The sequence below is a fragment of the Triticum urartu genome, chromosome 7A, assembly GCF_056163025.1.
Source record: "Triticum urartu cultivar PI428250 chromosome 7A, HENAU_Tu73, whole genome shotgun sequence".
NCBI classification, from domain to species: domain Eukaryota; kingdom Viridiplantae; phylum Streptophyta; class Magnoliopsida; order Poales; family Poaceae; genus Triticum; species Triticum urartu.
The window spans coordinates 717754839-717899017 of NC_141879.1; the positions used below are offsets into that span (position 1 = coordinate 717754839).

At 45.2% G+C, this 144179-nt stretch overlaps 2 protein-coding genes, 1 long non-coding RNA gene and 2 pseudogenes across 3 annotated transcripts; 4 read left to right on the plus strand and 1 right to left on the minus strand.

The window, feature by feature from the left end:
* The first annotated feature begins 24700 nt into the window (after window positions 1-24700).
* Window positions 24701-44888, plus strand: LOC147962134 (uncharacterized; annotated as a pseudogene).
* Window positions 44889-55647: 10759 nt separating this feature from the next.
* Window positions 55648-57827, minus strand: LOC147962135 (uncharacterized). Its single transcript, XR_015611478.1, has 3 exons — window positions 57497-57827; window positions 56127-56256; window positions 55648-56040 (listed from the first exon to the last, which is right to left on the minus strand). It is a non-coding gene; the product is annotated as an uncharacterized LOC147962135 (long non-coding RNA).
* Window positions 57828-63984: 6157 nt separating this feature from the next.
* LOC125521076 (glutathione S-transferase 1-like) lies at window positions 63985-66310 on the plus strand (annotated as a pseudogene).
* Window positions 66311-68249: 1939 nt separating this feature from the next.
* Window positions 68250-69517, plus strand: LOC147962136 (putative glutathione S-transferase GSTF1). The gene is made up of 4 exons (XM_087534490.1): window positions 68250-68405; window positions 68607-68655; window positions 68825-68972; window positions 69220-69517. The coding sequence occupies exons 1-4, from the start codon at window positions 68253-68255 to the stop codon at window positions 69515-69517; spliced, it is 648 nt and encodes a 215-aa protein (XP_087390616.1). The 5' UTR covers window positions 68250-68252.
* A 5175-nt stretch (window positions 69518-74692) lies between these two features.
* LOC125522140 (uncharacterized) lies at window positions 74693-77964 on the plus strand. Its single transcript, XM_048687218.2, has 7 exons — window positions 74693-75066; window positions 75186-75246; window positions 75896-75990; window positions 76077-76110; window positions 76371-76425; window positions 76515-76557; window positions 77584-77964. Exons 1-7 carry the CDS (start codon window positions 74824-74826, stop codon window positions 77653-77655), a joined length of 603 nt encoding a protein of 200 aa, XP_048543175.2. The 5' UTR covers window positions 74693-74823; the 3' UTR covers window positions 77656-77964.
* The last annotated feature ends 66215 nt before the right edge of the window (window positions 77965-144179 follow it).

The window sequence follows — 144179 nt, forward strand, 5'->3', positions numbered from 1 at the left end:
GCGTAGTGAGAGGCTGCCATGAACTTGGCGAGTGCTGGACGGCCAAGTATCCCATTGTAAGGCAATGGAATATCGGCAACGTCAAAAGTGACCCTCTCATTTCTGAAGTTCAACTCACTGCCAAATGTTACTGGCAACGTGACCTTCCCCTTCGGCTTGCTCCTTCCCGGGTTGATTCCTTGGAATGTGTCGGTCTCTTCAAGATCGCTGTTAGGGATCTGGAGTTTCTGGAGTACAGCAGAGGAGATCAGGTTCAAGCCGGCCCCGCCGTCAACTAGCATCTTAGTGACCTTGAGGTTGCGGATAGTTGGTGAAACCAACATCGGCAAGCACCCGACCGCAGTTGTGCGATCAGGGTGGTCCTCAATATCAAAGATGATAGGCGTGCTGGACCATTTCAGAAGCTTGCGTGACTCAACAGGTGGTTCTGCCGCATTGACTTCCCGCATCCACTGTTTGAGTTGGCGGTGCGAAGTATGCAGAGAAGCACCACCGTCAACGCACAAGACTTATGTGGCTTTCTGGAACTCCTGCTCACTGGTCTCGACATCATCCATGTCTTCGTCATTGTCGTCATCTTCATCCTTGTCGCGGCCGTGGGGAGGTCTGTCTCCTTGTCGCTGCTTGGCCTTGCCACGGCGTCCTCCCCGGGCGGCGCGCTTCTTGCCGGATTCTCCAGCGCCTCCTTGGGCCCTCTCCTTGTCACGTCGTTCGTACTCAGCCTTTTGTTGCTGGACAAGCTGCTCGACCTTCTTGCAGCTCTGGAGGTCATGGCCCTTGGTGCGGTGGATCTTGCAGTACTGCTTGTCGGTGCCGTCCTGCTTGTCGGTGGCCGCCACAGCCTGGCAGTTGGCGCATGCGGCAATCTCCTTGCCGGAGCTACCAACTTTGGCTTTCTTGGCGCCACCTTCGTTGCCGGACTGCTCAACGACTAGCACATCTTTGCCTTTCTTCTTCCTGTTGTTCCGCCGCCGGCTTTTCCTTGCCGGGGCAGCATCCTCGCTGTCAGATCCTCCTGCTGCAGTATTTTCTCTGGGGAGTTTCCTCCCTTCCTCAGCACGTGCACACTTGTCGGCCAGGGCATACAGCACACTGACGTCTCTGATCTTGCACGTCGCCATCTCCTCCCGCATCCTGCGGTTACGCACGTTCTGATGGAACGCGCTGATGACCGCGGCAGGGTGGACATCTGGGATGGTGCGCTGTACACGGCTGAATCTCTGAATGTACTTGCGCAGGGGCTCTCCTTCCTTCTGGGCGAGCAGGTGAAGATCACTCTCTTGGCCATGAGGTTTGTGGCCGCCTGTAAAGGCGCCGACAAACTGATGGCATAGGTCTGCCCAGGAGGATATGGAGTTGTCCGGCAAATGCATCAGCCAGGACCTGACGTTGGGCTTGAGCACCAGCGGGAAGTAGTTGGCAAGGACCTTGTCGTCTCGCCCCCCGGCAGCTTGCACCGCGATGGTGTAGATGCTGAGGAACTCCGACGGGTGCGACTTGCCGTCGTACTTCTCTGGTACGTCTGGTTTGAAATTCTTCTTGCTGGGCCACTGGACTTGCCGCAGCTCACGAGTAAACGCAGGGCAACCTACCGCGTACGGCACGTCGCCTGGTTCCCCTGGGGCATGCATGTCGACAGAGGGCCCAGTGCGCAGGTCTGATTGACGCCGCGCTTCTCTTCGGTGCTCGATGCGAGTACGAGCGTCTTCTTGCTGTCGTTCGTGAAGAACTTGGCGCTGATCGCGACGAGCTCGTGGGTCCGATGACGCGGTGGAGTCGCTGTCGAGGTGGGTCCGGCGAGTCGGCGATATTGGCCTTCGGGGCGGAGAGTGCACAGTGGTTGCACCTCCATCGGTCTTGTCGCCACCGGCTCGTGCCTGGCTGACTTGCCGTGGCTGCGACGTACTCGGCTGCCGTGGAGTGTCGCCGTTGGCGAAGCCGATGGGACTCTGGATGGTGGCCCTCCAATCGTCGATCTTGTCTGCCGCTGGAGGGTAGTTCAGGAGCAGTTGAGCTCGCGCCAAATCTTCTGCTGAAGTGACGGGTGGCGGCGGCGAACGGTGCGAGGAGCGGGATATGCTCGGACTCCTAACTATGTTAGAAGGAGCAGTACCCCGTCCAGGCGACCGTGCCTCGCTCGTGCCAGCATGTTGGCGTGCATGCTGGTCTTGAGCACTCCGAGATCCACCAGCTCGATCTTGGTCCAGCAAACGTATGGCACTGAGAGTACCATGACGCTGCCGGTCCCGCGCCTCCTGGGATGGACGCGGTGCATGTACGGACGCCGAGGTCTTGGAGTGTGCCCGGTCGTTGTGGGAGCCAACTGCGCCGCCGATGAGCAGTGCAGCCTTGTCCTTGGACCTGGCAGCACCGCGAGCTCCCTCGTCGACGCCCGTTCTTCCGCCGGCGTCTACCCCACCAGCCGTTCGCTCCGACGGTGGTGGGTTCGGCGCGGACGGAGCAGCCGCCTCCGAAGCCTTCTTCTTCGGCGGCATGTCGATGAAGACGATGAAGATGATGAAGATTTAGCCGGCGTGAACGCCGGATCAGGTTCACACAACCTCGACGCACACCCCCTACCTGGCGCGCCAAAGATGTCGGGGAAACTGACCCACGAACACCTATGGGGCCGGCGGACCGAGCCCCTTTCTGGGAGGCGGAGATCGCATGAAGAGCGGATCGAGGCGAAGCACACGAGCGATTTACCCAGGTTCGGGCCGCACGGATGCGTAAAACCCTACTCCTGCCTTGGTTTGTATTGAGTTCTTTCTCGGGAGCGCGGAGTGCTACAGTAATCTCCAGCAGCTAACGAGACCGAGCGTGAATGTTCCCCTCCCCCCCTTCCTACGTTGCGCATGGGCCTCCTTTTATATGCTCAAGGGGTCACCGACAGGTGGCAACATAGACAAGGGTAAAACTGGAAAAGTAGTTGCGGTTGGTACAGCTACCCGCTACAGTGTATCGTACCTAACCCTGGCGGCAGGAGACAAGGGCATTAAATGCCCGTCTGTGTCACCCAAAAAGTGCAAAAGGGACCGCCAGGGACGCCACCGTTCGCCACGATGGCAATCTGCGCCGCTTGCCACCGCGCACCGCTGGCTGCACAGCCTCCCGCCACGTACGCCTGGAAGTGTCCCAGAGCGACACGTTGGTGGGTGTGCTGGAGCGCGGGTATGGAGTGGGGGCTTGCCGCGGCAAGCGCCTTGCCGCGGTCGTGGTCTTGTCGCGTCCGGGAGCTTGTCGCTCACCGGGCCTTGGTCGGCCTTCCTGGCAAGCTCCTCTTGCCGGGGTCTTGAGGTGCCTTGGTTGGCCTTCCCGGCAAGCTCCTCTTGCCGGGGTCTTGAGATGCCTTAGTTGGCCTTCCCGGCAAGCTCCTCTTGCCGGGGTCTTGAGATGCCTTAGTTGGCCTTCCCGGCAAGCTCCTCTTGCCGGGGTCTTGTCTTCTTGTCTTGGATACTTTGTTCTTGAATGGCTCCAAAGGATCCACGGAGGTCCTTGGCGGTCACCCGGCAAGCCTTGCCGCGGGAGGCTGCAACTGCCCATGCACAAGTTCGGGATACTAGGGTACCCCTACTCTAGTACACCGACAGCTCAGAAAGAAATGCTTGATGAAATGAATAGTAAGAAAAATGATTATGCTGTTAGAGTGGCTCCTAGAACTGGTAGAATGACTCAGGAACCTTTGTATCCTGAAGGCCACCCTAAGAGAATCGAGCAAGATTCTCAAAGAAATAATATTGATGCACCTAGTTCTTCTAAAAGGAAGAAAAAGAAAAATGATAGAACTGTGCAAACTTCTAGTGAACCTATTGCTGAACCACCTGATAATCCAAATGATATCTCTATGTCTGATGCTGAAACACAATCTGGTAATGAACATGAACCTAGTGAAAATGTTAATGATGATGTTCATGATGATGCTCAACCTAGTAATGATAATGATGTAGAAGTTGAACCTGCTATTGATCTTGATAACCCACAATCAAAGAATCAACGTTATGATAAAAGAGACTTCATTGCTAGGAAACATGGTAAAGAAAGAGAACCATGGGTTCAGAAACCCATGCCTTTTCCTCCGAAACCATCCAAGAAAAAGGATGATGAGGATTTTGAGCGCTTTGCTGAAATGATTAGACCTATCTTTTTGCGTATGCAATTGACTGATGTGCTCAAAACAAATCCTTATGCTAAGTATATGAAGGATATCATTACTAATAAAAGAAAGATACCGGAGGCTGAAATTTCCACCATGCTTGCTAATTACACTTTTAAGGGTGGAATACCAAAGAAACTTGGAGATCCAGGAGTACTTACTATACCATGCTCCATTGAAAGAAATTATGTTAAAACTGCTTTATGTGATCTTGGAGCCGGTGTTAGTATTATGCCTCTCTCTTTATATCGTAGACTTGACTTGAATAAGTTGACACCTACTGAAATATCTTTGCAAATGGCTGATAAATCAACTGCTATACCTGTCGGTATTTGTGAGGATGTACCTGTTGTGGTTGCAAACGTTACTATTTTAACGGACTTTGTTATTCTTGATATTCCCGAGGATGATAGTATGTCTATTATTCTTGGAAGACCTTTCCTTAATACTGCAGGGGCTGTTATTGATTGCAACAAAGGCAATGTCACTTTTCATGTTAATGGTAATGAGCATACGGTGCACTTTCCGAGGAAACAACCTCAAGTTTATAGTGTCAACTCTATTGGAAAAATTCCATCGATTATATTTGGAGGTTTTGAATTTCCTCTTCCTGCTATCAAACAGAAATATGATATACTTATTGTTGGGGATGTCCATATCCCCATTGAGGTAACATAGTGTTATTCGAAATTTCTCCGGTTCCATGATTATCGGAATGAGTTTGTTAACAAGACTTGATCAACCTTGTTAGTGGATTATTTTTGATGAGCATGAGATGGATGAAACTAGAAGCACAACCTTCTGTACCCTCTTTATATTTTCTGTTCTTTAGTAGAAATAAAGTAAAATAGTATTTTTCTGTCTGTTTCCTGACTTATCCGTGCAATATAAAAATATCCCGAAAATAAAAGTCCTCAGAATGCCATGCCAATTTAATATGATTTTTTTGGGAATATTTAAGGATTTTTAGTGCAAAAATTACCGCGGGGGGAGCTGCCACCTAGTCACGAGGGTGGAGGGCGCGCCCTACCCCCCTGGGCGCGCCCCCTGCCTCGTGGGCCCACGGTGGCCCTCCTCCACTTATTCCTGCACCCATCTTCTTCCTCTGTCTCGCACAAACCCGAAAAACCAACTCAAGCTCGTGTTCCAGCAACTTTTGCTGCGATTTTCGATCTCCTTGCTCAAAGCACCTCTCGCAAAACTGCTTGGGGAGATTGTTCCTTGGTATGTGAATCCTCCATTGGTCCAATTAGTTTTTGTGCTAGTGCTTTATTCATTACAAATTTGTGCTGCATAGGTGACCATGTTCTTGAGCTTGCATGTCAAATATATATGGTTCCAAGTAGTTCTAATGCTTGATATATGCTCTAGGCACTTGTATGAGTAATTGCTATCAATCTTATTGAAGTTGGTTCACTTTGTTTGAAGTTACTAAAAATTTCAGATTGTTTCAGAAATAATAAAGAGACTTTTGAGGGGCTCGTCGAGCCGAAGTTCTAAGGAGAAACAAAAGGAAGAAGAACAGAAGCCCAAATTTAATCTGCCTCGTATTGCGGAGGTCCGGCCGTGTGAATGGCCTTCCGATGACTTCTTGAGGAGTGCCGGGATTTATGAAGATTTCTATCTATTGATTGAGAACGCCGACCTCACCAACTTCCTCCGCGACCAACGTCATCACTATCTCTTACTCACAAACACTTTTGTGCAGAACTTCTACTTTTTCCCTAAGAAATCACCTCCAACAGTAGAGTTTCATTTATATGATGTTGCTAGGGAGATGACATTAGCTGCATTTTGTGAGGTTTGCAAAATACCTTTTGAGGGTTCTTTAGATGAACCACACCGTAATGAAGTGGAAGCTTATATTGACACTATCACTGTGGGAGAAACCAGGAAGGTTTCTGATGCAAGAATTACTAGCATACATTTCCCTGTTTTACGCTACTTTGCCTTATTTGCTAGTCGTTGCTTGATTGGTCGCGGGAACTATGGGAACCTTAGTATTCCTGATATTATTATTTTGCTCCATGGTTTATACCGCAATAACTCTATTAGAATGGGTGGAATTGTTGCTAGACGGTTGAGTATGAACCGTACTAAGGGCCCCATCTTTGGAGGCATTTATGCTTCACGCCTAGCTGAACATTTTGAAATACCTATTAGGCATGAGGAGAAAGAATAAACAGCGCTGCCCCGTGCTTATTTAGATTATAAGAGTATGGTAGCGCATGATTTTCTTGTTAAGAATCGCGAAAGGGCGCTTAAATATAAATTGTACTTTGACAAACATCACCCTGAGACTATTACTTTGCCTGCTCCCTCTTTGTTTAACTTGTCTGCAGGTACTTACGTTGTTCCGTGGCGGCTGTTCAAGCCTATCGGAATCCTGCACCAGCCTCGGAACCGGAGCCTCCACGAATGTCTGTTTATTCTTGGGATCTTGAGGCGGTTGCCAGCCAGTGGCAGTCAGAGTCCTCTTCATCACATTATGATCCCAACTATTCTTCATCGCAGTACGACCCCAGCTTCACCTACGGATATCAGCCAGGTTATCCCTGGCAATAGACCAACTTAGGCCAAAAGCCTAAGCTTGGGGGAGTACGTATTTCCCACCGACATTACATTCATGTTCACACTCATTGCCAGATGTCGGTGCTCATACTCTTTCACTGTAATATCCATGCTAGTTTATTTTCCTTTTGCTTGCTTTCTTCCTGTGTGTTTAATAAACCTTAAGAAAAACAAAAAAAAATAGTGTTAGTCTACTTTCCATGCTTGTAGTAGAATTAAAAAGAAAACCCAAAAATATTTCCCGTCCTTCTTTTGCTTGTTGGGAGCTTTCCCGTGTAAATAGTTTTTATTTTTCTTTTCCTTTCTTTGGGGGTCGAGAAGACTATATTGAAAATGCTTAGTGGCTCTTATATGCATGATTGTTTATTTAACTTAGAGCCCATATTACTTGTCTTCTCTCTTGAGTTGAATGCTTGCAGATTCCAGCTTAGTCCAATGCATGTGCACTCTTATTATTATACACACCGTTCGGTCGTGCAAGTGAAAGGCAATAATGATGATATATGATGGACTCATTGGGATGAGAAAAGCTGGTATGAGCTCGACCTCTCTTGTTTTTGTAAATATGATGATTCATCGTTCCTGATTCAGCTATTATGAAGTAAACATATTTGCAATGACATTTAGAGATTATAGTTGCTTGTGCCATCCTTGATTAGCTATGAGTTATAATGGTTAACCTTGCGTGCCAACATGCTAGATGATTATGATGTGGTATGATAGGATGGTATCCTCCTTTAAATGAATTGAGTGACTCGACTTGGCACATGTTCACGCATGTAGTTGAATCAAATCAACATAGCCTTCATGATATTTATGTTCATGGTGGATTATATCCTACTCATGCTTATATTCGGTGTGAATTAATTTTAATGCATGTTTACGACTGTTGTCGCTCTCTCAGTTGGTCGCTTCCCAGTCTTTTGCTAGCCTTCACCTGTACTAAGCGGGAATACTACTTGTGCATCCAAACTCCTTAAACCCCAAAGTTGTTCCATATGAGTCCACTATACCTTCCTATATGCGGTATCTACCTGCCGTTCCAAGTAAATTTGTATGTGCCAAACTCCAAACCTTCCCATGAAATTCTGTTTTGTATGCTCGAGCAGCTCATGTGCAACTATGGCTGCCTATATCTGAAGGAAATATGCCCTAGAGGCAATAATAAAGTTATTATTTATTTCCTTATATCATGATAAATGTTTATTATTCATGCTAGAATTGTATTAACCGGAAACATAATACATGTGTGAATACATAGACAAACTTAGCGTCACTAGTATGCCTCTACTTGACTAGCTCATTAATCAAAGATGGTTATGTTTCCTAACCATGAACAAAGTGTTGTTATTTGATTAACGAGGTCACATCATTAGTTGAATGATCTGATTGACATGACCCATTCCATTAGCTTAGCACCCGATCGTTTAGTATGTTGCTATTGCTTTCTTCATGACTTATACATGTTCCTATGACTATGAGATTATGCAACTCCCGTTTACCGGAGGAACACTTTGTGTGCTACCAAACGTCACAACGTAACTGGGTGATTATAAAGGAGCTCTACAGGTGTCTCCAAAGGTAGATGTTGGGTTGGCGTATTTCGAGATTAGGATTTGTCACTCCGATTGTCGGAGAGGTATCTCTGGGCCCTCTCGGTAATGCACATCACATAAGCCTTGCAAGCATTGCAACTAATGAGTTAGTTGCGGGATGATGTATTACAGAACGAGTAAAGAGACTTGCCGGTAACGAGACTGAACTAGGTATTGGATACCGACGATCGAATCTCGGGCAAGTAACATACCGATGACAAAGGGAACAACGTATGTTGTTATGCGGTCTAACCGATAAAGATCTTCGTAGAATATGTAGGAGCCAATATGGGCATCCAGGTCCCGCTATTGGTTATTGACCGGAGACGTGTCTCGGTCATGTCTACATTGTTCTCAAACCGTAGGGTCCGCACGCGTAACGTTACGATGACAGTTATTATGAGTTTATGCATTTTGATGTACCAAAGATTGTTTGGAGTCCCGGATGTGATCATGGACATGACGAGGAGTCTCAAAATGGTCGAGACATAAAGATTGATATATTGGAAGCCTATTTTTGGATATTGGAAGTGTTCCGGGTGAAATCGGGATTTTACCGGAGTACCGGGAGGTTACCGGAACCCCCCGGGAGCTATATGGGCCTTAGTGGGCTTTAGTGGAAAGGAGAACGGGGCAGCCCAAGGTGGGCCGCGTGCCTCCCCCCTCCCCTAGTCCTATTAGGACAAGGAGAGGTGGTCGGCCCCCTCTCTCTCTTTCCCCCCTCAAGGAATCCTATTCCAACTAGGATTGGGGGGGAATCCTACTCCCAGAGGGAGTAGGACTCCCTTGGCGCGCCCTCCTTGGCCGGCCGCGCCCCTCCCCCTTGGCTCCTTTATATACGGAGGCAGGGGTGCACCCTAGAAGACACAAGTTGATCCACGTGATCGTTCCTTAGCCATGTGCGGTGCCCCCTGCCACCATATTCCACCTCGGTCATATCGTTGCGGTGCTTAGGCGAAGCCCTGCGTCGGTAGAACATCATCATCGTCACCACGCTGTTGTGCTGACGAAACTCTTCCCCGAAGCTTTGCTGGATCGGAGCCCGGGGAACGTCATCGAGCTGTACGTGTGCTAAGAACTCGGAGGTGCCGGAGTAACGGTGCTTGGATCAGTCAGATCGGGAAGACGTACGACTACTTCCTCTACGTTGCGTCAACGCTTCCGCAGTCGGTCTGCGTGGGTACGTAGACAACACTCTCCCCTCTCGTTGCTATACATCACCATGATCTTGCGTGTGCGTAGGCAAATTTTTGAAATTACTACGTTCCCCAATAGTGGTATCAGAGCCTAGGTTTTATATGTTGATGTTATATGCACGAGTAGAACACAAGTGAGTTGTGGGCGATATAAGTCATACTGCCTACCAGCATGTCATACTTTGGTTCGGCGGTATTGTTGGACGAGACGACCCGGACCGACATTACGCGTACGCTTACGCGAGACCGGTTCTCCCGACGTGCTTTGCACATAGGTGGCTTGCGGGCGACTGTCTCTCCAACTTTAGTTGAACCGAGTGTGGCTACGCCCGGTCCTTGCGAAGGTTAAAATGGAGTCAAATTGACAAACTATCGTTGTGGTTTTGATGCGTAGGTGAGATTGGTTCTTGCTTAAGCCCGTAGCAGCCACGTAAAACTTGCAACAACAAAGTAGAGGACGTCTAACTTGTTTTTGCAGGGCATGTTGTGATGTGATATGGTCAAGGCATGATGATGAATTTTATTGTATGAGATGATCATGTTTTGTAACCGAGTTATCGGCAACTGGCAGGAGCCATATGGTTGTCGCTTTATTGTATGCAATGCAATCGCGATGTAATGCTTTACTTTATCACTAAGCGGTAGCGATAGTCGTGGAAGCATAAGATTGGCGAGACGACAACGATGCTACGATGGAGATCAAGGTGTCGCGCCGGTGACGATGGTGATCATGACGGTGCTTCAGAGATGGAGATCACAAGCACAAAATGATGATGGCCATATCATATCACTTATATTGATTGCATGTGATGTTTATCCTTTTATGCATCTTATCTTGCTTTGATTGACGGTAGCATTATAAGATGATCTCTCACTAAATTATCAAGAAGTGTTCTCCCTGAGTATGCACCGTTGCCAAAGTTCGTCGTGCCCAGACAACACGTGATGATCGGGTGTGATAAGCTCTACGTCCATCTACAACGGGTGCAAGCCAGTTTTTGCACACGCAGAATACTCAGGTTAAACTTGACGAGCCTAGCATATGCAGATATGGCCTCGGAACACGGAGACCGAAAGGTCGAGCGTGAATCATATAGTAAATATGATCAACATAACGATGTTCACCATTGAAAACTACTCCATCTCACGTTATGATCGGTTATGGTTTAGTTGATTTGGATCACGTGATCACTTAGAGGATTAGAGGGGTGTTTATCTAAGTGGGAGTTCTTAAGTAATTTGATTAATTGAACTTAAACTTATCATGAACTTAGTACCTGATAGTATCTTGCTTGTTTATGTTGATTGTAGATAGATGGCTCGTGCTGTTGTTCCGTTGAATTTTAATGCGTTCCTTGAGACAGCAAAGTTGAAAGATGATGGTAGCAATTACACGGACTGGGTCTGTAACTTGAGGATTATCCTCATTGCTGCTCAGAAGAATTACGTCCTGGAAGCACCGCTGGGTGCCAGGCCTGCTGCTGGAGCAACACCAGATGTTATGAACGTTTGGCAGAGCAAAGCTGATGACTACTCGATAGTTCAGTGTGCCATGCTTTACGGCTTAGAATCGGGACTTCAACGACGTTTTGAACGTCATGGAGCATATGAGATGTTCCAGGAGTTGAAGTTAATATTTCAAGCAAATGCTCGGATTGAGAGATATGAAGTCTCCAATAAGTTCTATAGCTGCAAGATGGAGGAGAACAGTTCTGTCAGTGAGCATATACTCAAAATGTCTGGGTATAATAATCACTTGATTCAATTGGGACTTAATCTTCCAGATGATTGCGTCATTGACAGAATTCTCCAATCACTGCCACCAAGCTACAAGAGCTTCGTGATGAACTATAATATGCAAGGGATGAACAAGACTATTCCCGAGCTCTTCGCAATGCTGAAAGCTGCGGAGGTAGAAATCAAAAAGGAGCATCAAGTGTTGATGGTCAACAAGACCACTAGTTTCAAGAAAAAGGGCAAAGGGAAGAAGAAGGGGAACTTCAAGCAGAACGGCAAGCAAGTTGCTTCTCAAGAGAAGAAACCCAAATCTGGACCTAAGCTTGAAACTGAGTGCTTCTACTGCAAGCAGACTGGTCACTGGAAGCGGAACTGCCCCAAGTATTTGGCGGATAAGAAGGATGGCAAGGTGAACAAAGGTATATGTGATATACATGTTATTGATGTGTACCTTACTAGAGCTCGCAGTAGCACCTGGGTATTTGATATTGGTTCTGTTGCTAATATTTGCAACTCAAAACAGGGACTACGGATTAAGCGAAGATTGGCTAAGGACGAGGTGACGATGCGCGTGGGAAACGGTTCCAAAGTCGATGTGATCGCGGTCGGCACGCTACCTCTACATCTACCTTCGGGGGGGTATTAGACCTAAATAATTGTTATTTGGTGCCAGCGTTGAGCATGAACATTATATCTGGATCTTGTTTGATGCGAGACGGTTATTCATTTAAATCAGAGAATAATGGTTGTTCTATTTATATGAGTAATATCTTTTATGGTCATGCACCTTTGAAGAGTGGTCTAATTTTGATGAATCTCGATAGTAGTAACACACATATTCATAATGTTGAAGCCAAAAGATGCAGAGTTGATAATTATAGTGCAACTTATTTGTGGCACTGCCATTTAGGTCATATCGGTATAAAGCGCATGAAGAAACTCCATACTGATGGACTTTTGGAACCACTTGATTATGAATCACTTGGTACTTGTGAACCGTGCCTCATAGGCAAGATGACTAAAACACCGTTCTCCGGTACTATGGAGAGAGCAACAGATTTGTTGGAAATCATACATACCGGTATATGTGGTCCGATGAATATTGAGGCTCGTGGCGGATATCGTTATTTTCTCACCTTCACAGATGACTTAAGCAGATATGGGTATATCTACTTAATGAAACATATGTCTGAAACATTTGAAAAGTTCAAAGAATTTCAGAGTGAAGTTGAAAATCATCGTAACAAGAAAATAAAGTTCCTACGATCTGATCGTGGAGGAGAATATTTGAGTTACGAGTTTGGTGTACATTTGAAAAATTGTGGAATAGTTTCGCAACTCATGCCACCCGGAACACCACAGCGTAATGGTGCGTCCGAACGTCGTAATCGTACTTTACTAGATATGGTGCGATCTATGATGTCTCTTACTGATTTACCGCTATCGTTTTGGGGTTATGCTTTAGAGACGGCCACATTCACGTTAAATAGGGCACCATCAAAATCCGTTGAGACGACGCCTTATGAACTATGGTTTGGCAAGAAACCGAAGTTGTCGTTTCTTAAAGTTTGGGGCTACGATGCTTATGTGAAAAAGCTTCAACCTGATAAGCTCGAACCCAAATCAGAGAAATGTGTCTTCATAGGATACCCAAAGGAGATTGTTGGGTACACCTTCTATCACAGATCCGAAGGCAAGACATTCATTGCTAAGAATGGATCCTTTCTAGAGAAGGAGTTTCTCTCGAAAGAAGTGAGTGGGAGGAAAGTAGAACTTGATGAGGTAACTGTACCTGCTCCCTTATTGGAAAGTAGTACATCACAGAAAACTATTTCTGCGACACCTATACCAATTAGTGAGGAAGCTAATGATGATGATCATGAAACTTCAGGACAAGATACTACTGAACCTCGTACATCAACTAGAGCGAGATCCGCACCAGAGTGGTACGGTAATCCTGTTCTGGAAATCATGCTGCTAGATCATGATGAACTTACGAACTATGAAGAAGCGATGGTGAGCCCAGATTCCGCAAAATGGCTTGAAGCCATGAAATCTGAGATGGGATCCATGTATGAGAACAAAGTATGGACTTTGGTTGACTTGCCCGATGATCGGCAAGCAATTGAGAATAAATGGATCTTCAAGAAGAAGACTGACGCTGACGGTAATGTTACTATCTACAAAGCTCGACTTGTCGCAAAAGGTTTTTGACAAGTTCAAGGGGTTGACTACGATGAGACCTTCTCACCCGTAGCGATGCTTAAGTTTGTCCAAATCATGTTAGCAATTGCCGCATTTTATGATTATGAAATTTGGCAAATGGATGTCAAAACTGCATTCCTGAATGGATTTCTGGAAGAAGAGTTGTATATGATGCAACCGGAAGGTTTTGTCGATCCAAAGGGAGCTAACAAAGTGTGCAAACTCCAGCGATCCATTTATGGACTGGTGCAAGCCTCTCGGAGTTGGAATAAACGCTTTGATAGTGTGATCAAAGCATTTGGTTTTATACAGATTTTCGGAGAAGCCTATATTTACAAGAAAGTGAGTGGGAGCTCTGTAGCATTTCTGATATTATATGTGGATGACATATTACTGATTGGAAATAATATAGAATTTCTGGATAGCATTAAGTGATACTTGAATAAGAGTTTTTCAATGAAAGACCTCGGTGAAGCTGCTTACATATTAGGCATTAAGATCTATAGAGATAGATCAAGACGCTTAATTGGACTTTCACAAAGCACATACCTTGACAAGATTTTGAAGAAGTTCAAAATGGATCAAGCAATGAAAGGGTTGTTGCCTGTGTTACAAGGTGTGAAGTTGAGTCAGACTCAATGCCCGACCACTGCAGAAGATAGAGAGAAAATCAAAGATGTTCCCTATGCTTCAGCCATAGGCTCTATCATATATGCAATGCTGTGTACCAGACCTGATGTGTGCCTTGCTATAAGTCTAGCAGGGAGGTACCAAAGTAATCCAGGAGTGGATCACTGGACAGCGGTCAAGAACATCCTGAAATACCTGAAAAGGACTAAGGATATGTTTCTCGTATATGGAGGTGACAAAGAGATCATTGTAAACGGTTACGTTGATGCAAGCTTTGACACTGATCCGGACGATTCTAAATCGCAAACCGGATACGTGTTTACATTAAACGGTGGAGCTGTCGGTTGGTGCAGTTCTAAACAAAGCATCGTAGCAGGATCTACATGTGAAACGGAGTACATAGCTGCTTTGGAAGCAGCAAACGAAGGAGTCTGGATGAAGGAGTTCATATCCGATCTAGGTGTCATACCTAGTGCATCGGGTCCAATGAAAATCTTTTGTGACAATACTGGTGCAATTGACTTGGCAAAGGAATCCAGATTTCACAAGAGAACCAAACACATCAAGAGACGCTTCAATTCCATCCGGGACCTAGTCCAGGTGGGAGACATAGAGATTTGCAAGATACATACGGATCTGAATGTTGCAGACCCGTTGACTAAGCCTCTTCCACGAGCAAAACATGATCAGCACCAAGGCTCCATGGGTGTTAGAATCATTACTGTGTAATCTAGATTATTGACTCTAGTGCAAGTGGGAGACTGAAGGAAATATGCCCTAGAGGCAATAATAAAGTTATTATTTATTTCCTTATATCATGATAAATGTTTATTATTCATGCTAGAATTGTATTAACCGGAAACATAATACATGTGTGAATACATAGACAAACTTAGCGTCACTAGTATGCCTCTACTTGACTAGCTCGTTAATCAAAGATGGTTATGTTTCCTAACCATGAACAAAGTGTTGTTATTTGATTAAGAAGGTCACATCATTAGTTGAATGATCTGATTGACATGACCCATTCCATTAGCTTAGCACCCGATCGTTTAGTATGTTGCTATTGCTTTCTTCATGACTTATACATGTTCCTATGACTATGAGATTATGCAACCCCCGTTTACCGGAGGAACACTTTGTGTGCTACCAAACGTCACAATGTAACTGGGTGATTATAAAGGAGCTCTACAGGTGTCTCCAAAGGTAGATGTTGGGTTGGCGTATTTCGAGATTAGGATTTGTCACTCCGATTGTCGGAGAGGTATCTCTGGGCCCTCTCGGTAATGCACATCACATAAGCCTTGCAAGCACTGCAAATAATGAGTTAGTTGCGGGATGATGTATTACAGAACGAGTAAAGAGACTTGCCAGTAACGAGATTGAACTAGGTATTGGATACCGACGATCGAATCTCGGGCAAGTAACATGCCGATGACAAAGGGAACAACGTATGTTGTTATGCGGTATGACCGATAAAGATCTTCGTAGAATATGTAGGAGCCAATATGGGCATCCAGGTCCCGCTATTGGTTATTGACCGGAGACGTGTCTCGGTCATGTCTACATTGTTCTCGAACCATAGGGTCCGCACGCTTAACGTTACGATGACAGTTATTATGAGTTTATTCATTTTGATGTACCGAAGATTGTTCGGAGTCCCGGATGTGATCATTGACATGACGAGGAGTCTCGAAATGGTCGAGACATAAAGATTGATATATTGGAAGCCTATGTTTGGATATCGGAAGTGTTCCGGTGAAATCGGGATTTTACCGGAGTACCGGGAGGTTACCGGAACCCCCCGGGAGCTATATGGGCCTTAGTGGGCTTTAGTGGAAAGGAGAAAGGGGCAGCCCAAGGTGGGCCGTGCGCCTCCCCCCTCCCCTAGTCCTATTAGGACAAGGAGTGGTGGCCGGCCCCCTCTCTCTCTTTCCCCCCTCAAGGAATCCTATTCCAACTAGGATTGGGGGGGGGGGGAATCCTACTCCCAGAGGGAGTAGGACTCCCTTGGCGCGCCCTCCTTGGCCGGCCGCGCCCCTCCCCCTTGGCTCCTTTATATACGGAGGCGGGGGTGCACCCTAGAAGACACAAGTTGATCCACGTGATCGTTCCTTAGCCATGTGCGGTGCCCCCTGCCACCATATTCCACCTCAGTCATATCGTTGCGGTGCTTAGGCGAAGCCCTGCGTCGGTAGAACATCATCATCGTCACCACGCCGTTGTGCTGACGGAACTCTTCCCTGAAGCTTTGCTGGATTGGAGCCCGGGGAACGTCATCGAGCTGTACGTGTGCTAAGAACTCGGAGGTGCCGGAGTAACGGTGCTTGGATCGGTCAGATCAGGAAGACGTACGACTACTTCCTCTACGTTGCGTCAACGCTTCCGCAGTCGGTCTGGGTGGGTACGTAGACAACACTCTCCCCTCTCGTTGCTATACATCACCATGATCTTGTGTGTGCGTAGGCAAATTTTTGAAATTACTACGTTCCCCAACAATATCTTCCATGCTAGGTGTGTTATTCTCAAGAGGAGTGGACTCAGCTCCTCATTCACGAGAAAGGGCCGGTAACCGGGATGCCCAGTCCCATGATCCAAATAGATCAAAGCAAATCAAAATAATTAAAAAAAACTCCCCCTAGGACCCGTTGAATGTTGGATGCACTCGTTGTTTCGAGCAAGCCATGGATTGATGCTTGTGGGGGAGGGGGAGTATAAACCTTTACCATTCTGTTTGGGAACTGCCTATAACGCATGTAGTATGGAAGATATAGCCATCTCATAGTTGTTACGTTGACAGTGAAAGTATGCCGCTCGAAATATTATTTATCTTTATTTCAAAAATCGAGCTCTGGCACCTCTACAAATCCCTGCTTCCCTCTGCGAAGGGCCTATCTATTTACTTTTATGTTGAGTCATCACCCTTCTTATTAAAAAGCACCCGCTGGAGAGCACAGTGTCGTTTGCATTCATTATGATTGGTTTATATTGGGTATGACTTGACTAGATCTCTTTTACCATGAATTACAATGTTTAGTTAGTCCTTGATCTTTAAAGGTGCTCTGCATTTATGATTTGCGGTCTCAGAAAGGGCTAGCGAGATACCATTTTGTTATATCATGTTATGATTATTTTGAGAAAGTGTTGTCATCCGAGTTTTATTATTATGGCTCGCTAGCTGATTATGCTATTGATATGAGTAATTGTGAGACCTACGTGTTATTGTGAGTATGGTTAGTTCATAATAATTGCTGAAACTTGAATGCTGGCTTTTCATGTTTACAACAATAAGAGCAAACAGAGTTTGTAAAAGTTTTTCTTTTTCTCTTTCAGTTTGTCAACTGAATTGCTTGAGGACAAGCAAGGGTTTAAGCTTGGGGGAGTTGATACGTCTCCGTCGTATCTACTTTTCCAAACACTTTTCCCCTTGTTTTGGACTCTAACTTGTATGATTTGAATGGAACTAACCCGGACTGACGATGTTTTCAGCAGAATTGCCATGGTGTTGTTTTATGTGCAGAAAACAAAAGTTCTCGGAATGACCTGAAACTCCACGGAATATCTTAGAATAAATAATAAAAAATCCTCGCCAAAGATGAAGACCAGGGGGCCCACACCCTGTCCACGAGGGTGGGGGGCGCGCCCAGGGGGGCGCGCCCCTCCCCCCTGGGCGCGCCCCCCTACCTCGTGGGCCCCCTGGTGGCCCTCTGACGCCAACTCCAACTCCATATATTGGCTTTCGAGGAGAAAAAAATCAGAGAGAAAGTTTCATCGCGTTTTACGATACGGAGCCGCCGCCAAGCCCTAATCTCTCTTGGGAGGGCTGATCTGGAGTCCGTTCGGGGCTCCGGAGAGGGGGATTCGTCGCCGTCGTCATCATCAACCATCCTCCATCACCAATTTCATGATGCTCACCGCCGTGCGTGAGTAATTGCATCGTAGGCTTGCTGGACGGTGATGGGTTGGATGAGATTTATCATGTAATCGAGTTAGTTTTGTTAGGGTTTGATCCCTAGTATCCACTATGTTCTGAGATTGATGTTGCTATGACTTTGCTATGCTTAATGCTTGTCATTAGGGCCCGAGTGCCATGATTTCAGATCTGAACCTATTATGTTTTCATGAATATATGTGAGCTCTAGATCCTATCTTGCAAGTCTATAGTCACCTACTATGTGTTATGATCCGGCAACCCCGAAGTGACAATAATCGGGACCACTCCCGGTGATGACCATAGTTTGAGGAGTTCATGTATTCACTATGTGTTAATGCTTTGTTCCGGTTCTCTATTAAAAGGAGGAATTAATATCCCTTAGTTTCCAATAGGACCCCGCTGCCACGGGAGAGTAGGACAAAAGATGTCATGCAAGTTCTTTTCCATAAGCACGTATGACTATTTACGGAATACATGCCTACATTATATTGATGAACTGGAGCTAGTTCTGTGTCACCCTATGTTATGACTGTTACATGATGAACCACACATCCGGCATAATTATCCATCATTGATCCGGTGCCTACGAGTTTTCCATATACTGGTTTACGCTTATTTACTTTTCCGTTGCTACTGTTACAATCACTACAAAAATACCAAAAACATTACTTTTGCTGTCTTTACTTTGTTACCGTTATAACCACTATCATATTACTTTGCTACTAAACACTTTGCTGCAGATACTAAGTTTCCAGGTGTGGTTGAATTGACAACTCAGCTGCTAATACTTGAGAATATTCTTTGGCTCCCCTTGTGTCGAATCAACAAATTTGGGTTGAATACTCTACCCTCGAAAAATGTTGCGATCCCCTATACTTGTGGGTTATCACCCATGCGCCTAGGGTTTGGGGGAACCCTAAAGGGGGCGCCCCCCTTGCCTTGGGGGGCAAGGCAACCCCCCTGGCCGTCGCCCCCTCCTCAGATTAGATCTGAGGGGGCCGGCCCCCCTCTCCCTTGCCCCTATATATATGTGGGGGGTGGGAGGGCAGCCGAACCCAAGTTCTGGCACAGCCCTCCCCCTCTCCCAAGTCCTCCTCTTCTCCCGCGGTGCTTGGCGAAGCCCTGCAGGATTGCCACGCTCCTCCTTCACCACCACGCCGTCCTGCTGCTGCTGGATGGAGTCTTCCCCAACCTCTCCTTCTCCCCTTGCTGGATCAAGGCGTGGGAGACGTCACCGGGCTGCACGTGTGTTGAACGCGGAGGCGCCGTGTTTCGGCGCTTAGATCGGAATCAACCGCGATCTGAATCGCTGCGAGTACGACTCCTTCATCCGCGTTCTTGCAACGCTTCCGCTTAGCGATCTACAAGGGTATGTAGATGCACTCCCCTTCCCCTCGTTGCTAGATTACTCCATAGATTGATCTTGGTGATGCGTAGAAAATTTTAAATTTCTGCTACGATCCCCAACACTTTTCGGGCAAACAACTCTTCCAATTTCCGCCATAAGGTGCGTGCATGTGTCTCATCAATGATATGGTTCAAAACATTGTCATCGTCCCATTGCCGAATGAACCCACAAGCTTGGCGATGAAGTACCTTCCACTGACCTTCCTCAATGCCCTCCGGCATCTCAGTGGAGAACACTGGCTTCCAGTATTCTTTCACATACAACAAGTCCTCCATCTTACCCTTCCATGCTTGATAATTTGTACCATTCAAAGATATCATCCTGCTGGTATTCACTTCCATCTTTCACCACAAGAAACTCAGCAATTTGCACAAGCAAACCAAGGCTCTGATACCACTTTGTTGGGGCTGGAAAGCAGCAATGCGCTGCACAAATTCACCGACACGGAAAACATGCACACTACACATCCCCCTCCACTTGTGATGAACTTTGAGGGCAGCTTCAACCAACAAGTAAGCAGCGGAATAACACAAACAACATGCACATGTGACACTGGATTTAACGTGGAAAAACCTCCTCAACTTGAGTAAAAAACCACGGATGTGGACCGACTGGTCCACGCAACTTCACTATGAGAATGATGAGTACAAAGTCTGCTCTAGAACCTCTAGAGAGATTTACAACACACTCTCCATGTTGCCAACCGGCAACAGCAACAATAGCCACAAGAGGCAAGATTTCAGCAAAGAAGAGTTTACACAGCTTCTGTACCCTTCAGTGTTTTGCAAACTGCTCTTAAACCGCTGAACCAAACAGCACCAAATTTGGAAGACAAGTAGACACATGAGTTATAGACATCCCCTCCAAATTTCAGCTCAATCGGACATCATTTGCCTACCCAAACTGTTCGTCTCCCAAAACTACTCCATTCTGAAATTGCAGCAGTCAGAACTGGCAAAACCACTCTCAAGTCTGATGCTCCACTGACCCAATCCTCAAACCAGCTAACCAGATCGAAGTACTCAAAGTAAGGAACGAGCTCACCAAGTTTGGAGTCGATCCAAGCACGTTTGAGCCTCCAATCATCAGCTTGAACACTGTCTAGTCAGATGCAGCAAATCTGGACAGAGCCTCTGCTTCTTCTTCTTCCTCTCTCTCGGGTTGTGTTTTCTCTTGTCTGCTCTCACTCTCACTCTTACGAATGGAAGCCACCACCAGCAAGGGGTGGAGTGGCTAGGGTTTTCTTCTTGCTTCACTTCCCTTGGAAGCGCTCTCAACCGTTGGATGCAGCGCAGATCAACGGCTGACATGTGTTGGACTTATGGGCTGATGTTGGGCTGCCAACACACCTCCATGTGGAGGGACTTAGCCCAACATATGCAACCTCATCTTCATTCCTCTCATTAACCAATCCAATTTTCAGTGTCAGTCAATAGTTCATGCACAGGTCCATGTAGACGGCAAAGACTGAGGATCTCTTCATGATTTTTTTGTTTCGTGTCATCTATTGTCTTGGACATCAAGAAAAGAGATTTCTTGCATGGTTCCAGGGATCTTGAGAATATGTAGATACGGAGCTATATGAGTGATGGCCTTTGTGGCAAATAGCTTGATGTTTAGAGCATCTCCAGCCGTTCGCCCCCCAAGACGCATAAAAATCGCCCCCAGGGGACGAGCTGGCGATACAATCGGTGCTGGGGCGGTTTCGCGTCCAGCCGTCGCCCCCAGCTCGCCCCCAGGCGCCGATATTGGCCCACTTTTCAGCCCCATTTCGGCGAATAAAGGGCTCATATGGGCGACAATAGGCCCATATTCGGCATGGTTCGCCGTTGTTCGGCGTTCAGTTATGCACATAAAAAAAATTATCACATATTTCATCACAGAAATACCAAATACTTCAACAAAATAGTACAACAATAAATAGTTCAATACAAATTATATAGTTCAACAAATAAAAAAATCATATTTCATCACACGTCGCGCCCGGCGTTGCCCTTGAGCCTCCATAGATGCTCTATCAGATCTTGCTGCAGTTGATGATGCACCTGTGGGTCTCGGATCTCCTGACGCATACTGAGATAGGCAGTCCAGGTTGCCGGTAGCTGGTGATCAACTTCGGCTAGAGGACCCTACCTGTAGTATGGTTCAGTGTCAAACACTGGGTCTTCTTACTCGCTCTCGATGATCATGTTGTGCAAGATGACACAGCAATTCATAATCTCCCACATTTGATCTTTCGACCAGGTCTGAGTGGGGTACCGGACAACAGCAAATCGAGGTTGGAGCACACCAAATGCCCGCTCGACATCCTTCCTGCAAGCCTCCTAAACCTTCGCAAACCAGGCGTTCTTGCCTCCTGGCATAGGGTTTGAGATCGTCTTCACAAATGTCGACCATCTCGGATAGATGCCATCAGCTAGATAGTACCCCTTGTTGTAGTACCGCCCATTGATCTCGAAGTTCACCGGAGGAGAATGACCTTCAACAAGCTTGGCAAAGACAGGAGAGCACTGCAGCACGTTGATGTCATTGTGAGTTCCTGGCATACCAAAGAAGGAGTGCCAAATCCAGAGGTCCCGTGTGGCAACCGCCTCAAGTATCACACTGCAACCGCCTTTGGCGCCTTTGTACATCCCCTGCCAAGCAAATGGGCAATTCTTCCATTTCCAATGCATGCAGTCGATGCTTCCAAGCATCCCAGGAAACCCTCTTGCCGCATTCTATGCTAGGATTCAAGCAGTGTCTTCCGCATTGGGTGTTCTCAAGTATTGTGGTCCAAACACTGCCACCACTACCCGACAGAACTTGTAGAAACACTCTATGCTGGTGGACTCGGCCATGCACCCATAGTCGTCGAGTGAATCACCGGGAGCTCCGTATGCAAGCATCTGATGTCTACTACACAACCTTCTTCTTGTAGACGTTGTTGGGCCTCCAAGTGCAGAGGTTTGTAGGACAGTAGCAAATTTCCCTCAAGTGGATGACCTAAGGTTTATCAATCCGTAGGAGGCGTAGGATGAAGATGGTCTCTCTCAAGCAACCCTGCAACCAAATAACAAAGAGTCTCTTGTGTCCCCAACACACCCAATACAATGGTAAATTGTATAGGTGCACTAGTTCGGTGAAGAGATGGTGATACAAGTGGTATATGGATAGTAGATAAAGGTATTTGTAATCTGAAATTATAAAACAGCAAGGTAACAAGTGATTAAAGTGAGCGAAACGGTATTGCAATGATAGGAAATAGGGCCTAGGGTTCATAGTTTCGCTAGTGTAAGTTCCCTCAACAATACTAACATAATTGGATCATAAAACTATCCCTCAACATGCAACAAAGAGTCACTCCAAAGTCACTAATAGCGGAGAACGAACGAAGAGATTATGGTAGGGTACGAAACCACCGCAAAGTTATTCTTTCCAATCAATCCGTTGGGCTATTCCTATAAGTGTCACAAACAGCCCTAGAGTTCGTACTAGAATAACACCTTAAGACACAAATCAACCAAAACCCTAATGTCACCTAGATACTCCAATGTCACCTCAAGTATCCGTGGGTATGATTATACGATATGCATCACACAATCTCAGACTCATATATTCAACCAACACATAGAACCTCAAAGAGTGCCCCAAAGTTTCTACCGGAGAATCACGACGAAAACGTGTGCCAACCCCTAAGCATAGGTTCATGGGCGGAACCCGCAAGTTGATCACCAAAACATACATCAAGTGGATCAATAGAATACCCCATTGACACCACGGGTATCCCACGCAAGACATACATCAAGTGTTCTCAAATCTTTAAAGACTCAATCTGATAAGATTACTTCAAAGGGGAAACTCAATTCATTACAAGAGAGAAGAGGGGGAGAAAAAACATAAGATCCAACTATAATAGCAAAGCTCGCGATACATCGAGATCGTGCCAAATCAAGAACACGAGAGAGAGAGAGAGAGAGAGAGATCAAACACATAGCTACTGGTACATACCCTCAGCCCAGAGGGTCAACTACTCCCTCCTCATCATGGAGAGCACCGGGATGATGAAGATGGCCACCCGAGAAGGATTGCCCCCTCTGGCAGGGTGCCGGAACGGGTCTAGATTGGTTTTCGGTGGCTACAGAGGCTTGCGGCGGCGGAACTCCTGATCTAATCTCCGTTATGGAAGTTTTAGGTTACGGAGGTATATATGGGTGCAGGAGGTACATCGGTGGACCGAAGGGGGGGCCACTAGGCAGGGGGGCGCGCCCCAGGGGGTGGGCGCGCCCCTACCCTCGTGAGCTCCTCCTTCATCTTCTGACGTAGGGTCCAAGTCTATCTTGTAGGTTTCCTTCCAAAAATAACTTCTCCAGTTGATTTCGTTCCGTTTCGACTCCAATTGATATTCCTTTTCTTCGAAACACTGAAATAGGCAAAAAAAACAAATCTGGGCTGGGCCTCCGGTTAATAGGTTAGTCCCGAAAGTAATATAAAAGTGGATAATAAAGCCCAATATTGCCTAAAACAGTAGATAATATAGCATAGAGCAATCAAAAATTATAGATACGTTGGAGACGTATCAAGCATCCCCAACTTAATTCCTGCTCGTCCTCGAGTAGGTGAATGATAAAAAAGATAATTTTTGATGTGGAATGCTAGTTGTCATAATTTCAATGTAATTCTTCTTAATTGTGCACTACGGGAAATAGGAGATTTGCCGTCAGTACTGTTCTTTGCCGTCAGCATTTCGTCGGGCCAGACGGCAAAGACAAATTTTGCCGATAGCAACTGAAAGCAAAGAACAACTGACGGGAAATCCATACTTTGCCGTCTCTAAAAAAACACAGATGGCAAAGACTCTTTGCCGTCTGGGATTTGTTTTACAGAGAGCAAAGAGCTCTCTTTGCCGTCTGTAAACAAAATTGCATACGGCAAAGAGAAAACACAGCACGCGGATTGATCCCACGGATCGGTGACATGGCGTGATCTGGGCCGCCCGCACCCGCCTATGTCTCTCACCAGTCACCACGCGCACCCCAACCACCCATCCCATCTCTCTCTCTTATCCCCAAGGCCCCACCACGACCGACCGCATCTCTCCCTCGATCCCTCCTTCTTCCGCACAACCCCCACCCCTCACGACCGACCGCATCTCTCCCTCCCTTATCCCCTGCTCATCCAATTGCCGCCGGTCGATCCCGCACGTCGCCTGAGCCGTGGCCGGCGCGGGATCCTCCTCCACCTCCCCTGCTCGTCAACCCCCGCTGCTCGATCCCGCACATCGCCTGAGCCATGGCCGGCGCGGGATCCTCCTCCACCCCCCCTGCTCGTCAACCCCCGCTGCTCGACCTGGCCTCGCCGTCGCCTGAGCCAGAGGCCGCTGCGGGATCCTCTTCCTCCTCCCCGCTCGTGACCCGGCGCCTCCTCCTCCTTGCTTGCTCGTCAACTGTAGCTGGCCGGCCCTACCTCGCCGGTGTGAGATCCTCCTCCCCGCCTGCGACTCAGCGCCTCCTCCCCTGCTCGTCAATGGCCGCCGCCCTTCGATACGGCGGCGCGGTTGCCAAGAGCTCACCGGAGCTCCTCTGCAGCACAACCTCCCGCCTGGTCGACCCCGCCTCGCCGCTGCCTGAGCTGGAGGCCGCAAAGGGATCCTCCTCCTCCCCGTCCGTGACCCCACACCTCCTCCCGATCCAGGGGATCCATGGTGCCATGGTCAACTCCGCCCGAAGACCACCCTTCGCCTCCTTGAGCTCGACGCCTGCTCTCGGATCTCGACGCTGGCAAGGGCCAGTACGTCCGTTTTGTAGTAATTTTTTTGGTGCTGTTTCGTTCATTCGTTCATCCGTCACACCACGGCCAGTTCGTCCGTTTTGTAAATGAAGAACATCATATTGTGTAACTATACTGTGATCATGGATATATTGAAGGAAATATGCCCTAGAGGCAATAATAAAGTTATTATTTATTTCCTTATATCATGATAAATGTTTATTATTCATGCTAGAATTGTATTAACCGGAAACATAATACATGTGTGAATACATAGACAAACAGAGTGTCACTAGTATGCCTCTACTTGACTAGCTCGTTAATCGAAGATGGTTATGTTTCCTAACCATGAACAAAAGAGTTGCTATTTGATTAACGGGATCACATCATTAGAAGAATGATGTGATTTACATGACCCATTCCATTAGCTTAGCACCCGATCGTTTAGTATGTTGCTATTGCTTTCTTCATGACTTATACATGTTCCTATGACTATGAGGTTATGCAACTCCCGTTTGCCGGAGGAACACTTTGTGTGCTACCAAACATCACAACGTAACTGGGTGATTATAAAGGAGATCTATAGGTGTCTCCAAAGGTAAATGTTGGGTTGGCGTATTTCGAGATTAGGATTTGTCATTCCGATTGTCGGAGAGGTATCTCTGGGCCCTCTCGGTAATGCACATCACATAAGCCTTGCAAGCATTGCAACTAATGAGTTAGTTGCAAGATGATGTATTACGGAACGAGTAAAGAGACTTGCCGGTAACGAGATTGAACTAGGTATTGGATACCGACGATCGAATCTCGGGCAAGTAACATACCGATGACAAAGGGAACAACGTATGTTGTTATGCGGTCTAACCGATAAAGATCTTCGTAGAATATGTAGGAGCCAATATGGGCATCCAGGTCCCGCTATTGGTTATTGACCGGAGACATGTCTCGGTCATGTCTACATTGTTCTCGAACCCGTAGGGTCCGCACGCTTAAGGTTTCGATGACAGTTATATTATGAGTTTATACGTTTTGATGTACCAAAGGTTGTTCGGAGTCCCGAATGTGATCACGGACATGACGAGGAGTCTCAAAATGGTCGAGACATAAAGATTGATATATTGGAAGCCTATGTTTGGATATCGGAAGTGTTCCGGGTGAAATCGGGATTTTACCAGAGTACTGGGAGGTTACCGGAACCCCCCGGGAGCTATATGGGCCTTAGTGGGCCTTAGTGGAAAAGAGAAGAGGCAGCCTGAGATGGGCCGCGCGCCCCTCCCCTCCCTTGGTCCGAATAGGACAAGGAGAGGGGGCCGGCCCCCTTTCTCTTTTTCCCCCTCCGCGAATCCTATTCCAACTAGGATTGGGGGGGGAATCCTACTCCCGGAGGGAGTAGGACTCCTCGTGGTGCGCCTCTCCTAGGCCGGCCGCACCCCCCCTTGAGCCTTTATATACGGAGGCAGGGGCACCCCAGAGGAACACAAGTTGATCCACGTGATCATATTCTTAGACGTGTGCGGCGCCCCCTGCCACCATAGTCCTCGATAATATTGTAGCGGTGCTTAGGCGAAGCCCTGCGACAGTAGTACATCAAGATCGTCACCACGCCGTCGTGCTGACGGAACTCTTCCCCGACACTTTGCTGGATCGGAGTCCGAGGATCGTCATCGAGCTGAACGTGTGCTAAAACTCGGAGGTGCCATAGTTTTGGTGCTTGATCGGTCGGGCCGTGGAGACGTACTACTACATCAACCAAACACTTCCGGTGTCGATCTACAAGGGTACGTAGATCACACTCTCCCCTCTCGTTGCTATGCATCACCATGATCTTGCGTGTGCGTAGGAAATTTTTTGAAATTACTACGTTCCCCAATAGTGGCATCCAAGCCTAGGTTTTATGTGTTGATGTTATATGCACGAGTAGAACACAAGTGAGTTGTGGGCGATATAAGTCATACTGCTTACCAGCATGTCATACTTTGGTTCGGCGGTATTGTTGGATGAAGCGGCCCGGACCGACATTACGCGTACGCTTACACGAGACCAGTTCTCCCGACGTGCTTTGCACATAGGTGGCTTGCGGGTGTCAGTTTCTCCAACTTTAGTTGAACCGAGTGTGACTACGCCCGGTCCTTGCGAAGGTTAAAACAGCACCAACTTGACAAACTATCGTTGTGGTTTTGATGCGTAGGTAAGATTGGTTCTTGCTTAAGCCCGTAGCAGCCACGTAAAACTTGCAACAACAAAGTAGAGGACATCTAACTTGTTTTTGCAGGGCATGTTGTGATGTGATATGGTCAAAACGTGATGAGATATAAGTTGTTGTACGAGATGATCATGTTTTGTTGAAGTTATCAGCAACTGGCAAAATCCTTATGGTTGTCTCTCTATTGCATAAGATGAAAGCGTCCAATAATTGCTTTACTTTATCGCTATGCGATAGCAATAGTTGCAAGAGCAATTGTTGGCGAGACGACCACGTTACGACACATTGATATAGATCAAGATGATGGAGATCATGGTGTTATGCCGGTGATGATATAGATCATGACAGTACTTTGGAGATGGAGATCAAAGAAGCAAGATGATGATGGCCATATCATGTCACATATTTTGATTGCATATGATGTTTATCTTTTATACATCTTATTCTTGCTTAGTTTGACGGTAGCATTTTACGATGATCTCTCACTAATTATCAAGAAGTGTTCTCCCTGAGTATGCACCGTTGTGAAAGTTCTTCGGGCTGAGACACCACGTGATGATCGGGTGTGATAGGCTCTACGTTCAAATACAACGGGTGAAAAAACAGTTGCACACGTGGAATACTCAGGTTATACTTGACGAGCCAAGCATATACAGATATGGCCTCGGAACACGGAGACCGAAAGGTCGAGCGTGAATCATATAGTAGATATGATCAACATAGTGATGTTCACCAATGAAACTGCTCCATCTCACGTGATGATCGGACATGGTTTAGTTGATTTGGATCACGTGATCACTTAGAGGATTAGAGGGATGTCTATCTAAGTGGGAGTTCTTAAGTAATATGATTAATTGAACTTAAATTTATCATGAACTAAGTCCTGGTAGTATTTTGCAAATTATGTTGTAGATCAATAGCTCGCGTTGTTGCTTCCCTGTGTTTATTTTGATATGTTCCTAGAGAAAATTGTGTTGAAAGATGTTAGTAGCAATGATGCGGATTGGATCCGTGATCTGAGGTTTATCCTCATTGCTGCACAGAGGAATTATGTCCTTGATGCACCGCTAGGTGATAGACCTATTGCAGGAGCAGATGCTGACGTTATGAACGTTTGGTTAGCTAAATATGATGACTACTTGATAGTTTAGTGCACCATGCTTAATGGCTTAGAATCGGGACTTCAAAGACGTTTTGAACGTCATGGACCATATGAGATGTTCCAGGAGTTGAAGTTAATATTTCAAGCAAATACCCGAGTTGAGAGATATGAAGTCTCCAACAAGTTCTATAGCTAAAAGATGGAGGAGAATCGCTCAACTAGTGAGCATGTTCTCAGATTGACTGGGTACTACAATCGCTTGAATCAAGTGGGAGTTAATCTTCCAGATAATATAGTGATTGACAGAATTCTCTAGTCACCATCACCAAGTTAGTAGAACTTCGTGATGAACTATAGTATTCAAGGGATGACGAAAATGAATCCCAAGCTTTTCATGATGATGAAATCGATGAAGGTAGAAATCAAGAAAGAGCATCAAGTGTTGATGGTTGACAAGATCACTAGTTTCAAGAAAAAGGGCAAAGGAAAAAAAGGGGAACTTCAAGAAAAACAGCAAGCAAGTTGCTGCTCATGTGAAGAAGCCCAAGTCTGGTCCTAAGCCTGAGACTAAGTGCTTCTACTCCAAAGGGACTGGTCACTGGAAGCAGAACTACCCCAAGTGATTGGCGGATAAGAAGGATGGCAAAGTGAACAAAAGTATATTTGATATACATGTTATTGATGTGTACTTTACTAGTGTTTATAGCAACCCCTCAGTATTTGATACTGGATCAGTTGCTAAGAGTAGTAACTCGAAACAGGAGTTGCAGAATAAACAGAGACTAGTTAAGGGTGAAGTGACGATGTGTGTTGGAAGTAGTTCCAAGATTGATATGATCATCATCGCACACTCCCCTATACTTTCGGGATTAGTGTTGAACCTAAATAAGTGTTATTTGGTTTTTGCGTTGAGCATGAATATGATTTGTTCATGTTTATTGCAATACGGTTATTCATTAAAGTCAGAGAATAATTGTTGTTTTGTTTACATGAATAAAACCTTCGATGGTCATACACCCAATGAAACAAGTTCGTTGGATCTCGATCGTAGTGATACACATATTCATAATATTGAAACCAAAAGATGCAAAGTTAATAATGATAGTGCAACTTATTTGTGGCACTGCCGTTTAAGTCATATTGGTGTAAAGCGCATGAAGAAACTCCATGCTAATGGGCTTTTGGAATCACTTGATTATGAATCACTTGATGCTTGCGAACCATGCCTTATGGGCAAGATGACTAAAACGCCGTTCTTCGGAACAATGAAGCAAGCAACAGATTTGTTGGAAATCATACATACTGATGTATGTGGTCCGATGAATATTAAGGCTTGCAACAGGTATCATTATTTTCTGTTCTTCACAGATAATTTGAGCAGATATGAGTATATCTACTTGATGAAACATAAGTCTGAAACATTTGAAAAGTTCAAAGAATTTCAGAGTGAAGTGGAAAATCATCATAACAAGAAAATAAAGTTTCTGCGATCTGATCGTGGAGAAGAGTATTTGAGTTACGAGTTTGGTCTTCAGTTAAAACAATGTGAAATAGTTTCACTACTCACGCCACCTAGAACACCACAGTTTAATGGTGTGTCCGAACGTCATAACCGTACTTTATTAGATATAGTGCGATCTATGATGTCTCTTACCGATCTACCACTATCGTTTTGGGGTTATGCATTAGAGACAGTTGCATTCACGTTAAATAGGGCACCATCAAAATCCGTTGAGACGACGCCTTATGAACTATGGTTTGGCAAGAAACCAAAGTTGTCGTTTCTGAAAGTTTGGGGCTGCGATGCTTATGTGAAAAAGCTTCAACCTGATAAGCTCGAACCCAAATCGGAGAAATGTGTCTTCATAGGATATCCAAAGGAAACTATTGGATACACCTTCTATCACAGATCCGAAGGCAAGACTTTTGTTGCTAAATTCGGAAACTTTCTGGAGAAGGAGTTTCTCTCGAAAGATGTGAGTGGGAGGAAAGTAGAACTTGATGAGGTAACTGTACCTGCTCCCTTATTGGAAAGTAGTACATCACAGAAAACTGTTTCTGCGACACCTACACCAATTAGTGAGGAAGCTAATGATAATGATCATGAAACTTCAGGACAAGATACTACTGAACCTCGTAGATCAACCAGAGTGAGATCCGCGCCAGAGTGGTACGGTAATCCTGTTCTGGAAATCATGCTACTAGATCATGATGAACCTACGAACTATGAAGAAGCGATGGTGAGCCCAGATTCCACAAAATGGCTTGAAGCCATGAAATCTGAGGTGGGATCCATGTATGAGAACAAAGTGTGGACTTTGGTGGACTTGCCCGAGGATCGGCAAGCCATTGATAATAAATGGATCTTCAAGAGGAAGACGGACACGGATAGTAGTGTTACTATCTACAAAGCTAGAATTGTCGCAAATGGTTTTCGACAAGCTCAAGGTGTTGTCTACGATGAGAGTTTCTCACTCGTATCTATGCTTAAGTCTGTCCGAATCATGTTAGCAATTGCCGCATTTTATGAAATCTGGCAAATCGAAAAACAAAAACTGCATTCCTTAATGGATTTAGTAAAGAAGAGTTGTATGTGATGCAACAAGATGGTTTTGTCAATCCTAAAGGTGCTAACAAAATGTGCAAGCTCCAGCGATCCATCTATGGACTGGTGCAAGCCTCTCGGAGTTGGAATAAACGCTTTGATAGTGTGATCAAAGCATTTGGTTTTATACAGACTTTCGGAGAAGCCTGTATTTACAAGAAAGTGAGTGGGAGATCTGTAGCATTTCTGATATTATATGTGGATGACATATTACTGATTGGAAATGATATAGAATTTCTGGATAGCATAAAGGGATACTTGAATAAGAGTTTTTCAATGAAATACCTCGGTGAAGCTGCTTACATATTAAGCACTAAGATCTATAGAGATAGATCAAGACGCTTGATAAGTTTTTTTTCAATGAGTACATACCTTGACAAGATTTTGAAGTAGTTCAAAATGGAACAGTCAAAGGAAGAGTTCTTGCCTGTGTAACAAGGTGTGAAATTGAGTAAGACTCAAAGCCCGACCACGGCAGAAGATAGAAAGAGAATGAAAGTCATTCCCTATGCCTCAGCCATAGGTTCTATAAAGTATGCCATGCTATGTACCAGATCTATTGTATACCCTACACTAATTTTGGCAAGGGAGTACAATAATGATCTAGGAGTAGATTACTGGACAGCGGTCAAAATTATCCTTAGTGGAATAAGGATATATTTCTCGATTATGGAGGTGACAAAAAGGTTCGTCATAAAAAGTTACGTCGATGCAAGTTTTGACACAGATCTGGATGACTCTAAGTCTCGATCTAGATACATATTTAAAGTGGGAGAAATTAGCTAGAGTAGCTCCGTGCAGAGCATTGTAGACATAGAATTCGCAAAATACTTACGAATCTGTATGTGACAGACCCGTTGACTAAAATTATCTCACAAGCAAAACATGATCACACCTTAGTACTGTTTGGGTGTTAATCACATAAACGATGTGAACTAGATTACTGAATGTAGTAAACCCTTTGAGTATAGGTCACATGACAATGTGAACTATGGGTGTTAAACACATGGTGATCTGAACTATTAGTGTTGGATCACATGGTGATGTGAACTAGATTATTGACTCTAGTGCAAGTGGGAGACTGAAGGAAATATGCCCTAGAGGCAATAATAAAGTTATTATTTATTTCCTTATATCATGATAAATGTTTATTATTCATGCTAGAATTGTATTAACCGGAAACATAATACATGTGTGAATACATAGACAAACAGAGTGTCACTAGTATGCCTCTACTTGACTAGCTCGTTAATCGAAGATGGTTATGTTTCCTAACCATGAACAAAAGAGTTGCTATTTGATTAACCATCTGAGCGCTAAAGTTTCTATTTTTTACAGCATGATCAACAAGACTTTCCCCAAGTCTCCCCAAAGGTTCTACTTGGCACAAACACTAATTAAAAGCATAAAACCGCATCTAAACAGAGGCTAGATGAATTATTTATTACTAAACAGGAACAAAAAGCAAGGAACTAAAATAAAATTGGATTGCCTCCCAACAAGCGTTATCGTTTAACGCCCCTACCTAGGCATGATGATTTCAATGATGCTCACATAAAGGATAAGAATTGTAACATAAAGATAGCATCATGAAGAATATGACTAGCACATTTAAGCCTAACCCACTTCCTATGCATAGGGATTTTGTAAGCAAACAACTTGAGGGAACAAGAATCAAGTTGCATAGGAAGGTAAAACAAGCATAACTTCAAAACTTTAAGCACATAGAGAGGAAACTTGATATTATTGCAATTCCTACAAGCATATATTCCTCCCTCATAATAATTTTCAGTAGCATCATGAATGAATTCAACAATATAACCAGCACCTAAAGCATTCTTTTCATGATCTACAAGCATAGAAATTTTATTACTCTCCACATAAGCAAAATTCTTTTCATGAATAATAGTGAGAGCAAACTCAACAAAATAACTATCATGGGATTGAAAATTGAAATCTAGATGACAAGTTTCATTGTTATAATTATTCTTTAAAGCATACGTGTCATCACAATAATCATCATAGATAGGAGGCATGCTTTCATCATAATAAACATGCTCATCAAAATTTGGGGGACAAAAAATATCATCTTCATCAAACATAGCTTCCTCAAGCTTGTGGCTTTGCATATCATTAGCATCATGGATATTCAAGGAATTCATACTAACAACATTGCAATCATGTTCATCATTCAAATATTTAGTGCCAAACATTTTATAGATTTCTTCTTCTAGCACTTGAACACAATTATCCTTTCCATCATACTCAGGAAAGATATTAAAAAGGTGAAGCGTATGAGACAAGCTCAATTCCATTTTTTATAGTTTTCTTTTATAAACTAAACTAGTGATAAAACAAGAAACTAAAAGACTCGATTGCAAGATCTAAAGATATACCTTCAAGCACTCACCTCCCCGGCAACGGTGCCAGAAAAGAGCTTGATGTCTACTACACAACCTTCTTCTTGTAGACGTTGTTGGGCCTCCAAGTGCAGAGGTTTGTAGGACAGTAGCAAATTTCCCTTAAGTGGATGACCTAAGGTTTATCAATCCGTAGGAGGCGTAGGATGAAGATGGTCTCTCTCAAGCAACCCTGCAACCAAATAACAAAGAGTCTCTTGTGTCCCCAACACACCCAATACAATGGTAAATTGTATAGGTGCACTAGTTCGGCGAAGAGATGGTGATACAAGTGGTATATGGATAGTAGATAAATGTATTTGTAATCTGAAATTATAAAAACAGCAAGGTAACAAGTGATAAAAGTGAGCGTAAACGGTATTGCAATGATAGGAAATAGGGCCTAGAGTTCATACTTTCACTAGTGTAAGTTCCCTCAACAATACTAACATAATTGGATCATAAAACTATCCCTCAACATGCAACAAAGAGTCACTCCAAAGTCACTAATAGCGGAGAACGAACGAAGAGATTATGGTAGGGTAAGAAACCACCTCAAAGTTATTCTTTCCAATCAATCCATTGGGCTATTCTTGTAAGTGTCACAAACAGCCCTAGAGTTCATACTAGAATAACACCTTAAGACACAAATCAACCAAAACCCTAATGTCACCTAGATACTCCGTGGGTATGATTATATGACATGCATCACACAATCTCAGACTCATCTATTCAACCTACACATAGAACCTCAAAGAGTGCCCCAAAGTTTCTACCGGAGAATCACGACGAAAACGTGTGCCAACCCCTAAGCATAGGTTCATGGGCGGAACCCGCAAGTTGATCACCAAAACATACATCAAGTGGATCAATAGAATACCCCATTGTCACCACGGGTATCCAACGCAAGACATACATCAAGTGTTCTCAAATCTTTAAAGACTCAGTCCGATAAGATTACTTCAAAGGGGAAACTCAATTCATTACAAGAGAGAAGCGGGGGAGGAGAAACATAAGATCCAACTATAATAGCAAAGCTCGCGATACATCGAGATCGTGCCAAATCAAGAACACGAGAGAGAGAGAGAGAGATCAAACACATAGCTACTGGTACATACCCTCAGCCCCGAGGGTGAACTACTCCCTCCTCGTCATGGAGAGCACCAGGATGATGAAGATGGCCACCGGAGAAGGATTGCCCCCTCCGGCAGGGTGCCGGAACGGGTCTAGATGAAGGAAATATGCCCTAGAGGCAATAATAAAGTTATTATTTATTTCCTTATAATCATGATAAATGTTTATTATTCATGCTAGAATTGTATTAACCGGAAACATAATACATGTGTGAATACATAGACAAACAAAGTGTCACTAGTATGCCTCTACTAGACTAGCTCGTTAATCAAAGATGGTTATGTTTCCTGACCATGAACAATGAGTTGTTATTTGATTAACGAGGTCACATCATTAGTTGAATGATCTGATTGACATGACCCATTCCATTAGCTTAGCACCCGATCGTTTAGTATGTTGCTACTGCTTTCTTCATGACTTATACATGTTCCTATGACTATGAGATTATGCAACTCCCGTTTGCCGGAGGAACACTTTGGGTGCTACCAAACGTCACAACGTAACTGGGTGATTATAAAGGAGCATTACATGTGTCTCCAAAGGTAGATGTTGGGTTGGCGTATTTCGAGATTAGGATTTGTCACTCCGATTGTCGGAGAGGTATCTCTAGGCCCTCTCGGTAATACACATCACATAAGCCTGGCAAGCATTACAACTAATATGGTAGTTGTGAGATGATGTATTACGGAACGAGTAAAGAGACTTGCCGATAACGAGATTGAACTAGGTATTGGATACCGACGATCGAATCTCGGGCAAGTAACATACCGATGACAAAGGGAACAACGTATGTTGTTATGCGGTCTGACCGATAAAGTTCTTCGTAGAATATGTAGGAGCCAATATGGGCATCCAGGTCCCGGTATTGGTTATTGACCGGAGACATGTCTCGGTCATGTCTACATTGTTCTCGAACCCGTAGGGTCCGCACGCTTAAGGTTACGATGACAGTTATATTATGAGTTTATGCATTTTGATGTACCGAAGGTTGTTCGGAGTCCCGGATGTGATCATGGACATGACGAGGAGTCTCGAAATGGTCGAGACGTAAATATTGATATATTGGAAGCCTATGTTTGGATATCGGATGTGTTCCGGGTGAAATCGGGATTTTACCGGAATATCGGGAGGGTTACCGGAACCCCCCGGGAGCTATATGGGCCATAGTGGACCTTGGTGGAAAAGAGAAGAGGCTGCCCTAGATGGGCTGTGCGCCTCCCCCTTCCCCTAGTCCTATTAGGACTAGGAGAGGTGGCCGGCCCCCTCCTCCTCTTTTCCCCCTCCGCGAATCCTATTCCGACTAGGATTGGGGGGGGGGGGGAATCCTACTCCTAGAGGGAGTAGGACTCTCCTGCGCCCTCCTCCTTGGCCGGCCAGCCTCCTCCCCTCTACTCCTTTATATACGGAGGCAGGGGGCACCTCTAGACACACAAGTTGATCCACGTGATCTATTCCTTAGCCATGTGCGGTGCCCCCTGCCACCATATTCCTCGATAATACTGTAGCGGAGTTTAGGCGAAGCCCTGCTGCCGTAGTACATCAAGATCGTCACCACACTGTCATGCTGACGGAACTCTTCCCCGACACTTTGCTGGATCGGAGTCCGGGGATCGTCATCGAGCTGAACGTGTGCTCGAACTCGGAGGTGCCGTAGTTTCGGTGCTTGATCGGTTGGATCGTGAAGACGTACGACTACTTCCTCTACGTCGTGTCATCGCTTCCGCAGTCGGTCTGCGTTGGCTACGTAGACAACACTCTCCCCTCTTGTTGCTATGCATCACATGATCTTGCGTGTGCGTAGGAAATTTTTTGAAATTACTACGAAACCCAACAGTGGCATCCGAGCCTAGGTTATTTATGTTGATGTTATATGCACGAGTAGAACACAAGTGAGTTGTGGGCGATATAAGTCATACTGCCTACCAGCATGTCATACTTTGGTTCGGCGGTATTGTTGGACGAGACGACCCGGACCAACCTTACGCGTACGCTTACGCGAGACCGGTTCCCTCGACGTGCTTTGCACATAGATGGCTTGCGGGCGACTGTCTCTCCAACTTTAGTTGAACCAAGTATGGCTACGCCCGGTCCTTGCGAAGGTTAAAACGGAGTCTATTTGACAAACTATCGTTGTGGTTTTGATGCGTAGGTGAGATTGGTTCTTACTTAAGCCCGTAGCAGCCACGTAAAACTTGCAACAACAAAGTAGAGGACGTCTAACTTGTTTTTGCAGGGCATGTTGTGATGTGATATGGTCAAGACATGATGCTGAATTTTATTGTATGAGATGATCATGTTTTGTAACTGAGTTATCGGCAACTGGCAGGAGCCATATGGTTGTCGCTTTATTGTATGCAATGCAATCGCGATGTAATGCTTTACTTTATTACTAAGCGGTAGTGATAGTCGTGGAAGCATAAGATTAGCGAGACGACAACGATGCTACGATGGAGATCAAGGTGTCGCGCCGGTGACGATGGTGATCATGACGGTGCTTCGGAGATGGCCATATCATATCACTTAAATTGATTGCATGTGATGTTTATCTTTTTATGCATCTTATCTTGCTTTGATTGACGGTAGCATTATAAGATGATCTCTCACTAAATTATCGAGAAGTGTTCTCCCTGAGTATGCACCGTTGCCAAAGTTCGTCGTGCCCAGACACCGCGTGATGATCGGGTGTGATAAGCTCTACATCCATCTACAACGGGTGCAAGCCAGTTTTGCACACGCAGAATACTCAGGTTAAACTTGACGAGCCTAGCATATGCAGATATGGCCTCGGAACACGGAGACCGAAAGGTCGAGCGTGAATCATATAGTAGATATGATCAACATAACGATGTTCACCATTGAAAATTACTCCATCTCACATGATGATCCGTTATGGTTTAGTTGATTTGGATCACGTAATCACTTAGAAGATTAGAGGATGTCTATCTAAGTGGGAGTTCTTAAGTAATTTGATTAATTGAACTTAAACTTATCATGAACTTAGTACCTGATAGTATCTTGCTTGTTTATGTTGATTGTAGATAGATGGCTCGTGTTGTTGTTCCGTTGAATTTTAATGCGTTCCTTGAGAAAGCAAAGTTGAAAGATGATGGTAGCAATTACACGGACTGGGTCCGTAACTTGAGGATTATCCTCATTGCTGCTCAGAAGAATTACGTCCTAGAAGCACCGCTGGGTGCCAGGCCTGCTGCTGGAGCAACACCAGATGTTATGAACGTCTGGCAGAGCAAAGCTGATGACTACTCGATAGTTCAGTGTGCCATGCTTTACGGCCTAGAATCGGGACTTCAACGACGTTTTTAACGTCATGGAGCATATGAGATGTTCCAGGAGTTGAAGTTAATATTTCAAGCAAATGCCCGGATTGAGAGATATGAAGTCTCCAATAAGTTCTATAGCTGCAAGATGGAGGAGAACAGTTCTGTCAATGAGCATATACTCAAAATGTCTGGGTATAATAATCACTTGATTCAATTGGGAGTTAATCTTCCGGATGATTGCGTCATTGACAGAATTCTCCAATCACTGCCACCAAGCTACAAGAGCTTCGTGATGAACTATAATATGCAAGGGATGAACAAGACTATTCCCGAGCTCTTCGCAATGCTGAAAGCTGCGGAGGTAGAAATCAATAAGGAGCATCAAGTGTTGATGGTCAACAAGACCACTAGTTTCAAGAAAAAAAGGCAAAGGGAAGAAGAAGGGGAACTTCAAGAAGAACGGCAAGCAAGTTGCTGCTCAAGAGAAGAAACCCAAGTCTGGACCTAAGCCTGAAACTGAGTGCTTCTACTGCAAGCAGACTGGTCACTGGAAGCGGAACTGCCCCAAGTATTTGGCGGATAAGAAGGATGGCAAGGTGAACAAAGGTATATGTGATATACATGTTATTGATGTGTACCTTACTAGAGCTCGCAGTAGCACCTGGGTATTTGATACTGGTTCTGTTGCTAATATTTGCAACTCAAAACAGGGACTACGGAATAAGCGGGCACTGGCAAAGGACGAGGTGACGATGCGCGTGGGAAACGGTTCCAAAGTCGATGTGATCGCGGTCGGCACGCTACCTCTACATCTACCTTCGGGATTAATATTAGACCTAAATAATTGTTATTTGGTGCCAGCGTTGAGCATGAACATTATATCTGGATCTTGTTTAATGCGAGACGGTTATTCATTTAAATCAGAGAATAATGGTTGTTCTATTTATATGAATAATATCTTTTATGGTCATGCACCCTTGAAGAGTGGTCTATTTTTATTGAATCTCGATAGTAGTAATACACATATTCATAATGTTGAAGCCAAAAGATGCAGAGTTGATAATGAAAGTGCAACTTATTTGTGGCACTGTCGTTTAGGTCATATCGGTGTAAAGCGCATGAAGAAACTCCATACTGATGGACTTTTGGAACCACTTGATTATGAATCACTTGGTACTTGCGAACCGTGCCTCATGGGCAAGATGACTAAAACACCGTTCTCCGGTACTATGGAGAGAGCAACAGATTTGTTGGAAATCATACATACCGATGTATGTGGCCCGATGAATATGAGGCTCGTGGCGGATATCGTTATTTTCTCACATTCACAGATGATTTAAGCAGATATGGATATATCTACTTAATGAAACACAAGTCTGAAACATTTGAAAAGTTCAAAGAATTTCAGAGTGAAGTTGAAAATCATCGTAACAAGAAAATAAAGTTTCTACGATCTGATCGTGGAGGAGAATATTTGAGTTACGAGTTTGGTGTAGATTTGAAAATTTGTGGAATAGTTTCGCAACTCACGCCACCTGGAACACCACAGCGTAATGGTGTGTCCGAACGTCGTAATCGTACTTTACTGGATATGGTGCGATCTATGATGTCTCTTACTGATTTACCGCTATCGTTTTGGGGTTATGCTCTAGAGACGGTCGCATTCACGTTAAATAGGGCACCATCAAAATCCGTTGAGACGACGCCTTATGAACTGTGGTTTGGCAAGAAACCAAAGTTGTCGTTTCTTAATGTTTGGGGTTGTGAGGCTTATGTGAAAAAGCTTCAACCTGATAAGCTCGAACCCAAATCGGAGAAATGTGTCTTCATAGGATACCCAAAGGAGACTGTTGGGTACACCTTCTATCACAGATCCGAAGGCAAGACATTCGTTGCTAAGAATGGATCCTTTCTAGAGAAGGAGTTTCTCTCGAAAGAAGTGAGTGGGAGGAAAGTAGAACTTGATGAGGTAACTGTACCTGATCCCTTACTGGAAAGTAGTTCATAACAGAAAACTGTTTCAGTGACACCTATAGCAGTTAGTGAGGAAGCCAATGATAATGATCATGAAACTTCAGATCAAGATACTACTGAACCTCATAGATCAACCAGAGTAAGATCCGCACCAGAGTGGTACGGTAATCCTGTTCTGGAAGTCATGCTACTAGATCATGATGAACCTACGAACTATGAAGAAGCGATGGTGAGCCCAGATTCCGCAAAGTGGCTTGAAGCCATGAAATCTGAGATGGGATCCATGTATGAGAACAAAGTATGGACTTTGGTTGACTTGCCCGATGATCGGCAAGCAATTGAGAATAAATGGATCTTTAAGAAGAAGACTGACGCTGATGGTAATGTTACTGTCTACAAAGCTCGACTTGTCGCAAAAGGTTTTCGGCAAGTTCAAGGGATTGACTACGATGAGACCTTCTCACCCTTAGCGATGCTTAAGTCCATCCGAATCATGTTAGCAATTGCTGCATTTTATGATTATGAAATTTGGCAGATGGATGTCAAAACTGCATTCCTGAATGGATTTCTGGAAGAAGAGTTGTATATGATGCAACCGGAAGGTTTTGTCGATCCAAAGGGAGCTAACAAAGTATGCAAGCTCCAGTGATCCATTTATGGACTGGTGCAAGCCTCTCGGAGTTGGAATAAACGTTTTGATAGTGTGATCAAAGCATTTGGTTTTATACAGACTTTCGGAGAAGCCTGTATTTACAAGAAAGTGAGTGGGAGCTCTGTAGCATTTCTGATATTATATGTGGATGACATATTGCTGATTGGAAATGATATAGAATTTCTGGATAGCATAAAGGGATACTTGAATAAAAGTTTTTCAATGAAAGACCTCGGTGAAGCTGCTTACATATTAGGCATTAAGATCTATAGAGATAGATCAAGACGCTTAATTGGACTTTCACAAAGCACATACCTTGACAAAATTTTGAAGAAGTTCAAAATGGATCAAGCAAAGAAAGGGTTCTTGCCTGTGTTACAAGGTGTGAAGTTAAGTAAGACTCAATGCCCGACCACTGCAGAAGATAGAGAGAATATGAAAGATGTTCCCTGTGCATCAGCCATAGGATCTATCATGTATGCAATGCTGTGTACCAGACCTGATGTGTGCCTTGCTATAAGTTTAGCAGGGAGGTACCAAAGTAATCCAGGAGTGGATCACTGGACAGCGGTCAAGAACATCCTGAAATACCTGAAAAGGACTAAGGATATGTTTCTCGTATATGGAGGTGACAAAGAGCTCACCATAAAAGGTTACGTTGATGCAAGCTTTGACACTGATCCGGACGATTCTAAATCACAAACTGGATACGTGTTTACATTAAACGGTGGAGCTGTCAGTTGGTGCAGTTCTAAACAAAGCGTCGTAGCGGGATCTACATGTGAAGCGGAGTACATAGCTGCTTCGGAAGCAGCGAACGAAGGAGTCTGGATGAAGGAGTTCATATCCGATCTAGGTGTCATACCTAATGCATCGGGTCCAATGAAAATCTTTTGTGACAATACTGGTGCAATTGCCTTGGCAAAGGAATCCAGATTTCACAAAAGGACCAAATACATCAAGAGACGCTTCAACTCCATCCGGGATCTAGTCCAGGTGGGAGACATAGAGATTTGCAAGATACATACGGATCTGAATGTTGCAGACCCGTTGACTAAGCCTCTTCCATGAGAAAAACATGATCAGCACCAAGCCTCCATGGGTGTTAGAATCATTACAGTGTAATCTAGATTATTGACTCTAGTGCAAGTGGGAGACTGAAGGAAATATGCCCTAGAGGCAATAATAAAGTTATTATTTATTTCCTTATAATCATGATAAATGTTTATTATTCATGCTAGAATTGTATTAACCGGAAACATAATACATGTGTGAATACATAGACAAACAAAGTGTCACTAGTATGCCTCTACTAGACTAGCTCGTTAATCAAAGATGGTTATGTTTCCTGACCATGAACAATGAGTTGTTATTTGATTAACGAGGTCACATCATTAGTTGAATGATCTGATTGACATGAGCCATTCCATTAGCTTAGCACCCGATCGTTTAGTATGTTGCTACTGCTTTCTTCATGACTTATACATGTTCCTATGACTATGAGATTATGCAACTCCCGTTTGCCGGAGGAACACTTTGGGTGCTACCAAACGTCACAACGTAACTGGGTGATTATAAAGGAGCATTACATGTGTCTCCAAAGGTAGATGTTGGGTTGGCGTATTTCGAGATTAGGATTTGTCACTCCGATTGTCGGAGAGGTATCTCTGGGCCCTCTCGGTAATACACATCACATAAGCCTTGCAAGCATTACAACTAATATGGTAGTTGTGAGATGATGTATTACGGAACGAGTAAAGAGACTTGCCGATAACGAGATTGAACTAGGTATTGGATACCGACGATCGAATCTCGGGCAAGTAACATACCGATGACAAAGGGAACAACGTATGTTGTTATGCGGTCTGACCGATAAAGATCTTCGTAGAATATGTAGGAGCCAATATGGGCATCCAGGTCCCGCTATTGGTTATTGACCGGAGACATGTCTCGGTCATGTCTACATTGTTCTCGAACCCGTAGGGTCCGCACGCTTAAGGTTACGATGACAGTTATATTATGAGTTTATGCATTTTGATGTACCGAAAGTTGTTCGGAGTCCCGGATGTGATCATGGACATGACGAGGAGTCTCGAAATGGTCGAGACGTAAAGATTGATATATTGGAAGCCTATGTTTGGATATCGGATGTGTTCCGGGTGAAATCGGGATTTTACCGGAATACCGGGAGGGTTACCGGAACCCCCCGGGAGCTATATGGGCCATAGTGGGCCTTGGTGGAAAAGAGAAGAGGCTGCCCTAGATGGGCTGTGCGCCTCCCCCATCCCGTAGTCCTACTAGGACTAGGAGAGGTGGCCGGCCCCCTCCTCCTCTTTTCCCCCTCCGCGAATCCTATTCCGACTAGGATTGGGGGGGGGGGGGAATCCTACTCCTAGAGGGAGTAGGACTCTCCTGCGCCCTCCTCCTTGGCCGGCCAGCCTCCCCCCCTCTACTCCTTTATATACGGAGGCAGGGGGCACCTCTAGACACACAAGTTGATCCACGTGATCTATTCCTTAGCCGTGTGCGGTGCCCCCTGCCACCATATTCCTCGATAATACTGTAGCGGAGTTTAGGCGAAGCCCTGCTGCCGTAGTACATCAAGATCGTCACCACGCCGTCGTGCTGACGGAACTCTTCCCCGACACTTTGTTGGATCGGAGTCCGGGGATCGTCATCGAGCTGAACGTGTGCTCGAACTCGGAGGTGCCGTAGTTTCGGTGCTTGATCGGTTGGATCGTGAAGACGTACGACTACTTCCTCTACGTCGTGTCATCGCTTCCGCAGTCGGTCTACGTTGGGTACGTAGACAACACTCTCCCCTCTCGTTGCTATGCATCACATAATCTTGCATGTGCGTAGGAATATTTTTGAAATTACTACGAAACCCAACACTAGATTGGTTTTCGGTGGCTACGGAGGCTTGCGGCGGCGGAACTCCCGATCTAATCTCCGTTCTGGAAGTTTTAGGTTACGTAGGTATATATGGGTGCAGGAGGTATGTCGGTGGACCGAAGGGGGGGCCACAAGGCAGGGGGCGCGCCCCAGGGGGATGGGCGCGCCCGTACCCTCGTGAGCTCCTCCTTCATCTTCTGACGTAGGGTCCAAGTCTATCCGGTAGGTTTCCTTCCAAAATAACTTCTCCAGTTGATTTCATTCCGTTTCGACTCCGTTTGATATTCCTTTTCTTCGAAACACTGAAATAGGCAAAAAAACAGCAAATCTGAGCTGGGCCTCCGGTTAATAGGTTAGTCCCAAAAGTAATATAAAAGTGGATAATAAAGCCCAATATTGCCCAAAATAGTAGATAATATAGTATGGAGCAATCAAAAATTATAGATACATTGGAGACATATCAGCATCCTCATCGTTGTCGTGCACTTCTGGATGGAGGTGAACCCAAGGGCGCCGGTACAATCCATCTTGCACTTGAAGTAGTTGTCGAACTCCCGGATGGAATTCACAATCCTGAGGTAGAGCTTTCGGCTCATCCGATAACGGCGCTGAAATGTTTTCTCGCCGTGAAGTGGAGCATCGGCGAAGTAGTCGGAGTAGAGCATGCAGTAGCCTTCGAGACGATGCCGGTTCTTTGCTTTCACCCGCCCCGGCACCGAGCCACCTCGCCGTGGCTTTTCATTGCTCGCCAGCAGCTGGGCGAGGGCGGTGAGCACCATGAGATGCTCTTCTTCCTGGACGTCGGCCTCGGCTTCCTCCTCCAGCAGCGCAGTGAGCGCTTCCTCGTTATCCGAGTCCATCGTCGAGTCAGGCAAATCGCCGAACTCCTTGTGCCCGGTGGGCGTGTACCCGCCGCTAAACTGCCCCTCCACGGCCGGAAACGGCGGCCGGAAACGCCCAACTGTTGTTGGAGGGGCTGCCGTGGCGAAGCTCTACTATTTTTCCAGCGTGGAATGGCTATCTAGTGGTGAAAGGCGACGGGCGGCGCCGGGATATAGCTACTGGCGGCCGAGGGCGCGGGGGGTGGGAGGCGAGTCGGGGAAGAAAACCTTGACTTTTCCCCTGACGGCGTGGGTCAGCCGCGCTTTTCCCTTACGCCGGAGCCCCCAACTGCCCCCTAGTGCGCCGGGTTCGGCCTGTGACCGCCGGGCGGAAAAAGGGCCGAACCGGCGTTTTTCGGCGTCCTGGGGACACGACTGGGGCGTTTTTTTACGCCGGCGCCGAAAAAGTGACCTGGAGGGCCTATTGGGGGCGTGGCTGGAGATGCTCTTACATCTTCCTTGACTCTCCAGCCTAGCATTCTAATCAATGTGGTTACTTCCTTGGTGGAGGTGGTTGTTAGAGATATATTTGGGATACATGTATTTGGTAGTTTAGAATTTGTAATCTGTCTCCTACCTTATCTTTAAGAGAGGTGTCTTGCCCTCCAAGTCTTGTACTCAATATATATTCGCCCTCGAGGCTCAATAATACATCCGTCATATTCCGCAACAATTTCACCAATCCTCCTCTCTTCCTTATAACATGGTATCTATCACAAGTCAATTCTAAACCCTAGCCGCCGCCGCTTTCGCACCCGCGCGCCGCCCCTGGGGCGGTCGGCCTCCATAACCGTCGCCGGGGGCCACGCCGCCCGTACCTAGGGTTCGTTCGCTGGTCGTGTTGACCGGCTGCCCTAAAGAGTCTTTTCACCGAGCCTTGCTTCGGGGTTTTCTCTCTCCCGCCGGTCATCTTGATCGCACGGTTTTTTTTTTATTTTCCGATCTATTCTTGATCGGTTTGCGTCGCCCACCGTCGCCGTCGACCCCGAGCGCCTCTACTCCGACCCTGGCGCGACCAGCCGGCCTCTCCTCTGACCCCACAGCCACGCGCGCCGAGGCAGCCTGTCAGGGCCAGCCGCCGTCCCCGCGTCGGTCCGCCCGTCGCCCTGCGTCGGCCGTCACCGCCCTGCTCCGACCGGGACTCCTGCATCACCCCGATCCAGCGGCCTCGCGCCATGCTGTGGCCAATCATAGCCGCTATGCCGCCCGCCGCCGGCGGCTTCATCTCGGACTCCGCCGCCACTGCGCCTCCACCGAGCGGCGTCCCCGACCTCGCGCGCTATCGGATTGATCACCGGCCAGCCGCGATCCGCCTCATCTACGTCATGCGACCGACCTGGTCTGTCGGTTGCGCGCACCTCCGCAGGCCTCGTGAAGACCATCCCGAGTTTAGCGTGCGCCTCTACCGATCGAGCAATGGGTTGCCGCTGCGTCGCCCCGTCGAGCCGTAGCGCCGCCGCCCCGTGGTTCTTCTCCCAGCTGCACCCTGCGTCACCGTTGCGTCGCCCCTTCGGGTTGTAGTACCACGGCCCGCGGTCCACCGCCGCCCAGAGGCCGTCCGCTCCAGGTCGTCCCGGTGGCAGTACCGACCCTCGCGCCGCTACTGCGTCGCCCCGTCGGGCCGTAGCGAGCGTGGCACGCGGTCCACGCCGCCGTCCAGAGGCTGTCCCCGTGGTTGCACCAACCCGCGCTCCTCCGCCGCGCCACCCCTTCGGGCTGTCGCGCCATGACCCGGGTGCCGGTGCTGATAAGCTCATCTGCGACGTCCCACGGCGTCCATCGTCGCCGGCTTTATCTCGGACTCCGTCGCCACCACGCCTCCACACCGAGCGGTGTCCCCGACCTCACGCGCGATCGGCTTGATAACCCGCTCGCCGCCGCGATCCGCCTCATCTACGCCGCGCGACCGACCTGGCCCGTCGGCTATGCGCGCCTCCGCAGGTCCCGTGAAGATCGTCCCCGAGTTCAGCGTGCCTCTCCACCGATCGAGCATCGGGCTGCATCGCCGCCGCCCCGTGGTTCTCTTCACGGTTGCATCGACTCGTGCGTCCCCGCTGCGTCGCCCCTTCGGGCCGTAGTGCCGCGATACGCGGTCCCCGCCGCCGCCCCGAGGACGTCCCCGCGGCTGCACCGACTCGCGCACCGCCGTTGCGTCGCCCCTTCAGGCCGCAGTGTCGCGGCGCGGGGTCCCCGCCGTCGCCCTGACCCGCATGCCGCCGCTGCGTCGCCCCTTCGGGCCGTAGCGCCGCGGCCCATGGTCAGCTCCGCCGTCATCGCGCGTCGACCTCCCGTCGTATGCGCCGCGCCGTCTTCCTTGGCGCGGGAACGCCACCGTCCGCGTCGGTCTTCGTCACACTGTCAGGGTTCTTCGCCTACTTCGAGCACCGCCGCCGCAATTCTAACCTAGCCGCCGCCACGGCTACCTCCGTAGCTGCCGCCGCCGCCCGTCCACCCCGTTCGTCTTTGTCCAGCACCAGCCCGTCGCCAGCGTCGCCGTCATCTACCCCGCCACTTCGTCTACTCCGACCACCGTTGGTGACATCGGCACCGCGCCGATGGACGCCGCAATCGTCGTCGAGTTCTTCTCTGCTGGCCCCTCTGACTTCTCCGACATGGCGTACAGCTCGTGCAGGTCCCTCATCTACGCATGCCCGGTGCTGGCAACACCGATGCGTGCCTTCATCCACGACGTGTCCCCGGGCCTGGCAAGCTTGGTCGGCGCTTTGTCAACTTCGTCTTCGTCCGTCTACGCATGCCTGGTGCTGGCAACACCGGTGCGTGCCTTCGTCCGCGATGTGTCCCCGGGCTTGGCAAACCCGCCGCGGCGCATCGTCAACAACATTTTCTTCCCGGCGCACTCCTACTTCGACACCACTGCGCCCATGCTAACTCGGCGCCCTCTTGCGCCCGCGGCTCCACGACGACTTCCTCGACACCGGCTACCCCGACTCGACATCGACCACGACATTCTTCGCACGGCTACCTCGACCATGGCTCCACCACCCACGCTCTCGGCTACATCGACAAACGGCACAAAGGGCTACCGCCTTGCTTGAGCAACCTCGTCGGTTGCCACTCCAGTCATGACTCCGCGATGCGTCGACCGTTACGACTGTGAGGGGGTGTCCGTCGGCTTGCCTTCGGATTCTTCTCCAGTCTCACCGTCTGCGTCGCTACCGTTGTGACTGCGGGGGGATGTTGAGTATAATGTTTATTAGGAAAGACGAGATAGACTAGGATTTGTTCTAGCTTGTCTTGTACTTCGAGTAGATGATTGTACTCCTATATATGTGCCCACGAGGCTCAAGCAATACAATGAACTATCAGTTTGTCTAATTCACATCTAGATGTTTTCTAAGGATGTCACATCTAAGCTCCCACAAATAACGCAGCAACAAGGAACAGAAAATAAAGCTGGGACAAAAAAAATAGACCACAAACATAGTGGACATCAGGTTAGATGTGACATAACTATGTCACATCTAGATGTGTCCTAGACAGACCCATGAACTATTCCACCAATCCCTCTCTCCCTTCTAACAGTGGTGATTAGAGAGATGTACTTTGTGCCACTATAACCGGAGGTTTTATGCTTGCGCACAAAGGAGTCGAAAATCCGGACGGCAGCATGCTTCTTGCCTCATGTGGCTTTGGGGTTCAATGGGTCCACAACAAAGGTGACAAGCCCCTTCTTTTGTGTAGTGTCCAAAAGGCTGTCTTTCAAGAATGTATCATAGGCTTGTTCATTGTAGAGCGATGGATTCCAGCCCTGACTTATCGATGTCTCACCAACCAAGTGTCAGTGATTTCTAAGGCAAGAAGGATAATGACTCCAGTATGCCACTTGATAAAAATCAAAGTCAAATTTAAATTTAAAATAGCAAGTCAAAATAATATTCCTTCAAACAGTAAAACTATGTTGGCATTATTCTACAAATGCCCCTGATCATTTGTCATGTTGACACCAATTAATCCCTAGGAACTTATAAAGTGGTCCAACAACAACTAAAATAATCATTTTAAAATAAACAAATGTTTACGTATTTCCAAACCACTTGAAATCTTCTGTGCTAACTTGAGATATTGCCAACTATTTATGTGCTAAATCATGTCTGTACGGTAGTCAATGTATCAACAATGGCCGAAAGAATTCTTTTTGTGTGTGTGTATCCGCACACAATAGATACAGTGGAGCCCACACCCCGTACTTAATTCATCATGTCATACTATACCAATATGATTTGCAAATTTCAAATGGTTGTATATTTGACCCATACTATGATGGACCAAGGCCCATGTTGAACACATACTATAATTCATTTTAAGGAGATTTTAAACGTTTGGGCACCATGTGTTGAGAAATTGTGCATTGAGATAAAACATTATATAGTTGGTTTGTTTCAGAAAGAATGTTGATTCCCGTAGAATGACATTATAAATTATTTGTATGATTCATGAATTAGCTGTTGTACACTTTGTGAAATGCAATTTTTTTGAGAAATCTATCCTACTCCCTCCTTCCATCTATATAGGGCCTAATACGTTTTTTGAGGCTAAGTTTAACCAAATGTTAGAGCAATAATATATGACATGCAAGTTATACAAAGCACATCGTCAAATTCGTATGTGAAAGGAGCTTTCAATGATATAATTTTCACATTATGCATGTCATGTACTATTAATCTTGTCAATAGTCAAACGCGGTCTTGAAAAACGCATTAGGCCCTATATAGATGGAAGGAGGGAGTATATCTGGTGATGTTTTATATAATGTGTGTTGGGTGAACCTAGATTAGTTGGTTAGTTGGTTTTGTGTAGCCTACAACTACAACCAGGGTTCGAGTCCCCATTACACTTAGTTTATTTTTCTCGCTCGCAGCAAGAAATCGATAGATAAACCATGGGGGGGAAAGGAGGAAAGACAAGGAAAAATTCACCGGGAAAAACCGGAAGTAAAATAAAGGGAAAAAATGGTACAGGGGCGTACGGAGAGGAGATCGTTCGATCCCTCGTATATAGCTAATAAAACAGAGGAAAAGAAATCAAAACGGGACGTTGGCGTTTGGACCGAGAGAGTCGCCGTTCGATTCGGATCGAAGGAAGCTGAAGTAGTTCGGTACTATTACAAAAAAACTTTGGCGTGCCAGTTAATATCTCGTTGTCGTGAATATTTTGTGTTAGAAAATGATTCTTTTCACAATCTTTTATCTAGGAAACTTGGTGCATCATTTTTTTGTGTGGTAATACGTGTCTCATTTATATATCATAAAGATTAAAATACAACTCACATAGATCAACATGACAAAACTAAAAAGACAACAGAACATCTCTGAACTTGAAACCAACGCCGGTCACCTGTCTCCGGCACCACCACAGTAGACACTGTAGGAAAAAATGACGGATCTCCTCCTTACCCGAACTCGACACGGCTCCATCGCTGGTATGCAGATTTGCGGACCTTCAAGGTAACTCACCAAAAGTGAAACCATTGTTGTCGAATGAATTAGACCGGGGCAACACACGGGACACGTCATTAAACTCCAAATCTGACACCCCATCATGACTAAGATGTCGAAGGAAAAAAAACCATACCTTCATCCATCAACCACGAACCCAGCACAAGTTTCTTCTTTTAGATATCGTTGATGCAGACCACGATTTGCATCCGTCCTGGACTGCCTCCCAAGCTCTGTGCCGAGTCGGAGCAGCTGCCGTCGCAACGGTGGAGCCCGAGGACGCACGTTCACCACAAGGATGTCGTCGCCGCCACGACACCGCCGCTTGAATAGACAGCTTCCCACATCCATCACTGACAATAGAGACGATCGCCTCGCCAGAGAAGAATCCGGATTTTGTTTACTCAACATCGTTGTCGCTACCGCTGAAGCCAAGACGTCGAATTAATGATCCAAAAACCTAAATTACTAGGGGTCTAGAACCTAAACCTAAAACGATCCGCACGCGTAGGATCCGACGACCTCCCTCACCACCAATGACCAAGAGGTCGCTGGCAAAGGGGAGCCGCTAGAAGGGTTGGCTCTCTTGGCGGTGGCGGCGGCTAGGGTTTCTGGTCTCTAGGCTGTGACCTGCGAGGCTGATATTTAGGTGTAGAGATTAGAACTTGTTGCACCATTTGGCAATTGAAACATCATTCTCGGGTTGGATGGCTGTCCGCTAGCCACGATTAGCTCATAACGCTTACAGTAGGCGTCTGACTTGTCGTAGGATGGGAACGTTTGATTCCTAGGTGTATATACACCCTATATGAAAAAATAAAGTAGCAATTCAATAAAAAGTCAAAACATTCTGAAAGCATTTTTGAAATAAACAATTATTTAAATCAATGATTGTTTTATATGGTGAACAAAATTTAAATCAACAAACAATTATTTGAATGGATGAACAATTTTGCATGCTTTTAACAGTTCTTGAATCTCCGAGAATTTTTAAATCCGAAAATAAATTTTAAACTAAATTTGTAATTATGAACAAAATTTAAGTCAAGAATAATTTTCAGCGGCTTGAACATTTTTTTGAATCTACGGAATCTTTTATAATCAATGAACAAAAGTGTTTTTGAGTGATGCAAATTCCTGTTTGTTTTTATTTTTCTGTTCCATGCAGTACAGAGTTGGAAAAGAATTTCCTTTATGTAGACCCTTAATTATTTTTGGCATTTGTTCCAGAACTCCTATTTCCTTTTGCGTCAAAGCACTGGAAGAAAAGTGCGAAGTAGATCCGGAAACAGGAACAAAAGAAAACTAGAAACAGGAACGAGAGAAAACCAGAAACAAGGACTAGCTTAGTCGAACCAGACACACAGGAGCGAAGAAGCGGGCCCACAAAGCTCGCCAATAGGATGTTTTCAAATGCACAGACTTTTTTTTAAATCTGTGAAGTTTTCTCAAATCCATGGATGTTTTCTAAATGCATGAACTTTTATTCAAGTTCATCAACCTTCTTTGAATTGTGAGCATTGTTGAAATGAGGGGACTTTTTCCAAATCCATGAATGTTTTTCAAATGCGCGAACTTTTTATGCAAGTCCTTGTTTTGAATTTGTGAACTTTTGAAGTTCATGGACTTTTTTTTCCAATTATGTGAACTTTTTTCAAATGCGCGAACTTTTTTGAATTCATGAACTTGTTTTCTAACACGCGAACTTTTTTGAATTTAAGGTGATTGGGGAGTTACGATTTGTAATTTCATGTAACTCTACCTCGGGTTATTTCTAGCCATTAGATTTGGGAAAATCATTTTAAATTTTTCTTTCTTTCTAAAAGGGTATAATAGTACTTGAGTCTCTCGTCCGTTTCCGTTCCTCACGACACGGCACGTTCAGAGGCCGTCCCAGTTTTCCCTCGCATAGCCGCCGCCGTCACCGCCGCATATCCCGCTCGTAGACAGGTAGCTCGGTTCGCTGTTTGGATCATCCCCACGCGGTGACCCCGATCCAGGCGAGAAGCGGCAGTCCGCGACCTTGTTGTCGCTCCTACCGCAGGTTCCGGTCGGTCGGCAGTACTGCAGGCGCTACGTCGCGGCGCATCCAATCCGCGTGCCGGCCGACCCTGTACGCCGTCATCGGGAACTTCGTCGGCAAGGCATGGAACGGCTCCGGCCTCTTCCCTAACCCCTTCCGCCAGACTGCCATCCAGGTTCATCTCCCCCACAACCCCTTTTCTCTTCGGTTCTTGATTGATCTATGTTGACTTCAACTCTGAGTAATGGAAGATTGGAAAACACCAAAATTTGTTCTTTTTTCAGGAATTAATCAATCCCCAGTTCAGTTCCTGCTCTGCATTTTCTTGTTTTGGGATTCAGTATAAATCGTTACTCACAAGGATTGCTTGCACGTCTAATTAATGGAACTGCTGCTCTACACCGTACGTCAGATACCCTACTGCCTTAGTCAGCGCCGCCGGCGACCTTCCCGCCCACTAAAGGTAGGTGCATAGATGTTGTGTAGGAGATGATGGCAGCAAACTTTTAGCTACAAGGGGTTTCGTGGTAGGGAACTATTGCGCTTGTGGTCCTATTATCAAGTAATCACAGGTGAATAGTATTTTATTCTCTGTAATAACTAAGCATGTTTTGTGGTAGGATGATGGAAACAGTCCTGATTGTGTGGGCATATGCATATGATACGTGTACATAACAGTCTGAGCTGGCCTTGCCATCGATCTAATCTACAACTTTTATATCATGCGCTGTTAGGTACTCCTATTTTGTGGTAGTACTATTTTCTGCAAGTATTCCATTCTCTGTAACTAAGCATGCTCAAGTCTTTAGTAATACTACTTCTAATTGGTTGACACTTTGTTGCTGGTGACAAGTACACAATCATGAACTTATGAAGGTGCTGTTCTGGAGTTAGATACAAAATACTCGACTTCTGCCTTGCATGGTGAGTGATTAATCTGAAATGTTAGATACAATTGTTTTGCATGCTTCCAGTCATTTGCTACTTTGTGATACAATTGTGTATTTGCTGATGTAAGGTCAAAAGGAGAAAATTCTGTTAAATTAACAATGACTCAAACATGCCCTTTTCAAAGTGTGGCTATTTATTTTGTTAGGTACTCAGGTTAATATGTTCAATTTCCCAGATTACAACGAATTCTGCTAGTGATTACAGTTTACTTACCATGAAGCCTGACCAATGCATCTATATCCTTCATATCATAAATTATTTAATCATGCTTTCTACAAATTTTAGTGCTCAAAGATAATAAGACTGGACCGTGAAAGTGAGTAGAGAGCAAATGAAATCTTGTCATCACAATGTGATACTTCAGTACGAACTTCCTTTAATGTTGTTTGCTTTTCTTAGGGAACCGGGATCTATCTTTCGTTTAAAATATCTACTCCTATTGTTTTTTATTGAATGGAACTTAATAGAGTTGGACTTCAGGGTTTTACAAGGTTGCAAGTGTCTTTTTATTCTAGCAAAGTTGCTGCCTCATTTATTTAGGAAAAGTTACTAATACTTTTGACCAAAAGAAGTAGGACTAATGTTTGCTCACATGGTCTGTGACTGTGGGCGTCCATGATGGACGTTGCGGTGCAGGGACTTGTTTCAACGGCGGCATTTTGAGGTCATGTACATATGAAGATTGGAAATACTGTTGGTGAGGTGGAACTGATCTGAATGGGATGTGTTTGGGATCATACCAGGTTTCCCTGCTGCTATCTGCCTATAGCAAATGCCTAATCTTACGGTTATATGAGCAACATTGTTTTGATGAACTAGGCCGTGTGGTTTTCCATCCCTGTAGCTTGATTGCATTCTTCAAATGTGGCGAAGTAATGAGTTACATTTTTTTTATTTGTGGGTTTGTGTGTGTGTGTGTATTGGGGGTTGTATTGCTCGCCTTGCGGTTTAAAGAAATTTAGACGGGCGCATGATCTTGTTGGGCGTTGTATTGCCGGGGCTCCTCAAGATTGATAAAGTTGGGGCTGCTAGATTGCACGCCTATTCTTGTCATTACCTCCTTATATATTTTACAGGTGCATAATACAATGAGATCACAATTGCGCTATGCAAAGAATAATGTTTGGTGGGTAAGTACAGTTCTATCATAGATTGGATCCCTATTCTCCGAAAGAAAAACATTCCAAAAATTGGTCAACTTGTCTCGAACCGAGGACCACAAGGTAGAAGTACAGATTGTTGCCAGTGCGATATAAGGTGGTTTCTGGTAGTGAGCTATCTACACGTCTACTTTGGCAACCATCTTGCATTCATGGACAAAATATGGTGTAAAGGACAAGTTTGTCCAGGCAACACCATTTTCACATGGAAGTTCAAAGACAAAAACACCAACAAAGTATTTCACTTCAAAAGAATGATGAAACTCGACAGATAATGTAAATTAATCCGACGATACGAAAGATAGATAAAAATTCCAACCTCTTGAAGAACAAAATCGTAAAGTAGATGTCATTAAGGATACCCTTTGTCCCGACATGAGTGAAAACATACAGAAGACAAAAACTCACAGCCTAACATTTTAGCTGTTTGGGCCCACAAGTATCACTCTTAGTTGTCTAGGCCGACAAATACCGATCTTACTAGTTTGGGCTAACTAGTACCGATCATAGTAGTCCTGGTCCACACATACCGATCTTAGTCGTTCGGGCCCACAAATATCATCTTAGTCGTCCAGACCAAGAAGTACTGATCTTACTAGTTCATTCTTAGTACTATTGATCTTAGTCGTTCGGCCCCACAAGTATCGATCTTAGTTGTCCAGACCCACAAGTATCGATATTACTCATTTGTTCTTACTACTATTGATCTTAGTCGTTTGGGCACACAAGTATCAATATTTGTTGTCCGGACCCACAAGTACCGGCCTTACCCGTTCGGTCTCGCTACTATCTTAATCGTTCGGGCCCACCCACAAGTACCGATCTTAGTCATTCAGGCTCACAAAATATCGATCTTAGTCGGCTGGACCCACAAGCCTACAAGAACCGACATTAGTCCTTCTAGACCCACAAGCACCGATCTTATATTAGTCGCCCGGACGAGCCGTAGTGGTAGTATTGTGTCAAGACACACTGAAGTGCTAGTCGAGGGTTCAAACGCCCCATATCTAGTAGTGGAGTTGAACTACCCATGGTGCTAGTTGTGTACCCACAAGTACCACTATGGGTCGGGCCACCAATACCACCTGGTGCCCCTTTACGTCGTCCGAACCATCAATGCCACTACTAGTCACTCTGGATCGTCCGGGCTAACAAATACCACCACGAATCACTCTGGGTCATAGGGCCCACACATACCACTACGAATCACTGGGAGTCGTCCGAGGTCAAAAGTACCATCCTTAATTCTCCAGGCACATAAGTACCGTTCTGAGTCGTCTAGGCTCGCAAGTACAACTATGAGGCGTTCAGGCACACAAGTACGGATCTTACTTGTTCAAGCTCGTAAGTACGGATCTTACTCGTTTCGAGCTTACAAGTATCCATCTTAGTCGTTCGGGCCCATCTTAGGGTGCAAGGGGTGTAGCAGGGGGTAGCATCTCCCCCCTTGTCTATCTTAGGGGTGGGGGTGGTGCAGGTTCGCCGGAGAATTTCAAGGGGTTAGTAGATTTAGAGGGATGGCCGCGGGTGGTTGTTGCACGGTGGTGGGGAGAGGTTGAGGGGAGGGCGGGGCGGCGGAAAGAACACCCCGCAATCGCGCACTTGTCTTCAGGCGTTCAACGTTCACTAGTTCAGGCTCAGGGGATGTACCTCGGAGCATGCCTTGCTCACTTCAAGTACGAAACTCTGTTCTCATGTATCTTGATAGCATTAGTCTGAACAAACACCGCTTCAATTCAAGCATCAGCGCAGAGATTTGATCCCTGTAAACATGCCATAATGCAATTTCTTTCACTTGATAAACATCATTGGTTCCTAGATTTCTGTCTGGACTCTGAAATTTATTGTACATGACATATGTTCGCAAGAAATGAAAGTAAACTGCATGAAATGGATTGACCATAATCTGACAGCGTCCATGACATACAATAAGAACTGTGAAACTCCCTTCAGTGACATTATAACGTACATTATTTATGCCTGCAAGTTGCCACTGGATCAAAAGCGTCTCCAAGTATTTGAAACAAGAAGTTCAGCCTCTATGCAAACTAGGAACCGATGGATAGTTCTGAGCAAAAATATGGAGCAAAGATTGAAGAATTGATGGAAGAAGCAGCTGCTGGTTCCTGCTTGCCTGTAATTTACTCATCCTTGAAAAACAGAGCATGGTCAGTAAAGCAATTTGAAAGAAGAAGAAGAGTGTTTTGTTTCAAGGAGATTAACAATATGCACTCACCTTTTTTTGCTGCTAGCACATTTGGAAGATTGCAACAACGTGGCCTTCAAAGTTGCTAACGACGTGCTCCCCCTACGTTGTGACTATGCTGAGATAATGCCATGCTTTGAAATGCTCCTTTTTTGCCAACCTATTTTAATGTAAAGACAAATCAAATAAGCCTTGTAAATTCAAGCGAATGGAGTACATTTATTAGGATACATGAGTTATCCTTGAGGAAAGATGCCTACAAAAGTATGGATACTTACAAAAAGACATTCATCAAAATTGGTATCTGGCACTATAAGTGAAAGACATTTAATAGTTCGGTGGAACTCGACATGTGGCTATGATACAAATTATTTTTGTGGAGGTTGTGGCTATGAAGATTATTGGAAATAACGTATGGGGTTATGACATAAAAAAAGAGTTCACTTTCACTAGTTTTCTGACTCGAACCTGTAGGAATTTCTTCCCCAGAGCATTTTTGTAGATTTTTTAGAAGTATATAGTTATGTACAAGAAAAGAAAAAGCTAGGCCTACAAAGTACAAATACAATAAGAAAGTACAAAAATCAGTGCTTGCTATCTGAAAGATTTAGCCCAATCTGAGAGTGTAGCATATGATTTTATTTTGGCTCTGTGGACCAACCATTGAAGCCCATCTTTGAATCTGCTTCTGCAAGCATATAGACTGGGAGTGATATCTCTGAAAATGAACTCACTGCGAGTGTTCCATATGGCCCAAAAAATCAAAATGATTCTGTCCATGGCAAATGAAATATGAAGCATGGTGTTCAAGTTACTAAACTGACCCTGAATCCCTTCTGACAGAGGAGACGAATTGGGGCAAACATATTTCCAGCAAATTTGTGCAAAATTGCAGTGAAGAAATAGACGATCTCTGGTTTCTAGGACATACTGATCACACATGACACACCTGTGTCCTGAATGAAGAAATTCTTCGTTCGAAGGAGCTCTGTGGTGTTAAGCATGTTGTTAATCAACAACCGGAAAAAGATTTTATGTTTCAGTTGAGTGCAGGCTTTCCAAAGCCAGGCAATGGCAGGAATGGTTGTAGTCTCCCGAATGAAAATTTTATAGGCCTTGACAACTGTGAAAGTCATGGCAGCAGAGGGGTATTGCCACCTGTCAGCTTGATCAAATACGAATCATGTTCTACTAGTACTTGGTTTTACAAATAACACCAAACACAAGATTCAGAGTTTCAGGGGAACAATACGAACCATGTTCTGCAATAGCTACATTAGGTGTGGTCACTACTCAACTACTAACTGGATCTTTATTTCAAGGTGGTGAAAGGAGCAGTTGGTCGACGCTGAACGTGCAGGCAGGGAGGGAGGGAATAGATGAGAGCAGGGGCGAGGTACCTTGCTCCGTTGGTCGACCACTACGCCAAGCCCAGCCGGGGCTTCGACTCCAGGAACTCACGCCGGCGTCGGCAGGGCCGTGGGGGAGCGGCCCCAAGCCAAGGTCCTCACACCGGCGTCTTCGGCCAGCTCCTGACCCGTGTCCTCGCGCCCGCGGCTCCCTCTCGCTACCGCTACGACCAAGCACAGCCGGGGGTTGCCTACAGGACCTCGCCCCGCCCCGTCGCCCAGGTCCTCGCGCCGGCGCTGCGGGAGGTAGCCGGGGAGTTTCTGGACGGTGGTATTCCAGGGCTGCCGCGGGGCAAGGTTCCGCTGAGATGAGACGAGTGGATCAGGAGATGACATTGTCATGGGGAATTTTCCAAAAAAAATGACCGATCTACCCTCAAAATAACTAACTGACCACACCAAAATTTGTAATGGTCCCGTCGTCATTTGTAATTTCTCGTAATTTTAGTTTTGTAACTCCTTGTAACTTCTATTTTTCTACTGTTGGATTTAGGTGGATGGACGCCTCGTAAAATCGCCAATCACCGTAACAGTTGTATTTTTTCTAATACATGATTTTTTAAACACAAAAACATTGTTTTGATTTTACCAAAATTTTAAAAACTAGAGAAAAACAACCCGGATTACTGACTAGATCCATCTGATCCTGGATCTTGTCCTGTTTCAGGCCGAGCGCAGCGACTTCGCTCTGAAGAGCTTCGAGCTCGTCTGAGATCTCGTCCATGTGCTTCGTCCTGGTAGCCATGGCGATCACCGGCTCTGGAATTTTACAACAGAACAAGTCTGCAACCCTGGCCCGTGACCTCGCCCTTCCGCCGCCAAAATCCGCCTCCGACGAACTCCGCTGCCGCGATCGACAACCCGCTGTGGAATTTTACCAAGCCGAGACCCAACCACAGCCTGCTTCGACCGAATCGCCTCCGAGGAACGACTGGCTGCTGATACCAATTGACAGGACCAAATTACTCCGATCAACAACACAACTACTCGAACTAGCCCCGATTGTATTAATTTTGAGGAACAGAGTACAGATACAGGGGTTCAGATCGAGGATCTGCCCGAATTCTACCAAGTAGTCTAGGGTTCTACACTTAGGCTAGCCATTACAACTTGGAGAAAGGGAAAGATGACAGACGTCTCGAAGGGGCTAAATAGCTGGCAGGTTGGTGGCGACGCCGTGGCAAACGCGCTCCGTCACTGTAGGCTTCAGGAGGGTGGCGGCAACGGCGTGAAGGTGAACAGAACCGTTACCATTGTCGACCGTTGATGTCCATCTGTTCCATCCCAGCCGTCCGTTCCCAGGTGCGTACCGCTTCATCATCGCTGTCGATTTCTTCAGAGTAGTTGCTCTGTTCTTCAGTTAAGAGGTGTACATCAGCAGGGTCCTGACAATTGCCCGCCGCTAAAGACGATCCTTACCCTCAAGGATCGGGTGTTGGAAACCATGAGCGAATGGTGGAGTTGAAGAACTCAGGGAAGGTTGACTTGATGAAGTCTGCGTCTTCCCAAGTTGCTTCTTCAGGGGACATGTTAAGCCACTGGACAAGCCATATGAGTAACAAGTTTTGGTGGACGTGGGACTGCTCGAGTTTCCAGCACCAGAACAGGAGAAACTGTTATCTTGCCCGACTCATCCACCAACGGCAGACCTGGAGCTGGTACGGCCAAGGGCCCCAAGTGTCTCTTCAATTGACTGACATGGAATACATTGTGTATCTGTACATCTTCAGGTAGTAACAGTTTGTATGAGGAGTTGCCAATCTTTTGTAAGATTCTGTAAGGCCCATAGAATTTAGTAGCCAGCTTCAGTCCTGTACTTATGTTGAAGGCTGCTAACCTGTATGGCTGCATTTCTAAGTAGACCATTTCTTCTTCCTGAAACTGTCTATCTGTTCTGTTTCTGTCTGCATACTTCTTCATTCTCTGTTGTGCTATGATCAAGTTGTGTTTGAGCTGTTGTTGTATATGGTCTTTCTGCTGTTGAAATGCCAGTGCTTCTGAGTCAGTGGGTCCAGGTATAGACACTTCTCCTATTTGAGGTGGGGGAAATCCATAGAGACACTGAAATGGTGTGAATTTTGTTGCTGTATGGTAAGATGTGTTGAACCACCATTCTGCTAGGGCTAACCAAGAGTACCATTTCTTTGGCTCATTAAAAGCCATGTTCCTGAGGTAAGCTTCCAAGCACTGGTTCACACGCTCAGTTTGTCCATCAGATTGAGGATGGTAGGCTGTGCTCATGTTTAATTTAACTCCCATGGATTTAAACAGAGCTTGCCAGAAATTACTAGTGAAAATCATGTCTCTATCTGTCACTATAGACACAGGCATGCCATGGAGCTTGAACACATTGTCAATAAAGGCTTGCAGTACTGTAGTGACACTGAAGGGGTGAGACAGAGCAATAAAATGGGAGTATTTAGTGAATCTGTCAACCACAACTAAGATCACATCCTTCCCTTGGGAGTTGGGCAATCCTTCCACAAAGTCCATAGAAATGTGCCTCCAAGCCATATCAGGAATTGGGAGTGGATCTAGCAACCCAGGATAGTGGCAGTGTTCACCTTTGGACCTCTGACACACTGGGCACTGCTGCACAAAAGTCTCCACCATTGTTTTGAGTTTAGGCCAGCGGAAAATCATGTGAATTCTGTGATAAGTTTCTCTAATTCTAGAGTGACCCCCAATAGGAGAAGAGTGGAAAGTGGAGAGCAACTGCTGTTGGAAAACCTCATCATTACCTACATAAATCTTGCCCTTGTATCTGAGTATGCCAGCAATGTAGGAATAGGAAGTGAGGTCTGTTGCTCCTGCAGTAATTCTTGTTATAAGACTTTTACATGTATCATCATTCTGGTAAGATTGCTCTATGTTATCAGTCCAGCTGGGCACTGCCATTGAAATTGACATGATGTGTGGTTTCCTAGAAAGAGCATCAGCAACTCTATTCTCCTTTCCCTTTTTATATTCAATGACATGATTAAATTCCAACGGTTTCAACATTAGCTTGTGCTGGATGCCCTCTGAGATTCTCTGTTCTGTGATGAACTTCAAACTTTGGTGGTCTGTTTTTATGATTAAAGAGGATCCCAGAAAATAGTGTCTCCATTTCCTTAAAGATTCCAAAATTGCTATTGCCTCTTTTTCATAGGTGGACATTGCAGGTGCTTTTGGACCTAGTGATTTACTGTAGTAGGCAATAGGTTTGTTGTTCTGCATAAGGACAGCTCCCACTCCAGCTCCTGAAGCATCACATTCCAGGACAAATGGTATAGAAAAATCTGGGAGAGCCAGTACTGGTGCATTTGTTAGACTTTCCTTTAATGTCTGAAATGCTCTGGTGTGTGTCTCTGTCCATAGAAAGGAATCCTTCTTCAACAAGTCATGAAGTGGTCTGCAAATAAACCCATAATCTTTGATGAATCTCCTGTAGTACCCTGCCAGCCCTAAGAAACTCCTTATTTCAGTAGGGTTGGTTGGAATAGGCCACTGTTTCACTGCTATGATCTTTTCAGGGTCTGTTGCAACACCTTGTGCAGAGATCACATGACCAAGATATTCAACAGTGTCTGTACCAAATGTGCACTTGGATCTGTTGAGGAAGAGGTTGTGTTTTTCCAAGATGTCCAACACTATCTTTAAATGCTCCTTGTGTTCCTCTGGGGTTTTGCTGAAAATCAGGATGTCATCAAAGAAAACCAAGACAAATTTCCTTAAATAAGGTGCAAATATCCTATTCATCAGTGCTTGAAAGGTTGCAAGAGCATTAGTGAGACCAAAAGGCATGACCAAGAACTCAAAGTGGTCTGAATATGTTCTGAATGTTGTTTTGTGTATATCTTCAGGTTTCATTCTGATCTGGTGATATCCTGACTTGAGATCCAATTTACTGAATATTGCTGCTCCATGGAGAGTTCATCCAATAAATCCTCAATCACTGGTATAGAAAATTTATTTTTGATTGTCTGTGCATTCAGTTTTCTGTAATCAATACACAGTCTCCAAGTACCTCCTTTTTTCTGACTAAAATAGCAGGAGATGCATATGGGCTCATGCTATGTTGTATGATGTTTCTAGCCAGAAGGATCTTGATCTGCTGTTCCATCTCATTTTTCTGTAAGTGTGGAACTCTATATGGTCTCACATTTGGAGGCGTAGAGTTTTCTTTAAGGGGAATTGCATGATCACATTCTCTCTTTGGTGGTAGTTCAGTTGGTTCCTGAAATTGTCCCTTGTACTGCTCTAAAACTTGCAAGATATCTTCAGGTGTGTGCTGCTCTTGTACTGGTGAGAGATGGCCAGTGGTCATGAAGTGTAAGCTCATTGCAAAACCTACTGCTCCACTGTCCAGTAGTTTGTTCATCTTATCTGCAGTAATAACTTTTGGTGGTTCAGTACTAGTGCAGTCTGGAAAAGTTATTTGAGTACCTTTGTCCTTTGTGAATGTGACAGTTCTTTCTTCAAAGTCCATGGAAATTGGGCTATGCTTTTTGAGCATGTCACAACCAATCACTATATCATATCCTTGCAGTTCTAGTACTGTCAGATCATTGCAGAATGTTTCTTGGCCAATTCTGAATTTTAAGGACTGAGCACATGCACCAGAAGTGAGTGAACCTCCCCCGGCTACTGTAAATTTCTTGGTGGGTGTGTTTATGAGTTGGCACTTGGCCTTGAGGGCAAACTTGAGATCAATGAATGTATTTGTGCTGCCAGTGTCAATCAAAGCAACTCCTTGTCTGCCCCCAACAGAGATGTGAACTGCTAATGTAGAGGAAGAAGTGTTCCCTGAAACTGCTTGTGCAGAGATGTGCATACAGTCAGCTGTGGTTTCAGTTAAATGTCCTTCAGCTGCTAGGACAGCCAGTTGAGCTTCTTCTTCAGGAGAAAGGTCTGTGATCTCATTTTCTCCTGTTATAGCATGTATTGCAGGAGCTTGCTTGCATTTATGTCCAGGTGCCCATGGACCATTGCATCTCCAGCATATACCAGGTTTCTTTGTGGCAGGTGCTGCTTGTGGAACATGTAAGTTGGGTGCTGCTGGAATAGTTGCTTTATGTTGCTGTGTGGAATGATACTGCAGTTGTTTATCCTGATAAGACTGATATTTAGCTTGCAGACCACTTTCATAGTCTCTGGCTAACCAATAAGCCTGGTTGAGAGTTGTTGGCCTTTGTGGTCTGAGATTGCATCGTATGCTAGGTTTCAGTCCATTGATAAAGCTGACTATGTAGTAGTTCTCCTGCAAATAGGGGTGCTCATCTCTGACGACTGCCATGATTTCCTCAAATTTGTCAGTGTAAGAAGCTACTGACAGGGTGTTCTGCTTCAGATTATGGAATTTTTGAAGTACTTCATAAATACTTGAATCTGCAAATCTGTCACACAGTGCTCTGCAGAATTCTTGCCATGACAATGCTTTGTTATCCATTTGGGCACTTCTTACCCAGTTATCAGCTCGACCTGTAATATAGGTGAGTGCTAAATCCACCTTGCATTCATTAGGAGTTTGTGCTAACTGAAAGTACTTGTTAACTTGCCTGATCCAACCCAATGGGTTCTCACCACTGAAATTAGGGAAATCTAGTTTAGGTCCCTTGGAAATGGATTTCATGAATTGAATTGCTGTCAGATTGCTACTGCATTGCTGTGTTCCTTAGTGTTGGTGCTTGTTGTCCCTCATTTCGAACAGTACCTGAAGATTGCCCTTGGAATTGCTGCACACGTTGCTGGTCCGTTGTGGCCCCTTGATTTGCTAGTTCTCTTTCCCGAGTCTTTGCTTGTGCTTACTGATTTTGCCGCTGTGGGACAACCACTGTTGTTTCTGTTTGAGAAACAAGGGAGGGTGGGTTGGGATTTTCAGACCGCATCTCCCTCGGGATAGTGAAAATCTCCTGCTGGACCTTGGAATTGTTTTCCACCAAGAGTTCCACCTTGCCCAATTGCTTCTCTAAGGAATCGATCGTCTGTAAGCGATTGTTGACTAGATCCATCTGATCCTGGATCTTGTCCTGTTTCAGGCCGAGCGCAGCGACTTCGCTCTGAAGAGCTTCGAGCTCGTCTGAGATCTCGTCCATGTGCTTCGTCCTGGTAGCCATGGCGATCACCGGCTCTGGAATTTTACAACAGAACAAGTCTGCAACCCTGGCCCGTGACCTCGCCCTTCCGCCGCCAAAATCCGCCTCCGACGAACTCCGCTGCCGCGATCGACAACCCGCTGTGGAATTTTACCAAGCCGAGACCCAACCACAGCCTGCTTCGACCGAATCGCCTCCGAGGAACGACTGGCTGCTGATACCAATTGACAGGACCAAATTACTCCGATCAACAACACAACTACTCGAACTAGCCCCGATTGTATTAATTTTGAGGAACAGAGTACAGATACAGGGGTTCAGATCGAGGATCTGCCCGAATTCTACCAAGTAGTCTAGGGTTCTACACTTAGGCTAGCCATTACAACTTGGAGAAAGGGAAAGATGACAGACGTCTCGAAGGGGCTAAATAGCTGGCAGGTTGGTGGCGACGCCGTGCCAGACGCGCTCCGTCATTGTAGGCTTCAGGAGGGTGGCGGCAACGGCGTGAAGGTGAACAGAACCGTTACCATTGTCGACCGTTGATGTCCATCTGTTCCATCCCAGCCGTCCGTTCCCAGGTGCGTACCGCTTCATCATCGCTGTCGATTTCTTCAGAGTAGTTGCTCTGTTCTTCAGTTAAGAGGTGTACATCAGCAGGGTCCTGACACTGGAGGAGGTCGGCGCCGAGTACGAGCTGGTGCACGTCCACCTCCCCGCCGGCGACCACAAGGGCCCCGCGCATCTCACCCGCAGCGTATGTGCCGCTCACCTCTTCTTCTTCAGTTCTTCCAGCAGCCTCACTGAGATTTCTTTTTCCATAACGAATGCCCTTAGATTGCCCGGCTGAGAATTTGGGTGATGGTTGCTAGGCTGCGTACAGGTTCAGATTCAGAAAGTAGTCTAGCACTCTAGCTAGCCATGCTTAATATGTCTGATCCTAGTTCAACTCTGTATTTGCCTTGCAGCCCTTTGGTCAGGTCCCGGCTTTCTAGGACGGCGATCTCATTCTTTTCGGTGAGAGAATAAATATTCATTCAGATTTCTATATATCTCGTATCGACACACAAACACAAGAAAACCCCCAAAAGAACAACATTTCGTGTAGCTATAGACTGCAAACGAGTCAATTGTAAGAAACCACCACATTTGTGGCTAGGTTTATAGAAAACCACCAACTCGTTAATTCATTGTAAAAAAACACCACAAAATCACTTAAGTCATTGCAAAAAGCACTGATCGGGTGATTTGGCTCATTTAATCACTTTCTGACAGGTAGGACCGAGTTGTAAGGTGCTGACTTGGCAACCAAATGTCATACACACCCCTGTATCTAAAAATGAATAGCAATCAAACCCTCCCTCCCAATCCCCGTCCCTTGCTCTAATCAGCTCCCACCGGCTCCCATCGCCGCACCACCCCCACCGGCTCCTGTTGCCGTCGCCGGATCCCGTCTCCGCGCCGCCCCCACCGGCTCCCGTTGCCGCCCCCACTGGCTCCCGTCGCCGCGCCGCCCCTACTGGCTCCCATCGCCGCCGCTGGATCCGTCACCGCGCCGCCCCCACTGGCTCCCGTCGCCGCCGCTGGAAGCCCACCCGCTTCCCTCCCTCGATGGCGCAGACGCCGCGAGTGCTTCTGCCATGGCAGCGCTAGAGCGGGTGCTCCGTCTCGAGCTCATCCTCTTCAATGGAGGAGGGTGACAGGAATGGCTTGTCGAGCAGGTGGAGCTCGTCGCCTCCTCCCCCTCCACTCTCTTCGCCGACCACATCAGAGGAGGCTTCCCCTCCTCTGCTTCGGCTTCCGACGCGTGCTCCACATCGCTTCAGCACCGGCAGGCCAACGCCTCAAAAATGCGCACACCCGGGCCGCCTCCTTGTCCTCTATCGCGGCCGTACCCGTCTCCGACGCCGACGAGGGCGCCGCCATGCCAATCAGACAGCAGGGCCAGTGCGCTGAGGTTGTCCACACCGAGGGGGCTGATTGCACTTTTTAAAAGTTCTAGGGGGTGTGTGTGTGTCAATGTTTTGCTAAGTCAGCTCTTAACAGCCAGGCCCCACTTGTCAGAAAGTGATCAAACGGGCTAGATCACCCGATCAGTGCTTTTTGCAACGACTTAAGTGATTTTGCGGTGTTTTTTGCAACAGATTAATGAGTTGGTGGTTTTCTGCAAACCTAGCCACAAATGTGGTGGTTTCTTACAATTGACTCACTGCAAACTGAACAAATTGCTCTGTACAACATTATTCAGATGATTTATATTTCGTATATATATATTGTCATCCCAGAGTCGCGCGCGATTTCAAGGTACGTACTCCGCAAAGGCGTGTCCGATCTACTCCGAGAAAACAGCCTCGCCGAGTCAGCGGCGGTGGACGCATGGCTCGAAGCTGAGTCCCACAACTTCGACAGGGCCATGTCGGCGATCACCTTCCAGTGCTTCGTCATGCCCATGTTCATGGGCGGGACGACCAACCAGAGGGTCGTCGAGGAGAACCTGGAGAAGCTGAAGGTGGCCCTCGGAGTCTACGAGGAGCGTCTGTCCAGATCCCGGTACCTGGCCAGAGATTTCATCAGCCTGTCCGACCTCAGCCATTGCCCCATGGCTCACTACCTGCTGGCCAGCCCCTGCTCGTCGGTGCTCGATGCGTATCCGCGTGTGAAGGCGTGGGTTGATTGCATGATGGATCGGCCGAGTGTGAAGAAGGTCATGGAGCTTATGGATGCTTCATAAAAAGAATGGTGTTGTAGTGTGTGCTTTGTGTTAAATAATAACCATGTTGAAAACCACATAAATATCCAACACTTTGTGGAATGAAAGTTGTGTGGAGATGATTTGTCTTGGTTCCATTCTGAATAGCAATCAAACCCATTAACAGTGGCGTAAGGTGCGGACACTCGCGCATGCCACGTTGCCCGACGTACTGCTTCCGCAGTAGTTCGCGATTGGGGAAAAGAAAAGGCGTGACTGGATTGGTTGGTCAAGTCGTCTCGATCAATCCAGACGGGTCATGACCTAGCACGGGTCTCTCCCACGACTCCCTTCCCTCTTGCCGTCGTCGCCTCCTCACATCCTCCCTGACGCCGCCGCCGCCCCCGTCCTTCTGCCTCCCCTTTTCCCACCCTTTCCTCCACCGCCCCATCTTCGTCACCGCCCCCCTTCTCTCTGCCGCGCCACTGACGAGGCATCCCCGATCCGCCCGATCCTGGCGACTCGGCTTCTTCCTGCCACCACTAGGTACTCCTCTTTGCTTGATGCCGCTGTCGTGCTCGCCTCTGCTTATTTATTTATTTTTGGTCTGCATCTGAGAGCTTGTGGTCAATGATTACAATCACGACCACCACCACCATCACCACGATGAGTTCCAGCGGCTGCTATTGGGGGAACTGGCTGAGGAGGCAGATCTCGAGCCCGACAACATCATCCATGACCACTATCACCACCGCGGTTTCCAGCCAGAGACAACACCCATGGGTCTGGATTTTTACCTTTACTTTCGTGTATAAGCGATTCTGCTCGTCAATCACAGTATGGTCATCCAGAGTAGATGTTGGTCATGAAATTTGACCCCATGGGTATTTCCATGGATGACTAGGATGCTGGTCACAAAATTTCCCTTTGCTGCACATGAGTATTATTTTGTCAGCTGCAAGGCTGCAATCATGTTTGAATCTGACAGAGGTAGCAATTCGTTAGTCCAACGCACACTGAAAACATGGACTGTGACACCGTGTGGCTCTGTGTATTTAGACAGGTTGAGAGCATCCTTAATATCCTGACAGGTTGTTTATGGTCACTCAGCAACAAATCATATGATTGTAATTCGGTTATATGAGGCTATCAGGTAATTAGTTCATGATACTGTTTTTTACTCACTATGCCTGCAATGTTTTTTATTGTCCGCTTTTTACTCATTCCAGCACTTGTATCTGAAGAACATCAAAGGAGACGATGGCACTATCACGCAGTATGAGGACATGTTTTCATAGTCAAAGACTTGCTGCCCTGGCAATATTAGTTGCAGACTTGTTGGACATTTAACGTCTTGGTGTCAGTATTTTTATCCTTTTTCGATGTTGCCTAAATCTCTACAACTCTGTCTTCTTTAGGTATGTGATCTTTATAACAACTGGTGGCCAATGTTAACAGGTAAGAGACACATTTGTGTGGAATGTGTGGTTTCTAGGCGTGCGACACCCTGACACGACTGTTAACTTTGGGGGATTTGGCAGGTGTGTGGCTGAGAGCGATAGGGTGCTCGCTGCTGGTTCGTTAGCATGGCATCACTCGTCTGCCTCTTCCTCCGCCCAGTGATCTTCTGTGAGTTCCGTGCTTTGATCCACGGCAACCATTCTTTTGTTTTATGCCTTTTTTTGAATTGTGATTTTTTTAAATGTGTGGACTTTTAAAAAATCTATGAATGTTTGTCAAATGCGTGAACTTTTTATTCAAGTTCTTGAACTTTTTTGAATTTGTGAACTTTTTGAAATTCATGAAAAAAGCATATACGTGAACTTTTCTCATATGCACGAACTTTTTTGAATTCATGAAGTTTTTCAAATTCATGATCTTTTTTTCAATTCTTGATTTTTTTTCTAGTTCGTGAACTGATTTTCTAATCCATGATTTTTTTAAACGAAAAAACATTTTTTTACTTCACCAAGTTAAAAAGATCATGAATTTGAAGGTGAAGGTGTTCGGGCCGGTGAGATCCACCTGCGTGGCGCGGGTGCTGGTGTGCCTGGAGGAGGTCGGCGCCGAGTACGAGCTGGCGCACGTCCACCTCCCCGCCGGCGACCACAAGGGCCCGGCGCACCTCGCCCGCAGCGTACGTGCCGCTCACCTCTTCTTCCAGCAGCCGATTGCTTTCACTGAGATTTCTCTTTCCATAACGAGTACCCTTAGATTGCCCGGCTGAGATTTTGAGTGATGGTTGCTAGGCCGCGTACAGGTTCAGATTCAGAAAGTCTAGCTAGCTAACCATGCTTAACATGTCTGGTTGTTCATCAGCTCTGTATTTGCCTTGCAGCCCTTTGGCCAGGTCCCGGCTTTCCAGGACGGCGATCTCATCCTTTTCGGTGAGAGAACAAATATTCATTCACATTTCTATATATATCGTGTCGACACACAAACACAAGGAAAAGCCTGAAAGAACAACATCTTTGTGTTAGCTTAGCTATAGACTGAGCAAATTGCTCTGAAAAATAATTATTCAGATTTAACTTTCGTATTATGTTGTCATCCCAGAATCGCGTGCGATTTCAAGGTACGTGCTCCGCAAAGGCGCATCCGATCTTCTAAGGGAGAGCAGCCTCGCCGAGGCCGCGACGGTCGACGCGTGGCTCGACGCGGAGTCCCACAACTTCAACAGGGCTATGTCGGCGATCACCTTCCAGTGCTTCTGGGGATCACTAAAAAACACATTTTTCTCTTGCTCTTCCCGCAGCAGATCCCTCCCCACTTTCACAAAGCTTCTCATCCTCTTCCTCCCTCCCTCTCGCACCGTCCGTGAAAGCGCCTCGCCGTATCCATGCTCCATCTAACCCTGTCATCCAAACACCTTTTTGGTTAGAGTTAGTTCAGGGTTAGTTTAGAGTTAGAATCTAATTCTAACCTCTAACCGAGTTAGAGTATCCAAACAGGGCCTTTGTCGTGCCCATGTTCATGGGCGGGACGACTGACCACAAAATCATCGACGAGAAGCTGGAGAAGCTGAAGGTGGCCCTCGGAGTCTACGAGGAGCGTCTGTCGAGGTTCAAATACTTGGCCGGAGATTTCATCAGCCTGGCGGACCTCAGCCATTGCCCCATGGCTCACTACCTGCTGGCCAGCCCCTGCGCGTCGGTTCTCGATGCGTATCCACGTGTGAAGGCTTGGATTGATGGGATGATGGATCGACCGAGCGTGAAGAAGGTCATGGAGCTTATGGATGCGTCGTGAAAAGAGTTGTGTGGTGTGTGCTTTGTGGATTGGAAGTTATCTTTTTTTTTAAGATGTGCTGGTGCATACGATTCGATTTGTTTCACCAACTCTTTCCAATTTGAATAGGAGGGATATAAAAGTTATACCTCCCCTCAATCTCCTTAAATCCTTTTTGAGAGAAGTTTAACTGAACAAGGCCCTAGAGGGTTTCAATCAGCCGTCAAACGGTCTAAGTATACCCAATTTATGTGGAAAAATCTTTATTACTTACACCTCAAATTCCCAAATTGGCATATTTTGAGGATTTAATCAAACCTAACCGAAGCCTCAAACCTATAACTTCTCAAAAGTTTGAGGAGTTAAATCTCAAAAGGTTCTTTTTTGGATCAAATTTGAGAGAGCAACGCCTTTCTCCTCAAATCACGAGCTAGCTCTTCTTACTACATAAAACGGCAGAACCGCCACCGCGACGACCGATTGACATCCCGCCGCTATAAATTCTTACTAGCGCCTCACCCGAACCCTAGGTCTTCCTCATTGCCACCCATTTCCCCCCAAAATTGTCAGAATCCAGACTGAAATCACCTCGCCCAAAAGTGCTGCCGCTTGATTTGCCACCGTCGTCGCTCGAATCACCACCACCGCTTGATCCGTCGCTGTAGGCTGCTCCCCACCCATCGCTATGCCTACTCATGCCAACACCTCCCGCTAGTCGTCGTGAGGGACGCCAGCGACGCAATGAAGCAGGCGGAGCACTAGTAGAAAAGGGGGCAAAGGTCCAGGCCGGGTTAGCCCATTAGTCCCGGTTCAGTCACGAACCGGGACTAATGTGAGCATCGGTCTCGGTTCGTGCGGCTAAGGCATTAGTCCCGGTTCACCTGAGCCCTTTAGTCCCGGTTTGAGGCACGAACCGGGACCCTAAACCTCAAACCGGGACTAAAGGTCCCATTTTCAAACTCTACCCCCCTTGGTGGATCACCTTTTTTGTTTCGAAAAAATCAAAAGAAAATGATAAAAACTTCAAAAAAATAAAATCCTTCGAGAGGTAGTTATATTACTACATCTACTAGTTAGGAAAATTTAAAAACTTAAATTTGGACATGTTTTGCAAAAAATGTAGGGAAAATGTAAAACGGCTATAACTTTGCATACGATGTTGGAAAAAAAGTATAATATATCAAAATATTCAGAACGAAAATCCGCTTCGATTTTGACGGCCTACGGCCTGTTTGCAAATTTTTAGAATCCTCAAATTCTAAAAGGAAAAAAAATTATGCTCAAATTTTAGTTTTTTTTGTATTTTCATTAAATCTGGTCAAACTATGGTCAAACTACTTATTCAAGAAGTATTAGTGTTACTAAATAATTATTCAAGAATATTAGTGTTACTAAATAATTATTTCAGTTTTTTTAATTTTGGTCAAATCTGGTCAAACTATGGTCAAACAATGGTCAAACTACTTATTCAAGAAATATTAGTATTACTAAATAATTATTTCATTTTTTTGAATTTTGGTCAAATCTGGTCAAACTATGGTCAAACTGTGGTCAAACTATGGTCAAACTACTTATTCAAGAAATATTAGTGTTACTAAATAATTATTGTTTTTTAGAACAATAGTTTCAAACTCAAACAGTGAAATGTGTGACTTCATGCTCAAGCTAAATTCCTGAGGGTTAATAGGATTGACATCTTACTATTGTCAGGAAAACAACAAGTGCGGACTTGGAAACGAGGGAGAATAGAACCCGGAAGTTAAGCGTGCTCAGGCTGGAGTAGTGAGAGGATGCGTGACCGTCCGGAAAGTTAGATGATTTGGAATTATGAGGGGTGATTAGAGATTAGAGGTTAAATTGAGTAGTGGTGAGGGGTGATTAGAGGTTAAAATAATTCAAAAATTTGAAAATAAAAAAAATCAAAAAAAATTATAAACTTTTCTTTAGTACCGGTTGGTGTTATCAACCGGGACTAAAGGTGGACCTCCAGGCAGCGGCCACGTGGAGGGCCTTTAGTCCCGGTTCGTATAAGAACCGGGACTAAAGGGGGAGGCTTTAGTAACGACTCTTTAGTCCTGGTTCCAGAACCGGGACTAAAGGCCCTTTATCTACTAGTGGAGGAGGAACAACCCCACTCCGGCGTCAAACCGTCGAAGGAGAAGGATAAAGAGGGAGAGGAGGAAGGTGAGGGGAAGCAATCCCACGCCAGCACAAAGGTGCACCACACGATGTCTTGGTGCCCCTCCAACCTTGGGAGGAGGAGCACCGAGTCACCAAGGTGTCGCTCGCCTCATGCACGTCAACGCCCTCCACACAGACCCCCGGGCAAATGGTGGAGGACCGCACCACTGAAGCGCGACTTGCTGCCGAGCGTCGGGCATCACTACTGCCACCGATTGTCGTGAATCTTAACACGGACAACAATCAGGTGCCGAAGATGCACAGGGACGCCCACAATGGCGATGCATGAGGCTCCGCCAGGTCGGCAATGATAAAACTTGGCTCTAACTCTGATTAGTGCTTGTTTTAGCATAAATGTAGCTCGTTTTAACTTTAATTTAGCTCGAAAGTAAGTGTTATCTACTTTTAATTATGAACCGTGATGTTGTGTTATGAATACTATATAATTATGCACTGTGTGGTCTTAGTATACTTTCAAATTTGAGTTTTGAATGAGGTTTTTGTGCACAAACTGGATCCGAGGAGTTATATTTGAGAGTTATGCTAGCTGCACGCATTTTTAACTCGTGTTTGAGGAGTTAAGGTTTGCAGAGAAAATTGAAAGGAAACGTTTTGTGAGTTCGGTTAGAGGTATCCTAATCCTAGCCATTTAAAGCTTAATTGTGTTTGTGAGAATGATTTTCGATGTGTCCATGATTAGAATTACATCGGTGAATTATCTCGGTGAGGTGGTAGTCGAGTTGTGCCGCCATGAGGAATTAAGCACTATCTAAAGTGATGCTTTTGGTTGTGCCTTTTTGTTATTGTCGTTTAACTTTATATTCAAGGTATTTTTCGGTTCTCAGAGAAGTTTTCTAGACATAGGCAGGGTCAGTCCTGAGATTTTGGGGGCCCAAGGCGAACCTAAAATCCAGGGCCCTTAGTAAACACATCATATTAGTAAAAATAAATGTATGTATATATGAATATTTAGCAATAACACTCCAATGCATTCAAAATCAGTGTGCGTATCAAATAATTTATACATAATACCTTAAAAATTTCTTCTAACATTCCTCGATGCAAAGTCGCTTATGATGGGGTCGATGTCAATCTCATCCAATAATTTCTTCTCGATGCATGATGTAGCCAAACCATTTAACCTCTCTTGAGTCATTGTTGACCTCGAATAATTCTTCAACAATTTCAGCTTTGAAAAGCTTCTTTCAGCCGATGCGACCGTCACAGGCACAGTGAATAAGATGCGATAAGCAATGAAGATATTTGGATAACAATCAACTTCTTTGACATGCCCAAAAATCTCCATGGCAGACATTACGCCATTTGGCAAAGTGAATCTCATAATCTTCAATTCAGAAATAAGATCATATACCTCTACATCAGATGAACCAATGATCTAATCCATCATGTGCTAAGGAACTCTGACTCCTGCTACGGCTAGACTTGAAGATCTTACAACAAAAGCAAAAAACTTTGTCAACACCTTCTGAATAAACTAGCCATTTTCTATCATGTTTCTCTCCATTGCTTAATTTCCTATGATAATGAACATAGGAAAAATGTCTTCCTGCATCATCTACACAGTATTCCATTTTATCCTCTTCCTCTCTCATTGGCCCTTTCTCAACTAATACATCTCTTGCTTTATTGTCAAGATTATCCCAATTTCTTGGATCATAAATATCAGGAGTATATACTGGTTCATCAACACTAGGAGACTGTCCTTGTGCATCCGATGAATTACCTATATTCTCGGAGCCACTTACATTGTTGTCGTCGATGTTGGTGTCGGCATTTTCTTTTTGCTGATCGGATTCTGAATTCACATTATTTTGTTGCTCTTCCTCTATGGCAACTATCGCCAACTCATCACCTCGGTTTATCGAAGTAGTGGAAGTACGCTTGAAATATCTGTGCACATGTCCATGTTGTGATTGTACCAATTTATCTGCGGCCTTCTTCTTTCTCCTTTTTTTTGCTACCTGATGCATACTTCCTATTTCTCGGAGGCATGCTAAAACACAATCCTGAAAAAGTAATTTTTGCATCAATTATTGAACAGTACCACATACGCATCAAGGGACGGCCAAACACAAATATAGTATACCTGGTTCTGATGGTCTGAATTCTGATAGCGTCAGTCCGAGTGCTGTTTGCAGCGCCTAGACTCGGAGAGCAATGAGCAATTGACCAAGACTGAGGGCCATCTGAATTGAAATCAGCTGTGAACTGTATTAGGAAGGAGATTAGGAGAAGAGAATTAGAAATTAGCAAGAGGCATATGGCAGTCGGCAGACCTGCAGTACGGCACGTCGGCGACGGCAGGCGGCGGCCTAGGGCTGGGAGCCTGCGTGATGAGACGGGTCAAACTGTCGAGAATCGACAGGATCACGATCGGTCTTTTTTTTTCTAAGTGAAGCTGTGAAAGGATAGCATATTATTGTCTTTTTTTAACGTGGAGGACGAAGGAAAGCGATCGCTAATCAAGCCGCACATGTTGCTAATCCTGCCGCTGCGGCTCGTTTCGCTTGCGAGCCTGTGCATGTGCGTGAAAGGCTGATAAAAGGCCTCGTCTTTGGCTATTTTGTTTGACATGGGCCTAAAGCCTGCTATACGTATATACCTTGTACATACCTGGATGGGGGCCCCTACCTTGTGGGGGCCCGGGGCGGCCGCTCCCCCTGCCCCTCCCCAGGGCCGGCCCTGGACATAGGCACATATTATACTCGGTTCGTCCCATAAAATGACATGTTATGATAAAAAAAAATATTCATTTCACATTGAAAATTAGGTTGGCTGATTTACTCAACAAAAGAAATGAGATAACGATTGATGAAAATACATCATGATACAAAAACCCGACGCATTTTTCGTGCACCACCACCGCAAATATATTTTTCCACTGGACATTGCAAAATAGATTTCTTTTCGAGTGGGCAAAATAGATTTTACAGTGGATGCTTTTCATTATGAAAGAAACAGGAATCAAATTCACCCAGCAATAAAATTCAGACCCACACAAACCAAGGGGACAAGAAAAGAAAGAAAGGAAAAACACAAGCAACCGCTGCAGGCCACCACACGCTCTCTCGCGCCACTCCCCGCCTCCCGATTCCCGGCCGCCGCCGCCGCCGCCGAGTCCGACCATGCACGCGGCAGCGACCGCCCCGGCGCTGGCGCCGCCCGTCCTCCTCCCCCTCTTCCTACCCACCGGCGCCGGCTCCTCCGCCCGGCCGCGCCGCGCCGCGCGGGCCGCAGTCCGGTGCGAGCTCGCCGCCTCCTCCGCGGCGCCCGCGGCCGCCCCCGGATCGGTGGCCGCCCCACGCTGGGCCCAGAGGACGGTCATCATCCCGCCGCAGCGCCGCGGCTGCCACATCATCACTCACAAGGTGCGCCCGACCTCCCCTCCCACAGCTTTGCCACTGTCATGCCTCTGTATCTTTGGTATCAGTACTGTTTGGTATGGTAGTAAATTGGTGATGGTGATGGCTTCTTGGCTGTTTTGCAGATCATGCACGCGATCAGGAGCGACTTCTCCGAGTTCAAGTGCGGCCTGGCGCATCTCTTCTGTACGTAATGCAGTTTTATGTTCTTTTGTTATTGTTGTTGTTGTTGTTGTTGTTGTAGACAATCAGGGAGGCACAATCTTGTGTCGTTTCTTAAAATTGTCAGTAAGTTTTATGGCGCTGCTCAGTGTCAAAGCCGGTGGGTTTGGTAAATGTTGTTTTGCATTGGAAGCTCTGTTCTGAAAGCATGTTTATCATGGAAACTAAAGCAGATTTCAAAGCTTTAAACGATGAGTAAATTATCTCGGAACTATTATAATTGCTCCAAGTAGAATTGGGAAATCATCACATTTGAGTTTACACCTCAGACCACATGTTAGGGAGTAGTGACACATGGAGCAATTTGCGACTGCATGGAGCAATTTGCTCCGCTGTAAGGTCTCTTGTCTGTGCGTATGTCAAATTAGAAGCTAGATATTGAAGGTTTCAAGTGGTTTATGAACTGCAGGAATGAAAAAAAAAACTGAGTGCACAAAATGTACAGCTAATCGACAGCAGAACTTGAAATTCCTGATGTTAGAATGTATCCGCAGAACTTATGGTGTCACTGGTTTAGTTTTGATTGAAGTGAGAGTATTTGATGATGGTATGTTATCAGAATGCAGTTTCCATTGGTTTTCAAAATAGTGAAAGGTTTATATATGCTCTGCAGTGCACCACACAAGCGCTTCACTCACTCTTAATGAGAACTACGACCCCGATGTCCAAACTGACACTGAAACATTCCTTAGTCGAATTGTCCCAGAGGTGAACGATGTGATATTTCCTTCTCTTTTTCTGTTCAATGATATCTCATTAGATTGGTCTCCTAATCTCTGCCTGATTGTAATTAGGGTCCATCTGCTCCATGGAGGCACACCATTGAAGGTTAGGGTCTGAACCCTGATATGGCTGGCCGTTGATCTTCCTTGTTACAGTGTTCTTATTTAAATTATATCGTCATGTATACTGCTGCACCTTCAGCAATGCTCCATTAGTTCTCTAAGACTGAAGTTATTCTGTATTTTAAAAATTATTCAGATCTTGCAAATGAATTACAAGACTGCCTGAGCTGTTTCTTGACTTGATAAGCAGAAACCATAATTTACATGATTAAATCACCCACTAATACTTGATTTTGATTGCAGGATCTGATGACATGCCAGCACATATCAAATCATCAATGTTTGGCTGTGCCTTGACGTATGCCCTCCCTCCTTAATTTTTCTCTTTTACAAACTATGGGTGACTTCGTCCAAAACAAATTAGTGACATTTTTCCTTTGTCTTCAGAATTCCTATCACTGACGGGCGTCTCAACATGGGAACTTGGCAGGTGCGTAAAGACATTTTACTCATAAAAAGGGGCCATCTTTTGGTACACAATTAGTAATACTGTAGTATAATCATCTTAGATGCATCTACTCTCAGTATTTACGGTTCTATTTTCTTGATAGGCCCGACTGAACAAACAGTAGAATATTTGGTTTTTAGATAAATGATATACTTGTAACAGAACTATAGGAAGTGGTGTATTCAATGCATAAGATCGAGCAGTATCCATCTATGCCGAGTTTAAACTTGACTCTTAACTTCTTAAGTCTGTGCAGCATATTTTATTTGGGTGTCAACCACCCAAGACATAATGTCAGTATTAGCAGCAACTAAATGTTATTCAGGCATCTGCGTTCTAAATTTTATCGTCTGAGTCGAACACCTGAACCTGACTTGTACTACGTCAGCTATGTCCATATCCGGGTAACATTTTGTCATGATTTTAATTTTGCCAAATCGGGTACCTGAATCCAGTTTTGTTACCAACACCTGGGTATATTTAGCGCATAAGACCCAATATCCCATCTTTGCCATATATAAGTTTGAAGTTCACTCTTAAGTATGTGCAGCAACATTTGTCATGATTTTAATTTTGTCAATCGGGTACCTGAATCCATTTTGTTACCAACACCTGGGTATATTTAGTGCATAAGACCCAATATCCCATCTATGCCATATATAAGTTTGCAGTTCACTCTTAAGTATGTGCAGCATGTTTCTTTTGGGTGTCAACGAGCCAAGACATATTATCAATATTAGCAGCAACCAAATGTTATTTAGGAATCTGCGTTCTTAATTTTATCATAGAGTCGAACACCTGAACCCAAGTCGTACTATGACACCTATGTCCATATCCGAGTGACATTTGCCATGATTTTATTTTACCAAATCAGGTATCTGATCCAATTCTTTTTCCAACACCCGCCTCTCATGTGGGAAGTTGGGGTAACACCCTGCTAGTACTCTGGGCCCAACCTCGGCATTATATTTGATACCTAATCTTGATCATTCTATTTTTTATTTCCAGGGTATATGGCTCTGTGAACATCGTGATTATGCTACTCCTCGCACAATTGTGATTACTCTCAGTGGGATATGAATGGCCAATGCTAGGAGCTGCAAATACAGTGTTGTGATTCTGATGTGCACTGAAATTGGAACTTTGCTCCAACTGTTATATGAGCTGCCCCGACATATCTTATTTGTAATTGTTTCCGTAGTTTTGTACAAGGGGAATAAATAGTAGATTTTCTAAGCTCCCATGCAAGCCATGCCTATGTGGGCCGTCTAATTTTGCATCAAGATATGTGCTAGCTCGCTATCTTCACCTTCGTAGAAATGTCTGTTTTTTGTTATCTCAAACAACACTTATAAAGACGCCATGCCATCATATAAGGAACCTCTCACATCTCTTTCCAACTTTATCAACATAACATATGCAAAAAGCAAGTTGCTCTCTGTGAGATACGTCACTAGACTCATCAGCTAGGATTGCGGTGGTCATTACCAAGATCTTCAACAATTTGTTTTGTAGTTTGCAGCACACAACATTCAATAATTTTGTATTGTTGGATTAGTCAAGATGCAATTTTTAGGAGAATTGTTCATAACAACATTATTAACTTCATCATTTTCTCAAAGCCATTTTAGAAGTTCAAGAAAGTTTCCCCTATTTCTAGATTGTTCACTCTCGTCATGTCCACGAAATGCCAATCCTTGGCTCAAAAGAAACCTCAAGCATATAAGTGAATAAGTTATTCAAGCTTTGTACCGATGGCGTGGGAGGGCCAGAACTAGTCGCTGGGAAGAGGCGGCGTGGCAGCACAGTGGCACAACCGTGCGTGGGCCGCTCGCTCTCTTTTCTGATTCTCACGCGACATAGACTGGGAGGAAGAGATCTACTCGACTGAGCCGGTAGGCCTTGGACAGTCCTTTTGCGCCAAATTGCTAATTAGTACATAGTAAAAACATCTCAACATTCTGGTTGGGCAACAACCCAGTCTGCGTAACCGCTAGCTCCGCCACTTGGCCAATGTCAACAGTTCCTTGAAGCGCCAACAACATCGTCGGTGCCATGATGGTAGCAATGCACCTCTTTGTGCATGACATGATTGGCTAGTCGGTCGAACTCTTTAGTTTAGTGTATGGATATATTTTTGCTTGTGTAGTTGGTTGTGGTGTGTGCTCACCTCGGGCCCTATTAATTTGTAGTCCCATTCGTCTACTTGGCGCCAATGACAGATGGACACCAACACAAAGGGAAAAGCTATGCATTTGGTGGATCGGGGTGTTAAAGTGCAAACCACCGGCTATGGATCGCTCTATATCTATCTAAGAGCATCTACGGTCGGACTTGGCAAATCCGACCCCTCAAACACCCGCGAGCACGCCCACAATTATGTGTCCTTATTTGACACATTCTTTTCCTTCGTTAGCCTGTGTTCATTGTGTTCCAAGTCAGCTTATTGAGTTGATGGTACCCAAGTAACAGAAGACGTATATAAATTGGTGGGGTTGGCCAGAAAAGGGCGAGTTTTTTTTAGGGGTTGGAAAAGGGCGAGGTGCTATTATTTAAGGGTCCCGATAACTGCCACACGTGTGGTGTATCGGGTAGTTGTGCCACACGCCTCGTGTGGCATGGACAGCAACCAGTCCACACACCTACGTGTGGGCAAAACAACTAATGCTCACACACATCTTTTTTTCCCTCCTGAACCCTCTCACACGCGTGCGTGTGGGCGAAATTGATAACGCTCACATGCCCGTATGTCAGGCCTCGTACCCTTCTGGTCCCGCACGCGACGCGTGACGCCCACCGCGCGCCCGCAGTTGCCATGGTCCAGACCCTCGTCCATGTTCGTTTATCTGCAGTTGCCATGTCGCTGAACTACGGTTGCCATGTCGGACAACTGCAGTTGCCATGGTTGCTCAACTGCAGTTGCCATGTATGGTCTGATCTAATATAGTTGCCATGATTTCATAACTTTAGGAGTTGCCACATACTAACACTAGGTAGTTGAGAGAGTTGCCATGTGCTCACAAGCATGCTAGGGCAGTTGCCATGCAAAAAGGAAGAGTTGCCATCTGCTTACGTGCACGTTAGGGCAGTTGCCATGTACATGCACGTTGGGGCAGTTGCCACGCACCATGCAAAAACACATGGCAACTCGGTAAAAGACAGTTGCCATCTGCTTACGTGCACACTAGGCAGTTGCCGTGTACCCTACAAAAACACATGGCAATTCGGGTAAAAAAAGAGAGTTGCCACCTGCTTATAAAGCACACTAGAGGCAGTTGCCATGTGCGCTGCAAAAACACATGACAACTAGCAGCTTACGTGTGGGAGAGGAGACGGGCGTGTGGGCGAGATGGCAAATGCCACACACCAGCCCTTGTGCGTGACTGAAAACTGGTGTGTGGGTGAACTGCTAAACGCCCACACACCGGCCCCTCCGTGTGGTAAAACGAATGTGTGGGCGAACTATGTCACACACCACACACACGCCTTGTCCTACTTGGCACAGAAAATCAGCCAGATTATATCAAGATTCGTGCATATAGTACTGGACGATGATGGATGCGTGTGGTCGAGATGGTCAACGCCCACATGTGTGGGTGTTAACATTTCCGTTATTTAATAGGAGGATCAAGTGCAATTTCGCACACAAAGTAGCCGCACAATGCACACAGAGGCAGCGAATTGGGCTGGCCCAACAGCGACAACACACAGTGCAAAATTTCAAAAAAAAAATCATGTGCTCTCTTAGATTCGCCCACATGCACACATAAAACAAGTGGGCTAACCAGCAGAGCTAAACAGATTTACAGATTAATATGTAGCGCAGGGTTTAAATAACTATCAGAAGTATTCAATCATACATTTTTTGAAAATTCAAACAGGACTTTTTTGGGAGAAGTTAATATTTTATGGAAGAAATTTAACATTTTCGATTTTTTTAGAAATTGGAACATTTTTCGAATTTGTGAACAATTTTTAAAAAATGGGAATAATTTTAGAAATTGTGAACCATATTGAAAATGCGAAATTTTTTCCAAACTATGATTTTTCATTAAAATCATGAGAAATTATTGAATATGTGAACAAAATTTCACAATAGAAACATTTTCGATTATATGATTTCTTTTTAAAAACAAACAAATTCCAGGAAAACGAGAACGTTTTTAAATTTGGTAAACAATTTTCAAAAGCCGAAATATTTTAAAATATATGATTTTTTTTAAACAGGAACATTTTTTAAATTCTTGATAACATTCTCTAAATGTGAAAGCTTTTGAATTTGTGAATAAGGTATTCAAATATATGATTTTTGATATTATGAAAAAAAACTGAAAACACGAACAATTTTTGGAAAGTGTAAATAGTTTTAAAAACAGGAATTTTATTGGATTTAAAATAATATTTGTGATTGACAAGCATAAAATAAAATAAAATAAAATAGAAACATATAAAACAAAAAAATATAAAATAAAATAGAAACATATAAAATAGAAACTTATAACATAAAACATAAAATATAAAATAAAGTAAAATAGAAACATATAGACAAAAAAATAAAAAGTAAAAACTGAAACAGGAAAATAAGTAAATTAAAAAACATGTTTATGGACTTTCTAGAAGGTTCTTAAAACTGGCTGGGAACCGAACTGCCCAGTATAGGTACAACGGAGCTGGGCCGGCCCAGTTGATCACGCGTCTGTGCGATTGGTCGATCACTTGATGCAGAGAGTGTCAAATAGGATTTCCGTCCTTTTTCTTTCACATAATTTTTTGTGCCTCGGCAATGTGCACAAGAGGCCCAACTCAGCCTAGATGCCTCCCTCGAAATCTTTTTTGCTTTTGTAGCAGAAAAAAAATAGTATCTCCTCGGATAATTTTTTTTAAGAATATAAATAATATGCGTGAACGGATCAAAACAATAAAAAAGTGCACCTCCCTTTATTAGTATAGGTATTAGCACGTATGCCCGTGCGTTGCAATGGGACAGATATTTTTATGAGAAGCAACAAGAGAGATAATTTATGTGTCCATCAAAAATAGCCTCCACAGTGGTAGGCAACATAGCGAAGAGTTGCGGTCTTCTCTTGGGTCATGTTTGGCCCGTGAGATTTTGAGAGTGGTGGGATTGGTCAATGTGGCAGCGACTACCCAACTAGTGCCCTTTTTTCCTCCGGGCCTACCTCCATCTTTCGGTTGCAGCTGCCTCCGCATTTGGTGGCTGCGCGACAACCTTCGGGGCACGGTTGCTTCGATCACTCCCTCCTACGATGGCGTAATCGGACGGATTACAATTTGCAGTGCATAAATCCTATTTCATTAGCATAATCAGCGCATAACCAGACATGAATGTCCCTTCTTCACTGATTTATGTTCTTTATTTTAGAGCTCACATGCCCATAGTTTTTCTTAATTAGAGCCAAACCAGCATATTCTTTTTTATTGGCATGTGTTAACAATTTCTTTCAATTATAGCCAACCACCACATTCTCTTTTATTGGTACGTGCAAGCTACCACCGGCAAAACTTTATGAAGTCCCTCATTCTGCTCATGATTCTCGAGATAACTTTCTTATTTCCAAACAACAGCCTTATTTCCAAGAAACCTAGGGATATATTTTTGCTTCCCGTCCGTCCGACAGAAAAAGAAATATGTGGTAGGCCAAGTTCGGCTCAGCCGGGGGACAAATGTTTTTTTTTTCAGAAACTACATGTGAAACTAACGAAACAAGATCTTTACGTATATTTAATAGGAGAACAAGCCGTTTTTATGTAATAAAGCCGGTCAAGATCAGTTGGCATCCTCGTGAGGAAATGGATGAGACGTCGCAAATATGATTCCTTACACAGCCACAAACTATTTTTGCCTCCCTTGGTGAGGATTGTTTTTTTTTAGGTGATGGTGAGGATTGATGGGTTGGATGCAGGGCAGGCCCGGTAGGGGAGTGCGGCTGATGCCTACTACAACCTGGGCGACAAAGCAATTACTTTTGCTTTTTCATGTTCGAGTGTCCCTAGCAACTCGCGCGAATAATTAAGAGCATAGTACAATGTCAGATTCGAATCATTTTTTTGATTTTGTTGAACTTGTCAAATAATTATTATGATTATGAATTGCCAAATATTCTTGTAAACGTGAACAATTTTTTAAATTATGAAATAGTTTTTAAAAATTCTGTACATTTTTTGGTAAAACAAGAACAAAATTTAAAACAACATTTTTTTTGAAAACATGAACCTTTTATAAAAGCACGATTGTTTTTGAATTTTTGAACAATTATTGAAAACGGGAACATGTTTTGAACCAGAACAATTTTAGAAAATGTGTTTTTGTTGAAATGCGAACATTATTTTGAATTTATGAATATTTCACTAAAACATGAATTTATTTCGAATTTGGAATATTTTTTAAAATGCATTTTTTGAAAATCAAAAATATTTTTTGAAAAGTGGAACATTTTTTGAATTCTCAATTGCTTTTGGAATGAGAACAAAACTTTAATATTCAAAATATTTTTTTAAATGAGAACACAATTTGGAATTCTGAACAGATTTAAAAAAATTAACAAAATTAAAATTCTGAACATTTTTTTAGAAATTTGAACTTATGAAGAAAATGGAAAAGTAAAAGATAATCTCCGAAGGGACAAAAGGAAAAACAAATAGAAAATAAAAAGAATAAGAAAAAAAACAGAAAAAACCAAATCGGGACGGCCAGTTTTGTGAAAATGGTAAGACGAGAAAATTAAATTGCAAAAATGGTAAGAACAGTTTGCTTAACTAGCGGCCCATCGCTCTCGTCTAACCATCCAGAGGCTTACTGGCTATTAAATTGGAACTCGTTATTTGTAAGAAATGATGATCATAAGAAATTCGGAATGACATGCCAAAATGAAAAAAACTTAACAAAACTAAGAGGCAAGACATGTACACAAAAATCACTCACCATTGTCAAGCTAGACGACAGGCAATCGTTTGAACCTTGATAGCTCAACACTAATTGGCTAGAATTTTTGCAGAGACTTTGAAATAGACTTGCCGTTGGGTATAGATAGTGACCGCACTGAATTTGGCATGTGACATGCTCGTTATTCCCTTTGTCCAGCATAGCAAAAAAGTTGTCAGTGCAATCAATTGCCAGCATTGCGAGCATTGCGAGGGCTTCCCCTGCCTCTGCTCGTGACATTTCCAAACTGTTGGGGGTATATCCCGCGGTATAACCTGGCCAGATATATGACCCGACCGAACTTGATGTTTCATTGTTAAGCGTCAGAGGATTGGGGACTCATGTGTCTGACGGCTCATTGGTGTGACGACTCACGAGCCTGAAGACTCATTGATGACCCGGCGGGTGCTTCAGACGGACGACAAGGCCCAAGGCCCAGTATGCCGGTTCGTGGGCCGGCTTACGAGGAAAGACATAAGGAATATTCTCCTACAAAGGAAGTAAGACTAGGACTCCACTTATAATAGAGTAATCCTAATCCTACCAGGACTAGTCATGTAACCCGCCCCTTCAACTTATATAAGGAGAGGCAAGACTCCCTAAAGGGGGACAAGCAACAAGAAACAATCTCTAGGGCTAGACACAAAGGGGAGCCGGCTTATGCGGCCACTCTTTCATGAGCATAATGAGATGTTGCGTCTCTCGATTTCGCTCAACCCCTCTCAAGCTACTACAAAGATGCGTTGGGCTCACGACTAAATCCTCACACTAGGACATCTACTGTGATAATTCCACGACAGTTGGCGCTCATCGTGCGGCCTGCGCACGGTGGTGTTGAGTTTTTAGAGGGATTTTTTTAGGGATCAAGAAGTTTGCAATTTACTGGATGAAGATAAGTCGGTTTGGAAGGATCTGCATCAAGTGCAAGTTTATCCGATTGAGATGAAAATAATTAAATTTAATGTTCTGTGCGCCGCCGGCGACGCCACATCGTGAGATCTACTCAAGGCCGACCAGAATATTAGTACATACATGCTCACAGAGATTTGATGGATACGTGGAGACGACGACGACGACTCAGGAACGGATACGGCCGTGACCTGACCGGCGGGTCACCTGCTATTGCCGTACCACGAGCTCACAAAGCCACCTTGAGTCGCCACCACAGTCGCGAGCCGCCCGGCCGGATCTGCCTGTACAAAACCGCTGCCTCGTCTGCATGGAAAGTCGACGTCGCCCCCTGCGTCCCAGCCGCCATGGCCCTCTACTCCAAGCTGGCCTCGATCTGGCCATGATCCGGCTCTGCCGCCGCACTAGCCGCGTTCGAGCCGCCCAATCCCCGGTTGCTAATGTCACCACTCTGCTTTGACCTCGTTCCAAGCCGCCTCACCCGAACCGGAGCCTCGCCAACCGCGCCTCGACTGCTAGGCTGCCTCCGGCGGTCTCTGTCTTTGCAAGTCGCCACCGCACTCCGAGTCACTCCGAGCCGCCGTCCGCTGTGAGCCGCCGCCCGCCTCTCGCATTGCTCCGCCTCGTCACGGGTTTTTTCCAAGCTGGCCTGTCCTTTTTTCCTGCAGTGGCTGTGGGTGTACGCAGTGTCATGCGGGTGCCTGACCGCCTGGCTGTTACTGCTCCTTCGCCTGTGATTTATTTCCATAAGAAGATCGAAGCCAACATCTAATGCTATGTTATTTAGGCCTCACGCGAGAAGACCGAAGACTTCAGCTAGCGGTCGGATGCATGAAGAAAGATCAAACAGTTTTTTAATATCACGTGAAGCTTCTAGTACTAAATATCATTGATTCGAGCAATGTTGCTTGAACTGTTGCACACCTCACCATACTCAACTTGTTGTCTTGTTTAGTTGTAGGCATGGACATAGGGGGAGTGTTGTTCTCTAAATGAACTCTCCCTCCCCCCATTATGCATAAATTGATAAGTCTTTCACATTAGCCATGTTTGATGGTACTTGTGCTTCAAAGACGAGTTTTGGTCATGGACCCAAGGATAATTTTTCGCGGTGCCATACCAATTGACTCAAACATAGGTGGCTACGGCCACCTCTTTTGAGAGGTGGTGTCTCGTGGTTGTTTCGTTTTGTCATTTGCCTTTCTGCCTTTGTGTGTAGCATGGTCTTGTGGTGTCTTGTTGCCTCGGAGTGTTCGTGCAAAGACCCCGTTTTTCGTTTGCTTGAAACGTGCATCTTCTTGAGTCCACGGTACTACCGCTCAGGTGTGGTACTTCCGCCGAGCGGTACTACCGCGATGAGGCACAGTACTACCGCGCCGTCGAGTGAGCGTGGGGGTTATGACTCGGGCAGGGGAGTTCCAACTCCCCATACCCATTCACTCGTCTCTCTCTCTCTTGCTCAAGAACGGCGCCGGAGGTCCTCGCCGGATCTCCATCTCCGGCCACTCTCTTCGGATTTCGACCGGTGGGATCGTTCCCCACCACTTCCTCTTGCCATGGACCAAGGTTTTTCCCCAAATCCCTCTTTTTCTTGGTTGTTCTCTCGCTTCTAGGTTTTTGGGGAGATGCTAGTTGTTCTTGAGATTTTAGGCCAAATCTTTGCAAGAGTAGGATGTAGGAGAATCGTGTTGCGTAGGAATCATACTTGATATGTTGTCTTGTGGTAGATTTGTCCACCCGTAGAACCGCCGCGGTTTCGCGGGCTTTTCTCAGATTTGAACTTGTTCGGATCTGACGCGGTGCGGTACTACCGTGTCTCATGTGCGGTACTACCGCTCGTGCGGTACTACCGCCCATCGGGTGCGGTACTACCGCGCTAGCTCGTGCGGTACTACCGCTCATCAGACGCGGTACTACCGCGCTAGTTGAGGCACTAAGCTCGTACTACCGCTCCTAGACCCGGTACTACCGTGACCTTACACGGTACTACCGCGACTAAGAGCGGTACTAGGATCTTAGTTCCGCAGCACTTGGCAGTACTTCCGTAGGGGTCAAATCTCTCTCTAGGCAATTATCTTGTGTGCTCTTTGCATGTTTCTTTTGCTTTGTTGTGGTCTTTGCATTGATCCTTCTTGCTTGTCGTGTGTGTGTTTTGCGCTTTGTGTCTTAGGTGGTGGCTCTCGCCGTTCCAATCCCAGTCGTGACACTGGCTCCAAGCGTCTGCGCAATCCCCAAGATGAAGCACTAGAGGGATCCAATGCCCCCAAGTGCAATGTCAAGACCACTGCCAGCAAGCAAAAGGAACCTGCTAAGGGCATGGATGAGATTCCAGTCGCTGAGTATGTCGAACGCCGGAAGAACAATCCCTATGTGAATCCTCGGGCTGTCCTCAGAGGCACTGAGTTGTTCTGGACCAAGCAACAGGCTCTCATCTATCTGGATGTGATCAAGAACAAAAAGAACACCTTCGTGGATGTCAAGTGGATAGACATGAATCACATGCGGAAGGACAAGTTTCGTGACTATTTTGGAGAGGCTCTGGACTTGGTGGAGCAGTTTGCTATTGAGCCGGTGATCTCCTTTCACCTTGACTATGACTCTGAGCTTATCTGTCAGTTCTTTGCCTCAGTTTACTTTCATCTCGGGGATGAGCGGAGGATGACCTGGATGGCCAACGGCCGTCAGATGTCTGCTACATGGAAGGAGTTCATGGATCTGCTTCACATTTCTGATGACGGGCTTAACACCCCCGTTGGTGTACGCCCCCACGCCAACTCTGAGTCTGCCAACAAGAACCTGCTTCAGCCATTCCTTGTTGAGAAGGTGCTCCCCAATGGCAAGTCGACTTGGGTGCTGAACTCCTTTCTGGATATCATGCATCGCATCTTCCGCAAGACTCTGTTCCCACGCATTGGTGACAAGGACAAGGTTCATTCTTATCTAGTGGACATGTTGCTTCTGTGTGCAAAGACACGTTCTTCTCAGACTCAGCCACTTGATGTCTCACACATCATGTGGTGTGAGCTTCGGTTTGCGGTGTTCACTCGCAAGGTACCTATCTATGGACCGTACCTGTTTCTATTGCACTCCACAGCTTGGAAGAAGATGTACCCTGGTGATGAGTTCCTTGCTCCAGACTGGATTCGCCATGAGTCCATCAGCCTCCGCGTCAAGCCCAACTGGGCCAACACCACTACCCGTGCTGAGGCTTCTTCTGCTAGGAGGGCTATTGGTGAGGAGGAGGCTGCTACTGAAAATATTGCTGAGGACCGTGCTCCTCGGTCTACCACACCTTCCTCTGAGCCGTCGTGGGCCAAGAAGTTAAAGGACAAGATGAAGACTCTTTTCTGCATGCAGGCAAAGGGACAGTACAGGACTCACGTGGCTGACACAAGGAGAGTCGCCGCCGTGACAAGAAGGTTATGAGGCTCTTTGGAGAGGATGTGTCTGGCGGTTCTGAGGACGTCATCACGCCTGAGGCTGCCTGGATGATGAAGCAGGGGTACAAGTGGACCATTTCAGAGGAAGACATCGAGGAGCCCATCCCCGCTGCAGAGTCTGACGAGGAGCACGAGGAGCAGTGCGATGACTTCTCTGCCTGAGCCACCCCGTGTGTGTAGGTGTCCTCTCTGTCTTTTTGGCGTCTCGATGCCAAAGGGGGAGAGAGTGTAGGGATTTGCGTTGTGTCGTGTGTCGTGCTTGGTGTGTTTTTTCGCTTTGTTGTTTGAACCTCGTTTGCCTCGTTTGCTTTTGTTTAGTTTATGCCTTCGAGACCTATCCTACATATGGTGTAAGACATATGAACTCTATCTATCTTAGTTGATTTAAGTTTGTGCTATCTTGTCCAGTGATAGCCTTCCTATTTCTAATTATGCCTTGTCTCTATAATATAGGGGGAGATTTGATCCTAGTATATGTGCTGTGCAGTCCAAAGCACTCATCTAGGTGGCACACATCTAGGGGGAGCCCGTCTATATTCTAGAGAGGAGGGGTTTGCGGTTGCTTAATATTATTTCCCTTGTGCAAATCCCGTATTGTCATCAATCCACCAAAAAGGGGGAGATTGTAAGGGCATATTTATCGCTAAGGTGTTTTGGTGATTGATGACAACGCGTTTGCGGACTAATTGTGTGCCTTGAGTATCCCAGACATTTCATCGCTAGGCACAAGACGGTTGGGTGCCCCTCAAAGACTGTTGAAGACGGCGTCTTTTCTACGTTTCTTTTTGGTGGATTTGAGTCGTAGGAAAGCCGTACTATTAAGAGGGGTTCCACGTCGGAAAGGTTTGGGTGGAATCATCACGTACACGTCTCCTTCTTGTCCCCTCCGCTTTCTCGCCTTCCTGGCTCTGGCTGCTGAGTTGGCTCGCGGTAGTACTGCTCCCAGGAGAGCAGTAGTACCGTAGGCACCAGCGGTAGTACCGTGCGGCGGCGCGGTAGTACCGCAGGTGCCCACGGTAGTACCGCTCCCCTGGAGCTGCACTACCGTTGGCCACCAGGCTAGTACCGCTCCTTCGCGGTAGTAGGGGCGGATGTAATTTTTTACATCCGCACCTACCGCGGTAGTACCGCTTTCGCTCCGCGGTAGTACCGTGTTAGGATGTCAGGCAGTAGTACCGCCCCTCGGCAGTACTACTGTGTCGGGTTTTTGCTTCTTCCGTTTCTTTGCGGAATTAGGCACGGTTGTTTCCTCCCCCTGGCTAGGGGTTTTCTGCCTTGCGGTAGTACCGCATGGCGGCGCGGTAGTACCGCGCTCGCCGAAGTACCACCCTCAGGTCCTGCGCGTCAGATCTGACCTTGCCGTTGCTGGGTTTGCGGCAGTACCGCGGGCCCGTAAGATAGTACCGCATGACCGTGCGGTAGTACCGCGTGGCCCTGCGGTAGTACCGCTGGCCTGGAGCGGTAGTACCGCTGGCCGTGGGCTGGTAGGTGGGTACGGTTGGATCTTTGTCATACACTATATAAGGGGTCCCCTTCTTCCCCGTTGACTCATCTCTTCCAACCCCAAGCTCCATTGTTGCTCTAAGCTCCATTTTCTCCCGATCTCACTCCCTAGCCAATCAAACTTGTTGATTTGCTCGGGAGTGGTTGAGAAGGCCTCGATCCACACTTACACCAAGAGAAATTTGATTCCCTGCACTAATCCCTTGCGGATCTTGTTACTCTTGGGTGTTTGAGCATCCCAGACGGTTGAGGTCACCGCGGAGCCATAGTCCATTGTGGTGAAGCTTCGTGGTGTAGTTGGGAGCCTCCAATTGAGTTGTGGAGATTGCCCCAACCTTGTTTGTAAAGGTTCGGTCGCCACCTCCAAGGGCACCAATAGTGGATTCACGGCATCTCGCATTGTGTGAGGGCGTGAGGAAAATACGGTGGCCCTAGTGGCTTCTTGGGGAGCATTGTGCCTCCACACCGCTCCAACGGAGACATACTTCCTCTCAAAGGGAAGGAACTTCGGCAACACATCCTCGTCTCCACCGTCTCCACTCTTGGTTATCTCGTGCCTTTACTTGTGCAAGCATATTTGTATCATATCTCTTGCTTGCTTGTGTTCCTATCCTTGTTGCATCATATAGGTTGCTCACCTAGTTGCATATCTAGACAACCTACTTTGATGCAAAGTTTAAATTGTTAAATAAAAGCTAAAAATTCTTAGTTGCCTATTCACCCCCCTCTAGTCAACCATATCGATCCTTTCAGTCGGGATGATGAAGATGGCCACCGGAGAGGGATTCCCCCTCCGGCAGGGTGCCGGAACAGGTCTAGATTGGTTTTCAGTGGCTACAGAGGGTTCTGGCGGCGGAACTCCCGATCTATTGTGCTCCCCGAAGTTTTTAGGGTATATGGGTATATATGGGAGGAAGAAGTACGTCGGTGGACCTCCAGGCTGTCCACGAGGCAGGGGGCACGCCCAGGGGGTGGGCGCGCCCCCACCCTCGTGGGCAGCCCGGGACTCTCCTGGTGCATCTCCGATAATCCGTGGGCTTCTTCTGGTCCAAAAATAAGTTTCGTGAAGTTTTAGGTCAATTGGACTCCGTTTGATTTTCCTTTTCTGCAATACTCTAAAATAAGGAAAAAACAGAAACTGGTACTGGGCTCTGGGTTAATAGGTTAGTCCCAAAAATAATATAAAAGTGTTTAATAAAGCCCATAAACATCCAAAACAGATAATATAATAGCATGGAACAATCAAAAATTATAGATACGTTGGAGACGTATCAGACTCAAACCGGTCTATATCACGGTCAACCGTGGAGAATCTCAAGTCAACTCATTGAGTCGTCTTAAAGACTCGAGGGCTACATGGACATAGCTCAATAAATGTTGCCAGTTTAAAGGCCGTCTGGAAAAAATTCCGGTTCAAGAAGAATTTATCTCTCGCAAAGCTCGAGTTCTCAGGAAAAAAATAAAGGGACCAAAGAGAGTCTATTGTAAGGCACAACTCAAACATAGGTACCCTGCTTCAAAAGACCATTGGGGCTGATTGTATTTGAATCTAGCCTAACCCCTTTTGGGTCTGACTTTGATCGTATTCGAATCAGAGTCGTTAAAAAAGTCTCAAGGTTATTTGGGGGCTTCCTGTTCAAACATAGGTCGTATTCGAACCAAAGAGAACATAGTTGTCGGTACCCTCTTGATCGGCACAATGCCAAACTCACTAGGGGGCTTCTTGATCGTATTCGAATCATAGCTTAACCCCTTTTGGGTCCGACTTGGATCGTATTCGAACCAGGGTCGTTAAAAACCTCTCAATGTCATTTGGGGGCTTCCTGTTCAAACATAGGTCGTATTCAAACCAAAGAGAACACAGCTGTCGGTACCCTCCTGATCGGCGCAATGCCAAAGCCACTGGGGGCTACATGATCGTATTCGAATCCTAGCTTAAGCCCTTTGGTCCGGTTTACTGATCGAATTCGAATCAGAAGCCCCAATTTTTTTTCTATTTTGCTTAAGTTTTTTGAAAACAGTCTTTTGGGTTTGTCTTGAGCCTTTTTGTTCATATCTGAAGCATATATGTGGTTTCGATTAACCCGGCTTGACTTTGGATGATAAGTCGCCATATATGACAATCACCCTTACTGCACAGGTATCTTAAACCGGCAGTACGATTCAATTTCACAGGAACCAGTTTTCCAAACCGGATTATATTATTCAAATCTTTGATAGCCAACATGGCTAGATTTTTATTATGGTTATCAATAGCCAATATTATGATGGAGGTCTTCAAAGTCGCTTCAGCGCAATGGTTATTATTTTGTTAATGGACATGATTTATTTTTACAATGGAGGGAATAGTCCCGAGTCGCTGCAGGCTTATGACCCGGCACTTGGGGGCTACATTATTCAAATTAAGATTCCATCAAATATGCAAGTCCCATGTCACTGCCAGCATGCACCATGGCACTTGGGGGCTAATGTAAAGTAATTTTTTGATCAACTTATTGAAGACCCTGTTGGAAATATGCCCTAGAGGCAATAATAAATTGATTATTATTATATTTCCTTGTTCATGATAATCGTTTATTATCCATGCTATAATTGTATTGATAGGAAACTCAGATACATGTGTGGATACATAGACAGCACCATGTCCCTAGTACGCCTCTAGTTGACTAGCTCGTTGATCAATAGATGGTTACGGTTTCCTGACTATGGACATTGGATGTCGTTGATAACGGGAGCACATCATTAGGAGAATGATGTGATGGACAAGACCCAATCCTAAGCCTAGCACAAAGATCGTGTAGTTCATATGCTAAAGCTTTTCTTATGTCAAGTATCATTTCCTTAGACCATGGGATTGTGCAACTCCCGGATACCGTAGGAGTGCTTTGGGTGTGCCAAACGTCACAACGTAACTGGGTGACTATAAAGGTGTTGGAAATATGCCCTAGAGGCAATAATAAATTGGTTATTATTATATTTCCTTGTTCATGATAATCGTTTATTATCCATGCTATAATTGTATTGATAGGAAACTCAGATACATGTGTGGATACATAGACAACACCATGTCCCTAGTAAGCCTCTAGTTGACTAGCTCGTTGATCAATAGATGGTTACTGTTTCCTGACCATGGACATTGGATGTCATTGATAACGGGATCACATCATTAGGAGAATGATGTGATGGACAAGACCCAATCCTAAGCCTAGCACAAAGATCGTGTAGTTCGTATGCTAAAGCTTTTCTAATGTCAAGTATCATTTCCTTAGACCATGAGATTGTGCAACTCCCGGATACCGTAGGAATGCTTTGGGTGTATCAAACGTCACAACGTAACTGGGTGGCTATAAAGGTGCATTACAGGTATCTCCGAAAGTGTCTGTTGGGTTGGCACGAATCGAGACTGGGATTTGTCACTCCGTGTAAGCGGAGAGGTATCTCTGGGCCCACTCGGTAGGACATCATCATATGCACAATGTGACCAAGGAGTTGATCACAGGATGATGTGTTACGGAACAAGTAAAGAGACTTGCCGGTAACGAGATTGAACTAGGTATTGGATACCGACGATCGAATCTCGGGTAAGTAACATACCGATAGACAAAGGGAATTGAATACGGGATTGATTAAGTCCTTGACATCGTGGTTCATCCGATGAGATCATCGTGGAACATGTGGGAGCCATCATGGGTATCCAGATCCCGCTGTTGGTTATTGACTGGAGAACGTCTCGGTCATGTCTGCATGTCTCCCGAACCCGTAGGGTCTACACACTTAAGGTTCGGTGACGCTAGGGTTATGAAGATATGTGTATGCAGTAACCCGAATATTGTTTGGAGTCCCGGATGAGATCCCGGACGTCACGAGGAGTTCCGGAATGGTCCGGAGGTAAAGAATTATATATAGGAAGTGCTGTTTCGGCCATCGGGACAAGTTTCGGGGTTATCGGTATTGTACCGGGACCACTGGAGGGGTCCCGGGGGTCCACCGGGTGGGACCACCTGTCCCGGGGGCCACATGGGCTGTAGGGGGTGCACCTTGGCCTACATGGGCCAAGGGCACCAGCCCTACTAGGCCCATGCGCCTAGGGTTTCCATGGGGAGGAGTCCCACTAGTGGAAGGCACCCCTAAGTGCCTTGGGGGGGAGGGAAACCTCCCCTGGCCGCCGCACCTAGGAGATTGGATCTCCTAGGCTGCGCACCACCCCCCCTTGGCCCTCCTATATATAGTGGGGGAGAGGAGGGATTTCATACACCAGCCCCTGGCGCCTCCCTCTCTCCCCGTTACGTCTCTCTCTCGTAGTATAGGCGAAGCCCTGCTACTGTGACGCCCTGCATCCACCACCACGCCGTCGTGCTGCTGGATCTTCATCAACCTCTCCTCCCCCCTTGCTGGATCAAGAAAGGAGGAGACGTCATCTGTTCCGTACGTGTGTTGAACGCGGAGGTGCCGTCCGTTCGGCACTTGGTCATCGGTGATCTGAATCACGACGAGTACGACTCCATCAACCCCGTTCACTTGAACGCTTCCGCTTAGCGATCTACAAGGGTATGTAGATGCACTCTCCTTCCCCTCGTTGCTGGTTTCTCCATAGATAGATCTTGGTGATACGTAGGAAAATTTTGAATTTATGCTACGTTCCCCAACAGTGGCATCATGAGCTAGGTCTATTGCGTAGATTCTATACACGAGTAGAACACAAAGTAGTTGTGGGCGTTGATTTTGTTCAATATGCTTGCCGTTACTAGTCTTATCTTGATTCGGCGGCATCGTGGGATGAAGCGGCCCAGACCAACCTTACACGTACTCTTACGTGAGACCGGTTCCACCGACAAACATGCACTAGTTACATAAGGTGGCTGGCGGGTGTCTGTCTCTCCCACTTTAGTCGGATCGAATTCGATGAAAAGGGTCCTTATGAAGGGTAAATAGCAATTGGCATATCACGTTGTGGTTTTTGCGTAGGTAAGAAATGTTCTTGCTAGAAACCCATAGCAGCCACGTAAAACATGCAAACAACAATTAGAGGACGTCTAACTTGTTTTTGCAGGGTATGCTATGTGATGTGATATGGCCAAAAGGATGTGATGAATGATATATGTAATGTATGAGATTGATCATGTTCTTGTAATAGATGATCATGGAGCCCCAAGATGGAGATCAAAGGAGCTACATGATATTGGCCATATCATGTCACTATTTGATTGCATGTGATCTTTATCATGTTTATACATCTTATTTGCTTAGAACGACGGTAGTAAATAAGATGATCCCTCATTAAAATTTCAAGAAGTGTTCTCCCCTAACTGTGCACCGTTGCTACAGTTCGTCATTTCGAAGCACCACGTGTTAATCGGGTGTGATAGATCCTTACGTTCACATACAACGGGTGTAAGATAGTTTTACACAGCAAAAAACACTTAGGGTTAACTTGACGAGCCTAGCATGTACAGACATGGCCTCGGAACACAGAAGACCGAAAGGTCGAGCATGAGTCGTATAGAAGATACGATCAACATGATGATGTTCACCGACGTTGACTAGTCCGTCTCACGCACAGATCGGACATGGCCTAGTTGACTCAGATCATGTAATCACTTAGATGACTAGAGGGATGTCTATCTAAGTGGGAGTTCATAAGATGAACTTAATTATTCTGAACATAGTCAAAAGGATTTTGCAAATTATGTCGTAGCTCGCGCTTTATTTCTACTGTTTAGATATGTTCCTAGAGAAAATTTTAGTTGAAAGTTGATAGTAGCAATTATGCGGACTAGGTCCGTAAACTGAGGATTGTCCTCATTGCTTCATAGAAGGCTTATGTCCTTAATGCACCGCTCAGTGTGCTGAACCTCGAACGTTGTCTGTGGATGTTGCGAACATCTGACATACACGTTTTGATAACTACGTGATAGTTCAGTTAAATGATTTAGAATTGAGGCACCAAAGATGTTTTGAAACGTCATGAAACATATGAGATGTTTTGAGGGCTGAAATTGGAATTTCAGGCTCGTGCCCACGTCAAGAGGTATAAGACCTCCGACGATTTTCTTAACCTGCAAACTAAGGAGAAAAGCTCAATTGTTGAGCTTGTGCTCGGATTGTCTGAGTACAACAATCGTTTAAATCAAGTGGGAGTTGATCTTCCAGATGAGATAGTGATGTTTCTACGAAGTCATTACCACCAAGCTGCTAGAGCTTAGTGATGAACTATAATATATCAGGGACATATATGATGATCCTTGAGATATTCGCGATGTTTGACATCACAAAAGTAGAAATCAAGAAGGAGCATCAATTGTTGATGGTTGGTGAAACCACTAGTTTCAAGGAGGGCAAGGGCACGAAGGGATACTTCATGAAACGGCAATTCAGCTGCTGCTATAGTGAAGAAACCCAAGGTTGAACCCAAACCCGAGACTAAGTGCTTCTGTAATAAGGGGAACAGCCACTGGAGCAGAATTACCCTAGATACTTGGTAGATTAGAAGGCTGGCAAGGTCGATAGAAGTATATTGGATATACATTGTGTTGATGTGTACTTTACTAGTACTCCTAGTAGCACCAGGGTATTAGATACCGGTTCGGTTGCTAAGTGTTAGTAACTCGAAATAAAAGCTACGGAATAAACGGAGACTAGCTAAAGGTGAGCTGACGATATGTGTTGGAAGTGTTTCCAATGTTGATATAATCAAATATCGTACGCTCCTTCTACCATCGAGATTGGTGTTTGTGTTGAGCATAGACATGATTGGATTATGTCTATCGCAATACGGTTATTCATTTAAGGAGAATAATGGTTACTCTGTTTATTTGAATAATACCTTCAAATGGTCTTACACCTGAAATGAATGGTTTATTGAATCTCGATCGTAGTGATACACATGTTCATGCCAAAAGATAGTAATGATAGTACCACCTACTTGTGGCACTGCCACGTAAGTCATATCGGTATAAAATGCATGAAGAAGCTCCATGTTGATGGATCTTTGGGCTCACTCGTTTTTGAAAAGTTTGAGACATGCGAACCATGTCTATTGGTGTATATGCATGAAGAAACTCCATGCAGATGGACCGTTTGAACTCACTTGATTTTGAATCACTTGAGACATGCAAATCATACCACATGGGCAAGATGACTGAAAGCCTCGGTTTCAGTAAAATGGAACCAGAAAGCAACTTGTTGGAAGTAATACATTTTGATGTGTGCAGTCCAATGAGTGCTGAGGCATGTAGTGGATATCGTTATGTTCTTACTTCACAGATGATTTGAGTAGATGTTGAGTATATTTACTTGATGAATCACGAGTCTGAATTATTGAAAGGTTCAAGTAATTTCAGGGTGAAGTTGAAAGATCGTCGTGATAAGAGGATAAAAATATCTATGATATGATCATAGAGATGAATATCTGAATTACGAGTTTGGCACAAAATTAAGACATTGTGGAAATTGTTTCAAAACTAATACAGCCTGGAACACCATAGTGTGATGGTGTGTCCGAACATCATAACTGCACCCTATTGGATATGATGCATACCATGATGTCTCTTATCGAATTACCACAATAGTTTATGGGTTAGGCATTAGAGACAACCACATTCACTTTAAATAGGGCACCACGTAATTCCGATGATATGACACCGTATGAATTATGGTTTAGAGAAACCTAAGCTGTCATTTCTTAAAAGTTTGGGGCTGCGACGCTTATATGAAAAAGTTTCAGGCTGATGAGCTCGAACCTAAAGCGGATAAATGCATCTTCATAGGACACCCAAAAACAGTTGGGTATACCTCCTGTCTCAGATTCGAAAGCAATAAGGGATTGTTTCTAGAATCAGGTCCTTTCTCGAGGAAAAGTTTCTCTCGAAAGAATTGAGTGGGAGGATGGTGGAGACTTGATGAGGTTATTGAACCGTCTCTTCAACTAGTGTGTGGCGGGGCACAGGAAGTTGTTCCTGTGGCACCTACACCAATTGAAGTGGAAGCTTATGATAGTGATCATGAGACTTCGGATCAAGTCACTCCCAAACCTCGTAGGCCGACAAGGATGCGTACTACTTGAAAGTGGTACGTAACCCTGTCTTGGAAGTCATGTTGCTAGACAACAATGAACCTACGAGCTATGGAGAAGCGATGGTGGGCCCGGATTCCGATAAATGGCTCGAGGCCATAAAATCCGAGAGAGGATCCATGTATGAAAACAAAGTGTAGACTTTGGAAGAACTACTTGATGGTCGTAAGGTTGTTGAGTACAGATGGATTTTAAAAGGAAGACGGACGATGATGGTAAATGTCACCATTAAGAAAGCTCGACTTGTCGTTAAGATGTTTTCCGACAAGTTCAAGGAGTTGACTGCGATGAGATTTTCTCACTCGTAGCGATTCTAAGAGTCTGTTAGAATTATATTAGCGATTACTGCATTATTTATGAAATCTTGCAGATAGGATGTCAAAACATTGTTTCCTCGACGATTTTCTTGAGGAAAGGTTGTATGTGATACAACCGGAAGGTTTTGTCAATCCTGAAAGATGCTAATAAGTATGCAAAGCTCCAGCAATCCTTCTAAGGACTGGAGTAAGCATCTCGGAGTTGGAATGTATGCTTTGATAAGATGATCAAAGATTTTGGTGTATATAAAGTTTATGAGAAACTTATATTTCCAAAGAAGTGAGTGGGAGCACTATAGAATTTCTGATGAGTATATGTTGTTGACATATTGTTGATCAGAAATGACGTAGAATTTCTGGAAAGCATATAGGGTTATTTGGAAAGTGTTTTTCAATGGAAAGCCTGGATTAAGCTACTTGAACATTGAGCATCAAGATCTATAAGGATAAGATCAAAACGCTTAATGGTACTTTCAAATGAGCACATTCCTTGACATGATCTTGAAGGTGTTCAAGATGAATCAGTCAAAGAAGGAGTTCTTGCCTGAGTTGTAAGGTATGAAGTTAAGACTTAAAGCTCGACCACGGCAGAATAGAGAAAAAGGACGAAGGTCGTCCCCTATGCTTAAGACGTAGGCTCTACAGTATGCTATGCTGAGTACCACACCTAAAGTGTGCCTTGCCATGAGTCAGTCAAGGGGTACAAGAGTGATCCAGGAATGGATCACAGTACTGCGGTCAAAGTTATCCTTAGTAACTAGTGGACTAAGGAATTTTTCTCGGTTATGGAGGTGGAAAAGAGTTCGTCGTAAAGGGTTACGTCGATGCAAGCTTAACACCTATCTGGATAGCTCTGAGTAGAGATACCGGATACGTATAATGGAGCAACAATTTAGAATAGCTCCAAGAAGATCAGTTATTTGGAATAGCTCCAAATAGAGCGTGGTAGCTACATCTAGGAGATGACATAGAGATTTGTAAAAGCACACACGGATCTGAAAGGTTCGGACCCGTTGACTAAAACCTCTCTCACAAGCAACATGATCAAACCTAAAACTCATTGAGTGTTAATCACATAGTGATGTGAACTAGACTACTGACTCTAGTAAACTCTTGGGTGTTAGTCACATGGCGATGTGACCTGTGAGTGTTAATCACATGGCGATGTGAACTAGATTATTGACTCTAGTGCAAGTGGGAGACTGTTGGAAATATGCCCTAGAGGCAATAATAAATTGGTTATTATTATATTTCCTTGTTCATGATAATCGTTTATTATCCATGCTATAATTGTATTGATAGGAAACTCAGATACATGTGTGGATACATAGACAACACCATGTCCCTAGTAAGCCTCTAGTTGACTAGCTCGTTGATCAATAGATGGTTACGGTTTCCTGACCATGGACATTGGATGTCATTGATAACGGGATCACATCATTAGGAGAATGATGTGATGGACAAGACCCAATCCTAAGCCTAGCACAAAGATCGTGTAGTTCGTATGATAAAGCTTTTCTAATGTCAAGTATCATTTCCTTAGACCATGAGATTGTGCAACTCCCGGATACCGTAGGAATGCTTTGGGTGTATCAAACGTCACAACGTAACTGGGTGGCTATAAAGGTGCATTACAGGTATCTCCGAAAGTGTCTGTTGGGTTTGCACGAATCGAGACTGGGATTTGTCACTCCGTGTAAGCGGAGAGGTATCTCTGGGCCCACTCGGTAGGACATCATCATATGCGCAATGTGACCAAGGAGTTGATCACGGGATGATGTGTTACGGAACGAGTAAAGAGACTTGCCGGTAACGAGATTGAACTAGGTATTGGATACCGACGATCGAATCTCGGGTAAGTAACATACCGATAGACAAAGGGAATTGAATACGGGATTGATTAAGTCCTTGACATCGTGGTTCATCCGATGAGATCATCATGGAACATGTGGGAGCCATCATGGGTATCCAGTCCCGCTGTTGGTTATTGACCGGAGAACGTCTCGGTCATGTCTGCATGTCTCCCGAACCCGTAGGGTCTACACACTTAAGGTTCGGTGACGCTAGGGTTATGAAGATATGTGTATGCAGTAACCCGAATATTGTTCGGAGCCCCGGATGAGATCCCGGACGTCACGAGGAGTTCCGGAATGGTCCGGAGGTAAAGAATTATATATAGGAAGTGCTGTTTCGGCCATCGGGACAAGTTTCGGGGTTATCGGTATTGTACCGGGACCACCGGAGGGGTCCCGGGGGTCCAGCGGGTGGGGCCACCTGTCCCGGGGGGCCACATGGGCTGTAGGGGGTGCTCCTTGGCCTACATGGGCCAAGGGCACCAGCCCTACTAGGCCCATGCGCCTAGGGTTTCCATGGGGAGGAGTCCCACTAGTGGAAGGCACCCCTAAGTGCCTTGGGGGGGAGGGAAACCTCCCCTGGCCGCCGCACCTAGGAGATTGGATCTCCTAGGCTGCGCACCCCCCCCCTTGGCCCTCCTATATATAGTGGGGGAGAGGAGGGATTTCATACACCAGCCCCTGGCGCCTCCCTCTCTCCCCGTTACGTCTCTCTCTCGTAGTATAGGCGAAGCCCTGCTACTGTGACGCCCTGCATCCACCACCACGCCGTCGTGCTGCTGGATCTTCATCAACCTCTCCTCCCCCCTTGCTGGATCAAGAAAGGAGGAGACGTCATCTATTCCGTATGTGTGTTGAACGCGGAGGTGCCGTCCGTTCGGCACTTGGTCATCGGTGATCTGAATCACGACGAGTACGACTCCATCAACCCCGTTCACTTGAACGCTTCCGCTTAGCGATCTACAAGGGTATGTAGATGCACTCTCCTTCCCCTCGTTGCTGGTTTCTCCATAGATAGATCTTGGTGATACGTAGGAAAATTTTGAATTTATGCTACGTTCCCCAACAAAAGGTGCACTACGGGTATCTCCGAAAGTGTCTGTTGGGTTGGCACGAATCGAGACTGGGATTTGTCACTCCGTGTGACGGAGAGGTATCTCTGGGCCCACTCGGTAGGACATCATCATAATGTGCACAATGTGATCAAGGAGTTGATCACGGGATGATGTGTTACAGAACGAGTAAAGAGACTTGCCGGTAACGAGATTGAACAAGGTATCGGGATACCGACGATCGAATCTCGGGCAAGTATCGTACCGCTAGACAAAGGGGATTGTATACGGGATTGATTAAGTCCTTGACATCGTGGTTCATCCGATGAGATCATCGTGGAACATGTGGGAGCCAACATGGGTATCCAGATCCCGCTGTTGGTTATTGATCGGAGAACGTCTCGGTCATGTCTGCATGGTTCCCGAACCCGTAGGGTCTACACACTTAAGGTTCGATGACGCTAGGGTTATAAAGGAAGTTTGTATGTGGTTACCGAATGTTGTTCGGAGTCCCGGATGAGACCCCGGACGTCACGAGGAGTTCCGGAATGGTCCGGAGGTAAAGATTTATATATGGGAAGTCCTGTTTTGGTCACCGGAAAAGTTTCGGGTTTTATTGGTAACGTATCGGGACCACCGGGAGGGTCCCGGGGGTCCACCAAGTGGGGCCACAAGCCCCGGAGGGCTGCATGGGCCAAGTGTGGGAGGGGACCAGCCCCAGGTGGGCTGGTGCGCCCCCCCACCAAGGCCCAAGGCGCAAGGGAAGAGGAAAGGGGGCAAACCCTAAGGGCAGATGGGCCCTAAGGCCCATGCTCCCTGCGCCTCCCTCTCCTCCCCCCTTGGCCGCCTCCCTCAGATGGGATCTGGGGCTGCCGCACCCCTTGGGGTGGGAACCCTAGAGGGGGCGCAGCCCCCTCCCCTTCCCCTATATATACTTGAGGCCTAGGGGCTGCCCAACACGCGATTTGATCTCTTCTTGGTGCAGCTCTACCCCTCTCCCTCCTCGTCTCTTGCGGTGCTTGGCGAAGCCCTGCTGGAGTGCTACGCTCCTCCATCACCACCACGCCGTTGTGCTGCTGCTGGATGGAGTCTTCCTCAACCTCTCCCTCTCTCCTTGCTGGATCAAGGCATGGGAGACGTCACCGGGCTGTACGTGTGTTGAACACGGAGGTGCCGTCCGTTCGGCACTAGGATCATCGGTGATTTGGATCACGACGAGTACGACTCCATCAACCCTGTTCTCTTGAACGCTTCCGCGTAGCGATCTACAAGGGTATGTAGATGCACTCTCCTTCCCCTCGTTGCTAGATTACTCCGTAGATTGATCTTGGTGATGCGTAGAAAATTTTGAATTTCTGCTACGTTCCCCAACAGTGGCATCATGAGCTAGGTCTATTGCGTAGATTTTATGCACGAGTAGAACACAAAGTAGTTGTGGGCGTTGATTTTGTTCAATATGCTTACCGTTACTAGTCCAATCTTGATTCGGCGGCATTGTGGGATGAAGCGGCCCGGACCAACCTTACACGTACGCTTACGTGAGACCGTTCCACCGACTGACATGCACTAGTTGCATAAGGTGGCTGGCGGGTGTCTGTCTCTCCCACTTTAGTCGGATCGGATTCGATGAAAAGGGTCCTTATGAAGGGTAAATAGCAATTGGCATATCACGTTGTGGTCTTTGCGTAGGTAAGAAACGTTCTTGCTAGAAACCCATAGCAGCCACATAAAACATGCAAACAACAATTAGAGGACGTCTAACTTGTTTTTGCAGGGTATGCTATGTGATGTGATATGGCCAAAGGATGTGATGAATGATATATGTGATGTATGAGATGATCATGTTCTTGTAATAGGAATCACGACTTGCATGTCGATGAGTATGACAACCGGCAGGAGCCATAGGAGTTGTCTTAATTTATTTATGACCTGCGTGTCAACATAAACGTCATGTAATTACTTTACTTTATTGCTAATCGTTAGCTGTAGTAGTAGAAGTAATAGTTGGCGAGGCAACTTCATGAAGACACAATGATGGAGATCATGATGATGGAGATCATGGTGTCATGCCGGTGACGATGATGATCATGGAGCCCCGAAGATGGAGATCAAAAGGAGCAACATGATATTGGCCATATCATGTCACTATTTGATTGCATGTGATGTTTATCATGTTTATACATCTTATTTGCTTAGAATGACGGTAGTAAATAAGATGATCCCTCATTAAAATTTCAAGAAAGTGTTCCCCCTAACTGTGCACCTTGTGAAAGTTCGTCGTTTCAAAGCACCACGTGATGATCGGCCGTATAGATTCTTACGTTCGAATACAACGGGTGTTGACGAGCCTAGCATGTACAGACATGGCCTCGGAACACATGCGAAACACTTAGGTTGACTTGACGAGCCTAGCATGTACAGACATGGCCTCGGAACACAGAAGACCGAAAGGTCGAGCATGAGTCGTATGGTAGATACGATCAACATGAAGATGTTCACCGATGTTGACTAGTCCATCTCACGTGATGATCGAACATGACCTAGTTGACTCGGATCATGTAATCACTTAGATGACTAGAGGGATGTCTATCTGAGTGGGAGTTCATAAGATGAACTTAATTATCCTGAACATAGTCAAAAGGTCTTCGCAAATTATGTCGTAGCTCACGCTTCAGTTCTACTGTTTAATTATGTTCCTAGAGAAAATTTAGTTGAAAGTTGATAGTAGCAATTATGCGGACTAGGTCCGTAAACTGAGGATTGTCCTCATTGCTTCATAGAAGGCTTATGTCCTTAATGCACCGCTCAGTGTGCTGAACCTCGAACGTTGTCTGTGGATGTTGCGAACATCTGATATACACATTTTGATAACTACGTGATAGTTCAGTTAAACGGTTTAGAATTGAGGAACCAAAGACGTTTTGAAACGTCGCGAAACATATGAGATGTTTTGAGGGCTGAAATTGGGATTTCAGCCTCGTGCCCACGTCATGAGGTATAAGACCTCCGACGATTTTCTTAGCCTACAAACTAAGGGAGAAAAGCTCAATTGTTGAGCTTATGCTCAGATTGTCTGAGTACAACAATCATTTGAATCGAGTGGGAGTTGATCTTCCAGATGAGACAATGATGTTTCTCCGAAGTCATTACCACCAAGCCGCTAGAGCTTTGTGATGAACTATAACATATCAAGGACATATATGATGATATTTGAGATATTCGCGATGTTTGACACCACAAAAGTAGAAATCAAGAAGGAGCATCAATTGTTGATGGTTGGTGAAACCACTAGTTTCAAGAAGGGCAAGGGCAAGAAGGGATACTTCATGAAACGGCAATTCAGCTGCTGCTCTAGTGAAGAAACCCAAGGTTGAACCCAAACCCGAGACTAAGTGCTTCTGTAATAAGGGGAACAACCACTGGAGCGGAATTACCCTAGATACTTGGTAGATTAGAAGGCTGACAAGGTCGATAGAAGTATATTGGATATACATTGTGTTGATGTGTACTTTACTAGTACTCCTAGTAGCACCAGGGTATTAGATACCGTTTCGGTTGCTAAGTGTTAGTAACTCGAAATAAAAGCTACGGAATAAACGGAGACTAGCTAAAGGTGAGCTGACGATATGTGTTGGAAGTGTTTCCAATGTTGATATGATCAAGCATCGCATGCTCCCTCTACCATCGAGATTGGTGTTAAACCTAAATAATTGTTATTTGGTGTTTGCGTTGAGCATAGACATGATTGGATTATGTCTATCACAATACGGTTATTCATTTAAGGAGAATAATGGTTACTCTGTTTATTTGAATAATACCTTCAATGGTCTTGCACCTAAAATGAATGGTTTATTGAATCTCGATTGTAGTGATACACATGTTCATGCCAAAAGATATAAGATAGTAATGATAGTACCACCTACTTGTGGCACTACCACTTAAGTCATATCGGTATAAAACGCATGAAGAAGCTCCATGTAGATGGATCTTTGGACTCACTCATTTTTGAAAAGTTTGAGACATGCGAACCATGTCTATTGGTGTATATGCATAAAGAAACTCCATGCAAATGGACCATTTGGACTCACTTGATTTTGAATCACTTGAGACATGCAAATCATACCACATGGGCAAGATGACTGAAAGCCTCGTTTTCAGTAAAATGGAACTAGAAACAACTTGTTGGAAGTAATGCATTTTGATGTGTGCAGTCCAATGAGTGCTGAGGCGTGTAGTGGATATCGTTATGTTCTTACTTCACAAATGATTTGAGTATATGTTGAGTATATTTACTTGATGAATCACGAGTCTGAATTATTGAAAGGTTCAAGTAATTTCAGGGTGAAGTTGAAAGATCGTCGTGATAAGAGGATAAAAATATCTATGATATGATCATAGAGATGAATATCTGAATTACGAGTTTGGCACAAAATTAAGACATTGTGGAAATTGTTTCAAAACTAATACAGCCTGGAACACCATAGTGTGATGGTGTGTCCGAACATCATAACTGCACCCTATTGGATATGATGCATACCATGATGTCTCTTATCGAATTACCACAATAGTTTATGGGTTAGGCATTAGAGACAACCACATTCACTTTAAATAGGGCACCACGTAATTCCGATGATATGACACCGTATGAATTATGGTTTAGAGAAACCTAAGCTGTCATTTCTTAAAAGTTTGGGGCTGCGACGCTTATATGAAAAAGTTTCAGGCTGATGAGCTCGAACCTAAAGCGGATAAATGCATCTTCATAGGACACCCAAAAACAGTTGGGTATACCTCCTGTCTCAGATTCGAAAGCAATAAGGGATTGTTTCTAGAATCAGGTCCTTTCTCGAGGAAAAGTTTCTCTTGAAAGAATTGAGTGGGAGGATGGTGGAGACTTGATGAGGTTATTGAACCGTCTCTTCAACTAGTGTGTGGCGGGGCACAGGAAGTTGTTCCTGTGGCACCTACACCAATTGAAGTGGAAGCTTATGATAGTGATCATGAGACTTCGGATCAAGTCACTCCCAAACCTCGTAGGCCGACAAGGATGCGTACTACTTGAAAGTGGTACGTAACCCTGTCTTGGAAGTCATGTTGCTAGACAACAATGAACCTACGAGCTATGGAGAAGCGATGGTGGGCCCGGATTCCGATAAATGGCTCGAGGCCATAAAATCCGAGAGAGGATCCATGTATGAAAACAAAGTGTAGACTTTGGAAGAACTACTTGATGGTCGTAAGGTTGTTGAGTACAGATGGATTTTAAAAGGAAGACGGACGATGATGGTAAATGTCACCATTAAGAAAGCTCGACTTGTCGTTAAGATGTTTTCCGACAAGTTCAAGGAGTTGACTGCGATGAGATTTTCTCACTCGTAGCGATTCTAAGAGTCTGTTAGAATTATATTAGCGATTACTGCATTATTTATGAAATCTTGCAGATAGGATGTCAAAACATTGTTTCCTCGACGATTTTCTTGAGGAAAGGTTGTATGTGATACAACCGGAAGGTTTTGTCAATCCTGAAAGATGCTAATAAGTATGCAAAGCTCCAGCAATCCTTCTAAGGACTGGAGTAAGCATCTCGGAGTTGGAATGTATGCTTTGATAAGATGATCAAAGATTTTGGTGTATATAAAGTTTATGAGAAACTTATATTTCCAAAGAAGTGAGTGGGAGCACTATAGAATTTCTGATGAGTATATGTTGTTGACATATTGTTGATCAGAAATGACGTAGAATTTCTGGAAAGCATATAGGGTTATTTGGAAAGTGTTTTTCAATGGAAAGCCTGGATTAAGCTACTTGAACATTGAGCATCAAGATCTATAAGGATAAGATCAAAACGCTTAATGGTACTTTCAAATGAGCACATTCCTTGACATGATCTTGAAGGTGTTCAAGATGAATCAGTCAAAGAAGGAGTTCTTGCCTGAGTTGTAAGGTATGAAGTTAAGACTTAAAGCTCGACCACGGCAGAATAGAGAAAAAGGACGAAGGTCGTCCCCTATGCTTAAGACGTAGGCTCTACAGTATGCTATGCTGAGTACCACACCTAAAGTGTGCCTTGCCATGAGTCAGTCAAGGGGTACAAGAGTGATCCAGGAATGGATCACAGTACTGCGGTCAAAGTTATCCTTAGTAACTAGTGGACTAAGGAATTTTTCTCGGTTATGGAGGTGGAAAAGAGTTCGTCGTAAAGGGTTACGTCGATGCAAGCTTAACACCTATCTGGATAGCTCTGAGTAGAGATACCGGATACGTATAATGGAGCAACAATTTAGAATAGCTCCAAGAAGATCAGTTATTTGGAATAGCTCCAAATAGAGCGTGGTAGCTACATCTAGGAGATGACATAGAGATTTGTAAAAGCACACACGGATCTGAAAGGTTCGGACCCGTTGACTAAAACCTCTCTCACAAGCAACATGATCAAACCTAAAACTCATTGAGTGTTAATCACATAGTGATGTGAACTAGACTACTGACTCTAGTAAACTCTTGGGTGTTAGTCACATGGCGATGTGACCTGTGAGTGTTAATCACATGGCGATGTGAACTAGATTATTGACTCTAGTGCAAGTGGGAGACTGTTGGAAATATGCCCTAGAGGCAATAATAAATTGGTTATTATTATATTTCCTTGTTCATGATAATCGTTTATTATCCATGCTATAATTGTATTGATAGGAAACTCAGATACATGTGTGGATACATAGACAACACCATGTCCCTAGTAAGCCTCTAGTTGACTAGCTCGTTGATCAATAGATGGTTACGGTTTCCTGACCATGGACATTGGATGTCATTGATAACGGGATCACATCATTAGGAGAATGATGTGATGGACAAGACCCAATCCTAAGCCTAGCACAAAGATCGTGTAGTTCGTATGATAAAGCTTTTCTAATGTCAAGTATCATTTCCTTAGACCATGAGATTGTGCAACTCCCGGATACCGTAGGAATGCTTTGGGTGTATCAAACGTCACAACGTAACTGGGTGGCTATAAAGGTGCATTACAGGTATCTCCGAAAGTGTCTGTTGGGTTTGCACGAATCGAGACTGGGATTTGTCACTCCGTGTAAGCGGAGAGGTATCTCTGGGCCCACTCGGTAGGACATCATCATATGCGCAATGTGACCAAGGAGTTGATCACGGGATGATGTGTTACGGAACGAGTAAAGAGACTTGCCGGTAACGAGATTGAACTAGGTATTGGATACCGACGATCGAATCTCGGGTAAGTAACATACCGATAGACAAAGGGAATTGAATACGGGATTGATTAAGTCCTTGACATCGTGGTTCATCCGATGAGATCATCATGGAACATGTGGGAGCCATCATGGGTATCCAGTCCCGCTGTTGGTTATTGACCGGAGAACGTCTCGGTCATGTCTGCATGTCTCCCGAACCCGTAGGGTCTACACACTTAAGGTTCGGTGACGCTAGGGTTATGAAGATATGTGTATGCAGTAACCCGAATATTGTTCGGAGCCCCGGATGAGATCCCGGACGTCACGAGGAGTTCCGGAATGGTCCGGAGGTAAAGAATTATATATAGGAAGTGCTGTTTCGGCCATCGGGACAAGTTTCGGGGTTATCGGTATTGTACCGGGACCACCGGAGGGGTCCCGGGGGTCCAGCGGGTGGGGCCACCTGTCCCGGGGGGCCACATGGGCTGTAGGGGGTGCTCCTTGGCCTACATGGGCCAAGGGCACCAGCCCTACTAGGCCCATGCGCCTAGGGTTTCCATGGGGAGGAGTCCCACTAGTGGAAGGCACCCCTAAGTGCCTTGGGGGGGAGGGAAACCTCCCCTGGCCGCCGCACCTAGGAGATTGGATCTCCTAGGCTGCGCACCCCCCCCTTGGCCCTCCTATATATAGTGGGGGAGAGGAGGGATTTCATACACCAGCCCCTGGCGCCTCCCTCTCTCCCCGTTACGTCTCTCTCTCGTAGTATAGGCGAAGCCCTGCTACTGTGACGCCCTGCATCCACCACCACGCCGTCGTGCTGCTGGATCTTCATCAACCTCTCCTCCCCCCTTGCTGGATCAAGAAAGGAGGAGACGTCATCTATTCCGTATGTGTGTTGAACGCGGAGGTGCCGTCCGTTCGGCACTTGGTCATCGGTGATCTGAATCACGACGAGTACGACTCCATCAACCCCGTTCACTTGAACGCTTCCGCTTAGCGATCTACAAGGGTATGTAGATGCACTCTCCTTCCCCTCGTTGCTGGTTTCTCCATAGATAGATCTTGGTGATACGTAGGAAAATTTTGAATTTATGCTACGTTCCCCAACAAAAGGTGCACTACGGGTATCTCCGAAAGTGTCTGTTGGGTTGGCACGAATCGAGACTGGGATTTGTCACTCCGTGTGACGGAGAGGTATCTCTGGGCCCACTCGGTAGGACATCATCATAATGTGCACAATGTGATCAAGGAGTTGATCACGGGATGATGTGTTACAGAACGAGTAAAGAGACTTGCCGGTAACGAGATTGAACAAGGTATCGGGATACCGACGATCGAATCTCGGGCAAGTATCGTACCGCTAGACAAAGGGGATTGTATACGGGATTGATTAAGTCCTTGACATCGTGGTTCATCCGATGAGATCATCGTGGAACATGTGGGAGCCAACATGGGTATCCAGATCCCGCTGTTGGTTATTGATCGGAGAACGTCTCGGTCATGTCTGCATGGTTCCCGAACCCGTAGGGTCTACACACTTAAGGTTCGATGACGCTAGGGTTATAAAGGAAGTTTGTATGTGGTTACCGAATGTTGTTCGGAGTCCCGGATGAGACCCCGGACGTCACGAGGAGTTCCGGAATGGTCCGGAGGTAAAGATTTATATATGGGAAGTCCTGTTTTGGTCACCGGAAAAGTTTCGGGTTTTATTGGTAACGTATCGGGACCACCGGGAGGGTCCCGGGGGTCCACCAAGTGGGGCCACAAGCCCCGGAGGGCTGCATGGGCCAAGTGTGGGAGGGGACCAGCCCCAGGTGGGCTGGTGCGCCCCCCCACCAAGGCCCAAGGCGCAAGGGAAGAGGAAAGGGGGCAAACCCTAAGGGCAGATGGGCCCTAAGGCCCATGCTCCCTGCGCCTCCCTCTCCTCCCCCCTTGGCCGCCTCCCTCAGATGGGATCTGGGGCTGCCGCACCCCTTGGGGTGGGAACCCTAGAGGGGGCGCAGCCCCCTCCCCTTCCCCTATATATACTTGAGGCCTAGGGGCTGCCCAACACGCGATTTGATCTCTTCTTGGTGCAGCTCTACCCCTCTCCCTCCTCGTCTCTTGCGGTGCTTGGCGAAGCCCTGCTGGAGTGCTACGCTCCTCCATCACCACCACGCCGTTGTGCTGCTGCTGGATGGAGTCTTCCTCAACCTCTCCCTCTCTCCTTGCTGGATCAAGGCATGGGAGACGTCACCGGGCTGTACGTGTGTTGAACACGGAGGTGCCGTCCGTTCGGCACTAGGATCATCGGTGATTTGGATCACGACGAGTACGACTCCATCAACCCTGTTCTCTTGAACGCTTCCGCGTAGCGATCTACAAGGGTATGTAGATGCACTCTCCTTCCCCTCGTTGCTAGATTACTCCGTAGATTGATCTTGGTGATGCGTAGAAAATTTTGAATTTCTGCTACGTTCCCCAACAGTGGCATCATGAGCTAGGTCTATTGCGTAGATTTTATGCACGAGTAGAACACAAAGTAGTTGTGGGCGTTGATTTTGTTCAATATGCTTACCGTTACTAGTCCAATCTTGATTCGGCGGCATTGTGGGATGAAGCGGCCCGGACCAACCTTACACGTACGCTTACGTGAGACCGGTTCCACCGACTGACATGCACTAGTTGCATAAGGTGGCTGGCGGGTGTCTGTCTCTCCCACTTTAGTCGGATCGGATTCGATGAAAAGGGTCCTTATGAAGGGTAAATAGCAATTGGCATATCACGTTGTGGTCTTTGCGTAGGTAAGAAACGTTCTTGCTAGAAACCCATAGCAGCCACATAAAACATGCAAACAACAATTAGAGGACGTCTAACTTGTTTTTGCAGGGTATGCTATGTGATGTGATATGGCCAAAGGATGTGATGAATGATATATGTGATGTATGAGATGATCATGTTCTTGTAATAGGAATCACGACTTGCATGTCGATGAGTATGACAACCGGCAGGAGCCATAGGAGTTGTCTTAATTTATTTATGACCTGCGTGTCAACATAAACGTCATGTAATTACTTTACTTTATTGCTAATCGTTAGCTGTAGTAGTAGAAGTAATAGTTGGCGAGGCAACTTCATGAAGACACAATGATGGAGATCATGATGATGGAGATCATGGTGTCATGCCGGTGACGATGATGATCATGGAGCCCCGAAGATGGAGATCAAAAGGAGCAACATGATATTGGCCATATCATGTCACTATTTGATTGCATGTGATGTTTATCATGTTTATACATCTTATTTGCTTAGAATGACGGTAGTAAATAAGATGATCCCTCATTAAAATTTCAAGAAAGTGTTCCCCCTAACTGTGCACCTTGTGAAAGTTCGTCGTTTCAAAGCACCACGTGATGATCGGCTGTATAGATTCTTACGTTCGAATACAACGGGTGTTGACGAGCCTAGCATGTACAGACATGGCCTCGGAACACATGCGAAACACTTAGGTTGACTTGACGAGCCTAGCATGTACAGACATGGCCTCGGAACACAGAAGACCGAAAGGTCGAGCATGAGTCGTATGGTAGATACGATCAACATGAAGATGTTCACCGATGTTGACTAGTCCATCTCACGTGATGATCGAACACGACCTAGTTGACTCGGATCATGTAATCACTTAGATGACTAGAGGGATGTCTATCTGAGTGGGAGTTCATAAGATGAACTTAATTATCCTGAACATAGTCAAAAGGTCTTCGCAAATTATGTCGTAGCTCACGCTTCAGTTCTACTGTTTAATTATGTTCCTAGAGAAAATTTAGTTGAAAGTTGATAGTAGCAATTATGCGGACTAGGTCCGTAAACTGAGGATTGTCCTCATTGCTTCATAGAAGGCTTATGTCCTTAATGCACCGCTCAGTGTGCTGAACCTCGAACGTTGTCTGTGGATGTTGCGAACATCTGACATACACATTTTGATAACTACGTGATAGTTCAGTTAAACGGTTTAGAATTGAGGAACCAAAGACGTTTTGAAACGTCGCGAAACATATGAGATGTTTTGAGGGCTGAAATTGGGATTTCAGCCTCGTGCCCACGTCATGAGGTATAAGACCTCCGACGATTTTCTTAGCCTACAAACTAAGGGAGAAAAGCTCAATTGTTGAGCTTATGCTCAGATTGTCTGAGTACAACAATCATTTGAATCGAGTGGGAGTTGATCTTCCAGATGAGACAATGATGTTTCTCCGAAGTCATTACCACCAAGCCGCTAGAGCTTTGTGATGAACTATAACATATCAAGGACATATATGATGATATTTGAGATATTCGCGATGTTTGACACCACAAAAGTAGAAATCAAGAAGGAGCATCAATTGTTGATGGTTGGTGAAACCACTAGTTTCAAGAAGGGCAAGGGCAAGAAGGGATACTTCATGAAACGGCAATTCAGCTGCTGCTCTAGTGAAGAAACCCAAGGTTGAACCCAAACCCGAGACTAAGTGCTTCTGTAATAAGGGGAACAACCACTGGAGCGGAATTACCCTAGATACTTGGTAGATTAGAAGGCTGACAAGGTCGATAGAAGTATATTGGATATACATTGTGTTGATGTGTACTTTACTAGTACTCCTAGTAGCACCAGGGTATTAGATACCGTTTCGGTTGCTAAGTGTTAGTAACTCGAAATAAAAGCTACGGAATAAACGGAGACTAGCTAAAGGTGAGCTGACGATATGTGTTGGAAGTGTTTCCAATGTTGATATGATCAAGCATCGCATGCTCCCTCTACCATCGAGATTGGTGTTAAACCTAAATAATTGTTATTTGGTGTTTGCGTTGAGCATAGACATGATTGGATTATGTCTATCACAATACGGTTATTCATTTAAGGAGAATAATGGTTACTCTGTTTATTTGAATAATACCTTCAATGGTCTTGCACCTAAAATGAATGGTTTATTGAATCTCGATTGTAGTGATACACATGTTCATGCCAAAAGATATAAGATAGTAATGATAGTACCACCTACTTGTGGCACTACCACTTAAGTCATATCGGTATAAAACGCATGAAGAAGCTCCATGTAGATGGATCTTTGGACTCACTCATTTTTGAAAAGTTTGAGACATGCGAACCATGTCTATTGGTGTATATGCATAAAGAAACTCCATGCAAATGGACCATTTGGACTCACTTGATTTTGAATCACTTGAGACATGCAAATCATACCACATGGGCAAGATGACTGAAAGCCTCGTTTTCAGTAAAATGGAACTAGAAACAACTTGTTGGAAGTAATGCATTTTGATGTGTGCAGTCCAATGAGTGCTGAGGCGTGTAGTGGATATCGTTATGTTCTTACTTCACAAATGATTTGAGTATATGTTGAGTATATTTACTTGATGAATCACGAGTCTGAATTATTGAAAGGTTCAAGTAATTCAGGGTGAAGTTGAAAGATCGTCGTGACAAGAGGATAGAAGATCTATGATATGATCATAGAGATGAATATCTGAATTACGAGTTTGGCACAGAATTAAGACATTGTGGAAATTGTTTCACAACTAATACAGCCTAGAACACCATAGTGTGATGGTGTGTCCGAACATCATAACTGCACCCTATTGGATATGATGCATACCATGATGTCTCTTATCAAATTACCACGATAGTTTATGGGTTAGGCATTAGAGACAACCACATTCACTTTAAAGAGGACACCACGTAATTCCGATGAGATGACACCGTATGAACTATGGTTTAGAGAAACCTAAGCTGTCATTTCTTAAAAGTTTGGGGCTGCGACGCTTATGTGAAAATTTTTCAGGCTGATAAGCTCGAACCCAAAGAGGATAAATGCATCTTCATAGGACACCCAAAACAGTTGGGTATACCTCCTGTCTCAGATCCGAAAGCAATAAGGGATTGTTTCTAGAATCGGGTCCTTTCTCGAGGAAAAGTTTCTCTCGAAAGAATTGAGTGGGAGGATGGTGGAGACTTGATGAGGTTATTAAACCGTCTCTTCAACTAGTGTGTGAAAGGGCATAGGGAGTTGTTCCTGTGGCACCTACACCAATTGAAGTGGAAGCTTATGATACTGATCATGAAACTTCAGATCAAGTCACTACCAAACCTCATGGGATGACAAGGAAGCGTACAACTTAGTGGTACGTAATCCTGTCTTGGAAGTCATGTTGCTAGACAACAATGAACCTATGAGCTGTGGAGAAGCGGTGGTGGGCCTGGATTCCGATAAATGGCTCGAGGCCATATAATCCGAGAGAGGATCCATATATGAAAACAAAGTGTAGACTTTGGAAGAACTACTTGATGGTCGTAAGGCTGTTAGGTACATATGGATTTTAAAAGGAAGACGGACAATGATGGTAAGTATCACCATTAAGAAATCTCGACTCGTCATTAAGATTTTTTTTTCCGAAAAGTTCAAGGAGTTGACTATGATGAGACTTTCTCACTCGTAGCGATGCTAAGAGTCTGTTGGAATTATATTAGCGATTACTGCATTATTTATGAAATCTTGCAGATAGGATGTCAAAACATTGTTTCCTCGACGATTTTATTGAGGAAAGGTTGTATGTGATACAACCAGAAGGTTTTGTCAATCCTGAAAGATGCTAATAAGTATGCAAAGCTCCAGAATCCTTCTAAGGACTGGAGTAAGCATCTCGGAGTTGGAATGTACGCTTTGATGAGATGATCAAAGATTTTGGGTTTATACAAAGTTTATGAGAAACTTGTATTTCCAAAGAAGTGAGTGGGAGCACTATAGAATTTCTGATGAGTATATGTTGTTGACATATTGTTGATCAAAAATGATGTAGAATTTCTGGAAAGCATATAGGGTTATTTGGAAAGTGTTTTTCAATGGAAAGCCTGGATTAAGCTACTTGAACATTGAGCATCAAGATCTATAAGGATAGATCAAAATGCTTAATGGTACTTTCAAATGAGCACATACCTTGACATGATCTTGAAGGTGTTCAAGATGGATCAGTCAAAGAAGGAGTTCTTGCCTGAGTTGTAAGGTATGAAGTTAAGACTTAAAGCTCGACCACGACAAAATAGAGAGAAAGGACGAAGGTCGTCCCCTATGCTTAAGACATAGGCTCTACAGTATGCTATGCTGTGTACCGCACCTGAAATGTGCCTTGCCATGAGTCAGTCAAGGGGTACAAGAGTGATCCAAGAATGGATCACAGGACAGCAGTCGAAGTTATCCTTAGTAACTAGTGGACTAAGGAATTTTCTCGATTATGGAAGTGGTAAAAGAGTTCGTCGTAAAGGGTTACGCCGATGCAAACTTTGACACTAATCCAGATTATTCTGAGTAGTAAACTGGATTCGTATAGTAGAACAGTTATTTGGAATAGCTCCAAATGTAGCGTAGTAGTTGCATCTACAAGATGACATAGAAATTTGCAAAGTACATACGGATCTGAATGTTTCAGACCCGTTGACTATAACCTCTCTCACAAGCATAACATGATCAAACCCAGAACTCTTTGGGGGTTAGTCACATGGGGATGTGACCTTGAGTGTTAATCACATATCGATGTGAACTGGATTATTGACTCTAGTGCAAGTGGGAGACTGTTGGAAATATGCCCTAGAGGCAATAATAAATTGATTATTATTATATTTCCTTGTTCATGATAATCGTTTATTATCCATGCTATAATTGTATTGATAGGAAACTCAGATACATGTGTGGATACATAGACAACACCATGTCCCTAGTAAGCCTCTAGTTGACTAGCTCGTTGATCAATAGATGGTTACGGTTTCCTAACCATGGACATTGGATGTCGTTGATAACGGGATCACATCATTAGGAGAATGATGTGATGGACAAGACCCAATCCTAAGCCTAGCACAAAGATCGTGTCGTTCGTATGCTAAAGCTTTTCTAATGTCAAGTATCATTTCCTTAGACCATGGGATTGTGCAACTCCCGGATACCGTAGGAGTGCTTTGGGTGTGCCAAACGTCACAACGTAACTGGGTGACTATAAAGGTGCACTACGGGTATCTCCGAAAGTGTCTGTTGGGTTGGCACGAATGGAGACTGGGATTTGTCACTCCGTGTGACGGAGAGGTATCTCTGGGCCCACTCGGTAGGACATCATCATAATGTGCACAATGTGATCAAGGAGTTGATCACGGGATGATGTGTTACAGAACGAGTAAAGAGACTTGCCGGTAACGAGATTGAACAAGGTATCGGGATACCGACGATCGAATCTCGGGCAAGTATCGTACCGCTAGACAAAGGGGATTGTATACGGGATTGATTAAGTCCTTGACATCGTGGTTCATCCGATGAGATCATCGTGGATCATGTGGGAGCCAACATGGGTATCCAGATCCCGCTGTTGGTTATTGATCGGAGAACGTCTCGGTCATGTCTGCATGGTTCCCGAACCCGTAGGGTCTACACACTTAAGGTTCGATGACGCTAGGGTTATAAAGGAAGTTTGTATGTGGTTACCGAATGTTGTTCGGAGTCCCGGATGAGATCCCGGACTTCACGAGGAGTTCCGGAATGGTCCGGAGGTAAAGATTTATATATGGGAAGTCCTGTTTTGGTCACCGGAAAAGTTTCGGGTTTTATCGGTAACGTACCGGGACCACCGGGAGGGTCCCGGGGGTCCACCAAGTGGGGCCACAAGCCCCGGAGGGCTGCATGGGCCAAGTGTGGGAGGGGACCAGCCCCAGGTGGGCTGGTGCGCCCCCCCACCAAGGCCCAAGGTGCAAGGGAAGAGGAAAGGGGGCAAACCCTAAGGGCAGATGGGCCCTAAGGCCCATGCTCCCTGCGCCTCCCTCTCCTCCCCCCTTGGCCGCCTCCCTCAGATGGGATCTAGGGCTGCCGCACCCCTTGGGGTGGGAACCCTAGAGGGGGCGCAGCCCCCTCCCCTTCCCCTATATATACTTGAGGCCTAGGGGCTGCCCAACACGCGATTTGATCTCTTCTAGGTGCAGCTCTACCCCTCTCCCTCCTCGTCTCTTGCGGTGCTTGGCGAAGCCCTGCTGGAGTGCTACGCTCCTCCATCACCACCACGCCGTTGTGCTGCTGCTGGATGGAGTCTTCCTCAACCTCTCCCTCTCTCCTTGCTGGATCAAGGCATGGGAGACGTCACCGGGCTGTACGTGTGTTGAACACGGAGGTGCCGTCCGTTCGGCACTAGGATCATCGGTGATTTGGATCACGACGAGTACGACTCCATCAACCCCGTTCTCTTGAACGCTTCCGCGTAGCGATCTACAAGGGTATGTAGATGCACTCTCCTTCCCCTCGTTGCTAGATTACTCCGTAGATTGATCTTGGTGATGCGTAGAAAATTTTGAATTTCTGCTACGTTCCCCAACAGACCCGACTCATCCCATTGTAATGAGCCGGCCCTTGGGGGCTACCAATTGCTCCTGTAAAAAATTCAAGGTACACAAGCCTCAGTCCATTATATTGAAAGATCCACTACTCAGTTGGTAGAGAGTACAGAGCTCTTAACCTTATGGACGTGGGTTCAAGCCCCATGGTGGAGATTACATCATATGATGTTATTATCAATGAAGAATATACAAAGTCCCATCTCAGTAATATCTTACTGAGCCGGCCCTTGGGGGCTACACGTTGCTGCTCAAGTTTACATGATCATATTTACAAAGTCCCTGCTCATTATTGCATAATGACCCGGCCCTTGGGGGCTACACCGGTTGAAGTTTTTGTGAGCATAAGACAGTTACAAGTCCCAGGTTGATGTAAGCATGACAACCCGGCACTTGGGGGCTACAGGTAACACGGATATAAGGAGAAATACTTTCGAATTCTCCGTTTTGAGCAAACCAGCTTGACCCGGCGTCACCTATCATTATGACCCGGTGTCTGCAACAATCATAGCCCGGTGTCATCAATAATTATGACCCGCGTCGGCAACAATTATGACCTGGCGTCATCATAAGATTAACCCGGCATCAACAACAATTACATGACCCAGCATCATTTGTTTATAACCCGACAATTTTGGCAATCATAAATCGGCAAGTTCTACATCTTCAAGCTGGCTGAATATCAGTTGAATATTGGAAGACCAATATTTTTGTCAAGTCAGAGCATTAAAGACCGACTCAAAGGGATTCTTTATTTACAATATTTCTTCTACAAGCAAGTTGATTATGAAGCCGGCCTATTGACCCAGATTTTCTAGAAGGAGGAAATAAACAAGGACTTCAGGATGATCAGGTGCCGGCTTACAAGAATATTTAACCCGGAGCACAACCTGTCAAATTTGCTCTTCTGTTTATATTGTAGATCAGTTTAACATGGATAAATCCAATTTAAACTCGGGGCTAATGTCGGGGATATACCCCGCGGTATGACCCAGCCGGATATATGACCCGGCCGGACTTGATGTTTCATTGGTAACCACCAGAGAATTGGCGACTCACGTGTCTGGTGGCTCACTGGTGTGACGACTCATGAGCCTGAAGACTCATTGGTGACCCGTGGGTGCTTCAGACGGACGACAAGGCCCAAGGCCCAGTATGCCGGTTCATATAAAGGTGGGCCGGCTTACGACGAAAAACATAAGGAATATTCTCCTACAAAGGAAGCAAGCCTAGGACTCTATTTGTAATAGAGTAATCCTAATCCTACTAGGACTAGTCATGTAACCCGCCCCTTCAACTTATGTAAGGAGGGGCAGAGCTCCCCAAAGAGTGACAAGCAACAAGAAACAATCTCTAGGACTAGACACAAAGGGGGAGCCGGCTTATGCAGCGACTCTCTCATGAGCATAATGAGATCTAGCCACAAACAACATGTAGGGCTATTACCGGACGATGTTTCCCGGGGCCTGAAGCTGTCTAAATCCTTGTCTTGTGTTGCGTCTCTCGATTCCACACAACCCCTCTCAAGCTACTACAAAGATCGATGTGTTGGCCTCACGACTAAGTCCTCACACTAGGACATCTGCCGTGACAATTCCACGACACAAACCTTGTTAAAATATAGATGGTGAATCATAGAGGAATAGGTGTGTAATCTCCCTAGTCAAAGCAACACCATTTTCCTAAATAGTTGAACGCAAACATATTTATGAGGAGTGCGGTTGTGGGAGAAAGTTGCAACAATATGTGACTTTCCTTCCTGCTCGTGTATATAATAAACTAGCAGGGTGACCCGCGCAAATGCGCGGTCATGTTTTTATATTTCACATTTATTGAGTGTAAAATTAATATTTTTGTACTTCATATATGCATGAGTTTTTAGTAGCTACATTAGTTGTGCTTGATTTTAGGTTCAATGTTTGTCCTTTCGTAAATAATCCTGTGATTTCTGTAAATTTAAAATCCAATTTATTTTATGAATTCCCTCATATAGATGGTTGAAAAGTTTCCGTATTTACATCTCAAAAAAAGTTTCAGTATTTCTGAGTTTTGTTGTTGGAGCAGCGACCAGTATCTTCAACTACTAAAAGAGGGCAAATGAATGTACAGATGACATTGTAGGTGGCTTTGGTCCCTAAAACGCAAATTGGTATGGGTCTCACAATGCAAAACTATAGTCTTTTACCATAAGGTCTAGTTTTCCCTCTCTTTCACACCTTTCATCCCATTCTATCGACCCTTACCTTGCTTTTTAAATGTTTACGATAAGATTTAAATCTAAATATAGATTAATTGTACACAAATATTGTCATTGCATTATAAAAATTGCTTATTGATTTTAGAAAGCTTAAAATAGGCCTTGATAGTCGTTATTTCAAATGGAACACATTTCTTTCATGTGGCTTATTCTTACGAAATTTTATTGTTTATCAAATTTTGATTTCTCAGCACGTATGCCATGTGGTAGTTCTCTTGAGATCGTGTCTAACTTCTAAAATTGACTATCAATGTGTAATTAAACAACACTGAATGAACATCTTGGTCTGCATGTAGGCTGCGTCTTTCTCAGGGATTATGAACAGATAATTTAAATTGCATTTTTTGAAAATTTTAAAATTGTGAATATAAATAGAGATATTCCGTTTATACAGTGGATAAAAACAAAATTATATTTCCTAATAAGTCTTATGCAAAATTTCATGTATGCGCAGATATTTTTTTTTGCTTTGTCTACCAAATGAGAATTCTCAATATACACTTCAGTTAAACAATATATTTATTCATCAGCGTCGCAGACAGATTTTAGAAAACAAAACAAATTTAATAACAGACGACCATATAAGTAGCTTGCCATGTACAATTAACTATTTCTAACCTTTTACTCCAAATTTTCTATTATCTTTTTTTGTAGGGCAATCCATTTTTTCTTATATAAATAAAGTAATATTCCTGATGAACTTAAAAGGAGCGGTGCATTTTATCCATCCAGTAAAAAAATTATGTACAGGGGACATTTTTGCATATAATTTAACTATCTCATGGGATGCCTTTCATTGTCGTTCTTGTTTCAATGGGTGCTTTGCTTGACTCTTTTCCGCGTGATTTATCTTTCAAGTCCATAATGTCAACCGTTGTAATCCGAACCTTAACCATGTGTTCTCTCTGTACACGCCTGATCGCGATGCATGCACGTGTGTATATATGTTTTCGAATTTGATGATTAAGATTTCATGTTTCGTCCTATAATATTCCTTCTCACATCCATCACGAAACAGAAATTTTCATGAAGGATCATATATCAAAATTAATGGCGCATACGTTAACATTATGTTCTAGAATCTATTTCACCACCTCACCATTAATCATATTGCAGTTGGACTTTTGTTTGGTCATATCATACTTCCGCTCACCTGCAAAAAAAAAAAATCACAATTCCGCTGAGCAAAAGATTAAAGTTTAGATTGCAAGCTGAAGTTCTACTGCCATGTGTGTGCAATGGCCATGCTAATCGATCATGCATTTATTTAGAATATAGCAAGTCTAATCAGTACGTGTATTAATTGCAAGAAAAAAAATCAGTACATGTATCAATAACCTGGTCGCAGTGCCGCCATGGTCCTTGCAACCCAGCGGTGCAACCCTTTTTGTGTTTGGTGAGACCGTGTAATTTTTTTTCATTGAAGAGTTCGTGCCCTGTTTTGCTTTTGCAAGGAAAGAGTAAAGAGTCCGTATGTGGTTCCTGATCACTTTCTTTAGCTGTGTGTGTGTCGTCCGTTCTCCTGTCCCATTGTTGTACATATCCGGTTTTCCATCTTTTACATGCCTACTAGCACATATGTCCGTGCGTTGCACCGGAGAAAAGTTGACCATTCAACCAAGTTAAAAACAATCCGATTGCAATTATATATTAAGACATGCTCAAGGAAGAGAAGGAACCTTCATCAACCAAGACAAATATATTCAAGACATGCTCAAAAGATTCAAGCTAAGTGATGTCAAGCCGGCTTCCACTCCAATGCCCACCAAGTGCCAACTTGACATAGATCCCAATGGTAAAGCAGTGGATCAAAAGGTATATCGCTCCATGATAGGCTCCTTGCTCTACCTTTGTGCATCTAGACCGGATATCATGTTGAGTGTGGGAATTTGTGACGGTTTCAAGCCGCACCTAAGGAAAGTCACTATGTGACGGTCAAACGAATTTTTCGATATTTGGCTCATACCCCAAACTTTGTCTTATGGTATCCAAGAGGAGCAAACAAAGTGTGGAGATTGGTGCCAAGACCGACGGGGAACCACAATGTCATTAGAACCAAGTGGATATTTAAGAACAAGCAAGATGCTCATGAGATTATCATTCGCAACAAGGCTCGTTTGGTAGCACAAGGCTACTCCCAAGTCGAGGGTATCGACTACGGTGAAACCTTTGCTCCCGTTGCTCGTCTTGAATCTATTCGCATGTTGATTGCTTATGCTTCTCATCATAACTTTAAGTTACTACAAATGGATGTGAAGAGTGCTTTTCTTAATGGTCCCATTAATGAATTGGTTTATGTCAAGCAACCCCCCGGGTTTGAGGATCCCTACTTTCCCGATCATGTGTATCAACTCGATAAGGCACTCTATGGCCTTAAACAAGCCCCACGTGCGTGGTATGACCACCTTACCGAGTTGTTACAAGACCGTGGTTTTGAAGTTGGGCTAATCGACCCCTCTCTTTTTACTAAGAAGGTCATAGGGGAGTTGTTTGTGTGCCAATTATATGTTGACGATATTATCTTTGGTTCCCCTAACAAAGCTTTCAATGAGGAATTTGCCGCTCTCATGACCTCAAAGTTCGAGATGTCTTCCATGGGAGAGTTGAAGTTCTTTCTAGGGTTCAAAGTGAAGCAAAGAAGAGAAGGAACCTTCATAAACCAAGACAAATATACTCAAGACATGCTCAAGAGATTCAAGCTAAGTGATGTCAAGCCGGCTTCCACTCCAATGCCCACCAAGTGCCAACTTGACATAGATCCCAATGGTAAAGCAGTGGATCAAAAGGTATATCGCTCCATGATAGGCTCCTTGCTCTACCTTTGTGCATCTAGACCGGATATCATGTTGAGTGTGGGAATTTGTGACGGTTTCAAGCCGCACCTAAGGAAAGTCACTATGTGGTGGTCAAACGAATCTTTCGATATTTGGCTCATACCCCAAACTTTGTCTTATGGTATCCAAGAGGAGCAAACTTCAAGCTTGTAGGATATTCGGATTCCGATTGGGCAGGAGAAAAAGTGGATAGGAAGTCCACTTCCGGAGGGTGCCAATTCCTTGGTTGCTCTTTGGTAAGTTGGTCTTCCAAAAAGCAAAGTCGTGTGTCTCTCTCATCCACCGAAGCGGAGTATGTGGCGGCCGGTAGTTATTGTGCACAACTCTTGTGGATGAGGCAAACTTTGAAGGATTATGGTGTCATTTGTGAAAAAGTGCCTCTTTGGTGTGACAATGAAAGTGCCATCAAGATCTCTCTCAACCCGGTGCAACACTTCAAGACGAAGCATATTGAGATCCGGTATCACTTCATCCGGGATCACATTAGGCGAGGAGAGATCGAGCTCAACTATGTCAACACTCATGACAACCCTGCAGATATTTTCACGAAGCCCTTGGATGAAGCAAGATTTCGCGAGTTAAGGCATGAGCTAAATATCATTGATTTGAGCAATGTTGCTTGAACCGTTGCACACCCCACCATACTCAACTTGTTGTCTTGTTTAGTTGTAGGCATGGACATAGGGGGAGTGTTGTTCTCTAAATGAACTCTCCTTCCCCCATTATGCATAAATTGATCAAGTCTTTCACATTAGCCATGTTTGATGGTACTTGTGCTTCAAAGACGAGTTTTGTTCATGGATCCAAGGATAATTCTTCGCAGTGCCATACCAATTGACTCAAACATAGGTGGCTACGGCCACCTCTTTTGAGAGGTGGTGTCTCGTGGTTGTTTCGTTTTGTCATTTGCCTTTCTGCCTTTGTGTGTAGCGTGGTCTTGTGGTGTCTTGTTGCCTCGGAGTGTTCGTGCAAAGACCCCATTTTTCGTTTGCTTGAAACGTGCATCTTCTTGAGTCCACGGTACTACCGCTCAGGTGTGGTACTTCCGCCGAGCGGTACTACCGCGATGAGGCACATTACTACCGCGCCGTCGAGTGAGCGTGGGGGTTATGACTCGCGCAGGGGAGTTCCAACTCCCCATACCCATTCACTCGTCTCTCTCCCCACGTCTCTCTCTCTCTTGCTCAAGAACGGCGCCGGAGGTCCTCGCCGGATCTCCATCTCCGGCCACTCTCCTCGGATTTCGACCGGTGGGATCGTTCCCCACCACTTCCTCTTGCCATGGACCAAGGTTTTTTTCCCAAATCCCTCTTTTTCTTGGTTGTTCTCTCGCTTCTAGGTTTTTGGGGAGATGCTAGTTGTTCTTGAGATTTTAGGACAAATCTTTGCAAGAGTAGGATGTAGGAGAATCGTGTTGCGTAGGAATCATACTTGATATGTTGTCTTGTGGTAGATTTGTCCACCCATAGTACCACCGCGGTTTCGCGGGCTTTTCTCAGATTTGAACTTGTTCGGATCTGACGCGGTGCGGTACTACCGTGTCTCATGTGCGGTACTACCGCTCGTGCGGTACTACCGCCCATCGGGTGCGGTACTACCGCGCTAGCTCGTGCGGTACTACCACTCATCAGACGCGGTACTACCACGCCAGCTGAGGCACTAAGCTCGTACTACCGCTCCTAGACCCGGTACTACCGTGACCTTACACGGTACTACCGCGACTAAGAGCGGTACTAGGATCTTAGTTCCGCAGCACTTGGCAGTACTGCCGTAGGGGTCAAATCTCTCTCTAGGCAATTATCTTGTGTGCTCTTTGCATGTTTCTTTTGCTTTGTTGTGGTCTTTGCATTGATCCTTCTTGCTTGTCGTGTGTGTGTTTTGCGCTTTGTGTCTCAGGTGGTGGCTCTCGCCGTTCCAATCCTAGTCGTGACACTGGCTCCAAGCGTCTGCGCAATCCCCAAGATGAAGCACCAGAGGGCTCCAATGCCCCCAAGTGCAATGTCAAGACCACTACCAGCAAGCAAAAGGAACCTGCTAAGGGCATGGATGAGATTCCAGTCGCTGAGTATGTCGAACGCCGGAAGAACAATCCCTATGTGAATCCTCGGGCTGTCCTTAGAGGCACTGAGTTGTTCTGGACCAAGCAACAGGCTCTCATCTATCTGGATGTGATCAAGAACAAGCAGAACACCTTCGTGGATGTCAAGTGGATAGACATGAATCACATGCGGAAGGACAAGTTTCGTGACTATTTTGGAGAGGCTCTGGACTTGGTGGAGCAGTTTGCTATTGAGCCGGTGATCTCCTTTCACCTTGACTATGACCCTGAGCTTATCTGTCAGTTCTTTGCCTCAGTTTACTTTCATCTCGGGGATGAGCGGAGGATGACCTGGATGACCAACGGCCGTCAGATGTCTACTACATGGAAGGAGTTCATGGATCTGCTTCACATTCCTGATGACGGGCTTAACACCCCCGTTGGTGTATGCCCCCACGCCAACTCTGAGTCTGCCAACAAGAACCTGCTTCAGCCATTCCTTGTTGAGAAGGTGCTCCCCAATGGCAAGTCAACTTGGGTGCTGAACTCCTTTCTGGATATCATGCATCGCATCTTCTGCAACACTCTGTTCCCACACATTGGTGACAAGGACAAGGTTCATTCTTATCTAGTGGACATGTTGCTCCTGTGTGCAGAGGCACGTTCTTCTCATACTCAGCCACTTGATGTCTCACACATCATGTGGTGTGAGCTTCGGTTGGAGGTGTTCACTCGCAAGGTACCTATCTATGGACCGTACCCGTTTCTATTGCTCTCCACAGCTTGGAAGAAGATGTACCCTGGTGATGAGTTCCTTGCTCCAGACTGGATTCGCCATGAGTCCATCAGCCTCCGCGTCAAGCCCAATTGGGCCAAAACCACTACCCGTGCCGAGGCTTCTTCTGCTAGGAGGGCTGTTGGTGAGGAGGAGGCTGCTGCTGAAAATATTGCTGAGGACCGTGCTCCTCGGTCTACCACACCTTCCTCTGAGCCGTCGTGGGCCAAGAAGTTAAAGGACAAGATGAAGACTCTCTTCTGCATGCATGCAAAGGGACAGTACAGGACTCACGTGGCTGACAAGGAGAGTCGCCGCTGTGACAAGAAGGTTATGAGGCTCTTTGGAGAGGATGTGTCTGGCGGTTCTGAGGACGTCATCACGCCTGAGGCTGCCTGGATGATGAAGCAGGGGTACAAGTGGACTAGTTCAGAGGAAGACATCGAGGAGCCCATCCCCGCCGCAGAGTCTGACGAGGAGCACGAGGAGCAGTGGGACGACTTCTCTGCCTGAGCCACCCCGTATGTGTAGGTGTCCTCTCTGCCTTTTTGGCGTCTCGATGCCAAAGGGGGAGAGAGTGTAGGGATTTGCGTTGTGTCATGTGTCGTGCTTGGTGTGTCTGTTTGCTTTGTTGTTTGAACCTTGTTTGCCTCATTTTCTTTTGTTTGGTTTGTGCCTTCGAGACCTATCCTACATATGGTGTAAGACATATGAACTCTATCTATCTTAGTTAATTTAAGTTTGTGCTATCTTGTCCAGTGATAGCCTTCCTATTTCTAATTATGCCATGTCTCTATAATATAGAGGGAGCTTTGATCCTAGTATATGTGATGTGCAGTCCAAAGCACTCATCTAGGTGGCACACATCTAGGGGGAGCCCGTCTATATTCAAGAGAGGAGGGGTTTGCGGTTGCTTAATATTATTTCCCTTGTGCAAATCCCGTATTGTCATCAATCCACCAAAAAGGGGGAGATTGTAAGGGCATATTTATCCCTAAGGTGTTTTGGTGATTGATGACAATGCGTTTGCGGACTAATTGTGTGCCTTGAGTATCCCAGACATTTCATCGCTAGGCACAAGACGGTTGGGTGCCCCTCGAAGACTGTTGAAGACGGCGTCTTTTCTATGTTTCTTTTTGGTGGATTTGAGTCGTAGGAAAGCCGTACTATTAAGAGGGGTTCCGCGTCGGAAAGGTTTGGGTGGAATCATCACGTACACGTCTCCTTCTTGTCCCCTCCGCTTTCTCGCCTTCCTGGCTCTGGCTGCTGAGTTGTCTCGCGGTAGTACTGCTCCCAGGAGAGCGGTAGTACCGTGCGGTGGCGCGGTAGTACCGCAGGTGCCCACGGTAGTACCGCTCCCCTGGAGCTGCACTACCGCTGGCCACCAGGCTAGTACCGCTCCTTTGCGGTAGTAGGGGCTGATGTAATTTTTTACATCCGCACCTACCGCGGTAGTACCGCTTTCGCTCCGCGGTAGTACCGTGTTAGGATGTCAGGCAGTAGTACCGCCCCTCGGCAGTACTACTGTGTCGGGTTTTTGCTTCTTCCGTTTCTTTGCGGAAGTAGGCACGGTTGTTTCCTCCTCCTGGCTAGGGGTTTTCTGCCTTGCGGTAGTACCGCATGGCGGGACGGTAGTACCGCGCTCGCGGAAGTACCACCCTCAACTCCTGCGCGTCAGATCTGACCTTGCCGTTGCTGGGTTTGTGGCAGTACCGCGGGCCTGTACGGTAGTACCGCATGACCGTGCGGTAGTACCGCGCGGCCCTGCGGTAGTACCGCTGGCCTGGAGCGGTAGTACCGCTGGCCGCGGGCTGGTAGGTGGGTATGGTTGGATCTTTGTCCTACACTATATAAGGGGTCCCCTTCTTCCCCGTTGACTCATCTCTTCCAACCCCAAGCTCCATTGTTGCTCTAAGCTCCATTTTCGCCCGATCTCACTCCCTAGCCAATCAAACTTGTTGATTTGCTCGGGAGTGGTTGAGAAGGCCTCGATCCACACTTACACCAAGAGAAATTTGATTCCCCCCACTAATCCCTTGCGGATCTTGTTACTCTTGGGTGTTTGAGCATCCCAGACAGTTGAGGTCACCGCGGAGCCATAGTCCATTGTGGTGAAGCTTCGTGGTGTAGTTGGGAGCCTCCAATTGAGTTGTGGAGATTGCCCCAACCTTGTTTGTAAAGGTTCGGTCGCCACCTCCAAGGGCACCAATAGTGGATTCACGACATCTCGCATTGTGTGAGGGCGTGAGGAAAATACGGTGGCCCTAGTGGCTTCTTGGGGAGCATTGTGCCTCCACATCGCTCCAACGGAGACGTACTTCCTCTCAAAGGGAAGGAACTTCGGCAACACATCCTTGTCTCCACCGTCTCCACTCTTGGTTATCTCGTGCCTTTACTTGTGCAAGCATATTTGTATCATATCTCTTGCTTGCTTGTGTTCCTATCCTTGTTGCATCATATAGGTTGCTCACCTAGTTGCATATCTAGACAACCTACTTTGATGCAAAGTTTAAATTGTTAAAGAAAAGCTAAAAATTGTTAGTTGCCTATTCACCCCCCTCTAGTCAACCATATTGATCCTTTCATTCGGGATGATGAAGATGGCCACCGGAGAGGGATTCCCCCTCCGGCAGGGTGCCGGAACGGGTCTAGATTGGTTTTCGGTGGCTACGGAGGGTTCTGGCGGCGGAACTCCTGATCTATTGTGCTCCCCAAAGTTTTTAGGGTATATGGGTATATATGGGAGGAAGAAGTACGTCGGTGGACCTCCGGGCTATCCACGAGGCAGGGGGCGCGCCCAGGGGGTGGGCGCGCCCCCACCCTCGTGGGCAGCCCGGGACTCTCCTGGTGCATCTCCGATACTTCGTGGGCTTCTTCTGGTCCAAAAATAAGTTTCGTGAAGTTTTAGGTCAATTGGACTCCGTTTGATTTTCCTTTTCTGCAATACTCTAAAATAAGGAAAAACCAAAAACTGGCACTGGGCTCTGGGTTAATAGGTTAGTCCCAAATATAATATAAAAGTGTTTAATAAAGCCCATAAACATCCAAAACAGATAATATAATAGCATGGAACAATCAAAAATTATAGATACATTGGAGACGTATCAGACTCAAACCGGTCTATATCACGGTCAACTGTGGAGAATCTCAAGTCAACTCATTGAGTCGTCTTAAAGACTCGAGGGCTACATGGACATAGCTCAATAAATGTTGCCAGTTTAAAGGCCGTCCGAAAAAAATTCCGGTTCAAGAAGAATTTATCTCTCGCAAAGCTCGAGTTCTCAGGAAAAAAATAAAGGGACCAAAGAGAGTCTGTTGTAAGGCACAACTCAAACATAGGTACCCTGCTTCAAAAGACCATTGGGGCTGATTGTATTTGAATCTAGCCTAACCCCTTTTGGGTCTGACTTTGATCGTATTCGAATCAGAGTCGTTAAAAAAGTCTCAAGGTTATTTGGGGGCTTCCTGTTCAAACATAGGTCGTATTTGAACCAAAGGAACATAGTTGTCGGTACCCTCTTGATCGGCACAATGCCAAACTCACTAGGGGGCTTCTTGATTGTATTCGAATCATAGCCTAACCCCTTTTGGGTCCGACTTGGATCGTATTCGAATCAGGGTCGTTAATAACCTCTCAATGTCATTTGGGGGCTTCTTGTTCAAACATAGGTCGTATTCGAACCAAAGAGAACACTGCTGTCGCTACCCTCCTGATCGGCGCAACGCCAAAGCCACTGGGGGCTACATGATCGTATTCGAATCCTAGCTTAACCCCTTTGGTCCGGTTTACTGATCGAATTCGAATCAGAAGCCCCAATTTTTTTCCTATTTTTCTTAAGTTTTTTGAAAACAGTCTTTTGGGTTTGTCTTGAGCCTTTTTGTTCATATCTGAAGCATATATGTGGTTTCGATTAACCCGGCTTGACTTTGGATGATAAGTCGCCATATATGACAATCACCCTTACTGCACAGGTATCTTAAACCGGCAGTACGATTCAATTTCACAAGAACGGTTTTCCAAACCGGATTATATTATTCAAATCTTTAATAGCCAACATGGCTAGATTTTTATTATGGTTATCAATAGCCAATATTATGATGGAGGTCTTCAAAGTCGCTTCAGCGCAATGGTTATTATTTTGTTAATGGACATGATTTATTTTTACAATGGAGGGAATAGTCCCGAGTCGCTGCAGGCTTATGACCCGGCACTTGGGGGCTACATTATTCAAATTAAGATTCCATCAAATATGCAAGTCCCATGTCACTGCCAGCATGCACCATGGCACTTGGGGGCTAATGTAAAGTCATTTTTTGATCAACTTATTGAAGACCCGACTCATCCCATTGTAATGAGCCGGCCCTTGGGGGCTACCAATTGCTCCTATAAAAAATTCAAGGTACACAAGCCTCAGTCCATTATATTGAAAGATCCACTACTCAGTTGGTAGAGAGTACAAAGCTCTTAACCTTGTGGACGTGGGTTCAAGCCCCATGGTGGAGATTACATCATATGATGTTATTATCAATGAAGAATATACAAAGTCCATCTCAGTAATATCTTACTGAGCCGGCCCTTGGGGGCTACATGTTGCTGCTCAAGTTTACATGATCATATTTACATAGTCCCTGCTCATTATTGCATAATGACCCGGCCCTTGGGGGCTACACCGGTTGAAGTTTTTGTGAGCATAAGAAAGTTACAAGTCCCAGGTTGATGTAAGCATGACAACCCGGCACTTGGGGGCTACAGGTAACACGGATATAAGGAGAAATACTTTCGAATTCTCAGTTTTGAGCAAACCAGCTTGACCCGGCGTCACCAATCATTATGACCCGGTGTCTGCAACAATCATAGCCTGGTGTCATCAATAATTATGACCCGCATCGGCAACAATTATGACCTGGCGTCATCATAAGATTAACCCGGCATCAGCAACAATTACATGACCCAGCATCATTTGTTTATAACTCGACACTTTTGGCAATCATAAATCGGCAAGTTCTACATCTTCAAGCTGGCTGAATATCAGTTGAATATTGGAAGACCAATATTTTTGTCAAGTCAGAGCATTGAAGACCGACTCAAAGGGATTCTTTATTTACAGTATTTCTTCTACAAGCAAGTTGATTATGAAGCCGGCCTATTGAACCAGATTTTCTAGAAGGAGGAAATAAACAAGGACTTCAGGATGATCAGGTGCCGGCTTACAAGTATATTTAACCCGGAGCACAACCTGTCAAATTTGCTCTTGTGTTTATTTTGAAGGAAATATGCCCTAGAGGCAATAATAAAGTTATTACTTATTTCCTTATATCATGATAAAAGTTTATTATTCATGCTAGAATTGTATTAACCGGAAACATAATACATGTGTGAATACATAGACAAACAGAGTGTCACTAGTATGCCTCTACTTGACTAGCTCGTTAATCAAAGATGGTTATGTTTCCTAACCATGGACAAAGAGTTGTCATTTGATTAACGGGATCACATCATTAGTTGAATGATCTGATTGACATGACCCATTCCATTAGCTTAGCACCCGATCGTTTAGTATGTTGCTATTGCTTTCTTCATGACTTATACATGTTCCTATGACTATGAGATTATGTAACTCCCGTGTGCCGGAGGAACACTTTGTGTGCTACCAAACGTCACAACGTAACTGGGTGATTATAAAGGTGCTCTACAGGTGTCTCCAAAGGTACATGTTGGGTTGACGTATTTCGAGATTAGGATTTGTCACTCCGATCGTCGGAGAGGTATCTCTGGGCCCTCTCGGTAATGCACATCACTTAAGCCTTGCAAGCATTGCAACTAAAGAGTTAGTTGCGGGATGATGTATTACGGAACGAGTAAAGAGACTTGCCGGTAACGAGATTGAACTAGGTATTGGATACCGACGATCGAATCTCGGGCAAGTAACATACCGATGACAAAGGGAACAACGTATGTTGTTATGCGGTCTGACCGATAAAAGATCTTCGTAGAATATGTAGGAACCAATATGAGCATCCAGATTCCGCTATTGGTTATTGACCGCATACGTGTCTCGGTCATGTCTACATTGTTCTCGAACCCGTAGGGTCCGCACGCTTAAGGTTACGATGACAGTTATATTATGAGTTTATGCATTTTGATGTACCGAAGTTTGTTCGGAGTCTCGGATGTGATCACGGACATGACGAGGAGTCTTGAAATGGTCGAGACATAAAGATTGATATATTAGAAGCCTATATTTGGATATCGGAAGTGTTCCGGGTGAAATCGGGATTTTACCGGAAAACCGGGAGGTTACCGGAACCCCCCGGGAGGTACATGGGCCTTAATGGGCCTTAGTGGAAGAAGAGGAGAGGCGGCCAGGGCTGGGCCGCGCGCCCCTCCCCCCTTAGTCCGAATAGGACAAGGAGAGAGGGAGCCGGCGCCCCCCTCCTTCTCTCTCTCTGTTCCCACCTCGCGGATCCTATTCCAACTAGGATTGGGGGGGAAGTCCTACTCCCGGAGGGAGTAGGACTCCTCCTGGCGCGCCCTATGATGGCCGGCCGGCCTCCCCCTCTTGAACCTTTATATACGGATGCAGGGTCACCCCTAGAGACACAAGTTGATCCACGTGATCATATTCTTAACCGTGTGCGGTATCCCCTTCCACCATAATCCTCGATAATATTGTAGCTGTGCTTAGGCGAAGCCCTGCGACAGTAGTACATAAAGATCGTCACCACGCCGTCGTGCTGACGGAACTCTTCCCCGACACTTTGCTGGATCGGAGTCCGGGGATCGTCATCGAGCTGAACGTGTGCTAGAACTCGGAGGTGCCGTAGTTTCGGTGCTTGATCGGTCGGGCCGTGGAGACGTACGACTACATCAACCAAACGCTTCCGTTGTCGATCTACAAGGGTACGTAGATCACACTCTCCCCTCTCGTTGCTATGCATCACCATGATCTTGCGTGTGCGTAGGAATTTTTTTGAAATTACTACGTTCCCAACAGTGGCATCCGAGCCAGGTTTTATATGTTGATATTATATGCATGAGTAGAACGCAAGTGAGTTGTGGGCGATATAAGTCATACTGCTTACCAGTATGTCATACTTTGGTTCGGCGGTATTGTTGGATGAAGCGGCCCGGACCGACATTACGCGTACGCTTACGCGAGACCGATTCTCCCGACGTGCTTTGCACATAGGTGGCTTGCGGGTGACAGTTTCTCCAACTTTAGTTGATCCGAGTGTGGCTACGCCTGGTCCTTGCGAAGGTTAAAACAGCACCAACTTGACAAACTATCGTTGTGGTTTTGATGCGTAGGTAAGATTGGTTCTTGCTTAAGCCCGTAGCAGCCACGTAAAACTTGCAATAACAAAGTAGAGGACGTCTAACTTGTTTTTGCAGGGCATGTTGTGATGTGATATGGTCAAGACATGATGCTAAATTTTATTGTATGAGATGATCATGTTTTGTAACCGAGTTATCGGCAACTGGAAGGAGCCATATGGTTGTCGCTTTATTGTATGCAACGCAATCGCGCTGTAATGCTTTACTTTATCACTAAGCGGCAGCGATAGTCGTGGAAGCATAAGATTGGCGAGACGACAACGATGCTACGATGGAGATCAAGGTGTCGCGCCGGTGACGATGGTGATCATGACGGTGCTTCGGAGATGGAGATCACAGGCACAAGATGATGATGGCCATATCATATCACTTATATTGATTGCATGTGATGTTTATCTTTTATGCATCTTATCTTTCTTTGATTGACGGTAGCATTATAAGATGATCTCTCACTAAATTATCAAGATAAAAGTGTTCTCCCTGAGTATGCACTGTTGCCAAAGTTCGTCGTGCCCAGAGACCACGTGATGATCGGGTGTGATAAGCTCTACGTCCATCTACAACGGGTGCAAGCCAGTTTTGCACACGCAGAATACTCAGGTTAAACTTGACGAGCCTAGCATATGCAGACATGGCCTCGGAACACTGAGATCGAAAGATCGAGCGTGAATCATATAGTAGACATGATCAACATAGCGATGTTCACCATTGAAAACTACTCCATTTCACGTGATGATCGGTTATGGTTTAGTTGATTTGGATCACGTGATCACTTAGAGGATTAGAGGGATGTCTATCTAAGTGGGAGTTCTTTAAGTAATTTGATTAATTGAACTTAAATTTATCATGAACTTAGTACCTGATAGTATCTTGCTTATGTATGTTTGATTGTAGATAGATGGCCCGTGCTGTTGTTCGTTGAATTTTAATGCGTTCCTTGAGAAAGCAAAGTTGAAAGATGATGGTAGCAATTACACGGACTGGGTCCGTAACTTGAGGATTATCCTCATTGCTGCACACAAGAATTACATCCTGGAAGCACCGCTGGGTGCCAGGCCTGCTGCTGGAGCAACACCAGATGTTATGAACGTCTGGCAGAGCAAAGCTGATGACTACTCGATAGTTCAGTGTGCCATGCTTTACGTCTTAGAATCGGGACTTCAACGACGTTTTGAACGTCATGGAGCATATGAGATGTTCCAGGAGTTGAAGTTAATATTTCAAGCAAATGCCCGGATTGAGAGATATGAAGTCTCCAATAAGTTCTATAGCTGCAAGATGGAGGAGAACAGTTCTGTCAGTGAGCATATACTCAAAATGTCTGGGTATAATAATCACTTGATTCAGATGGGAGTTAATCTTCCAGATGATTGCATCATCGACAGAATTCTCCAATCACTGCCACCAAGCTACAAGAGCTTCGTGATGAACTATAATATGCAAGGGATGAATAAGACTATTCCCGAGCTCTTCGCAATGCTGAAAGCTGCGGAGGTAGAAATCAAAAAGGAGCATCAAGTGTTGATGATCAACAAGACCACTAGTTTCAAGAAAAAGGGCAAAGGGAAGAAGAAGGGGAACTTCAAGAAGAACAGCAAGCAAGTTGCTGCTCAAGAGAAGAAACCCAAGTCTGGACCTAAGCCTGAAACTGAGTGCTTCTACTGCAAGCAGACTGGTCACTGGAAGCGGAACTGCCCCAAGTATTTGGCGGATAAGAAGGATGGCAAGGTGAACAAAGGTATATGTGATATACATGTTATTGATGTGTACCTTACTAGAGCTCGCAGTAGCACCTGGGTATTTGATACTGGTTCTGTTGCTAATATTTGCAACTCGAAACAGGGACTACGGATTAAGCGAACACTGGCAAAGGACGAGGTGACGATGCGCGTAGGAAATGGTTCCAAAGTCGATGTGATCGCGGTCGGCACGCTACCTCTACATCTACCTTCGGGATTAATATTAGACCTAAATAATTGTTATTTGGTGCCAGTGTTGAGCATGAACATTATATCTGGATCTTGTTTAATGCGAGACGGTTATTCATTTAAATCAGAGAATAATGGTTGTTCTATTTATATGAGTAATATCTTTTATGGTCATGCACCTTTGAAGAGTGGTCTATTTTTGATGAATCTCGATAGTAGTAACACACATATTCATAATGTTGAAGCAAAAAGATGCAGAGTTGATAATGATAGTGCAACTTATTTGTGGCACTGCCGTTTAGGTCATATCGGTATAAAGCGCATGAAGAAACTCCATACTGATGGACTTTTGGAACCACTTGATTATGAATCACTTGGTACTTGTGAACCGTGCCTCATGGGCAAGATGACTAAAACACGTTCTCCGGTACTATGGAGAGAGCAACAGATTTGTTGGAAATCATACATACAAATGTATGTGGTCCGATGAATATTGAGGCTCGTGGCGGATATCGTTATTTTCTCACCTTCACAGATGACTTAAGCAGATATGGGTATATCTACTTAATGAAACATAAGTCTGAAACATTTGAAAAGTTCAAAGAATTTCAGAGTGAAGTTGAAAATCATCGTAACAAGAAAATAAAGTTTCTACGATCTGATCGTGGAGGAGAATATTTGAGTTACGAGTTTGGTGTACATATGAAACAATGCGGAATAGTTTCGCAACTCACGCCACCCAGAACACCACAACGTAATGGTGTGTCCGAACGTCGTAATCGTACTTTACTAGATATGGTGCGATCTATGATGTCTCTTACTGATTTACCGCTATCGTTTTGGGGTTATGCTCTAGAGACGGCCGCATTCACGTTAAATAGGGCACCATCAAAATCCGTTGAGACGACGCCTTATGAACTATGGTTTGGCAAGAAACCAAAGTTGTCATTTCTTAAAGTTTGGGGCTGCGATGCTTATGTGAAAAGCTTCAACCTGATAAGCTCGAACCCAAATCGGAGAAATGTGTCTTCATAGGATACCCAAAGGAGACTGTTGGGTACACCTTCTATCACAGATCCGAAGGCAAGACATTCGTTGCTAAGAATGGATCCTTTCTAGAGAAGGAGTTTCTCTCGAAAGAAGTGAGTGGGAGGAAAGTAGAACTTGACGAGGTAACTATACCTGCTCCCTTATTGGAAAGTAGTACATCACAGAAACCTGTTTCTGCGACACCTACACCAATTAGTGAGGAAGCTAATGATAATGATCATGAAACTTCAGAACAAGATACTACTGAACCTCGTAGATCAACCAGAGTAAGATCTGCACCAGAGTGGTACGGTAATCCTGTTCTGGAAATCATGCTACTAGATCATGATGAACCTACGAACTATGAAGAAGCGATGGTGAGCCCAGATTCCGTAAAATGGCTTGAAGCCATGAAATCTGAGATGGGATCCATGTATGAGAACAAAGTATGGACTTTGGTTGACTTGCCCGTTGATCAGCAAGCAATTGAGAATAAATGGATCTTCAAGAAGAAGACTGATGCTGACGGTAATATTACTGTCTACAAAGCTTGACTTGTCGCAAAAGGTTTTCGACAAGTTCAAGGGGTTGACTACGATGAGACCTTCTCACCCGTAGCGATGCTTAAGTCTGTCCGAATCATGTTAGCAATTGCCGCATTTTATGATTATGAAATTTGGCAAATGGATGTCAAAACTGCATTCCTGAATGGATTTCTGGAAGAAGAGTTGTATATGATGCAACCGGAAGGTTTTGTCGATCCAAAGGGAGCTAACAAAGTGTGCAAGCTCCAGCGATCCATTTATGAACTGGTGCAAGCCTCTCGGAGTTGGAATAAACGCTTTGATAGTGTGATCAAAGCATTTGGTTTTATACAGACTTTCGGAGAAGCCTGTATTTACAAGAAAGTGAGTGGGAGCTCTGTAGCATTTCTGATATTATATGTGGATGACATATTACTGATTGGAAATGATATAGAATTTCTGGATAGCATAAAGGGATACTTGAATAAAAGTTTTTCAATGAAAGACCTCGGTGAAGCTGCTTACATATTAGGCATAAAGATCTATAGAGATAGATCAAGACGCTTAATTGGACTTTCACAAAGCACATACCTTGACAAGATTTTGAAGAAGTTCAAAATGGATCAAGCAAAGAAAGGGTTCTTGCCTGTGTTACAAGGTGTGAAGTTGAGTCAGACTCAATGCCCGACCACTGCAGAAGATAGAGAGAAAATGAAAGATGTTCCCTATGCTTCAGCCATAGGCTCTATCATGTATGCAATGCTGTGTACCAGACCTGATGTGTGCCTTGCTATAAGTCTAGCAGGGAGGTACCAAAGTAATCCAGGAGTGGATCACTGGACAGCGGTCAAGAACATCCTGAAGTACCTAAAAAGGACTAAGGATATGTTTCTCGTATATGGAGGTGACAAAGAGCTCATCGTAAATGGTTACGTTGATGCAAGCTTTGACACTGATCCGGACGATTCTAAATCGCAAACTGGATACGTGTTTACATTAAACGGTGGAGCTGTCCGTTGGTGCAGTTCTAAACAAAGCGTCGTGGCGGGATCTACATGTGAAGCGGAGTACATAGCTGCTTCGGAAGTAGCAAACGAAGGAGTCTGGATGAAGGAGTTCATATCCGATCTAGGTGTCATACCTAGTGCATCGGGTCCAATGAAAATCTTTTGTGACAATACTGGTGCAATTGCCTTGGCGAAGGAATCCAGATTTCACAAGAGAACCAAACACATCAAGAGACGCTTCAATTCCATCCGGGATCTAGTCCAGGAGGGAGACATAGAGATTTGCAAGATACATACGGATCTGAATGTAGCAAACCCGTTGACTAAGCCTCTTCCACGAGCAAAACATGATCAGCACCAAGGCTCCATGGGTGTTAGAATCATTACTGTATAATCTAGATTATTGACTCTAGTGCAAGTGGGAGACTGAAGGAAATATGCCCTAGAGGCAATAATAAAGTTATTATTTATTTCCTTATATCATGATAAAAGTTTATTATTCATGCTAGAATTGTATTAACCGGAAACATAATACATGTGTGAATACATAGACAAACAGAGTGTCACTAGTATGCCTCTACTTGACTAGCTCGTTAATCAAAGATGGTTATGTTTCCTAACCATGGACAAAGAGTTGTCATTTGATTAACGGGATCACATCATTAGTTGAATGATCTGATTGACATGACCCATTCCATTAGCTTAGCACCCGATCGTTTAGTATGTTGCTATTGCTTTCTTCATGACTTATACATGTTCCTATGACTATGAGATTATGTAACTCCCGTGTGCCGGAGGAACACTTTGTGTGCTACCAAACGTCACAACGTAACTGGGTGATTATAAAGGTGCTCTACAGGTGTCTCCAAAGGTACATGTTGGGTTGACGTATTTCGAGATTAGGATTTGTCACTCCGATCGTCGGAGAGGTATCTCTGGGCCCTCTCGGTAATGCACATCACTTAAGCCTTGCAAGCATTGCAACTAAAGAGTTAGTTGCGGGATGATGTATTACGGAACGAGTAAAGAGACTTGCCGGTAACGAGATTGAACTAGGTATTGGATACCGACGATCGAATCTCGGGCAAGTAACATACCGATGACAAAGGGAACAACGTATGTTGTTATGCGGTCTGACCGATAAAAGATCTTCGTAGAATATGTAGGAACCAATATGAGCATCCAGATTCCGCTATTGGTTATTGACCGCATACGTGTCTCGGTCATGTCTACATTGTTCTCGAACCCGTAGGGTCCGCACGCTTAAGGTTACGATGACAGTTATATTATGAGTTTATGCATTTTGATGTACCGAAGTTTGTTCGGAGTCTCGGATGTGATCACGGACATGACGAGGAGTCTTGAAATGGTCGAGACATAAAGATTGATATATTAGAAGCCTATATTTGGATATCGGAAGTGTTCCGGGTGAAATCGGGATTTTACCGGAAAACCGGGAGGTTACCGGAACCCCCCGGGAGGTACATGGGCCTTAATGGGCCTTAGTGGAAGAAGAGGAGAGGCGGCCAGGGCTGGGCCGCGCGCCCCTCCCCCCTTAGTCCGAATAGGACAAGGAGAGAGGGAGCCGGCGCCCCCCTCCTTCTCTCTCTCTGTTCCCACCTCGCGGATCCTATTCCAACTAGGATTGGGGGGAAGTCCTACTCCCGGAGGGAGTAGGACTCCTCCTGGCGCGCCCTATGATGGCCGGCCGGCCTCCCCCTCTTGAACCTTTATATACGGAGGCAGGGGCACCCCTAGAGACACAAGTTGATCCACATGATCATATTCTTAACCGTGTGTGGTGCCCCCTTCCACCATAATCCTCGATAATATTGTAGCGGTGCTTAGGCAAAGCCCTGTGACAGTAGTACATCAAGATCGTCACCACGCCGTCGTGCTGACGGAACTCTTCCCCGACACTTTGCTGGATCGGAGTCCGGGGATCGTCATCGAGCTGAACGTGTGATAGAACTCGGAGGTGCCGTAGTTTCGGTGCTTGATCGGTCGGGCCGTGGAGACGTACGACTACATCAACCAAACGCTTCCGTTGTCGATCTACAAGGGTATGTAGATCACACTCTCCCCTCTCGTTGCTATGCATCACCATGATCTTGCGTGTGCGTAGAATTTTCTTTGAAATTACAACGATCCCAACATATATTGTAGATCAGTTTAACATGGATAAATCCAATTTAAACTCGGGGCTAATGTCAGGGATATACCCCGCGGTATGACCCAGCCGGATATATGACCCGGCCGGACTTGATGTTTCATTGGTAACCACCAGAGAATTGGTGACTCACGTGTCTGGCGGCTCACTGGTGTGACGACTCACGAGCCTGAAGACTCATTGGTGACTCGGCGGGTGCTTCAGGCGGACGACAAGGCCCAAGGCCCAGTATGTCGGTTCATATAAAGGTGGGCCGGCTTACGACGAAAGACATAAGGAATATTCTCCTACAAAGGAAGCAAGCCTAGGACTCTACTTGTAATAGAGTAATCCTAATCCTACTAGGACTAGTCATGTAACCCGCCCCTTCAACTTATGTAAGGAGGGGCAGAGCTCCCCAAAGAGTGACAAGCAACAAGAAACAATCTCTAGGGCTAGACACAAAGGGGGAGCCGGCTTATGCAGCGACTCTCTCATGAGCATAATGAGATCTAGCCACAAACAACATGTAGGGCTATTACCGGACGATATTTCCCGGGGCCTGAAGCTGTCTAAATCCTTGTCTTGTGTTGCGTCTCTCGATTCCACACAACCCCTCACAAGCTACTACAAAGATCGATGTGTTCGCCTCACGACTAAGTTCTCACACTAGGACATCTGCCGTGACAATTCCACGACACAAACCTTGTTAAAATATAGATGGTGAATCATAGAGGAATAGGTGTGTAATCTCCCTAGTCAAAGCAACACCATTTTCCTAAATAGTTGAACGCAAACATATTTATGAGGAGTGCGGTTGTGGGAGAAAGTTGCAACAATATGTGACTTTCCTTCCTGCTCGTGTATATAATAAACTAGCAGGGTGACCCGCGCAAATGCGCGGTCATGTTTTTATATTTGTCACATTATATTTCACATTTATTGAGTGTAAAATTAATATTTTTGTACTTCATATATGCATGAGTTTTTAGTAGCTACATTAGTTGTGCTTGATTTTAGGTTCAATGTTTGTCCTTTCGTAAATAATCCTGTGATTTCTGTAAATTTAAAATCCAATTTATTTTATGAATTCCCTCATATAGATGGTTGAAAAGTTTCCGTATTTACGTCTCAAAAAAAGTTTCACTATTTTTGAGTTTTGTTGTTGGAGCAGCGACCAGTATCTTCAACTACTAAAAGAGGGTAAATGAATGTACAGATGACATTGTAGGTGGCTTTGGTCCCTAAAACGCAAATTGGTATGGGTCTCACAATGCAAAACTATAGTCTTTTAACATAAGGTCTAGTTTTCCCTCTCTTTCACACCTTTCATCCCATTCTATCGACCCTTACCTTGCTTTTTAAATGTTTAGTGATAAGATTTAAATCTAAATATAGATTAATTGTACACCAATATTGCCATTGCATTATAAAAATTGCTTATTGATTTTAGAAAGCTTAAAATAGGCCTTGATAGTCGTTATTTCAAATGGAACACATTTCTTTCATGTGGCTTATTCTTATGAAATTTTATTGTTTATCAAATTTTGATTTCTCAGCACGTATGCCATGTGGTAGTTCTCTTGAGATCGTGTCTAACTTCTACAATTGACTATCAATGTGTAATTAAACAACACTGAATGAACATCTTGGTCTGCATGTAGGCTGCGTCTTTCTCAGGGATTATGAACAGATAATTTAAATTGCATTTTTTGAAAATTTTAAAATTGTGAATATAAATAGAGATATTCCGTTTATACAGTGGATAAAAACAAAATTATATTTCCTAATAAGTCTTATGCAAAATTTCATGTATGCGCAGATATTTTTTTTTGCTTTGTCTACCAAATGAGAATTCTCAATATACACTTCAGTTAAACAATATATTTATTCATCAGCGTCGCAGAGAGATTTTACAAAACAAAACAAATTTAATCACAGACGACCATATAAGTAGCTTGCCATGTACAATTAACTATTTCTAACCTTTTACTCCAAATTTTCTATTATCTTTTTTTGTAGGGTAATCCATTTTTTCTTATATAAATAAAGTAATATTCCTGATGAACTTAAAAGGAGCGGTGCATTTTATCCATCCAGTAAAAAAATTATGTACAGGGGACATTTTTGCATATAATTTAACTATCTCATGGGATGCCTTTCATTGTCGTTCTTGTTTCAATGGGTGCTTTGCTTGACTCTTTTCCGCGTGATTTATCTTTCACGTCCATAATGTCAACCCTTGTAATCCGAACCTTAACCATGTGTTCTCTCTGTACACGCCTGATCGCGATGCATGCACGTGTGTATATATGTTTTCGAATTTGATGATTAAAATTTCATGTTTCGTCCTATAATATTCCTTCTCACATCCATCACGAAACAGAAATTTTCATGAAGGATCATATATCAAAATTAATGGCGCATACGTTAACATTATGTTCTAGAATCTATTTCACCACCTCACCATTAATCATATTGCAGTTGGACTTTTGTTTGGTCATATCATACTTCCGCTCACCTGCAAAAAAAATTAAAAAAAATCACAATTCCGCTGAGCAAAAGATTAAAGTTTAGATTGCAAGCTGAAGTTCTACTGCCATGTGTGTGCAATGGCCATGCTAATCGATCATGCATTTATTTAGAATATAGCAAGTCTAATCAGTACGTGTATTAGTTGCAAGAAAAAAAATCAGTACATGTATCAATAACCTGGTCGCAGTGCCGCCATGGTCCTTGCAACCCAGCGGTGCAACGCTTTTTGTGTTTGGTGAGACCGTGTAATTTTTTTTCATTGAAGAGTTCGTGCCCTGTTTTGCTTTTGCAAGGAAAGAGTAAAGAGTCCGTATGTGTTTCCTGATCACTTTCTTTAGCTGTGTGTGTCGTCCGTTCTCCTGTCCCATTGTTGTACATATCTGGTTTTCTATCTTTTACATGCCTACTAGCACATATGTCCGTGCGTTGCACTAGAGAAAAGTTGACCATTCAACCAAGTTAAAGACAATCCGATTGCAATTATATATTAAGCTATAGAAAAAAGTATATTTTTCGTCGCTCAACTCTTGGTAAAGTCTAAATTTGATCCCTTAATTCTGAAATTGGATAAGTTGCACCCCTAACTCTTCAAACCGGACAAGTTTCGTCCTTGACTTAGCAAAAGCAATTTTCGGGCTAAATCAGCGTGGTTTTGACCGGTCGGCGCCCATGTGGCAATCTTTCCCCCTCTATCATCCTATCTCCGGTCAACATTTCGTCGGGCGCCTGCGGCGTCACCGGCACCAGAGACAACACGAAGGCATACCTGCAGGGCAGCAGCTGCGCAGAGCGCCACGAGCAACCGGCATACTGGCAGGGCTAGAGTGGAGCTCGTCGGCAGCAGCACGAGGTACCTGTGGCGGCATGGACCTCCGGAACACCTCCATGCTAACGGGCGGCAGCGACATGCCCATCTCCACGCCCACGGTGAGTCTCTCCGCCGCCTCCGCAGACGAAGCCAGCGTGGCGCGGGTCTTCACTGCCTACTTCGCGCGACTCGCCGGGGGCGAGCGGCTACACGTATTGGTCCTGTAGATCAATTGAGCAGCTTGCTAGCGTGCTTGTTAGCTTGCACGTACGCATAGCTTCTTTGATCTAGCAGGCTCAAATCCAACACACCGTGCTGCTGCGGAGGTACTGTGGCTGGGCTCCGACGGAAGGGCTGCAAGTGCAGCCAACGAGGTGGCGGAAGTGCAGGCTCGCTGCAGGTGCTCGTCAAAATGCCTCCAAGAGATAGGATGAGAAGGACGAAGGAGATAGAGAGAGAAATATTGTCATGTGGACATCTACTGGTCAAAACCATGTTCACTCAGCATGAATACCGCTTCCTTCAGATCAAGGGACGAAACTTGACTGGTTTGAAGAAATAAGGGTGCAACTTGTCCGGTTTTAAAGTTAAGGGACCAAATTTAGACTCTGCCAAAAGTTGAGGGACGAAAAATATACTTTTCTCTAAGCTATATCATACTCCCACTGTCCCATTATATAACGCCCATCTCATGTTCACCCACAATCTCGTGTACAAAGCTTCCAAAGTATTGGGAGTTAATTTCTTCTTTTTGAGAAATGTGGAGTTAAATCCTTCCTGCTCATCTGTAACAACACAATTGTGTGTTTGTATCTCTAGGGATAATTGGGACCCACTTTTCACTCTCTATCGATTGCTGGAGCAGTTTGTTGATTTTCCGTATAACTTGCAAATGTATATAAATTGATGAAAGTCAGTGTAAAAAAATGAGAAAGCGATTATTTAATTTGATAAGTAAACAATCTTTTCATCTAGATTTAAAGGGCTTGGCGGCCAAAACTCTACGACCAAGTGATAACCTCGCATGAAGATTAAAGGCTAGTTTGGTTTGTGACCTGACAAAAATCTGCCTGGCCTGGAATGTGCCTGAACCATGCCTGGATAGCGTTTGGTTGGTGTCCAGAATAGTCAAACACTAGCCTGGCCTGGAACACCTAGTGTAGTCATTAGCCTGGCTCAAACACCAGGCAAATTCATTAGCCTGGACCAGGCGTGCTGGATCGGTCGCCTGGCCCGGCCTGGGATTCTAATCATACTTTTTCTAGTGTGGGCCAGTAAATATATACGTACTGACATGTAAATAATAGCTACCCAGGCCAGGCTACTAACCAAACATATAGCTCCCAGGCTAGCCTGGTCAGTCAAATTTTTTCAAGTTTCCAGGCAATGTCCAGGCTTCAGTTTCTCCCAGGCATGCACGCCAGGTCTCGATCCAAACTAGCCCTAAATGCATCTAATTATAGCCGGTGACAGCATGAAGAAGCAGCTTCCAATTGGAGGAAAGAAAACCCATCGCATACATTGGCTGGTGTTGTGTAACTATTTGCTGGAGGGATTAAATCAGACATTTTTCCCAAATGACCCAAAAACAACGAACCTACTCATTGCACCTGGCTTAATAATAATGGATGGAGGTAATAGACACAAGTACGAGCTAGCTCAATTTACTCACTCAAGGTTTTTTTTAACAAATGTTCAGAAATT

Excerpts from the sequence above, each read along its gene's own strand:
- LOC147962136 (XM_087534490.1), top strand. The coding sequence starts at position 68,253 with ATGAATTTGAAGGTGAAGGTGTTCGGGCCGGTGAGATCCACCTGCGTG. Across the intron at positions 68,406-68,606 it reads CGGCGCACCTCGCCCGCAGC|CCCTTTGGCCAGGTCCCGGC; the intron begins GTACGTGCCGCT and ends TTTGCCTTGCAG. Across the intron at positions 68,973-69,219 it reads ATGTCGGCGATCACCTTCCA|GGCCTTTGTCGTGCCCATGT; the intron begins GTGCTTCTGGGG and ends GTATCCAAACAG.
- LOC125522140 (XM_048687218.2), top strand. The coding sequence starts at position 74,824 with ATGCACGCGGCAGCGACCGCCCCGGCGCTGGCGCCGCCCGTCCTCCTC. Across the intron at positions 75,991-76,076 it reads TTAGTCGAATTGTCCCAGAG|GGTCCATCTGCTCCATGGAG; the intron begins GTGAACGATGTG and ends GATTGTAATTAG. Across the intron at positions 76,558-77,583 it reads TCAACATGGGAACTTGGCAG|GGTATATGGCTCTGTGAACA; the intron begins GTGCGTAAAGAC and ends TTTTATTTCCAG.